Raw genomic sequence first — 144179 nt, forward strand, 5'->3', positions numbered from 1 at the left:
CTGGTGCTTGATCTCCTTCCTTATCGGGCGCACCCGACCGTTGGACCTTCGGTCCCGTTGGCGCACCAGACACTGTCCGGTGCACACCGGATAGTCCGGTGTGACCAACTGACCGTTGGCGCGGGCCACCCGTCGCCCGTTGATTTCGCTGCCGACCGTTGGCATGGGTGCCTTTGGCTGAATGGACAGTCCGGTGAATTTTAGCCGCAGCACCACTGTCTTTTTCCCGAGAGCGACAAGTTTGTAGCTGGGCCAGCCTGGGCACCGAACACTGTCCGGCACACACCGGACAGTCTGGTGCACCATAGGCTGGTGCTGGTTTGGCTGAACTTAGCCAAATCTTCTCCACATTCTTTTGATGTTTTTCCTGACACTTAGGTAAATTATGTTAGTATCAAAAACAATTCACTAAGGCTAGAAACATACCTTGATTCTTGCTTTGAATCTTCTTAAGCACATTTGAATCAAAGGGTTGTTGGGCATCTAATCACCAAAACATTTATAGAATTGGCCCAAGGGCACATTTCCCTTTCACTTACTCCCTTCTTGGCACTGACTTGTGGGACCCGGGAATCAGACAACTTGCCTCCTCCGCATGGACTTTGCCCCGATCTCAACCGGGCGGCGACCTCCGCGCGCTGGATTCTGCGGAGGCAGCTAGAGTTGTTGCGATTGCTCGATCGGGTATAAATACGGTGGTGTAGCTACCCACTTGTCCATCCAACGTGAGTATCCTTGTGTCATGCCAAGCCAACCACCATTGCCATGAGTTCCGTGCGGGTGAGAGGAAACATGAGCACCGCGTGAACTAAGAAATTGAAGCTGCCGCGGCCGTCCCTTAATGTCCTGGCCGTTCGGTGTGCTGAGGGCTCTGTCAATAGGGCGCGGGATCAACCGGAATCGCCGGAATTCATAGCCGGAGACGAGGTTTCGCCGTGCCGCGTGGACAACTTCGCCCTGCCTCCTAGCCATCAGTAATGCCCTTTAAATCGATTTGATACCTCCTCTGCATTGTTTAGCACCTAGTTACGCTTCAAATCCAGTCCTAGCATGACCGTTGGACGCTCCCCGGTGATAGCGACGCCGCAGTTGAGTGTGTGCGGCCGTGTTCCACCGCCAAGGTGGGGGGGGGAGATGATCTCTCAGCCGTCCATCAGGATTTGGGTGGTGGAGATTAAACGAATTCATACCACTTCGCCCAATTAGATCTGGGGCGTCGATCGGGCGTTTGTGCGCAAGAGGTTAGATTTAGTTTATTTAGAATCACATCCGTCGACCTTTGATCGCGCGATCGATATGGGTTACCGGTTCATATCTCACGCGGTCTAATCTACATAGTAGACCATTGATCCAGTGGCTGAGAGTGATCAATACCCCTTTGGACTAGATTTTTGCAATGGAGACCCTGCGGTTTGTCTAAATCAACCCACAGTCCATATGCAGTTAAGGGAGATTTAATCCAAGTCCCTAGAACTTACTGTTTGGCCCCTGTGCTTGTAGGAAACGATATCCGCAGTCCACGGGTCACTAGGAAAACTGTAAAATAAATAGAACTCGATTATAGTATGAAAATAATTCCTTAAACATTAATTATTCATAATTTGTTGATGTTAACTCCAAACCGATTCATTCTAGTTGCATTAAACTCATGTTAATATTGTTTATCAACTGGTAACCATGTTTATCATGAAACATAGGTTAAAATTCTGCACTTAATTTGTTTTACATCAGCACTTAAACCTTCGGAAAATCATAATTTTATAACCGTAACTCCGAATTTAGTGATTCTCGAACCTACGATCTCGTTACAATGTGTAGAACATTATTATGAAATTTGTTCTTATATTTGGTGTGATGTCAATATTTGCCTATACCATGTTTGTTTGTATTGCTATGAGTAGGAGCGAGGTTACGAGTCACTTGAAGAGCAAGTTAGTACCTGGAATCTCGAGTCTAAGGCAAGTTGTGCCCTTGATGACTTTTCTATACCTAATAATGTTCTTATTAATCATTGTGACATGCTCATGTTAATTTGATGGGACCTAATAGGTTTCCCTAGTATTATTTATCCCACACCTTGTTTACCACTGAATTTTTGGATAGTTTTGCTATTGCTCTACCTGGTTTTGGGATTAATATTACGTTATGATCATGTTCCAGTTATACTGTTGTTTTAATTATTATTCATGACAAGATTGTTATGTCAATTGGAACATGGAGCTTAACTTAGTAAATAGTGCTACCACAAGGGTGGAATGGGACGCCCTTGGCCAAGTAATTAGGAAAGTTAGGGAGAGATTACCTTACCTGGGTAGGGGAAAGCGGGGACGCGTCGCTGCTAGAGTATAGGGAGGTCCTTGGGTCAAACTGTCTGTAAAGCTTTTTGGATGAGGGATTCCAATGCTTCCTTCGTCCTGAATCCGTAGCAGGTTTTTTCGAACTAGTGGAACTTTAGAAAGGTCTCGTAGTGCTACCCTGCCTCGCTTCCTTGGTAGAGGTGTATGGAGTCCGTACAACCCCTTGGCAAATGGGTAACACGACTTGTGGGTAAAGATGTGCAACTTCTACAGAGTGTAAAACTGGTATATCAGCCGTGCTCACGGTCAAGAGTGACTTAGGACTCTCGCATGATTAAATTATGGAATTAAACTTAATCTGTCATTAGCATTGCATTATGGGTGTTGTTACTAATCTTGATCTCTTACTTATTTGGGTTGGTATCTACTTGTATTTAGTAACTGCTAATAAAATTTTTACTAACCCTAAAAGCATGCTCAGCATTAACCATTTCCTTTGGTAAGCCTTACACTTCACATGAGCTCCCACCTTTGGTGAGTTCATGCACATTATTCCCCACAACTTGTTGAGCGATGAACGTATGTGAGCTCACCCTTGCTGTACTCACATCCCCTAGGTCAAGAACAGGTACCACATGATGAGGCGTATGAAGGATGCTGTGATGAGTTCGTGAGTGGTCTAGGTCGTCGTCTCCCAGTCAACTTTGGTTGCTAGATCGTTGTCTTTGTATGATATAATTATTTAACTATTTTGTATAGAACTTCGTTATATATTAAAGATGTGACATTCGTTTTTGTACCATGAGTCATCATATGTGTGAGACTTGATCCTAGCACACTTGGTGAAGTTCGCGCCCGGGTTTAGACCCCTGAATCCGGGTGTGACAGGATCAAATTGGTGAAAGGCAGTTCTTTGGACCGAAGATTATCCAACAGGCATAGTAACAAGTTAGGATAATAAGGGAGAACTTGAGAACTGTGTAGTCCAGATAGAAAAGTTATGCAGATACCATAGGAGACAGCTAGAGTTTGAGGAAGGTGATCACGTTTATCTCAAATTGTCACCAATTCGTGGTATGAGGAGATTTAAAGTTAAAGGGAAGTTGTCCACTCGCTTTATTGGACCCTTTAAGATCCTAAAGCGAATGGGTGAAGTTGCCTGTCAATTGGAGTTACCCAACCATCTAGCAGATGTATATGATGTATTTCATGTATCCCAGTTGAAGAAGTGACTCAGGGTGCCAGAAGAGCAACTCCCCATGGAGGAACTTAGTGTTCAAGGTGATCTAACCTACACTGACTACCCTATCAAGATCATTGATACCTTGACTCAAGTTATGAGGAATAAAGTTATTAAGATGTGCAAGGTACAATGGAGTCATCACGCGGAAGATGAAGCCACCTAGGAGGAAGAAGATGAACTACAAGTAGAATTTCCCCACCTCTTCCCTAGTTCATCGTAATCTCGAGGCCGAGAATATTTTTTAGGGGGTAGGATTTGTAGACCCCTAAATATATCTATAAATATATGTATGGTGTCATTGAATTAAAAATTCTTTGGGGAATAAAATAGGGATGTATGGTAACCAATGTATAATTAGTGGGAAATATATACATATATTTTTTATGCATCATGCTAGGTTTTCTTTATTGTGCACATAATTGGAGAATTTAAAGTCTAAAGTTTCAACCTAGTCAAATTCAAAATTGAAATTAAGAACGCAAATAAGGAGTAGGAAAAATCAGGAAATAGAAAAAAGAATAAGAATTCAGGGTTTGGGCTAGAATCTTCAAGCCCCGGCCCATCTATCACCTTACCTTTTGCGTGCATCGGCCCACCCCACCTCCGCACTAGTCGCACCACTACACCGACAGCATGGGCCCCAATGTCAGCCTCTCGCCCTCTTCGCTTTTCCCCGTTTCGCTTATGGCTGGACCCCACTCGTCATCCGTTCCCCACCGCAGCTGTGAACTACCTCGCCGAGCGATCCGCTCGCCCACAACAACCTCCTCGCTCGGCGCGGACTCGATCTACCCCATAAAGCGTGGTTGCAGTGTTCCATGCGGACGACTTTCCCCAAGCCGTATTGTGCTAGAGCCCTAGGGAAGCATTGCTAGTCACCACTGAGAGAGAGAGAGAGAAGCAGATCGGTGCCGCCACAATGTCAGCTAGTTGCCAGCGCCGTCGATGACCCAAATCCGGGTTCGGGAGCGTCGTGGGAGCATGGTGAAGCTACTCGCAGGCGCGACGGGAGGGATCGTGTCTCGAGGTGGCCAGAATTGCTCACCACGCCTCGTCACCGCCATGGATCCACTTTCCGCTGTGGGTTGTCGACACCACACTACGATTCAAGGTGAGAATACCACTATGATGTTCGTCGTTATTCCCTCTTCCTGTTGCATTGGTTCCGTTGAGTAGACGAAGCCCCGAGGGTAGGGCGCACTTGCACCGGTGAGGTTGCCACCGCGTTAGCCGTGACACCGCTACGCTCGGCTAGCTGGTTGGGTGGCGCTCCGTCGGCCGTTGATTCGAATATGGGACGACCATGATTATAAGACTGTGTACCGCTTCGGTGGAGTGATCGGGTGCGTTGATCTAAGATCGGGCAGATTAGAGTTGATCGGGAGTCTTAAAGATCAGGGCCGTTGATTCTCGATCCAAGGGCGGCCAATGTGTACCAGTTCGCTTTAGGTAAAGTTTAATCCTGGCGCTTGGTTTAGATCGGACTGTCGAGATTGACCCATACCCTTTCGCCGTGGTGAGTTTGCAAAAGAGTCACTGTTTAATTAGAAAATCAACCCGCCATCCACACAAGCTAAGAAGTAATTGAATTCGAGCCCTGATATTTATGATTTGAACCCGAAGTTTCCTAGAATTACTATTCGTAGCCCAGAGAGTAAATAAATCGAATAAATTGATATAGAAAATGATTTCTAGTATAAAAATAATTCTAGAATCTTGTCTAATTCATAATTAATTCATTTTAACTCGTTTTTGATCCATTCTAATTGCATTAAATTCATATTAATTGTTTATCATCTAGTAACCTTATTTTATTATGAAATATATGGTTAAAATCATGCACTTAATTTGTTTTATGTCTAACACCTAAACCTTTAGTAAATCATAATTCTTTAACCGTAACTCCGATTTTAGTGGTTCTCGAACCTACGATCTCGTAGCAACACATAGATCATTATTATATAGTTTGTGTTCATGTTTGTTGAGTAGGCGAGCAAGTGACAGAGGAACCCGGAACTCAGCAGGTGGAAAATACTGAGCAGGAGCTCGTTGAAGGCAAGTTGTGCCCTTGATAACTCTTATTTACTCAATAATGTTACTATTAATCACTATGCTATGCTCAGGTTAGTTTTGATGGGACCCAATAGGTCACCCTAGTTTCAGTTACTTTATGCCTTGCTTGCTACTAAACTTTTTGGGTAGTATCAGCTATTTCTCTATGTGGTTTTGGGTGATAAGATACATATTATTCATGATCATGCTATTTATTGTCTTTGTATTATTTACTATTCATGATAAGATTATTAGGTTAATTGGAACATGGAGCTTAACTTGAGATTATAGTGCTACCACAAGGGTGGAATGGGACGCCCTTGGATGATCTAATTAGGAAAGCTAGTGTGAGTTAATCCTTTCCTAAAAGGGGCAAGCGGGGTGGATGATGCGGGTGTAGCAGGTCCTCGGGTCGGACTATCTTTTTAGCTTTTCAAACAAGGGATTCCTATACAGCTTTCGGCCTAGAAATCGTAGCAGGTTCTCTCCTCTGGTGGAACTTTGTAAAGGACTCGCAGTGTACCCTCACCTACTCACCTTGGCAGTGTTTAAGGGTTTGATCAACTCAAGGCGATAAAGGGAACACGTCTTGTAGGTAAAGATGCACAACTTCTGCAAAGTGTAAAACTGGTATATTAGTTGTGCTCGTGGTCAAGAGCGACTCAGGACTCTTGCATGATTAAGTTATGGAATTAAACTTAATTTGTCATATGCATCACATTGTGGGTTCTATTATTAATCTTGATCTATTACTTTATTGGGATGGTATTTACTTATACTTAGTAACTGCTTATAAAATTTGACCAACTTATTAAAAGCAATGCTTTGCCTTAACCATTATTTGTTGATCAGCCTGATACTATACATGAGCCCCCACCGTAAGTGAGCTCATGCACATTATTCCCCACAACTTATTGAGCGATGAGTGTATGTGAGCTCGCCCTTGCTCTACTGACATCCCCTCAGGTGAAGAGCAGGTGCCCCGAGAGGGGGACTATTATGAGGAGTTCGACGAGGTCTAGGAGTCATCTCCTAGTCAGCTTGTTGGTGCCAAGGGACAATAATGTTATGTAATAATGATTGCGACATCTATTTATTATCATTTAGACATTTCGTTATGTAATAATGATTGCGGCATTCGTCTCTATACACTGAGTCATTATATGTGTTGATCTTGTTTGGTTCACATATGAGACACACCCGGGTTTGCCATAAAATCCGGGTGTGACAATTTCAAATTAACTCGTTGCACGCTCGTCCCATCCGCACAACTAACCTCCACGTCCTAAAACCACATCTCCACATATAGATGGCCAATGATGGCCCCGCAAGGGCCCGCTAGGCCCAATGCTCGCGAGCCATAGCTCCGGCCTAGGCACGACATGCCAGCCTGCTGAACGTGCCCGGTTGGCCCGTTAGCACGTCAGGATTTTTGATTCAATCAGCGTAAAATGTTAAAAAGCGGAGCAAGAGGTGGGGTTTGAACCCATGCCCTGACAAAAGAAGCGAGAGACACTGGGTGAAACCATCTACCAGTAGAACATCATGCTCAAGTGTTTTAATATTGAATACAAATTTTACATATGTATATACGATTTTTTGTAAAATAAAAATATAATCATGCCAGGCCGGGCCAGCACTTTGGCTCAAGGCTATGGCCCAAGCACAGCACAACGCTCATGTCGGACTGGCCCAGGCACTATTAAATGGGCCGTGCCCCGGGCCGGCCCGCTAGACATGGCCCATTTGGCCATCTATACCTCCGCATGATAATGATGGTCCTCGCCTCAGTTGCCGCCACCTCGTTCGCCATCCTGCTTCTTTTCTCTCTCCCCTCATGCCTCTGCCTCTGCACCACCCAATTCTTGGCAGAGGGCGTGGGAGAAGGTGCATCCTCCCCGAATTCGTCCGACTCCAGCCCTGATACCGACCCACGCAGTGGCTATTGCATGTCCACGAGGATGTTTCATAGCATGTGTGCACCATCGTTTTCGCCGTTGTCGGACGTCCCGTTTGTCTTGCCGGTCTTCGCCCTATCTTCCTCCCCAACATGCTGCCCCCGCCTACGATCGTAGACACAAGCCGACCCACGCTCGTCGACGCGGTTACGGGGCAAGTCGGTCTTGCTCTAGGCCTTTCCGTGTGTGCCGCCGAGGTGGATACGGTGGCGCCTGCCACTCGTAGGTTATCTTGGCGATAAGGAGTCCAGGTCAGAGATATTGGACAACTAAGGTCCGTAGCGCGGCAATTGTCAGCATATGCTACGGAGTTGGTGGTGGTGTTGTGTCGCCTCGGTGGGTCATGGGCTGATGTCTGGTGCGGGTGCCTCTCGGTTCAGAGCTACTCCGACTAGGCTTCTTTCTCCGCTTGCGTGCTCCCTCCATATATGTGAAAGGGAAATAGGGATAACCTTTTCCCACAATTAATTTTGGTGGTTGAATGCCCAATACAAATATTGGACTAACTAGTTTGCTCTAGAATATATGTTCTACAGGTGCATACAGGTTCAACACAAACCAATAAATATACAAGATAGGGTTCAAATTCAAAGGAGCAAATAGAAAACGAGTGTGCCCTGCACACCGGACTGTCCGGTGTGCCACCGGACAGTGTCCAGTGCACAAGGACCATACAATCTCAAACTCACCACTCTCGGGTTTCTCAGGGGCGCGCTCCGCTATAATTCACCGGACTGTCTGGTGTGACAGCGGAGCAACGGCTATTCGCATAACGGTCGACTACAAAAGCTGAAGATTCAGACGAACATTGAAGAACAGTGTGCGCAGAGTCAGAGCCGCCCATCAGAGGCGCACCAGACACTGAATAGTACCTGTCCGGTGCGGCACCGGACTGTCCGATGCCACTTGAAGACAAGCCTCCAACAGTCAACTGCTCCAGAACCCTAACGGTTGGGTGACGTGGCTGGCGCACCGGATTGTCCGGTGCGCCCATCGACAGTAGCCTGCCCCAACGGCTATGTGGTGGTTGAGGGCTATAAATACCCCCCGACCACCACCACTCCAAGCATCCAAGTTTTCTGTGTTCCACATTTAATACAAAAGCTAGTGCATTCACTCCAAGACACAAATCAAAAGATCAAAGCCTCTCCAAGTGCCAAAACTCATTCGAACCTCCTAGTGACTTGAGAGAGTGTTTGTACGTGTTCTTTGTGCTCTTGTTGCTTGGATCGCTTTTTTCCTTCCTCATTCTTGTTCCCAAGTGTTTTGTAAACAAGGCAAGAGACACCAAATGTGTAGGGTCCTTGCGGGGTCTAAGTGACCCGTGAGAATTAAGGAGAAAGCTCACTCGGTCTAAGTGACCGATTGAGAGATGGAAAGGGTTGAAAGAGACCCGGTCTTTGTGACCACCTCAACGGGGACTAGGTTCTTTAGAACCGAACCTCGGTAAAACAAATCACCATGTCATCCGCTTTATTTCTTGGTTGATTTGTTTTCCCCCTCTCTCCCGGACTCGGATTTAATTCTAACGCTAACCCCGACTTGTAGTTTGTTGTTTTAAGTTGTAAATTTCAGATTACGGCTATTCACCCCCCTCTAGGCGACTTTCAATTGGTATCAGAGCCCGGTGCTTCATTAGAGTTTAACAACTCGAAGTGATGTCGGGAGATCACACTAAGAGGGAGATCGTGACCAGCGACAAGACCGCAAGCTCGGGGAGGATTCTTTCAAGGGAGTCCGACAACAAGCACAAGGAGGAATCCTCTTCCTCCATCAAGTCCCATCAGAGAGGCAATAAGAAAAAGAAGATGAAGAAAGTGGTCTACTACGAGACCGACTCATCGTCGTCCTCCACCTCCAGCTCCGACTCGTCGTCCACTACTTCTAAGCGCCATGAGCGCAAGAAGTATAGTAAGATGCCCCTACGTTATCCTTGCATTTCTAAGCGCACTCCATTACTTTCTGTTCCCTTAGGAAAACCACCATATTTTGATGGTGAGGATTATTCTATGTGGAGTGATAAAATGAGGCATCATCTAACCTCACTCCACAAAAGCATATGAGACATTGTTGTGTATGGAGCGCAGGTACCGAAGGTAGGGGACAAGGACTACGATTCCGACGAGGCCGACCAAATTCGACACTTTAACTCCCAAGCCACAACTATACTCCTCGCCTCCTTGTATCGAGAGGAGTATAATAAGGTGCAAGGGTTAAAGACCGCCAAGGAAATTTGGCACATCCTCAAAATGGTGCACGAAGGGGACGAGGTGACCAAGATCACCAAGCAGGAAACGATCGAGGGGGAGCTCGGTCGATTCATCCTCAACCAAGGAGAGGAGCCACAAGCAATGTACAACCGGCTCAAGACCTTGGTCAATCAAGTGCGGAACCTTGGGAGCACCAAATGGGATGACCATGAGATGGTCAAGGTTATTCTTAGATCCCTTGTATTTTGTAATCCCACTCAAGTTCAATTAATACGTGGTGATCCTAGATACAAGCTAATGTCTCCCGATGAGGTAATTGGGAAGTTTGTGAGCTTTGAACTAATCGTCAAAGGCTCCAAACACATCGTCAACTTGGAGCAAGGCGCCACCTCCACACCCGAGGTACAACCCGTTGCATTCAAAGCAACGGAAGAGAAGAAAGAGGAGTCTACACCAAGTCGGCTTCCCATTGACGCCTCCAAGCTCGACAACGAGGAGATGGCGCTCATCATCAAGAGCTTCCGCCAAATCCTCAAGCAAAGGAGGGTGAAGGACTACAAACCCCGCTCCAAAAGGGTGTGCTACAAATGTGGTAACCCCGGTCATTTTATTGTTAAATGTCTAATGTCTAGTGATAGTGACAGTGGCAACGACAAGAAGGGGAAGAAGGAGAAGAAGAGATACTACAAGAAGAAGGGCGGCGATGCCCACGTCTGTCGGGAATGGGACTCCGACGAGAGCTCCACCGACTCCTCCTCTGACAAGGATGCCGCCAACATCGCCGTCAACAAGGTCCTCCTCTTCCCCAACGTCGGCCACAAGTGCTTCATGGCAAAGGACGGCAAAAAGAAGAAGGTACAATCTAGAGCCACCAAATATACAACATCTAGTGATGAAGGTAGCTCTAGTGATGATGAAGATGATTTGCTCACTCTTTTTGCCAACCTTAACATGCAACAAAAAGAAAAATTGAATGAATTGATAGGAGCCATTCATGAGAAGGATGAACTTTTGGATAGCCAAGAGGAATTCCTTATTAAAGAAAACAAAAAGCATGTTAAAGTAAAAAATGCTTATGCTCAGGAAATAGAGAAAAATGAAAATTTGACTAAGGAGCTTAGCATTTGTCATGACACTGTTTCCAACCTTAGAACTGAGAATGCTAGTTTGATTGCTAAGGTTGAAAAAATAAATGTTTGTAATGATTCAATTGTCAGCCTTAGAAATGAAAATGCTAGTTTAATTGCTAAGATTGATAAATTGAATGAATCTATTTCTAGCCTCTGTACTGAGAATGAAAATTTAATTTCTAAGGCTAAAGATTTAAATGTTTGCAATGATGCCATTTCCTGTCTTAGAAATGAGAATGCCATATTACATGCTAAGATAGAAGAATTAAATATTTGCAAACCCTTCTACATCTACTGTTGAGCATATTTCCATTTGCACTAGATGTAGAGATATTAATGTTGATGCTATAAATGATCACCTTGCTTTAATTAAACAACAAAATAATCACATAGCTACATTAACTACTAAAATTAATGAGCATGAGATTGAAAATGAAAATTTTAAATTTGATAGAAGCATGCTCTATAATGGGAGACTCCCTGGCATTAAGAATGACATTGGTTTCCAATAGGGAAGCAATGTCAAGCTTAATGACCCTAAGAAACTGTCTAATTTTGTTAAGGGTAAGGCACCCATGGTTCAGGATAATGAGGGCTATATTTTATATCCTGCTAATTATCCTGAACACAAAATTAGGAGGATTCATGATAGAAAACCTCATAATGTTTCTCACCATGCTTTTATGTATAAAAATGAGGCATCTAGCTCAAGGCATTCTACCCATGTTAAAATGCCTAAAAAGAAAACTCCTGCTACATCAAATGAGCCTAATGTTTCATTTAAGACTTTTGATGCATCTTATGTTTTAACTAACAAATCAGGCAAAGTAGTTGCCAAATATGTTGGGGCCAAACACAAGGGCTCAAAGACTTGTGTTTGGGTACCCAAGGTGCTTGTTTCTAACGTCAAAGGACCCAAGACTGTTTGGGTACCTAAGAACAAGGCCTAAATTGTTTTGCAGGTTTATGCATCCGGGGGCTCAAGTTGGATAATTTATAGCGGATGCACAAACCACATGACTGGGGAGAAAAGGATGTTCTCCTCCTATGAGAAAAACAAAGATCCCCAAAGAGTTATGACATTCAGGGACGGAAATCAAGGTTTGGTCAATGGACTTGGTAAAATTGCTATATCACCTGACCATTCTATTTCCAATGTTTTTCTTGAAGATTCTTTAGATTATAACTTGCTTTCAGTTTCTCAATTATGCAAAATGGGTTACATCTGCCTTTTTAGTGATGTAGGTGTTACTGTCTTTAGAAGGAGTGATGATTCAGTAGCATTTAAGGGAGTGTTAGAGGGTCAGCTATACTTAGTTGATTTTAATAGAGCTAAACTTGACACTTGCTTAATTGCTAAGACTAATATGGGTTGGCTCTGGCATCGCCGACTTGCCCATGTTGGGATGAAGAATCTTCACAAACTTCTAAAGGGAGAACACATTTTGGGACTAACAAATGTTCATTTTGAGAAAGACAGGGTTTGTAGCGCATGTCAAGCAGGAAAGCAAGTTGGTGCCCACCATCCACACAAGAACATCATGACAACGGACAGGCCACTGGAGCTACTCCACATGGATTTATTCGGCCCGATCGCTTACATAAGCATCGACGGGAGTAAGTACTGTCTAGTTATTATGGATGATTATTCTCGCTTCACTTGGGTGTTCTTTTTGCAGGAAAAATCACAAACCCAAGATACGTTAAAGGGATTCTTAAGACGGGCTCAAAATGAGTTTGGCTTAAGGATCAAAAAGATAAGAAGCGATAATGGGACGGAGTTCAAGAATTCTCAAATTGAAGGCTTCCTTGAGGATGAGGGCATCAAGCATGAGTTCTCTTCTCCCTACACACCTCAACAAAATGGTGTAGTGGAGAGGAAGAATAGAACTCTGCTGGACATGGCAAGGACCATGCTTGATGAGTACAAGACACCGGACCGGTTTTGGGCCGAGGCGATTAACACCGCCTGCTACTCCATCAACCGACTCTACCTTCACCGAATCCTCAAGAAGACATCTTATGAGATCCTCACCGGTAAAAAGCCCGATGTTTCATATTTTAGAGTCTTTGGTAGCAAATGCTTTATTCTTGTTAAAAGAGGAAAAAAATCTAAATTTGCTCCTAAGGCTATAGAAGGCTTTTTACTTGGTTATGACTCAAACACAAGGGCATATAGACTCTTCAAGAAATCCACTGTATTAGTTGAGGTTTCTTGTGAGATTGTGTTTGATGAGACTAATGGCTCCCAAGTGGAGCAAGTTGATCTTGATGAATTAGATGATGAAGAGGCTCCATGCGTCGCGCTAAGGAACATGTCCATTAGGGATGTGTGTCCTAAGGAATCCGAAGAGCCTACACAAGCACAGGATCAACCCTCATCTTCCAATCAAGCATCTCCACCAACTCAAGATGAGGATCAGGCTTAAGAAAATGAAGTTGAAGATCAAGAAGATGAGCCACCTCAAGAGGAGGACAATGATCAAGCAGGAGATGAAGAGAATGAAGACAAGGAAGATGATCAAGAAGTACAGGGTCAAAGACCACCACACCTAAGAGTCCACCAAGTAATCCAACGAGATCACCCCGTGAGCACCATCCTAGGCGACATTCATAAGGGGGTAACTACTAGATCTCGGATTGCACATTTTTGTGAGCATTACTCTTTTGTTTCCTCTATTGAGCCATACAGGGTGGAGGATGCACTAAGAGATTCTGATTGGGTGCTGGCAATGCAAGAGGAGCTCAACAACTTCACGAGGAATGAGGTATGGCATTTAGTTCCACGTCCTAATCAAAATGTTGTAGGTACCAAGTGGGTATTCTGCAACAAGAAAGATGAGCATGGTGTGGTGATAAGGAACAAAGCCCGACTTGTGGCTAAAGGTTATTTACAAGTCGAAGGTTTGGATTTCGATGAAACTTATGCACCCATAGGTAGGCTTGAGTCAATACGCATATTACTTGCCTATGCTACTTACCATGGCTTTAAGCTTTATCAAATGGACGTGAAAAGTGCCTTCCTCAATGGACCAATCAAGGAAGAGGTCTACATTGAGCAACCTCCTGGCTTTGAAGATAGTGAGTACCCTAACTATGTTTATAAACTCTCAAAGGCGCATTATGGGCTAAAGCGAGCCCCAAGAGCATGGTACGAATGCCTGCGAGATTTTCTTATCACTAATGGCTTCAAAGTCAGTAAAGCCAATCCTACTCTCTTTACTAAAACTGTTGCAAATGATTTGTTTGTACACCAAATTTATGTTGATGATATCATATTTGGGTCTACTAACAAATCTACTCGTGAAGAGTTTAGTAGGATTATGGTTCAAAAATTCGAGATGTCTATGATGGGGGAGTTGAGATATTTTTTAGGATTTCAAATCAAGCAACTCCAAGAAGGCACCTTCATCAGCCAAACCAAGTACATTCAAGACATTCTTAAGAAGTTTGAAATGAAGGATGCCAAGCCCATCAAGATACCCATGGGAACCAATGGGCATCTCGACCTCGACACGGGAGGTAAATCCATAGATCAAAAGGTATACCGGTCGATGATAGGATCTTTACTCTATTTATGTGCATCTTGATCGGATATTATGTTTTCCGTATGTATGTGCAAGGTTCCAAGCCGATCCTAAGGAAGTTCACCTTAGGGCCGTGAAGAGAATCATGAGATACTTAGTTCACACTCCTAAGTTTGGACTTTGGTACCCCAGGGGATCCACTTTTGATTTAATAGGATATTCCGATGCCGACTGGGCAGGGTGTAAAATTGATAGGAAGAGCACATCAGGGACTGTCAGTTTCTGGGGAGATCCCTGGTATCTTTGGGCTTCAAAGAAACAAAACTCATTGGCTCTTTCTACCACCGAAGCCAAGTATATTGCCGCAGGCCATTGTTGTGCACAATTACTTTGGATGAGGCAAACCCTTAGGGACTATAGCTACAAATTGAGCAAAGTCCCTCTCCTATGTGACAATGAGAGTGCTATCCGCATGGCGGAGAATCCCATTGAACACAGCCGCACCAAGCACATAGACATTCAGTGTCACTTTCTGAGGGATCACCAATAAAGGGGGATATCAAAATTGCTTATGTAAATACCAAAGGTCAATTAGCCGATATCTTTACCAAGCCATTAGATGAGAAAACCTTTAGCAAACTTAGGAATGAGCTAAATATACTTGATTCTCAGAATTTTGATTGAAACATTGCACACATAGCTCATTTATATACCTTTGATCATATCTCTTTCTTTTGCTACATATACATATTTCTTACTCTTCTTGTGCCAAAGCTAAGACTAATGTGTCTCCATGAGTATTTCTTATGTTAGTCTTAGATTGAAAGGGAAATGGAGTATTCGGCAAAGGCAACGCTTCCACTCAACTCCATCGGTATTATTTACCCTTTGTCGGTATTCCGCAACCATCTCTCCGATTGGTATAATCTTTCACTCATATTTACTTTATCAATGGGGGAGAAACTATGAAAAGAGCTCCAACGTTCTCCGTTTTTGGCGCTTAATGCCAAAGGGGGAGAAAATATTAAGCCCAAAGCAAAAGGACCGCACCACCACCATTTCAAAATTTTCGAAATGAAAGATTTTTAAGTATTCACAAATGTTTTGTTTTTCAATTAATACTCAAGATAAATTTCACATTGAAAATTTCAAATTGGTATCTATGCTTATGAAAATAAAATTTTAAAATTGGTACCCATGTCAAAACCCTCTTGAAAGCTAAGAGGAGAATTTCATTCAGGGGGAGCTTTTATTTAGTCAAAGGAAAAGCATTTGAAACAGGGGGAGAAATTTCAAATCTTGAAAATGCTTCTTACAATCTTATTCATATACCTTTGACTATGTGCAAAAGAGTTTTGAAAATAATTTGAAAAAGATTTGCAAAAACAAAACATGTGGTGCAAATGTGGTCCAAAATGTTAAATAAAAGAAAGCAATCCATTCACTCATATTCATATGCAACAAGACTTTCATATTGGTTTTAATTCTAAGTAACCTATGCACTTACCATATGCAAATTAGTTCATTTCTGCACTTTATATATTTGCTTTGGTTTGTGTTGGCATCAATCACCAAAAAGGGGGAGATTGAAAGGGAAATAGGGCTAACCTTTTCCCACAATTAATTTTGGTGGTTGAATGCCCAACACAAATATTGGACTAACTAGTTTGCTCTAGAATATATGTTCTACAGGTGCATACAGGTTCAACACAAACCAATAAATATACAAGATACAGTTCAAATTCAAAGGAGCAAATAGAAACCGAGTGTGCCCTGGTCTGGCGCACCGGACTGTCCGGTGTGCCACCGGACAGTGTCCGATGCACCAGGACCGTATAGTCTCAAACTTTCCACTCTCGAGTTTCTCAGGGGTGCGCTCCGCTATAATTCACCGGACTGTCCGGTGTGCCACCGGACTGTCTGGTGTGACAGCGGAGCAACGGCTAATCGCGCAACGGTTGACTGCAAAAACTGAAGATTCAGACGAACAGTGAAGAACAGTGCACGCAGAGTCAGAGCTGCCCGTCAGAGGTGCACTAGACACTAAACAGTACCTATCTAGTGCGGCACCTGTGATACCCAATTTTCAAAAAAGAGAGAAAATTGAAGTTTCTTCTTTTTTCTTTCTTTGTTTTCTCTTCCGGGTCCTGTGCTACTCGGTTTGGATCTTTTTTTAGGAAGCATTCACCAGTAAACCAGTAGAATTCTCGTCGGACTTGTGCGCTAGGGTCGAGAGCAGACGTGGGAGCGAGTTTGGGCCGTGGATCTCGATCCGGCGGTGGGAAGCCCACTAGCCCCACCCCCTTAACCCTAGCCGCCCCTCCCCTATTCCCCTTTTGTTGTAGCCGCCCCCCTCCCCTATTCCCCTTTGTTGGCTGCCGCCCCTCCCCCATCTCACCCCCTCCTTCTTCCCCAAGTGATTGCAGCACCACCCCCTCAACCCTAGCCGCCCCCCATCTCCTCCCCTCCAAGGTGTAGCCCTTCCTGCTTGGTTCTCCATCGTGTGGTTGCGAGCACTTCCATTGGAGTTCGGAGGGAGGAAGAAGGAAGAAAGGAAGGAGGAAGGGAAGAACCCAAGGTGATTTTGTGATCATCTTTTTTGTTTTTGTGCTGCAATCCAATTGGTTACATGTTTCCCTATGCGAATTGGTAGAGGTGCTGTCCAGATTTTTTGTGGGTGGGCGAACAGCTGTAGTATTATCTGTTTCTGGGGGTTTTTTGTGGGTAATTAGTGGTAATCAGTATGAGAATCATGTAGAGCTTTATCATAACTTTCCAACGAGTACTTATGTGCTCGATTCGGAGTTATATTTTAGGAGATATCGCTGTTAGAATCCGGGTATGTTGCTGTCCAAAAACAGATTGCAGGGGTTATCTTGTGGATGGTTTTGGGCTAATTAGATGTTGGAATTTAATTATAATTTGTATACAAAAATTATGGGGAATTTTATGTAGATGCCTCTAGAGTTTTTGTTTGTTACCACTGCTGTCACAATTTTAAAGATATGAAATTTTTAAGCAGTGCCGCTGTAGTTTGGTGGGTGTTGGGGAGAGTGGTCGCCCACGGCGGGGTTTGAATTGTGCGTAGGTGCGGCGTCGTTTATGAGCGTTGTTATGTGAAATCTGTGCACTAAGTTGTGTGTCAAAAACAGATGGTGGACTTCCAGATCGTACTTAGGGACTTGTCCAAACTTCCCCGGTGAAGGCAAGTAAAATAGTGGTGGTTTATATCGTTGATTGATTTATGTGTTCTATACTTGATCACATCCTTGTCAAATGTATTCATTCTCGTACTCCATTGTGGGAACTGTTGCTCGATGTTATTCATGTTCCATTATTTACTTATGTTGAAGATGTTGATCGAGCAAGTTACACGTGTTAATTATCATTTTTGAAGAAGTGGAAGTTTATGTTTACCACATGTTGGGTGGAGGGTCTCATGTTGTTGTCATGCATAGTGCATCCATCATCCCTTGCATAGAAGTTTTGTCGCGATCATATGGTCCAACCGTACCAGTACACTCGGCATCATACGTTGCCCGAGGAGGGGTATGATGCAGCTTCATACCCTTAGAGGTATGAAGGCAGAAGTCATTACTGCATCTATAGCCATGTGTATTCATGGGTGGAAAATGTGGGGCCTGTTATGGCTATGTGGTTATTGTGGATCTTCACTTTGTGTTTCGTTTTGGAACTGAGTAGTTGATATCTTGTTTACTTGCTGCATCTTAATATTCAAGAAGGAAGTTGTGAACTACATGGTTGTTAAAACACGGTTTGTTTACATTGTCAAATTGTTGTTTGATCATTTTACTTGCTGAGATGTGTCATCTCACTCTTGCATTGTTTGATGCAGGCACTTGAATCTTGCTTGGGGAAAGGTGGGAAGTAGTAGCACGGTCACTACACATTTAAATAAATGTATGACTGCTTAGTAATGATGTTAAACATGGGTTCAAGTCTAGGGGATTAATATGTTCTAGCCTTCATGATAGTCGAATTTGCTTTTAGGTTGGTTGGATTCCCTTTCTTTTTATTTGGTCATGAATATTCATTACTATCTCTGCATTTTGTTTATGCTATGTGGATTATCTCTCTTTTACATTATGTATAATCTTTATGTTCCTCTCGTTATGCTACTTTCAAAGGAGGTGCTGCCGGATTTTGCTTTACTTTCTGTCTCTATTTCTTTTCTTATGTTGTTTAAGTTTTGTGGGAAGGGTATTTGGTAACATTCATTGTGTGGGAGCAATGGGGTGTTACAGTTGGTATCAGAGGAATAGGCTGTAGGTCCTAGCAAGTGGAATAATAATAAATTGACACACTGCACATGTAGGATGGGTTTCCTGCTTTACTATTGATATATTATGTTATTGTCTGTACTGGTTTGACATTATTCGATGAGGTGCTATGCCAATCTTATTTACTTATTTTCTCACCCCTGTGGCTGCAGCTATGCCACCTCGTAGGGCTCGTGGCAGCCCGCAAGTTCCTAGTGGGGACTCGATGAGTCCGGCGGCAATGTTAGCCACGATGCAGGCCATGTAGCAGGAGTTGGCCATTCTGAGGCAAGCTATTCCCGTTGCCCCTGTGGATGCTGCTCAGGGTGCGCGTGGTGGGGGAGTGCCCGGGGGCGCTGTCCCTGCGGGTACTGCTCCAGGTGGCGGGGCTGGGGTGCCTCTTCCCGTCAGTGGTCTTTCTCTGATGCAGTGGATGGGCATGAAGTTGGACACTTTTGATGGTAGTGGTACTCTGGTTGAGGCGGTGGATTGGCTAACTTACGTGGAGGATAAGATGAACATCTTTGAGATTATGTATGGTGATCGTGTTTGCTTTGGCACATAGCTGCCGAAGGGAGAGGCTCAAATTTGGTGGAGAGGCATGCAGACAGCTCACTCCTCTTCACTAGGAGTCCTGTCCTGGGATGTTTTCGTCAGGCAGTTCGAGAGGAGGTTCTACCCGGTCACCTTCCTGGAGAAAATGAAGATTGATTTGCAGTCCTACAAGCAAGAGAAGAAGTCTGTCACAGAGTATGAAGTGGGCTTTAACAAGATGGTCCACTTTGTTCCTCATGTGGCTTACAATGAGATGGAGAAGGCAAGCCAGTTCTGTTAGGGCCTGAAACCATCTATCAGGCATGCCCTGGGAGCCTTTCTGTTGGTGGATTTCTGTACTACAGTGGAGCAGGCATTAGGTGTGGAGATGCAACACCAGTACACCATGGAGTCACAGAAGTCTTCGGGTGTTGATCAGCCTCGTGGCCAGGATGCGAGGAGGGGCAACACTGGGGGTCCGGCCCACAAGAGGGGCAAGTCTTAGCACCAGCGTCACCACCCCTACGTTGGCAAATCCTCTGAATCGGGTACTTCAAGAGGAAGTACTCCGAGGTATCGGGCTATTCCTAAGCCTGGACTAGGGCTGGTGTGTTCCGTTGTGGTGATGCGCTTCGCCGTGCCGAGTGTCAGTGGAGTGGCACGTGCTCTATCTGCAGCCAAGATCACAAGGATGTGGTGTGTAGGAGGAATCCCAATGGGAAGCTCAGATGGGAGCCAGTGACTTCCTCCTCTTCTCAGGGCACTGTCAATATAATGTCAAGCGTTGAGTAGCAATTTTCAGTTCCACTCCCTCCGCAACAGTTCTATGTGCCTGGGGCTTCTCAGTTCGTGCGTTTAGGGTTTTCCTTAGTATCTGGCTGTGCCTACTCTTGCACCGACTACTCCTATGCCGTCTCAGTTTGGAGCTCCGCGTCTGCCTCACCCGACGGCTCAGTGGGGTTCTTCTGTTAACTTCACTCCGGGAGCTTCTTCTTCTGCGGGTATTTCCGGAGCTTATGTGCTACCCTCTGCAGATGGTAGAGAGCAAGGAGACGTGGTGACAGGTACGATCTCAGTTGATTCGTTTGTGGCCCATGCTCTTTTTGACTCTGGCGCTAGCTATTAGTTTGTTTCGGAGAATTTTGTGTCGCGGGCTAGTCTTTCGGTGCAGAGGTTGGGTCACTCAATTTTGGTTAGTTCTGCTAATGGCTCCATTAGTAGCTATTCAATTTGTTAGCGGTGTTCCATCATTCTTGCTGATGAGGTCTTTTCGGCCAATCTTGTTGTGATTTCCTTGGGGGCATTCGATGTTATCTTGGGTATGGATTGGTTATCTCAATATTGTGCAGTTATATCCTATTTTTGGAAGACAGTGTTATTGTAGGCACCGTCAGGTAGGGAGGTGATATTCTTGGGAAGTTCTCCAAAGTTCATGTTATCCTTGTTGTCATAATTGCTTCCAGATCATCAGTCAAGGAAGTCGGGAATTCTTTACTCCATGGTGGTGGAGGGTGAGGCTGCCTTGCGGGTGCAGGACATCCGTGTGGTGTGTGACTTGCCGACGTGTTTCTAGCGGAGCTTCTAGGTATTCCACCGGAGCACGATGCAGCTTTTGAAATCAATCTAATTCTGGGTACGCAGCCTATTCATACGGCCCTGTATCGGATGGCTCCAAAGGAGCAGGTTGAATTGAAGCGGCAATTGGATGATCTGCTGGCTAAGGGTTTCATTAGGCCTAGTAGGTCGCCTTGGGCTTCCCTAGTACTGTTTGTTGAGAAGAAGGATAAAACAAGAGGTTATGTGTGGATTATCGTGCTTTGAATCAAGTGACAATCAAGAATACATATCCACTACCCCGTATTGAGGTTCTCTTTGAGCAGTTGAGGGGTGCCTAGGTGTTCTCCAAAATTGATTTGAACTCTGATTATCATCAATTGAGGATTCATGAGGAGGATATTGAGAAGACAGTCTTTTGCACCAGGTATGGGCATTACGAGTTCATAGTCATGTCTTTTGGCTTAACTAATGCCCCTGTCGCTTTTATGGAAGCAATGAATAGGATGTTGCATGAGTTCTTGGATGACTTTGTGGTCGTGTTCCTGGACGATATTCTGATTTATTCAAAGATCGAGGCAGAGCATGAGCGGTATCTCCATCTCGTTCTGGGTGCTCTTAGGAAGAATCAGTTTTATGGCAAATTGAAGAAGTGTGCCTTTTGGCTGTCTGAAATGGCTTTCCTTGGTCATGTGATTAATCAACAGGGCATTGCGGTTGATCCCAAGAATGTCGCGGCTGTGGTGGAGTGGAAGAGACCTTCTAGTGTCTCTGAAATTCGAAGTTTCTTGGGGCTCGCTGGATATTATCGATGCTTCGTACCAAATTTTTCTAGCACTGCTAAGCCTTTGACTAGACTCTTGGAGAAGGGTGTTCTTTTCGTCTGGTCCAGCGATTGTGAGGTCAGCTATCAGACATTGAAGAACAAGTTGGTGAACGCCCCTATCCTAACTTTGCCTAAGAATGGTAAGCGTTTCACAGTTTATATAGATGCTTCTTGAATTGGTCTTGGCTGTGTGTTGATGCAGGAAGGCAGAGTGATCGCTTATGGCTCAAGTTAGTTGAGGAAGCATGAGGGGATTTACCAAACTCATGATCTTGAATTGGCCGCGGTGGTCTTTGCTCTGAAATCATGCAGGCATTATCTTTATGGCGAGTCTTGTGACATTTACACCGATCATAAAAGTCTCAAGTATATTTTCACTCATAAGGAGCTGAATTTGAGGTAGCGTCGGTGGCTCGAATTGATTAAAGATTATGATTTGTCCATTCATTATCACTCGGAGAAGGCAAATGTGGTGGCTGATGCCCTTAGCAGGTCCGGGGTTCCAAAAGTGGCATTGCCTTTGATCGCTGATCTGGACCATTTGGGGATCGCTTTGTGCTATGTCGGCACCGCTAGTGAGGAGACTCGGATGCTTATTCAATCCTCCCTCATGGAGAGAGTGCGTGCGGCTCAGCAGCAGGATCGATTATTGCAGGAAGCTCGAAAGAGGGTTGGCGATGGTAAACCCCGGGAGTTCACCATTGATGAGAATGATTTGGTTCGTTTCAGGGGCTGTCTTTGTGTGCCTCAGAAATCAGAGGTGAAGATGGATATCTTGAGAGAAGCTCATAAAACGCCTTACACCGTTCACCCTGGCGAAACCAAAATGTACAGAGATTTGAAGCAAAACTTCTGGTGGAAGCGGATGAAGGTTGGCGTTTCTAAGTATGTGGCCGCCTGTAAAGTATGCCAGCGTGTGAAGGCCGAGCATAAGAGGCCTGCAGGTTTACTGAAGCCATTGGAAATTCCAGAGTGGAAGTGGGAGCATATCACCATGGATTTTGTGGTGGGCTTACCTTGTTCTCCTCAGGGCAGGGATGCTATATGGGTGGTAGTGGATCAGTTGACTAAGTTTGCGCACTTTATTCCAACGAAGACCACAAATTCAGCTTCAGAGTTGGTTCTCTTGTATATGAAGGAAGTAATCAGGCTTCACGGGGTGCCTAAGTCCATTGTTTCTGATCGAGACTCCAAATTTGTATCCAAATTCTAGGAGAGTCTTCACAGTGCATTGGGTACTAAGCTCTCGCTTAGTGTTGCTTTTCACGCTCAGACTGATGGCCAGTCAGAGCGAACTATCCAAACCTTGGAAGATATGCTGTGTGCTTGTGTTCTGTCTTGGAAGGGTAGCTGGGAAGATCATCTCACATTGGCCGAGTTTGCTTATAACAATAGCTACCAGGCTAGCATCAAGATGGCATCATATGAGGCCTTATATGGCAGGCGGTGTATCTCCCCTCTGTGCTGGGAGACTATGGGAGAGAGATCTCTGGTTGGTCCTGATTGGGTTCAGCAGACTTTTGAGAAGGTTCGGGAAATTCGTCAGAATATTTTGGCCGCTCAGAGCCGTCAGAAGAGTTATGCTGATGAGAGAAGGCGGTACTTGGAATTTGCAGTGGGTGACCAAGTCCTTCTCAGGGTATCACCTACTAAAGGAGTTGTTTGGTTCAGTGTCTCTGGAAAGCTTAGCCCAAGATACATTGGACCGTTCACTATCTTGGCCCAGGTGGGCAGCTTGGCTTATCACTTGCAATTGCCGGATTGCATGGCAGGGGTGCACCCGATATTTCATGTCTCTATGTTGAGGAAGTTATTGCGGGATCCGGACCATCAGATTGAGATGGAACCAATTGCTGTGCAGCAGGATCTAACTCTAGAGTGTTGTCTGGTGCGTATTTTGGAGTCCTCGGAGCGTGTTATGAGGAAGAGATCAATTAAGTATGTTAAGGTCTTGTGGACTAATTAGTCTAAGCACGAGGCTACTTAGTAACTTAAGGAGCTGATGCGGTAGAAGTATCCCGAACTTTTCGTTCTGGGTGAGTTTTGTTGATTCTTTAATCCGTTATTTGTCGTTCCGATAGAAGCGTCGGAATTCGAGGTCGAATTCTTTTTTAAGGGGGTAGAGTGTGATACCCAATTTTCAAAAAAAGAGAGAAAATTGAAGTTTATTCTTTTTATTTCTTTGTTTTCTCTTCCGGGTCCTGTGCTACTGAGGTTTGGATCTTTTTTTAAGAAGCATTCACCAGTAAACCAGTATAATTCTTGTTGGACTTGTGCGCTGGGGTCGGAAGCAGACATGGGAGCGAGTTTGGGCAATGGATCTTGATCCGGCGGTGGGAAGCCCACTAGCCCCACCCCCTTAACCCTAGTCGCCCTCTCCCCTATTCCCCTTTTGTTGCAGCCGCCCCTCCTCTATTCCCCTTTGTTGGTCGCCGCTCCTCCCCCATCTCTCCCACTCCTTCTTCCCCAAGTGATTGCAGCACCACCCCCTCAACCCTAGCCGCCCCTATCTCCTCCCCTCCAAGGTGCAGCCCTTCCCGCTTGGTTCTCCGTCGTGTGGTTGCGAGCACTTCCATTGGAGTTTGGAGGGAGGAAGAAGGAAGAAAGGAAGGAGGAAGGGAAGAACCTAAGGTGATTTTGTGATCATCTTTTTTGTATTTGTGCTGCAATCCAATTGGTTACATGTTTACCTATGCGAATCGGTAGAGGTGATGTCCAGATTTTTTTGTGGGTGGGCGAACAGCTGTAGTATTATCTGTTTCTAGGGGTTTTTCGTGGGTAATTAGTGGTAATCAGTATGAGAATCATGTAGAGCTTTGTCATACCTTTTCAACGAGTACTTATGCGCTTGATTCGGAGTTATATTTTAGGAGATATCGCTGTTTGAATCTGGGTATGTTGCTGTCCAAAAACAGATTGCAGGGGTTATCTTGTGGATGGTTTTGGGCTAATTAGATGTTGGAATTTAATTATAATTTGTATACAAAACTTGTGTGGAATTTTATGTAGATGCCTCTGGAGTTTTTGTTTGTTACCACTGCTGTCATAATTTTAAAGATATGAAATTGTTAAGCAGCGCCGCTGCAGTTTGGTGGGTGTTGGGGAGAGTGGTCGCCCGCGGTGGGGTTTGAATTGTGTGTAGGTGCGGCATCGTTTATGAGCGTTGTTATGTGAAATCTGTGCACTAAGTTGTGTGTCAAAAATAAGTGGTGGACTTTCAGATCATACTTAAGGCCTTGTCTAAACTTCCCCGGTGAAGGCACGTAAAATAGTGGTGGTTTATATCGTTGATTGATTTATGTGTTCTATACTTGATCACATCCTTTTCAAATGTATTTATTCTCGTACTCCATTGTGGGAACTGTTGCTCGATGTTATTCACGTTCCATTATTTACTTATGTTGAAGATGTTGATCGAGCAAGTTACATGTGTTAATTATCATTTTGAAGAAGTGGAAGTTTATTTTTACCACATGTTGGGTGGAGGGTTTCATGTTGTTGTCATGCATTGTGCATCCATCATCCCTTGCATAGAAGTTTTGTCGCGATCATATGGTCCGACGTACCGGTACAATCAGCATCATACGTTGCTTGAGGAGGGGTATGATGTAGCTTCATACCCTTAGAGGTATGAAGGCAGAAGTCATTACTGCATCTGTAGCCATGTGCATTCATGGGTGGAATGTGGGGCCTATTATGGCTATGTGGTTATTGTGGATCTTCACTTTGTGTTTCATTTTGGAACTGAGTAGTTGATATCTTGTTTACTTTCTGCATCTTAATATTCAAGAAGGAAGTTGTGAACTACATGGTTGTTAAAACACGGTTTGTTTACATTGTCAAATTGCTGTTTGATCATTTTACTTGCTGAGATGTGTCATCTCACTCTTGCATTGTTTGATGCAGGCACTTCAATCTTGCTTGGGGAAAGGTGGGAAGTAGTAGCACGGTTACTACGCATTTAAATAAATGTACCACTGCTTAGTAATGATGTTAAACACGGGTTCAAGTCTAGGGGATTAATATGTTCTTGCCTTCATGATAGTCGAATTTGCTTTTAGGTTGGCTAGATTCCCTTTCTTTTTATTTGGTCATGAATATTCATTACTATCTCTGCATTATGTTTATGCTATGTGGATTATCTCTCTTTTACATTATGTATAATCTTTATGTTCCTCTCATTATGCTACTTTCAAGGGAGGTGCTGCCGGATTTTGCTTTACTTTCTGTCTCTATTTCTTTCCTTATGTTGTTTAAGTTTTGTGGGAAGGGTATTTGGTAACATTCATTGTGTGGGAGCAATGGGGTGTTACAGCACCGGACTGTCCGGTGCCACTTGAAGACAAGCCTCCAACGGTCAACTACTCTAGAACCCTAATGATTGGGTAACGTGGCTGGGACACCGGACAGTGTTCGGTGGCGCACCGGACTGTCCGGTGCGCCCATCGACAGCAGACTGCCCAACGGCTATGTGGTGGTTGAGGGCTATAAATACCCCCCAACCACCACAACTCCAAGTATCCAAGTTTTCTGAGTTCCACATTCAATACAAGAGCTAGTGCATTCACTCCAAGACACAAATCAAAAGATCAAAGCCTCTCCAAGTGCCAAAATTCATTCCAACCTCCTAGTGACTTGAGAGAGTGTTTGTACGTGTTCTTTGCACTCTTGTTGCTTGGATCGCTTTCTTCCTTCCTCATTCTTGTTCCCAAGTGTTTTGTAAACAAGGCAAGAGACACCAATTGCCTAGTGGTCCTTGCAGGGTCTAAGTGACCCGTGAGAATTAAGGAGAAAGCTCACTCGGTCTAAGTGACCGTTTGAGAGAGAGAAAGGGTTGAAAGAGATCCGGGCTTTGTGACCACCTCAATGGGGACTAGGTTCTTTAGAACCAAACCTCGGTAAAACAAATCACCGTGTCATCCGCTTTATTTCTTGGTTGATTTGTTTCCCCCCTCTCTCCCAGACTTGGATTTAATTCTAACGCTAACCCCGACTTGTAGTTTGTTGTTTGAAGTTGTAAATCTCAGATTACGCCTATTCACCCCCCTCTAGGCGACTTTCAATATGTATCTAGAAGTATACTACCTATGTCGCCTCCAGATGCCTAGGTCTTTGTCGTGTCCTTCTCCGACAATGAACAGGTATGCCTGCCTCTTCCCTTCCCTTACTGCTCTACAAAACCTTGGAAGTGGGGGAGGCGAGGGATGGGGGTCCCTAATTTGCTACCGATGGCACTTGTTCGTTGGCTCGGCATCACCTGTCTACAAGGCCTTTCCCTTACCACGATGTTGACTAGGTATGCTTCTACCACTTCTATGTACCTATCACCCATCCTTTTGTCATTGCAAAAATTATTGTGTTGTTCTATGTTGTTTTGGATGTTAGTTTTTTGTTGTGCTAAGGACTAAACATAATTTGGTTGTGTTAATACTTTATTTATTGTCTGAACATGGTTTGTGTTCTTCTGATGATGGCTCATGGATCCTGCAAAATAGGTGTTAGGATTTGGAGATCCATGAGGGCACTACCACAGGGTGCTCGTCCATTGTGTTCTTGGCTCTTACATGCATTAGGTCGTTTATGAGACCACGTTAGTGCAATGGACTCCATGGTGTTTGAGGTTGCTTAATTGGATGGAGCAGCAATGATTTGTCATGCTAACAGTAAAAAGAAAGGTTATTTGTTGGTTTTAAACGTTAGTAATTGCTATGAAGTACCATAATTTGTATGGAGCGCATCCAGTTTTTATTGATGCCTGACTTTAGCAACCTTTAGCAACCACTCCATATTTTGATCTATCTTTTTTTATAAGTTTGAGTTCATGTGACTTATTTTAGAAACTTGAGCTCACAAACTTCCTCTTATTTGGTCTCTGTATGGTGGAATTATGTCATTCTATAATCTCTGTTCGTTCAGTCATTCATTGTGAACTCTCTTCTAATCGCTCCCTGCATTAGCCATGTTGTACCAAGACATATTGGATGGAATAAACAACAACATCAATTAGTCAAAAAAATATTATGCGGAGAGCGGAGACAATCAATAAAAGATCTTGAGATCTTTTTGGTGGATAGTTTACATGGGTATTATTGTGAGCCGTCGCAACGCACGAGCAACCGACTAGTATATATATGAGTTTAATTAAGCTATTTGCCATGATTTGCTAAACTTTTAAAACCACATAGGTTTGCTCCAAAAATGTGAATTTAAGGCAAGCAATTCTACTGTATGATTTACCTAGTATGCATGCAATTAAATTGAAAGTAAATACCAATTGAAAAGATCTATGATAACTAGCATAAGGCAAATCAATTGAAAAAACAACACAATTAAAAGCAAGACTGTTGGACCTGCTGACAGGCAGGCCCAAGCATTCGGGGACAAACATGACTCAGGTGCACGACAGAACGTTAGGTAGGGCACTGTAGTGTCTTGTTATCTCTGTCCCATCCATCTACAGAACAAGGGTATTTATAGGGCACCTGGGGCAGATAGACTTAAGTACTATTATGTTCTCGGTTACCTGTTGCATTTTCGGAATATTCCATACAACGAGGTCATTACAGTACAGTAAAACCCATCAACCTGTCCATACCTAAAACTATGCCTCTCTTGGGGCTTACAAGTGGGGCCTCCATTAGCGAGTGGAGCCTAGCCCCGACAAGGCGGCATGAGGCCTTTGCGCATGGTTATGCTCTCCACCTTGTGGTGACCGCCAAAGACACCTCCCCCAGGATCTTGCATTTGCTTGCTGAGGGGCATTCGTCTGCTGTGGCCTTGTTGGCGACAAGCCCCCTTCTTATGTTGGCCTTCACGTGGTCTATAACACCCCTGGTGTTAAGCATGCTCGTACATTTCATATGCATCATGAAAGCATCATCATATGCATCATTAATCTTTCACCACTTACATGAGAATCTTGAATTGTTTGTTGTTTGCTGTGAAGTGATTTCATGCTTGAATTAATAGAAAGCCTATGTTCTATAATCTTAGATTATTAATGAGTACTTGTGTGTATAGATAAACCCACTTTAAGAAATTTAGGTTTTTATTCGTTAGTCTTTCAACTTTTATTTTCATGTGATGATAGTTTCTTAAATTGTATGTGATTGTGTGGCATAGTGAATGTTTTGCTTAACAAGTAAGGATGTTACTGTTGATCACTTGTTCTCAAATGATGTGAATCAAGAACAAGGCAACACAATTGTTAAGTATTAAGGACCTTCTTCTTCCGAAGCATTATCTCCCCATGGATATAATGATCATTAGACGACGGTCATGAAGGACATGCCTTCATCATCTTATAGATAAACAAGAATACATAGAGATGAAAATAGCTAGTATAACTCATTGATTCATTCATATTTGCATTCTGTAAAATATGCATGAGTATTAATAGAATCTGTATTACATTGATACCTTCAACTTACTCGAAGGTGTTGACGTGAGAGTGATTACAATCCAGCGTGAACAGTATGGTGCTACTGTTCATCTATTTATAGGCACGGGACGCAGCCCGAGTAAAAGTACATTTATGTCCCTGACATTTACCTATAATCATAACATGAATCATTAAGGACTAGCTAGTCTTTTTCCCTTCCGGCTAGCATCATGTTCAGTCTTCATCACCACTATAATCTGAAGCTATTACTCTTCGGCTATAGCTTCGGCGTTCATTCTTATCATCTTTGGATCATATCTTCACCTCGTATGCCTTTGTCACGGGAAAACCTCCATCCTAAAGCCGAAGCTGTCGGGGTTTAGAGTTCGACCACACACCCAGGGATACCCTTGCGGTGCTTTTGGGTAGGACGGTGCTGTTGATTGTAGCTCGATGGTTCGTGCTAGGTGCACGAGAAAGAGACAGGCGATTTTCTGCAGGTTCGGGCCGCTTTGAGAGGTGTAATACCCTACTTCCTAGGATGGGTCTATATGTGGTGCGTTACAAGTGGCGTCTGCTAAATGGAGAAGGGCTAATGAGATGAAAATGATGGGGTTCCCCCTGGCCTTATATACACGACCGAGGGTCACTCCCTACATACATGGTGATGACGTTCTTCCAGCATATCCCCTAGCTAATATTGAACTAACTTAACCAATCTCCAGAAAAACCCGCCGACTCTTCCTTGAACTATCCTGACATTCGAGGGCGCCAGGCACCGGAAAGTCGGACGATTTCTTTAGATTATGCATGATCTGACAGACAATCTGGACATGAGTCCATTACCTTCTCGGGTCAGCCCATTCCACTCGTAGTCTTTGCCCGGCCCACGATGAGACAGCCTTGCGGAGTAACTGGTCTGTGGCCCCGTGCAAGGATCTTTTGCCTTCTGGTGGACCCGAGGGATATCTGTCGCCCACAAGCCCCCAAGCTTTGAGTTGATTTAGAAATAATTGGCCCAAAGATTCTTGGTCTGGCCTATGGGTTTGTTGTATGTCCTAATTTCTGTTTTGCTATTGGGTGTAGCCCCCGAGCTTTGAGTGGATTTTAGAAATAATCCATTCAAAGGTCTTCATTTTCATGCTTTCGAAATAAGCATTTCATCTTCAAGGTATCGTGAATCTATTGGGTACACCGAAGGTGCACCTAATGGGTGTAGCCCCCGAGCTTTGAGTGGATTTTAGAAATAATACATTCAAAGGTCTTCATTTTCATGTTTTTGAAATCAGCATTTCGGCTTCAAGGTATCGTGAATCTATTGGTGCACCCAATGGGTGTAGCTCCCGAGCTTTGAGTGGATTTTAGAAATAATCCATTCAAAGGTCTTCATTTTTATGCTTTTGAAATCGGCATTTTCAGAATAACCATGTGATGCCATCTGTCCCTGCCTTGTTAGGTTTAAAATGAATTTGATCGATGACAAGTTGGACATCTGGCTAGTTGAGACAGATAGCCTTTGGCTGGACACCGCCCTGCTCTGAACTTCAATACTTCTATTGATTGGACTTGCGCTATAGTAACCACATTTGGACTTCCTCCCGTCTCAGCCGATCTCCTCCTTTTGTCGTGGTACATTCATTGCACATATTTTGTAGATATTGTTCCTTCAGGAAATCTTGAAAATTCTGGGCGACACACCCAATGGGTGTGCCCAAGGGGTGTCTTGGTGCATAGAGTGTTTATCGTGTTGTCCTAAAGTAGTAACTTGATGTGACAGAGAGGTGTAATCATTTTCCTGAGCAGTTGACTTGGGTCCAATTGGTGCTGTGTTACGCGAAACGACGCTAGTTGCCTGACTCATTTTTAGGCGGCTTGAATTGCTTATTGAATTCTTGCGACTGTTTGGCGAGCGGGGTAGGAAGTGGACGGTTACCTCTCGGCCTCTTTAAATAGCCTGCTTGCCCTAGCTGTTTTCTTCACTCGTTCTTTGATCACTTGCTTTCTTCTTCTTCTTCTTCACTCCCTCACTTTCCACCTGACTATGGGCAGAGGTAAGAGGGGAAAAGGCTAGCCTCGCCGTGCCGATGGCAAGCGCAAGCGCCCCCCCAAGTCCTCCCTCAGAGGATTTTGGCGACTCGGAGTACTCAGAGGAGGCTTCCTCCAAGTATGGTCGATCACCCGCTCCCACATCCCCCGTCGCGTCATCCGTGGACTCGGATGACTCCATGGGGTTTTCCACTGTAGCCCGAGCGTACTAGCGCTCCATCGAGCGTGCCGGGCTCGACAGATCGAATGACTCAGAGGAGGTCTCCTCGGAAGAGGTGGACTCCTCCGACTCTTCTGAGGAGTGGAGCGGCGGCAAAGGTGACGGCGTGGAGGACGATGGCAGCGGCGGCGACGATGATGGCAAGGGCGGTAGCACCGACGACGGCTAAGGTGGCGACGGTGATGGCACGATGAGGGCGACAGCAAGGGCGATGGCGAGGGTGATGGTGACGGCAAGGGCGACAGCGACGACAGTAAGGGTGGTGGCCATGGCGGCAAGGGCGACGGTGATGGCAGCATGGATGACAACGATGATGGCAAGGGCGACGACGTCGATGGCAAGGCCAGTGGCATAATGATGCTGGTTTAGATATTAGTATAGATAGCAGTAGTAGTAGTAGTAAGTAGTAGTAAATATTAGTGGATTAGAGTAGTATTAGTATAGCATAGTGTAAGTAGTAGAGTAGTGTAATGTAATGTAATGACCAGGGGTGGAAGAGGCCAACTCATAATGAGTCGGTTTCAAGTTTGTGACGAACTCCCCTTTATGAATAAAGAATGTAGTTCTTTGCTAATCCACCATTGCATGCTTTTTGTTTGCGTATTAGTGGCTCGCTAGCATTTTAGAGGTAATGCCTAATTGATGATTGTGATCTCCGCTTTTCCGAGTTATGATCTGGCATTCTTTGCGCCCGACTCATCGAGCCAACTTATATTTATGCTGATGTATCCCCTTGAGTTCTGAACCCTAACCCTTGCTTTTTTCCTCTGCCACTTCTCTGTTTTTTGAGTTCTTGAGCCTACCCACTTCGCTCGAGAGATTGCGATGGCCCCCAAGAGGAAGAGATAGAGTGTTGCTGTCCCAATCATTCTGCCCATCGATCCTAATAGCCAGCTTCCATTTGCCGGTAACCATATGTCCGTTGTTTCTGAGTCCGATCTCTTGCACCTTGTCGAAACCGGGGTTCTGCCGCCGAAGGAGCTATGTTCCTGGCGAATCTGGCGCGGGGTCACCGTTCCAATAGAGGACACTCACGAAGTTGTCGTTTTCGTGCCTTTCCTCATCTGAGGGCTCGCCCTGCCAGCTTCTCCCTTTTTCCGCGGCCTCCTTGATTTTTACGATCTGAATCTCACACATTTAAATCCCAATTCTATTCTTCAAATTGCCATTTTTGTGCACCTCTATGAAGCTTTCCTTGGAATCCTTTCTCATTTCGGGCTCTGGAAATATCTCTACCACTATCGGCCCGGGATGGCCGGAGGACAGCATCAACTTGTTGGTGGTGCTAGTTTAGAGCTTCGTCGGGGCAGGAAAATAGAGTATCTTGATATCCCCCTGAAGGACAGCATTAAAGGATAGCGCCTTGAGTGGTTTACTATGGAGAACTACAACAAGTCCCTCCCTCCTCAATCGGGGAGGCAGCCCGATGTCCGCACGCCCAGCTGGACAGAGTCCCCCATAGGTTTAGAGCTAACCGAGTCCTAGGTGTTGTTTGCTAAGATATGCTCACTGAAAGAAAAATGCCTGACTGTTGAAGTTGTGGTCGCTAACTTTGTTTTCAAGAACATCCAGCCCCTGAAGGATAGAGTTTACGCAGCTTATCTGTACACCAGGGTCAAAGACCCTACCCGAATTACCAACAAACAAATTCTTGATGAGGACCTACTAAGCTAAATTGACTTGATGCTAAGGGGTAGGGTCTCAAATGTTGGTGCCCCCTTATCTTATTCTGCCTGGAATCTACCTCCATGGAGTTCCTTTTCTGATTTCATTTCCAACCCTCCTATTCAAGATGGCAGTCTGGGCCATAGAGTGCGACCCTCCATGGATGACATCGAGGCTTTCATCGCTCCATTTTGGGGTCTTCCCGAGGATGAGAGGCAGACCCACTTCGAGATGCCGCTAGTACCGATGAGGCTGAGATGAACGCTATCCTCAGCATGCTGGCTGGGGAATCATCCGACTCTGCCCGCACTTAGTTGATGGCTGTTGCGATTGGGTAGAACCTTGGTGAAGACAAGGAAATTTAGAAACCTGAAGGTGCCTGTTGCAAGCGATCACGCCGGACGGACCATCCAGCTACGCCTGGTGAGGGGAAAAAGAGAAAGAAACAACTCCGGTGGTTATCGTGCTTAGAACAAGATGCTGGCCCCTCGACGTCGCTCCTCAATGATGGCCCAGTGAGTACCACTCCCGAGGACGATGTTAGAGGTTGTGATGCTGCCAGGACTGGCGGTTGTGCGCTTGATGAGGATGAGGAGGAAGAAGAAGAAATTCCTTTGATTCGCAAGAACAGCCGTCGCAGCAGGAGCAGCGACATCTCAATGCAGGCCTTATCGGGACTTATCAGCCTCCAGGGGTTATCAATATCTAATTTTGACCATGCATTAGAAGAGATCATCCCTGAGAACCTTTTATCGAAGCCCCCTAAGGCTGACAGTTCCATCATCCGTTAAGAGGTCCCGGACGATGTTCCTTTGCCATGCGATGTCACACCCGGCTTTAAGGAACAAAGCCAGGTGCATCTCATACATGTGCCAAGAAGACAACATATATAATAACAAAGTGTATAGAGATAAATGTCATAAAACATCAGAGTATTTATTACATAGCGGAAGACTTATTATAAAATAATAGAATAAATATAAAACGAACTAAGGATCGTCGACGCCAATGTCAACTGAGAAACGCCACCTAGATCAGATCATACTCCTCGCCTTGTGGCTCCTCCTAAACCAACTGCTCTTCTCCTGTGGGGGGGGGGTGTGCGACAGCAAGGGTGAGCTCACACATGATCATAGCTCAACAAGTTGTGGGGAACCAGTGGACATAAACTCACAAAGGTGTGAGTTCATGTGATGTGTAAGGCTAATCAATGACAGAGGTTAAAGCTGAGCATTGCTTTTAAGTAGTTGGTCAAACTTTTATTAGCAGTTACTAAGTGTAAGTAAGTACCAAACCTTAAATAAAGTAATAGAACAAAATTAATAATAAACCCATGCAATGCAAATGACAAAATTGAATTTAAGTTCCATAATTTAAACATCAGAGAGTCCTGAGCTGCTCATGACCGTGAGCTCGGCTAGTATACCAGTTTTAAACTCTGCAGAGGTTGTACCCTTTACCCACAAGTCATGTTACCCATCTGCCAAGGGGTCGCGACTCCCATACACCTCTACCTAGGAAGCGCGGCAGGGCAACACTACGAGGCCTTTACCAAGTTCCACTAGCTTCCAAAAACCCGCTACAGTTTATGGGAAGAGCACTTGCAAGAATCCCCCGTCTGACCGCCATCGCAGCAAAATCAACCCGAGAACCTCCTTGCATGCAACTCCCCTACTGCCCTTTCCCCTTTCGGGTAAGGTAGTCTTCCACTAGCTTTCCTAATTAGTCAGCCAAGGGTGTCCCATTAAACCCTTGTGGTGGCACGTGTTTCTCAAGTTAAGCTCTATGTTCCAATTAACATTAATGAACTTGACATGAACATAAATAGAATAACAAGAATAATTGGAACATAGATATAATAAATGATTCTCCCAAAACCATGTAAAGCAATAGCAAACTACCCAAGTGATTCAGGGGTAAATAAGGTAATGAGATAAACAATCTAGGATGACCTATCGGGTCCCATCAAAATTAACCTAAGCATGAATAAGTGATATTAAAGAACATTATTGGGTAAAAAGTGGTCAAGGGCACAACTTGCCTTCAATGAGCTCCTGCTCCGCTACTTCAACCTGCTGCTCACCAGGATCCTCGGTCACGGGCTCTTCTACTCGCCACAATACAAACAAGCACAGTGCATATAGAGAAATTAACATTACACCAAACATATAAACAAAATACACAGTAATAATCTACACATTAACATAAAATTCTAGGAACAGGAATCATAATTTTTGGAGTTATAGAATTTAAGTTATGAATTTTCAAAGGTTTCATGTGTTTTAAATAGGATTAAGTGAGAAATACTTTTCTTACTGTTTTCATGATAAAACAGAGGCTCTAAGTGATGGAGAATTAAATTACAAAAATTTAGAAAGTGGAATGGAGTAAATTGGACTAAAAATGGATTTTCTATGATTTAAACAAGTTCTAGCATTTATTTACCTATTAAAAATCTATTTATAAGTTATTTTCTCTGGTTTTGTAATATTCTGGACTGGGCCCCAATTTCAGAGAAAGTCAGGGGTCACGGAGTAAAATTCTGCAGACACAGGGAATATCACTGGTGGACGGCAGGTTGAATCTCTAATTACCAGGGGGTTCTTTAACAAAAGTGCCCGCGAAGGGGTATGGTTGGATGTGAGTCGTCCGATTAGAATTCGACCGCCAGGATTTTACCCACGCTTTATACGCAATGGCAAACAATCCCGATCGGGGGATCGGGATCCAACGGCTTAGATTTTAAATACCCGAGATCTACTCCTATCCGTACATCGTCCGATCTACGGTCCGGATTCGTTTTCGACCAAAACGTTATTCTAGTTCTAATCTATGCCGTTCAATCCAGGATGGACGGCAGAGAGATCCTCATGCCCTTTCCCTTTCTCCTACCGGCGTCAACACGACGGCGCCTGACTGAGGCACGGTGGCGCCATTACCTCGGACCCGAATCCCATCACCCTGTGCCCGAAGCTCAAATCTACTAGGTGCAACACCATCACAGGGCCGAAGCGAATACAGAGCGGGGCGTACTCACCAGTCACGAGGGCGAAGAGGACTGCGCCCACGGTGCTGCGCAATCCACGCACGCCGATGACGAATTGATGCCGCCGTGCTCGCCGACTCGGTCCGCAAATGGGCTGGTCTCCTTCGCGGCAACCTGGCGAAGGTCTTCGAGTCAATTCCCGGCACTGGACAGCGACGGGGAACGCAATCGCGACGGCGGCGGCGGCGGGTTCGTTTCCCTCGACGAGCGCACGACGAACTGGTGGCTGAAGTTAAACGGTGAAAATGAGGGGGGAGAAGAAGACTCGGTCCGGTCCTTTATAAGCGCACGGGCGACGGACTTGGGCACAACGTCCACAGCCATGAAGATCGCGATGGCTCCCGCGGAGCTCGGGATTCGGTTGACGATGGAACTGACGAGGTCGGGCCACTGGTCAGTGCCACAGGGACGCGAGCGCGGATGTGAGACCGAGTCGTGGATAGCCGCTGACAGAAGAGGGCCCGCAGGTCAGCGAAGGGAGGAAAATCCACAAGCGCCTTAGAGGAGAGGCTGACCCAGGGGCCTGGGCTGTCGGCGCACGCGGGATGGAGTGGGCTGCGCGCGCGCTAGATTGACCAAGTGGGCCGAAATGGGAGTCTGCGGCCCATGTTAGGTTTTATTCTTTTCTCCTTTTATTTTCTGTTTTCTTCTTTCTCTTTTTTTATTCATAATTATTTGAATCCAGATTTGAATTTGAATATAAATTTCAGATTTGGGTTAAATTATACAAATTCAAAATCTAGTCTTGGAATAATATATTTTTAATTACTTATTTTATCCACACAATACTTATTTTCTTTTCCGTTCTAAATTCTAGAATTTCTTTCAAATCTTAAATTCCCATTTGGGTATTAATATATTTCTTTTTCATATTATTATATGTTGTCACAAAATGCACACAGAATAAAATCGAGCATGATGCATAATTTGGTAGTATATATTTTTATTAATTTGTTTTTGGGCATGATGTTCACATAAGATGATGCATAAAGATCAAACTCACATAAAGAGAAATTGTTTCTCTATTGGTATTATTTCTAGCAAATTACAAATGGGTGTTACAAATCCTACCCCCCTTAAAAATAATCTCGTCCTCGAGATTTAAGAAGATCTAGGGAACAGGTGGGGGAAATCTATGCGAAGCTCTTCCCCTCTCTCCCACGTTGCTTCATCTTCACCGTGGTGACTCCATTGCACTTTGCACATCTTTATCACCTTATTTCACGTGACTCGAGTCAATGTGTCAAGAATCTTGATCGGATACTCCGTGTAAGTCAAATCACCCTGAACACTGAGCTCTTCCATTGGTAACTGTTCCTCAGGGACACGGAGACACTTCTTCAGTTGAGATACATGGAACACATTATGCACATCCGATAGAGTAGCAGGTAACTCGAGTTGGTATGCCATCTCCCCAACTCGCCTAAAGATCAAGAATGGTCCAATATAGCGAGGGGACAATTTACCCTTAACTTTGAATCTCCTCATTCCACGAAGTGGTGACACCTTGAGATACACATAATCTCCTTCTTCAAATTCCAGTGGTCTTCTTCTATTATCAGCATAGCTTTTCTGTCTGGTTTGAGCTACCCTCAAATTCTCTCGTATTATACGGACTTGTTCTTCTGCTTCTTGAATCAGTTCAGGCCCAAAGAACTGTCTTTCTCTAGTCTGATCCCAATATAAAGGAGTCCTGCATTTCCTGCCATATAGAGCTTCAAAAGGTGACATCTTCAGACTGGCCTGATAACTATTGTTATATGAGAACTCAGCATACGGTAGACTTTTATCCCAACTTCCTCCATGCTGAAGGGCACATGCTCTCAACATATCTTCCAATACTTGATTAGTCCTTTCAGTCTGTCCATCAGTCTGAGGGTGATAAGCCGTACTAAAATTCAACTTCGTACTCATGTTCTCATGAAAGCTTCTCCAAAATCTTGAGGTAAACTGCGAACCTCGATCCGACACGATCTTCTTCGGTACTCCATGCGAACACACAATCCGAGCCATATATAACTCTGCTAGCTGAGAACCTTTATAAGTAGTCTTCATAGGAATAAAGTGAGCCACTTTAGTCAATCTATCCACAATCACCCATATAGCATCGTATCCTTTCTGGGTGCGAGGCAATCCAGTAATAAAATCCATACCAATCTCTTCCCACTTCCACTCGGGTATCTTCAGTGGGTGCAGTAGTCCAGCTGGCCTCTGGTGTTCAGCCTTAACTCTTTGACATACATCGCACATAGCCACATGTGTGGCCACATCTCTTTTCAATCCATACCACCAATATTTCCGCTTTAAATCCTGGTACATCTTGGTACTACCAGGATGAATAGAATAATCCGAATCATGGGCCTCCTTCAATATAGTCTCTCGAAGGCTTTCAATATCAGGAACACACATCCTGTCCTTGAACCATACAGTGCCTTGCTCATCCTCCGTAAATTCCGGACCTCGACCTTCAGTAATCAGATCCTTGATCTCTTTTATTTTAGCATCATCAAGTTGACCTTTGCGGATTTCTTGCTCCAAAGTAGGTTCCACATCAATAGTAACTCCTTCAGTATGAGCAACTATCCCCAGGTTAAGTCTCCTGAAATCCTCAACAATCTCATCGGGTAGCTGGGCAACAATAGCTGAATGAACATGCTCCTTTCGACTCAAGGCATCTACAACCAAATTTGCCTTGCACGGGTGATAGTGAATCTCCAAATCATAATCTTTAATAAGCTCCAACCAACGGCGTTGCCTAAGGTTGAGATCCTTCTGAGTGAATATATACTTCAAACTCTTATGATCCGTATATACTTTGCACTTGGTCCCCATGATATAATGAATCCAAATCTTAAGTGCATGCACAACGGCTGCCAATTCCAAGTCATGAGTGGGGAAGTTCAATTCATGTTTTCGTAACTGACGAGAAGCATAGGCAATCACATGTCCTTCCTGCATGAGCACACATCCTAAGCCTTGGCCACATGCATCACAATAGATATCAAATCCTCTCTGTAGGTCTGGCATAACCAATACTAGTGGCGACATCAACCTCTTCTTCAATTGATCAAAGTTGTCTTGACACTTCTCATCCCACTTAAATTCTCTTCCTTTCTCCAAAAGCGAAGTCATAGGCTTAGCAATCTTAGAAAATCCTTCAATAAATCTCCGATAATATCCTGCTAGTCCCAAGAAACTTCGAATCTTAGTAACTGTAGTGGGTACTCTCCACTCCATTATCTCCTTAACCTTAGCAGGATCCACTGATATTCCTCCATTAGAAATAATATGACCAAGAAATGGCACCTCGCCAATCCAAAACTCGCACTTGCTGAACTTGGCATATAGCTGGTTATCTCGTAGCTTCTGTAGCACCAATCTCAGATGTTCCTCATGATCGCTATCACTCTGGGAATAAATAAGAATGTCGTCGATGAACACCACGACGAATCTATCCAAGTACTCCATAAACACCTTATTCATCAAGTTCATAAAATAAGCTGGTGCATTGGTTAGTCCAAACGACATAACAGTAAACTCATATAATCCATATCGAGTCGAGAAAGCCGTCTTGGAAATATCCGATGGTCTAATCCTCATCTGATGGTATCCCGATCGGAGATCAATCTTCGAAAATACTCTTGCTCCTCTCATTTGATCAAACAAATCCACAATATGGGGTAACGGATACTTGTTCTTCACAGTAACATCGTTGAGAGATCTATAATCTACACACATCCGCTGCGATCCATCCTTCTTCTGTACAAACAAGACCGGTGCTCCCCAAGGTGAGGAACTCGGACGAATGTACCCAGCCTCTTGTAACTCAGTTAACTGCTTCTTAAGTTCCTTCAACTCCTCTACGGACATCCTATATGGCCGTTTAGAAATAGGGGCGGTTCCAGGTAGGAGATCAATAACAAACTCAACTTCTCTATCAGGTGGCATCCCTGGTAACTCCTCTGGAAAGACATCCGAAAAATCTCTAACCACATGGATGTTGTCACCAACAAACTGCTCCGGTATAAAGAACATTGCACGTTTGGATGAGGTGGTCACTGCAATATTAACTTGAAATCTTTCTCCTTTAGTGGTAGTGAGTTCTACGGTACCTCTACCACATGCTATAATGGCCTTTGCCTTTCTTAACCATGACATACCAAGGATCAGATCTATACTGCTTGACTCTAATATTATAGCAGTAGCTCCAAATTCTCTACCCATAATGGTCAATGTCAATCTACGTGTCATTTGATTCGCCTCAACAGGCCCTTTAGGTGTAATTACTATCATGGGTCTTCTCATTTTTAGCAGTGGTATTTCATTTGTGTTGGCATATCTAGCAGACATAAATGAATGTGTAGCACCAGAATCAAATAAGATGGTGGCAGGAATTGCATTAACATAAAACATACCAAGTACGATGTCAGCACCATCCGGAGTAGCATCAACGCTGACTTGATTAACCTTGGCAATAGAATATCCCTTGCTAGAACTTGGAGTTTGCTGCCTATTCTAAACTGGAGTAGTAGCCATCCTCTGCGGGCAGACATTTGCATAATGACCAGTCTTCCCACACTTGAAACAAGTAGTGCCTAGACTCTGTCCTGAGAACTTCGTCGGGGTGCCAGTGGGGGTAGCCTGTCGAGGAGGTGGAGTCCTCAGTGGTGATTGCTGAACTGGGAGCTGGCCTCCGCCAGTGCGAACTGGTGTACCCTAGGGTGAACTGTAGCGAGGACGAACACTGCTGCTTCCTTGTCCTTGAGATATAGCCTTTCTCTTCAAATCTCCCAGCTAAACACACTTGTGTTCAATAGCCAGAGCCTTATCAAGTAGTCTCTGAAATTATGGAAATGTGTGTGCCACTAGAGCATACTGCAGCGGTCCATTAAGTCCTTCAATAAAATGCTCCTGCTTCCTCTCATCTTCCGCAACTTCATCAGGGGCATATCTGGATAACTGGATAAACTTGTCGCGGTACTCGCTGACTGACATACTTCCTTGCTTCAGCGACAGAAATTCCTTCTTCTTAATCTTCATTAATCCAGCAGGTATATGATAATTCCGAAACTGTGTACTGAACTCTGCCCAAGTAATAGTATCAGCAGCATCGTGGGCAGCAGTGTATGAATCCCACCAGTCAGCAGCAGGACCTGTCAAATGTCCAGAAGCATATAAAACCTTCTCCCGGTCAGTGCATTGTGCAATATTCAGCATCTTCTCAACGGACTTCAGCCAATCATCCGCGTCTAGTGGATTAGGAGAGCTTGCAAATGTAGGTGGCTTATGACTCATGAACTCCCTATGCTTATCTCGGGGTGGAACTGGTGGTGGTGGTGGTGGAGGCAGTGGTAGTTGTTGCTGCTGTTGCTGCTGTTGTTGTTGTTGCATTTGCTGTTGCAGCTGCTGTTGTTGCGCCCTCCTTTCCTGGCGTATCTCCTCTCGCTCCTGGCGCAACTCCTGTCGTATCTCTTCTCTTTCTTGACGCATCTCCTGGCGTTCTTGCTGCATCTGTGCACGCATATCTGCCATGGTGTCCGCCATTTGTTGCATCATCCTCATCTGAGCAGCAACCAGTGGGTCAACTCCGCCTGGTGGAGGATTAGGAGGATTCATCTCTGCAGGTTGTGGCTGGGGTTGTCTATATATCCACCGAGTGTGTCGATTAGGAGGCAAATCAATTCCACCACCCCACCTGGTATTGACCATCTGAGTTAGATACATATGGTAAGAGAATAGCAAACAAGGCAGGTATTTACAAATCAAGTTACTTTGGGGGGATTTTATTAGCTAAGCAGATTAATATTTTACCTACCATAGCTAATTCATTACCTTATGGTGGTACATGCTAAGATGTCCATATATAATACTTCAATCAATCAAAGAAGCAAATCAGGCATTTATCATCAGCACAATCAATCAACATTTTAAATAGAGATAATAGTTTTAATTTTGTCTTAGGTTCCCTATCTCTTAAAAAGATCATATTCATAGAATTCCAAGGTGTGAAATCCATCTTGTCTTAGAGAAGAAAAGATAAGATTAATCAGAGCAGAGTAGCAAGAGGTGAGACAAGATCAAGATGAGATAAGTATAGAATGAGTCACAGTAAGGTAAGTAGGAGAGGGTTTGTCCATTTATATCTAGGTTTCGTCCTACAGTCAACATTTGCTCTGATACCACTTCTGTCACACCCGGCTTTAAGGAACAAAGCCAGGTGCATCTCATACATGCGCCAAGAAGACAACATATATAATAACAGAGTGTATAGAGATAAATGTCATAAAACATCAGAGTATTTATTACATAGCGGAAGACTTATTACAAAATAAAAGAATAAATATAAAACGAACTAAGGATCGTCGGCGCCAATGTCAACTGAGAAACGCCACCTAGATCAGATCATACTCCTCGCCTTGTGGCTCCTCCTGAACCACCTGCTCTTCTCCTGTCGGGGGGGGGGGTGTGAGATAGCAAGGGTGAGCTCACACATGATCATAGCTCAACAAGTTGTGGGGAACCAGTGGACATAAACTCACAAAGGTGTGAGTTCATGTGATGTGTAAGGCTAATCAATGACAGAGGTTAAAGCTGAGCATTGCTTTTAAGTAGTTGGTCAAACTTTTATTAGCAGTTACTAAGTGTAAGTAAGTACCAAACCTTAAATAAAGTAATAGAACAAAATTAATAATAAACCCATGCAATGCAAATGACAAAATTGAATTTAAGTTCCATAATTTAAACATCAGAGAGTCCCGAGCTGCTCATGACCGTGAGCTCGGCTAGTATACCAGTTTTAAACTCTGCAGAGGTTGTACCCTTTACCCACAAGTCATGTTACCCATCTGCCAAGGGGTCGCGACTCCCATACACCTCTACCTAGGAAGCGCGGCAGGGCAACACTACGAGGCCTTTACCAAGTTCCACTAGCTTCCGAAAACCCGCTACAGTTTATGGGAAGAGCACTTGCAAGAATCCCCCGTCTGACCGCCATCGCAGCAAAATCAACCAGAGAACCTCCTTGCATGCAACTCGCCTACTGCCCTTGCCCCTTTCGGGTAAGGTAGTCTTCCACTAGCTTTCCTAATTAGTCAGCCAAGGGCGTCCCATTAAACCCCTGTGGTGGCACGTGTTTCTCAAGTTAAGCTCTATGTTCCAATTAACATTAATGAACTTGACATGAACATAAATAGAATAACAAGAATAATTGGAACATAGATATAATAAATGATTCTCCCAAAACCATGTAAAGCAATAGCAAACTACCCAAGTGATTCAGGGGTAAACAAGGTAATGAGATAAACAATCTAGGATGACCTATCGGGTCCCATCAAAATTAACCTAAGCATGAATAAGTGATATTAAAGAACATTATTGGGTAAAAAGTGGTCAAGGGCACAACTTGCCTTCAATGAGCTCCTGCTCCGCTACTTCTGCTCACCAGGATCCTCGGTCACGGGCTCTTCTACTCGCCACAATACAAACAAGCACAGTGCATATAGAGAAATTAACATTACACCAAACATATAAACAAAATACACAGTAATAATCTACACATTAACATAAAATTCTAGGAACAGGAATCATAATTTTTGGAGTTATAGAATTTAAGTTATGAATTTTCAAAGGTTTCATGTGTTTTAAATAGGATTAAGTGAGAAATACTTTTCTTACTGTTTTCATGATAAAACAGAGGCTCTAAGTGATGGAGAATTAAATTACAAAAATTTAGAAAGTGGAATGGAGTAATTTGGACTAAAAATGGATTTTCTATGATTTAAACAAGTTCTAGCATTTATTTACCTATTAAAAATCTATTTATAAGTTATTTTCTCTGGTTTTGTAATATTCTGGACTGGGCCCCAATTTCAGAGAAAGTCAGGGGTCACGGAGTAAAATTCTACAGACACAGGGAATATCACTGGTGGACGGCGGGTTGAATCTCTAATTACCAGGGGGTTCTTTAACAAAAGTGCCCGCGAAGGGGTATGGTTGGATGTGAGCCGTCCGATTAGAATTCGACCGCCAGGATTTTACCCACGCTTTATACGCAACGGCAAGCAATCCCGATCGGGGGATCGGGATCCAACGACTCAGATTTTAAATACCCGAGATCTACTCCTATCCGTACATCGTCCGATCTACGGTCCGGATTCGTTTTCGACCAAAACGTTATTCTAGTTCTAATCTATGTCGTTCAATCCAGGATGGACGGTAGAGAGATCCTCATCCCCTTTCCCTTTCTCCTACCGGCGTCAACACGACGACACCTGACTGAGGCACGGCGGCGCCATTACCTCGGACCCGAATCCCATCACCCTGTGCCCGAAGCTCAAATCTACTAGGTGCAACACCATCACAGGGCCGAAGCGAATACAGAGCGGGGCGTACTCACCAGTCACGAGGGCGAAGAGGACTGCGCCCACGGTGCCGCGCAATCCACGCACGCCGATGACGAATTTGATGTCACCCTGTTCGCCGACTCGGTCCGCAAATGGGCTGTTCTCCTTCGCGGCAACCTGGCGAAGGTCTTCGAGTCAATTCCCGGCACTGGACAGCGACGGGGAACGCAATCGCGACGGCGGCGGTGGGTTCGTTTCCCTCGACGAGCGCACGGCGAACTGGTGGCTGAAGTTAAACGGTGAAAATGAGGGGGGAGAAGAAGACTCGGTCCGGTCCTTTATAAGCGCACGGGCGACGAACTTGGGCACAACGTCCACTGCCATGAAGATCGGGATGGCTCCCGCGGAGCTCGGGATTCGGTTGATGATGGAACTGACGAGGTCGGGCCACTGGTCAGTGCCACAGGGACGCGAGCGCGGATGTGAGACCGAGTCGTGGATAGTCGCTGACAGAAGAGGGCCCGCAGGTCAGCGAAGGGAGGAAAATCCACAAGCGCCTGAGAGGAGAGGCTGACCCCGGGGCCCGGGCTGTCGGTGCACGCGGGATGGAGTGGGCTGCGCGCGCGCTGGATTGACCAAGTGGGCCGAAATGGGAGTCTGCGGCCCATGTAAGGTTTTATTCTTTTCTCCTTTTATTTTCTGTTTTCTTCTTTCTCTTTTTTTTATTCATAATTATTTGAATCCAGATTTGAATTTGAATATAAATTTCAGCTTTGGGTTAAATTATACAAATTCAAAATCTAGTCTTGGAATAATATATTTTTAATTACTTATTTTATCGACACAATACTTATTTTCTTTTCCCTTCTAAATTCTAGAATTTCTTTCAAATCTTAAATTCCCATTTGGGTATTAATATATTTCTTTTCCACATTATTATATGTTGTCACAAAATGCACACAGAATAAAATCGAGCATGATGCATAATTTGGTAGTATATATTTTTATTAATTGTTTTTGGGCATGATGTTCACATAAGATGATGCATAAAGATCAAACTCACATAAAAAGAAATTGTTTCTCTATTGGTATTATTTCTAGCAAATTACAAAGTTGGTGTTACATCCTGTCAGGCAAGAGGCAACCCGGACAGTCTCTCGTGCTTCGTCGACCTTGGAGGGCAGTCTAGCTCGCGAGGACACGCTGACCTTCAACGCCGCTGATCAGAGTCACCCGACCTCTCTCGGCACAACCGAGGGAGCTTCAGCTTTGGAGGTGGCCGCTAAAGAGGACCCAGCCCCTGAGGGTGTTGGGCTAGGCTCCTCTTCGGCTGCTTCTATAGACGTTCACGTCGGATCACCACTGGTTCAGTCTAAGGAACTCATGGTGACACACTTATCTGCTGCTCTCGTTGGTCCGATCACCTTAGAGGCCAGTGATCCAGATGCTAGGAGTTCGCTGCCTGCTGATGGAGCTGAAGTCCCTTCGAGTCGTGCTTTCAACATCATTCCTGTTGACACCCCCCTCAACAAGCAGTGCACCAATGCTTCCGGCTTTGGGTCTTCCCTTATTTCTCTCCAATCTTCAGGTGAATCAACTTTTGCTTCTTACTGTTCATGTTAGCAAACTAGCTTTCTTGCTATTTTTTTGTATTTGCAGGATGTTCTTGATTCTATATCTGCCCAACTGAAATCCTAGCGCTCCTGTTCCCCACCAAATTTCATCTTTGATGCAGTGGAACCCTCTACTGCTTCAGAGGCAGATAGAAGATCTGAAGGCCTCAAACCTTGGTTAGTGAGTCTGCAGTTTCATTTTTTGTTTTTATTGCTCTTCTTAACTTATATATTGTGCTTTTCTCTGCTACTTTGTTAGCTTTGACTCGGAGATGCTCTAATGCCGAGGAGAAGTATACTCGGAGCCAGGCAGACCTGAACCAAACCTCTGCCTTCTTGGACATTGCCTGCACCTTGAATTCTTCTTTGAATGCTCAGCTTGACTCAGAGAAGATAGCTTATGAGGTAAATTTTCTTGACTTCTTCTGCTTTGCTTTCTTTGCTTCGATGCTTAGTGTCGTTTTTGCTTGCAGGAGGAGAAACGAACGCTCATTGTGCAAAGACGCGGCGAGGGGTCGGGTCGGCGGCGATGGCGCTGCGGCTACGCGGAGGAGGAACAGTGAGCGCGGGCAGAGAGAATCAGAGGGGGAGGGAGTGAATTGAAGTGTGTCCCGAGTCACGGACGTCGAGGCAAAACTCACTGAGGCAACGGACACGACAAGGGCCCAACGCGACGGCGAAACTGGCATGTGACCACGGCGGACGGCGGCGGCGCTTCTCTAGTGTGTGCACGGTGCGAGGCGAGGGTGGGAGCTCTACGGGTGCGCGAATGAGGGAGGGGGAGAGTGAGTGGGGTGTTTGTCACTTGTTCTTAATTGCTATGCACAATCGAAAAAGGCAACACAATGTTAATAAAATAATCAACCTTCGTCCTCATGTAGCTATCCCTTCGGGATAACTCCTTCAAAGACGAAGGTAAAGACTTAACTGATGACTCAGTTGCTTAAGTAAATAAATATGTAAAGAATGTGAAGAAGATTAAATATGATAACTCATCTCAGACATATCAATATCACATTTCTCTTCCTTCATATAATGAATTTACATTCATACCTTCGGCTTTTACAAAGTGAGTTAAAACGAAGGTGCTCTAGGGAAATGATTGCACACAACAAGTATTCAACCCTTTCAAAAAAGGTACTTTATGCAGGACACTGTTCATCTATTTAAAGGGAATCGTACAACTTTGTACGAAATTACATTTATACCCACAAGGATTACACATAGGATTTACAAATATTACAAGGGCAACATTGTATTTTGTCTTCAGCATTTAGGATGGCACCTTCTTTGTTCATCGTCTTCTTGTGCTGTTATGACGAAGCTAGCTTCGTCGCCCCTCCATTGTTCAAACCGAAGGCGTTCTGGTGCCGAAGCACCTGCAATACTTGACAACTTGTTGATAACCAATGATTAAGCATGTTTTTGAGGACCTTCGACAGACGAAGGCCCCCAACATGGGGTGCAGGGAGCTAGAAATGGTCGGGGGTGGGGCGGTCGCGACCTCAGCGTGCGACATGGAAGCGAAGTGCATGGCGTGCTCGCAGGTCGTGCTCGCTGACAGGCGGGGCCCGCGGAACAGCGGGAGGGGGTGTGCGAGCGAGTGGGGCGGCGCTGATAGGTAGGGCCGGGCTGGCAGAGGGAGATGGGGCAACGGGCGCGGGTGAGGGAATCGACGCCGACAGGACGGTCCCACCGGTCAGAGAGAGAGAGAGAGAGAGGGAAGGCTGGCCCGTGGCTGGAGTTAGCCGAAAGGCTAGGGGGGAGGGGGTTCTAGGCTTCTTTTGCTTTTTCTTTTATTTAGAATTTCTATTTCCTTTTCCTTTTGTTTTCTCCTTTTTGAATTAAAATCCAACCAAATCGCAAATTCAAATTTGAATGATTCAAGCATATGCATCAAACAAAAAGCAAAGTCTAAACTCAGCATGATGCAACATTTCATGTCTCTCCTAGGGTTTAATCCACTAAAGTATTAATATATCTCTAAATAAATAATCACACCTCTACTAAAAGGAAGAGAAAAGGAAACTATAGAGAGAAGAAAAGAGGTAGCACATGAATTTGACAGATATTAAAGAAAAATTTTATACCTCCAAATTCAAGGTGTTACAATGAAATGCTAGATGACATGCACTATGCAAAGGTGCCACACAAGAATGTCATGAGTGTTCTTGGAGACACGTGAACGCCATCGGAGTTCGATCTTTAGCATCTTCGCTAGTCTTCTTCCATTTAAACGCTTTCTCCCGGGCAGACCTCCGAACGGTGGGTGCGCTAGACACTACATGAGTTATCTCCACTAGACACATAAATAAGCGAGTTTTTTTGAACCCGATTGGGCCGCACCTAAATGTGTGTGCTTAGTAGGTGTAGACATTGTTTGTGATAGTGAAACATAAAAAATTAGATACAGAAAAATCATATATATCTATACCAGATATTACTGGCCCATCTACGTTGTTACTTAATATTGGTTATATTACCGGTGCTGATAACTTCAAAAAATAGTTACTGACTATACTCATGTAATAAATTTAGACAAAAAAATATTTGAAACATGTAGTACTGAATGTTCGAAGTTATTATTGAATACTCGACGTTATTACTGACTATACACGTGAATGAATTAAGAAAACTATCTATAATATCTATTACTGACTATTCACGTTATTACTGAATGTTATAGATATTACTAATTTGGTAATAACTGACAATGCGTATATACATTAGCGTATTCAAAAGCCATTTTATATTAACTATATGATAAGGTGACTACAAAAACTGTTTTCACAGAAAAAATATAGTAGCGGATAAACAGAAATCATCGTACTATCACACCTCATCGATTATTTCACAAAAAACTAAAACACTAGGTGTTGTATAGAATGTTTTGCTTGAAAAAAATTCTGTGCATAATCCAGTACTAACTTGCCCCTGGTATAATGTTGTTGTAGAAGCTCCATGAAAAATCAAAAACAATTTTTGGTGGCGAGGGAGGAAAACCCTACCCGCGCGATATGCAAAAGCCACTCCACGCGCAGCTACTATTCTTCTGGATATAGAAACGCTACAGAATGGAATTTTGTTCGATGTAGTGCAAACACGAAACCCTAGCAGCAATCCCCTCTCCCTCGCGGCGGCGACATATATAAGGTGACAGTTGCAAGCGATACACACGGATTTCGAATATTTGGGCAGCGGCGGAAAACCTGGCACTGGGAAAAATGAGTCTGGCTTTTGTTGGGTCTGTAGGGCCACAGTGCGATTGGACTAGGTGGAGAAGCGCACGGCTCGATGCGGTCCATCCACATGCGTGTGCGCAGGCGCGATGCGGTCCGACCACGTCGTCGTGTTGCGCACGATCAGGTGCGGGTGATGCTTCAACTAAGGTGATATTATGTCTACTACTCCTTAAGAGAGGAGCGTAGATGTCCACACCAACCCGTTCTGCCTCCGCTTTAATCCCGGGTGGTCCCGCTTTCGTCGCCACCATCAACGATGGTCGCTATCTCCTCCCTATCCGGCGTCCGCGATACTCGCCGCCCCTGCTCCCCCACGCGTCGGACGCTCGCCATGCTCGCCTCCCTCCCCTCCGGCCCGCCTCGCTCCCCTTCAGGCCTTCCGTCGCGCGTGCTTGGAAAAAGGTCCAGCAGCCCCAAACTCCCCAGCGGGGGCGAGCCTGGGATGAAGAGCCATCTCGCCCACCTCTCCCTGCACGCCGGGTCCCCGCCGTCCCCACCATCGTCTCTGTTGGGTCCGACCCAGTCCGCTCATGCCTCGCCGCGCAGTTCTCGCACACCGTCCGCGGCGGCGTCCGCCTCGCGCCGGTCTCGCACACCGTCCGCGATGCTCGCCGCCCCTGCTCCCCCACGCGTCGGACGCTCGCCATGCTCGCGTCCCTCCCCTCTGGCCCGCCTCGCTCCCCTCCAACCCCAAACTCCCCAGCGGGGGCGAGCCTAGGATGATTACCGCAGGGGATGATCAGCGACTGCCCAGGCCTCACATCATTACCGCAGGGGATGATGAGCGGCCTCGTCTCCCTTGAAAAGCTGATTGTCAGTGACTGCCCGGGGATCAAATTCTTGCCTCAAGACATAAAAGGCCTCACCACTCTGATGGAATTGCGAATCCGTAGGTGCCCTGATCTGGAGAAGTGTTGCGAGACAAGAAAAGGGGAGGACTGGCACCTCATCTCCCACATCCCTAATTTGACGATTTGGTGATCAGCAACCAGCCTGCCATGGCATCATCATCTGCTGGTGAGTTTGTTCTGCTGTGTTTTGACCTCTAGCCCTTTCCATCAAGTTACTATTATCTGATCATTAGAGAACTTGTTTCCTCGTTCACTTTTATTCTCTTCAAAATGATGCAATGTTCCTACTTATTACAACATATACATCAATGTTCCAGCTTCAGGCACTCCTGGATGGAGTGCAATGCAACCTTTTCATCAAGATAAAATTTGCTTCATGTCCAGCGAAGTATGTCACATTTCCCCTTTTTTCTTTTGCAAATATTGCTACTTGGTGATCTTTTGAATTTTTGCACGTGAGAACACGTAGTGATATGAACAGATTATGCTACGAGAGAAGAGGTCACGTTACCAGCTTAACTCTGGATCGAAGTATTTATACATATATATACATACTAAAGGCACATTAATTGGTCCAGAATTGTCGAACAAACCCTCATGATCACTACTAAAAAAATTATACTGATATGATGTGCCTGATACAGCTATTGATATTTCAACTTCTGAACAATTTGTGCTGCCATTTATTAGACACTCATAGAACTACAAGTCTGTAGCTGACATAACACACACCCAATCACCTGTATATAGAGTCATAGAGATAAGAACCTTGCTGCATGTATGAGCGAAAATATCCACAAATGATTTTACAACTGTCAAAAAATTTCAGCAGTGAACCGAACCAATCTGCTGGCATTCAAATGTTTTGATTCAACATATGGCAATATATTTGAGCCTCTGATTCTGCTGGCAATTCATTCACGAATGCATTTTGTTTTTATTTGATTCATGGCCAGCAATTGGGACTGGATATCGAACATTCTGCTGGACTCAAATGATATAGCTTGCACTAGGTTCCTCATGTTCATTTCATTTCCCCGAACAGAAGTCCATTTAATCTGCTTTGCTCTGCTGTCGTTCGGTTATCACTTATTGATTGTACATATCCATGCTTATCACAGGCAATCGAAAGATGTCGTCAAGGCACTGAAGAAAGGATTGGCCACAAGAATCCAAAAGTACAACTTCTTGCGCTAACTGTAAGTCTATATGTGGCTTGCCATTTACTCTTAAGTCTAAGTGCTCTTGTGATTGTCAAAGTTTTTTGTCATTTTGTGTTGTGCTTCCACAAAACCAAACACCTGATCTTATGTACTGAAAACACTCGCACTGGATCCTCTCTGCGACCAAAAAAATAGCTCCTAGAGTTTTCAGGGACTAGAGCCTCAACTCATCTTTGTAGAGTTGTTGTGCTGATGGAAGTGATGGGGTTGCACCATAAAAAATGTTCCTATAATTCCATAGGGCCCAAGCTCCATGGGTTACTGGACTGATAAAACCCTTAACCATTTGGAATAGGTACTAGGTTATAGCATTAGCATAAACATTTCTTCTTAGTGTCTTTATTTACATGCTTTATTTGCCGATAATGTTCCTTTTAGTTTCTAAATCCTTCAAGTCTTTATTTACATGTTTTATACTAATTTTTTTCTCCCGTGACAAGTAAAAGACGCTGTTGAAGCTGTTGATCCCACGAATAAAGCTACTATGGAACCGGCAGGAGCTGTAGCTATGCATCCTCGATGCTGGCCAGGAGGCCCCTACACGGCTACACGGATCAGGATACACTCCTCGCCGTCGGGGGATATGCTTGGATCAGAGTAGGGGTAAGTGAGGGTGAGGACTGTCCATTTATCGCCTTCAATTTCTTCTATATTTTCTTTGGGTTTTGATTCTCTTTTTTTCTTGCTTGCTTTTCTCGTTGGATCCGGTATGTTTCTACTATCAGTCACTCATGTAGTTTTATTTTCACAATGTATGTCTTTCCAATAAAGCGAATCAAGCAGCAGTCTTCAGTCCTCCGTATTTTCTCTGAACTTCTATGGTTTTATAGACTTTTGTTTGTGAAAATGCATCACTAATATTGTCTTTTACTTAATGAGTAATTTATATATTCAGAGAATACGTTTTCATAGAGTGTATTTGAGTCATTTTGACTCTGGGGCATTATAGCCTGATGATGTCAAGGCCTGTCTTCTTTGCTATACATTAATAGACATGGTGATGGGCCTAGCCCCTTACAGAGGGGCGAGAGGGTAAAATACACCCAAACACTAATACAGTTCTAACACAAATGAAGAACTTGCATTTAGTTAGTGCCCAAGTCTTCCAAATCCTCTTCGAAGGCAAGAATTTGATGGAGCTAATAAACATCGAGTTGCATGCTGACCTACTACTATACTGTCCATTAGAAGACAATTTCCAAGTAAATTGATCTGGGATATCTGGATGTAAAATGGTGTCCTCTACCAGTTGCCAAATTATTAGAATTCTGTTATAACCTGCACTGAGAGAGATCCTTGGATATCCTCAACCCATCTTCTGTTTAATAGCCCTGACTCATTGTACGCCGACTGGTTATTCTCTTGCGTACTGCAGAAAAATGGTTTGGGGGCTATGCTAGCCACATTGCTGCCCTGCAACCACTTATCAGTCCAAAATTTGGTTATGTCCCCGTTCCCAATAGTTACTGTGACAGCCATTTCAAATAAAGCTTGAGCTTGTTTGGGGATATGTATAGGAAGACCAGCCCAAGGTTTGGATGGATCCACCTTTAGGGACCACAACTAACAAATACGTAGAGCCCAATTCATTCTCTCTAAGTCATGGATACCAAGGCTGCCATATAAGTAGCATTTTGACTTCTCTAAAAACGCTACAATTTGGTGCAAAGGGAGTAACTAATTTCGAGTTTGAACTGAAAGAAGCCTGTATTTTTAGTTCTGTTTGCAAACCTCTATCACTTATTGACAGTATTCGCTCTTGAAGAATATAAACATGCCTGCTTCTTTCATATGTGTATTTGTGCTCAAATCTTTGATTGCTACTATTGTTGTTTATTTTCTCCTGTTGATTGTGCACACGAGAAATTATCTTTGATCCTCTTAGTGGATTTGATGCATGCAGACTGGTTATGGGGGTTCTTTTCTTCCTGGCATAAAGCAACGGTTGTTGTCATATATTTTTTGCAAGACGTGGAATGAGGTTCCAGATCAGACTTTGGTTAGCTATCTTGTTTGAACCATTTTCCAGTAGTATTTGAACTTCTATTGATTCTAGATGACTAGATCATTTACATATACTCTGACATTAATCTCATTTTTAAATAACTAACGAAAGCTTAAATTCGTATTAAATGTGCCCACCTATTTGTCATTTACAAAGAATAGTACTTTATCTATGCTTGTTGGCGTACTGATTGTTGCTTCATTTGAAATGTTGAAATGAAAACATTCTTATTGCTTATTCCTTTTTTTGGTGATATTACTGCCTTCTAGACATGCTTTATTAAAGTGAAAATATTTCTCTTTTTGTTTGAACTTCGAAGTAGTGAATTTGTTTGCAGAGGGTCCAACATCTAAAGAAGAAGTTCTATTTTCGCTTCCAAGATTATGTTGATCTTATCATATGGAAGGTACCATGGTACATTCTTTTCTGTTTTTCGGTTTGCATTGATGTATGTTCCCTTTTTTTGGTTAGTTGAAAAGTTCTTTTAATTATTTACGAGCAATTACTGTACTTTTAGCTAGGTGCTTAGCCATAGCAATTGCTTGAGCCTGCATGCTAGATTGAATTAGGCCCATGTGTGTGTTGATGTGAGATTTGGGTTAGACAAACTTATAAGGTTCCTAGAGTCCATGTCACTAACCCTGGGTTAGCCCTTCTATTTGAAGCAAGTACAAAAATGTAAGTGGGTTGTTGGGAAGGTTTCTAGAATCCATATCACTAACCCCGGGTTAGTCCTTTTATGTGAAGCAAGTACGAAAACATAAGTGGGTTGTTGAATCCCACTTGGTTGTTGAAGGCGGGTTAGGCAAACTTATAAGGTTTCTAGAGTTCATGTCACTACCCCAGGTTAGCCCTTTTATGTGAAGCAAGTATGGAAACTTATGTGGGTTGTGGGAAGTGTGTGGTTCACTCAACGTGTAGAGTGTATTTGAGTCATTTTGACTCTGGGGCATTATAGCCTGATGATGTCAAGGCCTGTCTTCTTTGCTATACAGATCATTTTCTCATAAAACATTTTTTTCAAGAGGTCCTTACAGCATGGTAGTTGATGAGGCACAGTTTTTGGACCGCCATCACCTATTTGTCAAGTTCGGTAGTGTGGATGGAGGGGTAAGTTTTCATTTCTGCCATCCTTCCAGTAACATCAATTTCATATAACTATGAAATGTTTTGGATTTCAGCTAACAGCAAATACGTTTTGGATATCCCTAGGTTTCTCGGAGTACTAACCAAAACCTAGCATTCTTTGCCGTGTACAACATGGAGACAACAGATATCGTTTCACTTCATCAGGTATTTAGGACCAACAAGATATTAGGTATTACGCCGTGTCTTCTCATGCTGACCTTATTTTATAAATTGTTAACAGAATTCTTCGGAGGATATCTATGCGTGGTACTGATTAAGTAAAAGACGATATTAGTGATGCATTTTCACAAACAAAAGTCTATAAAACCATATCAGTCTTCAGTCCTCAGTATTTTCTCTGAATTCTTCGACGTGCATCACTAATATCTCTTTAAGGAACTTCTATATAAATAAAATTCATCTTTTAATATAGTTAAGGGTGCTTGTTAATCAACTTTCTTTAGGATTGATTGCAGATCATTGATTTGTATTATTAATGGGATTGATTTGTGTTATTAATGGGATGTACTGATTATATATATTAATGAGTATCCGTTTGAACTGTAGGACATTGTGATATTTCTTGAAGATTTGTATAAGTTTGTAATTTATATAAAGAAGTCTGTAAGATGCAATTAACATGACATCATTAAATCATATATAGAAATCTGCGTGGTATTGATGGTTGTAATGTAGTAGAGAAATGAGTGATGGTTGTAATGTAGTAGAGAAATGGGTAGATTAAATTAAAAAAGATTATGTATGGCTAGGATCATAAATAGATTATGAAACTTTTTCTCATAAAATTATAACACGCATTTGTTTTTCCGTTCCCGACTATTCTGGACCCGATCCCATTTCCAATGATAAAATGCAGATACGGAAACGAGAGAGGTTTTTCCGTCCGTTTTCATCCCTATTTATATATAACCTATTGTGTTATTATATGTTTCCGTTGTAACGCACGGGCACTCAACTAGTATATATATATATTATTACTGAGTTCAAACCAAACTAACGTTGTTTTTTTGGGTCTGAGGGCTTACCATTTCGACCCGTTTTATTGAAACGTCTCGTATTGCAAAGAGTTTCTGACAAAATATTTTAAGTGATGCATTTTGTTTCGTAGTCATAGGTAGGGATGGTAATGGATCATGAACTAAATTTTTTTTCAAAAAATATTAGAACCCTAAATAAATTTTAATTTAAAAATAAATAAAAATAGAGTCTTATCCGAATCTGATTTGATCCTTAAACATTATAGTGTAAAATTTAGAGGCCATCGTCACCCCTAATCATGGGTCACATATAACCAATGATGCAATCCATTTACCCATGATAATCATTATTGATTAGTTACGTTTTAGGTGTCTTCTTTGTGCTGTTTTTGGCATTTAGGGTCTGTTTGGTTGCGGACCAAAGAAATCTAACCAAAATTAGGCAGCTGGAGTGTGTTTGGATGTAGGCCCAAGGTTGCCAGGCCAAATATTGGCCTTGCCAAGTCAATTTATCTTATGTTAGGTTGGAGGCAAAATTTTGGTCTTGCCCAGAAAATTTTGCCCACACCAATATAAAGTTTTGCCAAACCTTGGCCAAAATCTGGGCCAATAAATTGGGTGCCAAAGTTTGGCTTGGCCATATTGCATTTTGGCCACAAACCAAACATAGCCTAGTTTTGGTATAGTCTAGCTTTGGTCAGCAGCCTAATTTTGGTTAGGTTTCTTTGGTACATAACCAAACAACCTCTAACCAAAGCTAGGTTATACTAAAATTAGGCTATGTTTGATTTGTGGCCGAAATGCAATATAGCCAAACCAAACTTTGGCACCCAATTTGTTGGCCCAGATTTTAGCCAATAATTAGCAAAATTTTACATTGGTGTGGCCAAATTTTCTACGCATAACCAAAATTTGACCTCCAACGAAACATAGGCCAAATTGACTTGGTAAGGCCAATTTTTTGGTCCGACAACCTTGGGCCTACATCCAAACACACCCATAGTGCGTGCTTTGTCATCAGGTGCATGGTTAATATATTTTGTTCCCGTGATACTTAGGCCATCTCCAGCAGTTTATCCATCCCTATATCTATATTCAAATTTTACTCTACAAACAATACAGTGCAGAACAATATAAAACAGTGCTTTTTGGTAAACTTTGAATAGACTGCTGCAGACCGCCTTATGTCGATCTCAGCTATAGCGGCAAATTTTATGTAGGACGAATATACCCTACCACGCAATACTAAGATGGCGTATTTGACCAGCAACAATAAAATTGTGTCCGTCACTATATATATGCCTGCTGAACGTCATTAATTATTAGTCCGGCCGGCCATGCATCACTATGTTGGTTCTATTAATTTGTGCATTGATATTATACCTGCTCTTAAATCATCGTTTGAAAAAATAATTAATTCTTCAATATATCTCATCCACAAGCTTTCGCAGCAACCATTCACAATCATTGATAAGCATGGAGTATATAATGACATATAAGTCCATTATATGTCCATACTCGCTCTAGCTAGTTGGATCACTCTTGGCAGCCATATTCGTCATTATCGTCTTAAATAGCTGATAAGCGGTAAGCTTATTATATGTTATATAAAAATAGGGTAATAAGCAATATAATTATCATTTGATTTCAATGCATCTATAACTTCATTTAATACCCCGTCTTTTTACTGTCTGTAAGGTGTTAAATATAAAAAATACAAGGGTCGTGCTCTTCGCGAAAAGCTCGTCTTTACATGACTCTCTCTATATAATATCTCTTGATGTTATTTATGATGTGATAGATTTTAAAGATAATTTATTGTATGATGCAGTTTCTTAGGTGAAATTTGTGCATTGAAAAGCGATAAAGAGGCTCAAGGTTATATATGCCCTAAGCAACCGTTCACGATCATCTGATAAGCATGGAGTATATAATGACATATATGTCCCTTATTGTTAGTGTCGTGGTCTTTAGTTGCTCGTTCATACTCTAGCTAGATGTTAATTAGTCTAGCTAGTTGCATTGGATCACTCTAGCTGGCAGCCATATAGTCGTGATTATCTCAAATGGCTGACAAAACGGTAAGCTTATTATATGTTATATAAAAAATAGGGTAATAAGCAATATAATTATCATTTGATTTAAATGCAATGACTCACACAAACACCACGTGATTCTATTTCTATTTCGTCAACAAGAGGTACAAAAACAAATGAATCATTATTAGAAGCATGCTCCTAGTAGTAGCTAGGCCCTCTCACTAGTTTTAATTATTTATAACAACACAAGATTATTGTGATTAACATCGTTTTAAAGAGACATTTGACTTATGTCACGATAATGGTTATTGTTGGGGGTTCTCTACCGCCAAAGCCCCTCTAAATATTAATACATCAATGATTTTTAGTCTATTTTAGGTCTTTTGAAGCATTAACGAAGCTGACATTTGTTAGAAAATTAGGCATTATCAGTTTTAATTTAATCTAGAAAATCAGTGTGATGTATGTGCATGTGTGTATGACTACTTGCATAAGCAGTAAACAATAGTAAAACATGCATAAATACGAAGAACATATTGTACCCTGCGGAGGAACCGATGCTCAAGGCGTCAGTGGCTCCATTCACACAAGGCATCTCTTGTTTATGTTCGATGTAGTCGTGCACAGTCGATGCAGGCAGGTGTACGCAGTGCAGTCCTTGAACGGCGCCGACGACGAAGAACCGGATTAGCGTTGGTCGAGCGGGTAGAGCGAGCAGTCGCGAGTACGCTCCCCAAAAACCTGATAACCCGTGCAAGTGTAGCTCTATGGACAGCGATTTCGAAGGCCTGCTCTCCCACTCTCTCTGTGCTCGCAGAAGATGAGATAGGAATGGGCTGAGGTGCAATGCCTCCGAGAGACTGTTCGCGTAACCAGAAGAGCGTCCACCTTCTCCGTATTTCTACATGCGCAGAGGGAGGGGAACAGACAGTAATGATCGCCATAAAAGCCAAAAACTGACAACCAATACAGCCCGTCCGTTACTAGCCATAAGATAGGAAACAGACAGTAATATATGGTCATCACTCTAGGCAAAATGTGCAACCATTAGGAAGGAATATTCAAACCAATGTCCGATATACCACGAGCCACGGGCACGACCTCGTCCTCGGCCTCGGCCCGGCCCAGACGGTGCGACGCGCGCAAGTGGCAGTCCTTCATCATTTTCTAAACTTCTCAATAGATGCACCAATGGTCCACCTATTTAAGTTGATTCATTTGTCCCTTGAACTTCTAGTATGGTACTAAATTATTAGTACATCATAGCATTAAAGTGGGCATTTAGCATTAACTATTATTGAATATTAATTTGGGTCAAGCCCACATTAATCCAACAATCCCCACCAAATGCTAAGTCACACTAAAATGCTCTCATCATATCAAACATTTGATATACTGGTGTTTTGATGGAGACTGTTAAGTTGAACATCCACCTAGAACCTAGATTACACTTAACTACAGCCGCACAATGGACTAGGCCTTGAATTGGCAGTTTTGTATGGAATAAATTTCATCTAAACTATTTACCAGTACTAGATTGCCGAACGCATCTCCTCTGGTTGGAGCATATAAGTCAAACTCCATAGCATTTCATGGGTATCTAGCGACCACCCAGATCTCATAAACTGTGACTAGCTGTTAACCCATATGGGTATGTTCCTCTAAAGATATTTTGTAGGACAACATATTTGCTTCACAAAGCTACTTGGAACATATTAAGGTGTAAACACCAACCTACCTTATAGTAAGGAAAGATATGCATCTGAAATGAACCTTATTAAGGGTCTTTTCTCTCAGTTTACCACTAGCTTATTTCACCATTCTAATTCACGGGATCTCCGATCACATAGAATAGGTTACCACTATGATAAACTTTAGGTGGGTCTCAAGCACACCTCACTTGATGCACTATCTATCACACAACGTGATAGCCCCTTAGTAAATTGATTTGCCAGATTTTTAGATGTATTGTCACACCCGGTTTTGGAAGGTAAACCGAATGCGAACCATGTACGTGCTAGGATCAGAAATTCACGTACACAACGATTACATAAATGACTCATCATAGCACAATGCTTCGAATAAGAATAAAGAGTAAGTAATAATGTTACAGACTAGAGCCATTTACATAGTATGAATCAAAGTACACAGAATCGAAACGTAGCCAACGTAATTAAATTAACCCACCACTGGCAGCTGACTGGGGGAGGTCGCTAGCCTAATCCTCGAACTCGTCGAAGTCCTGGAACTCCTGGAGATCCGCCTCGACACCTTCTTGTTTACCTGAGCATAGATTGCACCAAAGGAAACCTGGTGTTTTGTGAGAGCAAGGGTGAGTACACATCAACGTACTCAGCAAATGTCCCATTTGGCTGTAGTGGACTAGCTTTATGTGGGGTTAAGGTCAAGTAGTTGCTTTTAGTTGGTTAGTTTATTATTACTAGTAAAGAGCCAGATTTTAACATCAACCCAAGTTGTTAACCCAAAAGTACTCTTTTCCAAACGGAAAGAATACCAGAAACCATAATCATAATCATAAACACAATAGAAACCAACATTATCCTCATCATCATCTGTAAACAAAGCATCTCTGATCAATGTGTCTCTAATCAATGGAGCTCCCTTGGCCGCTCATAACCGCGAGCACAGCTGATATATCAGTTTCATAACACTCTACAGAGGTTGCGCACTTTACCCACAAGCTGTGATTCCCTCTCTAGCTCGGGCTTGCAAGACTACTTTCTTAACTTGACTTTGACTTTCAGATGCTTGAGACCGATCGATGCAATTCTTAAGGATCTCTTGGACCTGCGGGTTAGGACCCACACACGCTTCCGCTGCGCCACTTTGATCTTGTTGGTTGATGTTGATCACATTGTCTTCATTGGGGTTAGCGGCTAACCCCCTTAACAAGAGCATTGATATGCACTTAGTGAAGATGCTACCGACTCTAATCTTGACTGGTTTAAAGAGGTTGTATGATGCCACCCGGACAGGTGCAAGAGGAAAGGGTATAAATAGAAAAGGTAAGAATAGATGGATTAAAGAGAGAAAAGGCAGAGCACCCAACTACCCAACTCTATGGCACTCAGCTAGTAAACTAATGTCATTGCGGACTAAAGGCCGCAACACATCAACACTCATCACAACGAAGCAAATCAGTCATAACACAAAGACAAACATAACAACAAACATCTCATTGCTATATGTTAATTAGTTAGATGGTGGCCTTTATTAAAAAGGGAATAACTACTCTCTAAGGTTGTTGAAGGACAAGGAGAAGAACAAGACGTGCAGGATAGAGGCACAAGCACAATAAAGGATGGAGTTAAAGCAAGGATTGCAAGTGACCAAGGGAAGGATATGACCAAGGGCATAATGGGTAGAACACCACTCTCGAGTTGAGATAGAATAGAGGAGAATCCAAAATGCAGACCTATGATAAGCATCATGGTAAAGATCGAGGGATGACAAGGGTTAAGGTTATAATAGACAAACACACAACAAAGGATGTATCTTATACAAGACATGCAAGGCGTCAAAGAAGAGGAAGCAACAAATGGTGAAGTGGATGAGGCATTATCCTCGAAAAGGGATGAAAAAGAGGAGGCTTTAAAGGGTAGGTTCAAAGTAAGAGTGAAGATAAGGGTATAGATATTACAAGGGTTAAAGCTGATAATGGACAAGGATGTAGGAGAGTAGGTGAATGAGCATAAGAACAAAGGACATAAGTACCATCAAGGATGGTGTTAAGACCAGACCTGCAAATGGAAAGGGAGAGGGTACGTCCAAGGTCCAGATAGGTAAACTGCCACTCTCAAATTGAGGGGAAAAGAAGAGATTTTTAAAGAGTAGGAATAAAGATGAGTATCTAGGCAAGATCGATGGATGACAAGGTGAGGGTGATAGCAAATAAAAAAATACAGCAAGGGATGGAATTAACACAAAACTTGTAAGGCGACAAGAAGTGAAACGAAATCAAGGAAGAGATAGGTGACTCGCAACTCTCGAACTTTCTCAAAATAAAGGAGAGGCTTTTAAAGGATATGTTCAAGGTAAGCATCTAGGTAGAAGACATGTATCGCAAGGGTCAAAGGCGATAACAGACAAGAGTATAGGAGAAAAGATGAAGGCATAGAAGAGGCAGTGGTATAAGTACAATAAAGAATGGTGGTATGTCAAGGCTTACATGCGGTAAAGAAGAGGATGTTGCCAAGGATAAGATAAGTAAAACATCGTTCTCAAATTGGTTAGGAGATTGGAGATTTTAGAGAAGGGACATAGTGTGATTACCAAGGTAAGACCGAGAGATGAGAAAGGTAAAGGCAATGAAGAACAAAAGTACAACAAAGGATAGAGTTAAAAACTCGCAAGCGACACAGAAGAGGATACGACCAAGGGAAGTAGGTAAAGTACAATGCTCATATTGAGATAGAGAAGAGGATATTTTAAAGACCGGTATAAGATAAACATCAAGGTAAGATATAGAGGTGGTAAGGATGAAGGTGCTAATGGTGAAAAACATAATCCATGGACAGAGTTAAGGCAAAAATCGCAAGGTGACGAAGTGGAGAAAACAAACAAGGATAGGATAAGTGAGGTTCCGACAGAAGAGTTGAAGTAAAAATTCATTACCGAAGGAAGTTACAAGGAATTAATTGGATTGCCAAGGATGTGTAAAATAAAATGACCGCTCATGGATCATCGAGAAACAAGGGTGGTCAAGGGCATGTAAAATGAAATATCTTAAACAGACCTTGGGATATAAAGGTAAGCATAAAAGATGAAAGTATGAAAGATTACAAGGAGATGAGCATACCAATACCAAGAGACAAGAAATTGCCGAAAGATAGCGACTTAACAACAGAAGAGGAAAGGGTCGCAAAAGACAGGAAGGTCATGGACATATAAACTAAAATGTTTATGTAGGGAACATAGGTACAAGGGTAAGTACTTTGAATTAAAGGATAATGGTATTAAAAATGCAAGGTTACGAGCATGTCAATAACAAAATGGAATAGAGGTCAAATGGTACCAATTTAATAATGGAAGACGAAAGAGTCTCAAAAGACTAAAGGCTATGGTGAGGGGGCATCTACAAAGATGTCGCAAGCACAAGAGTGAGATCGGATCTAATAAATTGAGAGAAGTATAGACCATACTAGAATAAAATACTAGTGGCATGGGGGCATATAGGAGCACAACATAGAATTAGTCGAGGTGACCAATATTTTGAAGCAGAATCAAGGATGGGGTGAAGTAATAATCAATAAGTCCTTAAAACGGCCAATGCTACTCTAGGTCAGCGGTCCTATAGTCAGCACCGCTTTGATACCACTTATGTCACACCCGGTTTTGGAAGGTAAACCGAATGCGAACCATGTACGTGCCAGGATCAGAAATTCACGTACACAACGATTACATAAATGACTCATCATAGCACAATGCTTCAGATAAGAATAAAGAGTAAGTAATAATGTTACAGACTAGAGCCATTTACATATATGAATTAAAGTACACAGAATCGAAACGTAGCCAACGTAAATTAACCCACCACAGGCAGCAGACTGGGGGAGGTCGCTAGCCTAATCTTCGAACTCGTCGAAGTCCTGGAACTCCTGGAGATCCGCCTCGACACCTTCTTCTTTACCTGAGCATAGATTGCACCAAAGGCAACCTGGTGTTTGTGAAAGCAAGGGTGAGTACACATCAACGTACTCAGCAAATGTCCCATTTGTCTGTAGTGGACTAGCTTTATGTGGGGTTAAGGTCAAGTAGTTGCTTTTAGTTGGTCAGGTAATTATTACTAGTAAAGAGCCAGATTTTAACACCAACCCAAGTTGTTAACCCAAAAGTACTCTTTTCCAAACGGAAGGAATACCAGAAACCATAATCATAATCATAAATACAATAGAAACCAACATTATCCTCATCATCATCTGTAAACAAAGCATCTCTGATCAATGTGTCTCTAATCAATGGAGCTCCCTTGGCCGCTCATAACCGCGAGCACAACTGATATATCAGTTTCATAACACTCTGTAGAGGTTGCGCACTTTACCCACAAGTGGTGACTCCCTCTCTAGACTAGGCTTGCAAGACCCTTGTTCACTCCCAAGGTGAATGGCCAGGGATTCACTATGAAGCCTTTACAAAGATTCCCTGAGGCTGTAGCCGCCCGTTAGGTTTCCTAAATGTACCACACTCCTCCCCAAAGTGCAATCCACCCTCGGCAGAGCGAGCCGCATACACCGAGCCCCATTGACGGCACGATGGCAAAGCAAACTACACCTCAATTTCTCTAATTAATTAGCTAAGGGCGTCCCATACCACCCTGGCGGTTGCACTGTTTTCCCGGGCGGTCATCCAATGAACCAGTCCTTACGGAGAGGCACTCGAGAAATAGCTCGGGTCCCCTTAAATGCCACAAGTATATCATCATATCCAGAATAAAACCATAGTATCATCATTGTATCTCATCATGTTCATTGATTAAAGTAAAGCGCAAGCATGTAGCTAACCATAGTAACCCAAAAGGTAATCAAGGACAAGGTAAATAGAAAGCTAGTCAATCCTTATGTTGTTCATAGTATGCGGGACAGTGAATTATAAAGTAAATGGGACATAATGGGTCAGAGGACACTTGCCTTCACCAAACAGATGCTCAAGGTCTTCAATCTTATGAAACTCGAAGAACTGGATCATTTGGTCGCCGAAGCTTGATCTTCGATTCATCGAAGCTCGGAAACGGGTCGCAATCTATTCGCGATGCACAACAAATACAAACTGGAACAAACAAACATATACATGCATAAGAACATTACACCATACAAGATAATACATTACAAAAGCGAGCAATATAAAATAGAGAGCGCTTCTATAGTTATACGTGGATAAGGAACACGACGATCGAAGCTACGTTCGAGACGTTTACGCCAAATAGGTATTAACTATAACATTTAGTTCGACATGATTATATTAATCTACCTTTTTAAATGTAGATTAAAACTACTACCTAGTTTCGACAAAAACACTATTTTAATAGTGAATAATTACCCAAACAACTAATTAACTAACCTGAGCCATTATAAGAGAACCGCTTAATCTCGCGCGTGGACAACGCGCGATACGCGCGAACGGGGCGCGGCAAGGCACACGACATGTGCGAACGGCGCGCGACAACGTGTGCGAACAACACGTGTGGACGACACGAGACGGCGCGCGTGACAACACGTGAAACAACACACGGAAACACGCGAAAACAGCGCGACGATAAGCTAGAATCGCTAACCGATCCTGTATCCCTATTAAGAAGGTGTTAATTACAACATTTGCATCGACATAATCACATTAACAGGTATTTATACGAGAACAGGTTAGAGCTATACCTAAATTAGAATGTTATTTTATTAATCATTGGACAAACAAATAATCAGTTAAATAGCTAAATCCTGTGATGCAACAAAATACTATTATTAACGTGTACTCGACATGATTACGAAGTTAACACAATCAGAATAGGATCAAATGTATTTGTGATGCACACATGTTGAATACGTACTAGTTCATAGTTCAAAATGATGAGATCTCATGCGGCCAGAACCACCTCTCTCACGAACAAGACGATTGCTTCTACGTCTCGTTCTCCACCACGCACATGAGAACTAACACGACGGGAGGAGCTCGGCGGGGGTGGCCTTTCGGTCGACCATGACGGCTGGATGCCGGCTAGGGCCCGCTGGGAGCATGCCACGGCGGGCTGGGAGCTAGGCCGCGCGTGCCGCGCCGGGAAGAGGCTACGCAGGCTGGCCACGCAGGCTGCCGCGTAGGGCAAGCCGCGGCCCGCCGCGCCGGCTGCCGTGCCATGGCCGTGTGCCGCGCCACGGGCCACCGTCGCGAGCTGGCCGCACTGGGCGGCCACGAGCTGCCACGCCGGCCGCGCCGAGCCATGGGGGGCCACGAACCTGCGTGCCGGGGCTACCCGCGTGCCGGGGGGCGCATCCGCACGCCGTCGGGCCAGGGCTACGCTAGTCACGCCGTGGGAGAAGGGGAGAGAGGCTCGGCAGGAGCGGTTGGGGAAGATGAGCAGAGGAGGGGCAGCCTGGTGGGTGGGACCCACCCACAGGCAGCGGCGGCGCACCCTCCCCCCCCCCCCCCCCCCCCCGCGCGCGCTAGGGTTTGGGGAAGGGGCGCGCTGGGCCGCGGGTGGGCCAGGGGGGAGGGCGCATGCTGGGTTGTCGATCAGGCCAAGGGGAGCTAGGTCACGAGGGGAAGAGGGGGTGTGGGCCGGCCAAGAGGGGCTAGGGAGAGGTTGGGATTTTTCCTTTTTATCTATTTTCCTTTTTTTCTCTCTCTATTTTGTTTCTATTTCCTCCGATTCAATTTCAAGCTCGAGCTCAATCCCACAAATGAGAAGAATTCACAACAAGAAAATTCATCAATCAAGAGAAGAATGTACTCTAGCATGATGTGACAATCGAGACTTCCCTAGGGTTTTATTAACAGCTATATTTGAAGTAAAATTCCGTATTACTTGGGAAAAATGAATATGGGAACGAAAAGAAAGATAAAAAGAAGGTAACACCTAAATTTGGTGGATATTAGAAAAGAAATTTTATACCCCCAAATTCAAGGTGTTACATGTATGGACATAATCCAACTCTATTACTCCGGAGTTTCTCAATTTCCTGATAGATTTCATACGCCTCTTTATGTGCCTTGTTGACTTCATATTATCCTTAGAATTGTTTATCTTAATTATCGCAGTCTGATTAGCACAGTTCATGGAAATGGACGCATAGGTTTTTCAACCACTGGTAAATCCATAAGGAGTTCACGAAGCCATGCAGCCTCAACTGAAGCGGTATCTAATGTTGTGAGTACTGCTTTCATAGTCGACCTCGTTAAGATGGTCTGCTTGCAAGACTTCCATGAAATAGCGCCACCTCCAAGTGAAAACACATATCCACTTGTGACATATATCTCATCAACATTAGATATGCAATTTGCATCACAATAACCATCTAGTACTGCTGGGTACCCAGTATAATGGATGCCTAAACTCATAGTACCTTTTAGATAGAGCAGAACTCTCTCAAGAGCATACCAGTGATCATCTCCCGGATTTGAAACAAACCAGCTAAGTTTGCTCACAGCAAACGAGATGTCAGGCCTCGTGGCGCTAGCTACGTACATGAGTGAACCAATTATTTGTGAATATCTCAATTGATCCCTAGATATCCTTTGATTTTACTTCAATAGCTTACTAGGATCATAAGGTGTTGGAGAAGGATCACATTTGTTACAACCAAAGTGAAACAAAACCTTTTCCACATAATCGGATTGCAAAAGTGTGATCCCAATATTTCCTTCTCTTAGTAGCTTAATGTTAAGAATAACATCAGCTTCTCCCAAATCTTTCATTTCAAAATTATTAGACATAAAGTCTTTTGTCTCTTTAATCACAGCAAGACTCATTCCCAAGATTAGAATGTCATCAACATACAGGCATAAAATTACTCCCTCGCCCCCACCATACCGATAATATACACATTTGTCTGCTTCGTTCACAACAAAGCCGACTGATGTCAAAGTTCTATCGAACGTTTCATGCCATTGCTTAGGTGCTTGTTTTAGATCATATAAAGATTTCAATAATTTACACACCATGCCTTCTTGACTGTTTGCTACAAACCGAGCTGGCTGCTCCATGTAGATTTCCTCATCTAGCTCTCCATTTAGGAATGTTGTCTTAACATCCATTTGATGGATGAGAAGACCATAAGAGGCAGCCAGAGAAAGTAGCACACGAATTGTGGTCAATCAAGCCACAGGTGAATAAGTATCAAAGAAATCCTCACCTTAGCTTCCTTCTGTGAATAGCCTTTAATTGCAAGCCTCGCCTTGTACCTTTCAATAGTACCATCAGGCCTAAGCTTTTTCTTGAACACCCATCCAGTACCAATGGGCTTACACCCAGAAGGATGCTCAATGACCTCCCAAGTTCCATTAGACATAATAGAATCCATCTCACTCCTTATTGCTTCCTTCCAAAAGTCAGCATCAGGAGAGGAATATGCCTCTTCAATGGTACTTGGTGTGTCATCCACAAGATATACAATGTAATCATCACCGAAGGACTTTGCAATCCTTGTTCTCTTACTCTTTCGAGTTGATACATTGTCATATTCTATAGGATTATGTTTATGGTATTCCTCAATGTGTTCTACAGGAATAAAATGCTCATGGGGTATCGTTGGTTCATCATTAGACGTATCATGTGTAGCTTTCATGGGAAATTTGTCCCCAAAAACATAGCATCTCTAGCCTCCAGAGTTTATAATTAGGAACCTATATCCAATGTTGTGGAAACCATACCCAAGGAAAACACAATCAACAGTTTCTGGTCCTAATTTGCGCTTCTTGTTAATTGACACATTCACTTTAGCTAAACAAACCCAGGTGCGCAAATAGGAGATATTTAATTTCTTCTTTTCCCATTCCTCGAATGGTGTGATTTGTTTGTTCTTTGTGGGAACTTTATTTAGGACATGACACGCCGTCAAGATCTCCTCACCCCACCATTCCTTAGACAGTCCTGAAGTCTCTAACATGGCGTTAACCAAATCAGTTAGAGTATGGTTCTTTCTTTCAACAACCCATTGGATTGTGGTGAGTATGGCGGTGATCTCTCATGAATAATACCATGTTCCACACAAAAATCAGAAAAGTATTCTCCACCATGATCAGACCTTAACCATTTAATTTTCCTCTCGAGTTGATTTTCAACTTCAGCTTTGTATGTCTTAAAATAATGCAAAGCTTCTTTTTTTTGATTTTCAGAGATACACATAACAAAATCTAGTAGAATCATCGATAAAAGTAATAAAATATCGCTTGCCTCCTTTAGTCAATATTCCGTTCATCTCACATAAATCGGAATGTATTAAGTCTAGTGGTGCCAAATTCCTCGCCTCCTCGACCTTATGAGGCTTGCGAGGTTGCTTAGATTGCACGCACACTTGGCACTTAGAACCTTTGACTAAATCAAATTTTGGGATTAAATTTAAATTTGCTAACCATGAGACCCAACCAAAACTGATATGACAAAGTCATGAATGCCAAATATACGACTCATTCGAAACAACATTGTTCATAGACTTATTACGCACATCATGCAAAGATAAGCGGCACAAGCCTCCACTGTCATAGCCTTTTCCAACAAATGTCACTTACTTTGATAGTATACATCTATTAGACTCGAGCACAAGTTTATAGCCATCTCGACATAAAAGTGAGCCACTAACAAGATTCTTTTTGATAGAGGCGACATGTTGCATGTTCTTCAATAGCACCGTCTTTCCCGAAGTAAACTTCAGAATGACTGTACCAACACCAAGAACACGCACATGTGATTTGTTCCCATCAACAAGGTTCCAGTCCCTTTGCACTGATAAGAAGAAAACAAAGAAATATTAGCTTACACATGAATATTAGCACCAGTATCAGCCCACCACTCAGGGGATTGACACACTGAAAGAATAGTAGGTAAAAGATTATCATACCCTGATGCTCCTTCTGCAGTCTCGCTAACAACCATGTTTACTGATTTATTCTCTTGAGCTGGTTTTTTCTCTTGCTTAAATTTGCGGTCTGGATAAGCGCTTACCCAATGATTAGTCCTCCCACAAACAAAGCAACCAGCTCCTTTGTTCTTCTTTTCGAACGAGGCTGCTGCTTGGGCTTCATGGCATTCTGTTGTTTGTTCTTCTTTTTGTTATTATGTGATGCATTAGAGTTCTTATTTTGTACCATATTGGCACTAGAAATCTCAACTCCTTTTCCAAGAGTATCTTTTTCTCTCGCCCTCTCCTAAACATCAAGAGAACCAATAAGCTCAGCCACACTAAACTCTTGTCTCTTATGTTTTAGAGTGGTAGAAAAATTCATCCAAAAAGGTGGCAGCTTAGCGATAATACCGACGGCCACGAACTTGTGAGGCAAGTGAGAGCACCTAGAGGGGGGGTGAATAGGTGATCCTGTAAAAATCAAGACTAAACAACACAAACTTGGGTTATAAAATGTTAGTGAAGTCAAAACCAAGGTGCTATGAATAGAGAGGGAGAGAACTCTTCACTTGATTGTTCCTTTAGAATGTGTATTGAACTTAGGAACAATAGCGTAAGTGATAAAGTGAGAACTCTAAGGAAGAAAGCAATCACAATAGAAAGTCACACAAGTGACATGGTGATTTTATCCCGTGATTCGGCCAATGCCTACTCCACATTGTGGTGACCTCCTTCGGTCAAGGATTGCACTCAATCCCTCTCAAGTGATCCAAAGATCAAACTTGAGTACCACGGTTTTCTTCCTTTTCTCAAGTATTCCCTTTCTGAGGAATCTCCACAAGTTGGAGCCTCTCACCCTTACAAGATTTATCACAATTAAAACACAAGAGTAAGGGAGGGAATAAAAACACACGCAAGAGCTAGAGTCACACCAACAACATGCACACAAGTCAAGAAACAAGCACAAAACACAGCGCAACAAGTTCACAGCTCAAACAACTGCTCAAATCTCAAACACAATGAATCGAATGCGTGCTCGTGGAGTCTAGGCGTCTTAGGATGTTCAATGGAGGCTTGGTGTACTGTTCCATGCACCTAGGGGTCCCTTTTATAGCCCCAAGGCAGCTAGGAGCCATTGGAGCTCCATTTGGAAGGCCATAATTGCCTTCTATCCGTGGGCGCACCGGACAGTCCGATGCACCACCGGACAGTGAATAGTGCGGATTTCCTTCCTTTTCTGGCGAAGCCGACCGCTGCAGCCACGACGCTCGTGGCACACCGGACAGACCGGTGCGACGTTCTGACCGTTGTCGAAGTCCACATGTTGCCCGCTGATTGTGTTGCCGATCGTTGGCATGGGCACGGCTGGCTCACCGGACAGTCCGGTGGCTCACCGGACAGTCCGGTGAATTATAGTCGCGCCACGTTGAGTTTTTCCTGAGAGCGGCATGTTCGCTGGGGGAGCCAGCCTGAGCACCGGACACTGTCTGATGCACACCGGACAGTGCGATGCACCTCATGTTGGTGCAAGTCTGGATGGACTCATCCAAACTTATTCAATCCGATTTCTCTCGTTTTGACAAGGTTCCTAGCACTTAGTAGAATAATGTTAGTACCGAAAACAATTTACTAAGGCTAGAATCATACCTTGATTTTCCATTTGCATCTCTTTGACACTTAGCACAAAACAATAAGTGTTGAGCATCTAATCACCAAAACATTTATAGAAATAGCTCAAAGGCAAATTTGCCTTTCAGCAAGACACATTGAAATTGTTCAAGTTCTTTAGCGAGTGCCTGTATTTCATGAGCCTGTTATATAGGACGGTTTTCCACCATCTTGTAGTCAAACAACTGCTCCATGATGTACAACTCGCTACCAGCATCAAAAACACTGAACTTCTCATCTAATGCATCCCATAACTCTTTTGCAGATGTGCACATAGATAAGAATCAACATACTTGTTGCCAAGAGCGGCAATCATGATGCCTTGAAACAGGTTATCGGTAACGTCGAACATTCTCTCCGCTTCAAGAGTGAACTATTTAGGTTTCCCCTGTGCGGCGTGATAGCAGTTCATTGTAGTCAACCACCATATCATCTTACTAAGCCATCTCTTGTAAAACGTCCCATCAAAAGGTTCACTTGGTTTTAAGGCAGCAACAAACCACTAATAGAAAAATGCCTAATATCAGGTTTTTCGATTGTTAGAAAATTAGGCATTATCGGTTTAATTTAATCCAAAAAACTAGTGTGATCTATATGATGACATGTATGTGCATGTGTGTATGACTACTCGCATAAGTAGTAAACAATAGTAAAACATGCACAAATACGAAGAACAGAGTGTACCCTACGGATGGACCAATGCTCAAGGCATTAGTGGCTCCATTCACATGAGACATCTCGTGTGTATGTTCGATGTAGTCGTACACAGTCGATGCAGACAGGTGTACACAGTGCAGTCCCTCGAACGACGTGATGACGAAGAACCAGATCAGCGTTGGTCGAGCGGACGGTGTGAACAATCATGAATACGCTCCCCAAAAACATGATCGCCCGCACACCCGTGCAAGTGTAGCTCTACGGACGGCGATTTCGGAGGCCTGCTCTCCCACTCTCTCTGAGACAGAAATGGGCTGAGGTGCAACGCGTCTGAGAGACTTTTCGCGTAACTAGAAGATCATCCACCTCCTCCGTATTTATACATGCGAAGAGGGAGGGGAACAGACAGTAATGGTCGCCATAAGAGCCAGAAACTGACAGTCATTACAGCCAATCCGTTACTAGCCATAAGACAGGAAACAGATAGTAACATATGGTCATTACTCCAGGCAAAATATGCAATCGTTATGAAGGAATATTCGGACCAAGGTCTGATCTATCACGAGCCACGAGCCATAGCCACGGCTCGGCCCGGCCAGCGCCGCGCACGTATGGCAGTCCTTCATTCTCAACTTCTCAATAGATACACCGATAGTTCACCTATTTAAGTTGATTGATTTGTCCCTTGAACTTTCAATATGGTACTAAATTATTAGTACATCGTAGCATTAAAGTGGACATTTAGCATTGACTATTATTGAATATTAATTTGGACAAAGCTCATACTAATCAACAACATTCGTGTGGAAGCCAACAATTAAATGATGTACATACGAAGGCAAAGCTAGAAAGCTTCGGCTCCAAGGACTGAGTACGCAACGACAAGCGAACAAGACGATGGTGTCCCTATAAAATTATGTCGTCTCAATGTATAGGATCTGGGGATATGTCTATAGTTTCATACGAAGTTATACTCCAACTCATCACAGTAAATAGAGAAACAATGTCATGCTGATGAATACCTTTTCTTTCTGGAGGAGGAAATCTATATTGCTGAAACTTCAAAGTTATTAATTTCTTACTTTGTATTGCCATTCAAGCTTTCGAAGATATACATGTAACTATAAATTATTTATAATTGAGAATAGATAATAAAGGAAACATACTAATAATGATTCGTCTTGACCATTCCTGTGTTATTCGAAGGTTTTCTATTTCATGGCTCAACTTCTATAAACAATAAAAAAATTATTGTGGTCAATATGAGTTATTTTTGCTAATCGAATGCTAATTTCTTTGATTATGCTTATATAAATTTATATAAAATTACATATTGCATGAATATTATATAGGTCAATCATATTTGTCACCTAGGGTGAAGTTTCACCCAGTCAATAATTTTCGGTAAGAACTGAATATCACTCAGTCATTACCAGTAATTATTGAAGATCATTCAGTAATTACCAATTAGGTGAAGTTTCACCTAGAGTGATGAATAGTATATATATATAGGCCGGGAAGGTATATTGGAAGCCTTAGGCTTCCAAACGTTAGAGGAAGCTCTGGCTGACCATCCCTACGGTCTGGTTGGACTGTGCCGACGTGCCCACCCAGACCTCATGCCTGTGTGCACCAGGCCAAATCCCCCACGTGCGTGAGTCAAACCCTCAGTCCAACATACTAACCCCCCGCGTGGGAGACACACCATAAATTTTGGTTCTGTTTTTTTCATAAATAACATAAATAGTTTACAAAAATAGCGTAAAATAGTTCATAGAGATGGCATAAAAACCCCGCCCAACCACTAGACCCGTGCACACGCGCAGGCGCATGCATGCACATACTATTTTTATGGTAGATCTGATAATCATGGTTGATCATGTGAGTTTCCATTACATGCGCGCAAATTTTGGATGATATTTTTGTTTCCACTACATGCGCGCAAAAATTGGATGGCTCTATAAATATAGGATCACTCTATCATCCATGCAACTAGGCTCGTTATAACCAGTTTATGATATATACTGATATTAATTATACTACAACATTTAGGTATTTATGCAACTTGGTACATTGTGTAAAAATCTATTTACTGTTTCATGCGCACAAATTTAGGATGACAAGAATGTGCGATGAAAGGAAGTGAATTTACATGCATGGAAACAAAAAATCTTATTTAAATGCTTTATTTCCTCCATAAATATAGAATCGCATCAATAGCAAGACAGCTAGGCTCGTAAGACCGGTTTATGATATATATACTTATACTAATTATGCTACATGGTTTAAGTATTTATGCAATGTGGTAAAATGTGTAAAAATCTGGCATGCGGTTAACTGATGAACGCATCTTCATGTTCGAGCGTAAAACCCTTCAGCTTTGAGTTTAAAACCCACAATTATGAGCACAAATGGCCTTTACATTCGGGAGCGGTTACCTTTTTTGAATTTTTATTACGTTGCGTAAATGTGTATGTCATAAATATCTAATACCTATGGCGTAATTGGTACGAACTCGTATACACACTGGGTTAGGTAACGATATAATGCATAAAATCAATAAATGTTTGCGTAAAATGTGAATAAAAATATCATAAACAGACAATAGATGGAAAGCGAAGCCATGAACTGAAATGTATGTCATAAAATCCTATTGACGTTGGCATAAATATGTATACAAACTTGCATAAAAACATGTCCATCACTCACGCCTAGGGGATCCGTCGCTGCCTCGGATGACGTCGCTGTCGCGCCCCCAGGGGGCGGTCGCTGCTGTGAGCCCCCGGAAACCATTGCCTCGCTTGTAGGATCCGCGATAGCTCGCGCCTAGGGGAGCCCACCATTGTCACTCGTGCCTAGGAATTCTGCTGTCGTCGCTCCCACCTCTTTTGTGTCGACGTCGTGAGTGTCTCAGGGGACCGTCGCTGTGCACGTGCCCCCGGGATCCGCCACCACAGTCACTCCCACCTCGGATGCGTTATCTGTGACAGGCCAGATCCGCCGCTCCCTAGGATCCGCCATCGCTCCCACCAGTCTTTGTGCCTCTGTACTAGGGAGTCAGCGCCGCCACACCCTAGACTGGGCCTCCGGATCAAGAGTCATCACTGTCACGCCTCCAGACTAGGGAGCTACCACCGTGCCTCCGGATCGCGCGCCATGGCACGCCCGCCTCGGGGGAACCATCGTCGTTGATAAAACCCTAATTCCTAGCAGTCTGGGGTACTTTTATAGACGCTCGAGCCTGGTCCGGCACAACCGGATGATACGTCTGGCCTGGGCTTCCTCTAGTTATTGAAAGGACAGGGCTTTAGATATATAAACTATATATATACTCTCTCTCTCTACTCATCACCTAGACCATCCTGACGCGTGCACGCACCCTCTCCCACGCGGCTCATTTCCTAGCCAAATTAAGTCATTCCAATCAAAATTAAGTCATTCTAGTATATATTAAGTCCTTTTTTCAAAAAAATATTAAGTTATTTTTGTTTTAACCATTTTTGCGGTTTTCTCAGACATTTCTTATGTTACTGGTCCAGTCACTCTAGAAAATATTAAGTCATTCTAGCGTCCAGACAACATTTAAATCATTTTAGGTAACTTTAAGCCATTCCAAAGTCTAGGTTACATAAATATTAAGTCATTTTTAGAAAATATTAAGTTATTATTGTTTTCATCTATTTTTTTGGATTTCTCAAACATTTATTATATTATTGTTTCAGTCATTTCAAAAAATATTAATTGATTCTAGCGTCCAGACAATATTTAAGTCATTCTAGGCAACTTTAAGTCATTTCAAAGTCGAGGTACCATTTAAGTCATTTTAGGCTATATTAAGTCATTCAAAAACATTAAGTCAATTTAGGCGAGGTGGCTGGCTCATTATGGCTCAGCTTGACTCTTGCGCGGGGGGTGGCTCAGTCGGCCAGATGGGTAAGCGCTCGGTAGGTCAGGTGGGTGGTCCAGGTGATGACCGTTTAGTCCATAATCCTAGGTGATGAATAGATCAACCCTATATATATTCTATATTTATCACCTAGGGTGACCAAATGGTCCATCACCTAGCCCGCTCGTCCCTGTGTGGCTCCCTCCGCGACACGTGCTACTTCCTCTATGTCTGATCCATCCTCGCGCGAATGTGTTGGCACTATGGGGCATGCATCTGTTAAGTCATTTTCCCTTCTAATTCAGATATTCCAGCGTTCATGCAACATTAAGTCATTCTTCATGTTTCTCAACCATTCCTTTGCTCTTGCTTCAATCATTCTAGGCCATATTAAGTCATTTTAATGTCTAAACAACATTAAGTCATTCCAAAGTGTAGACAAAGTCATTCAAGCATCCTGTAGGTAACATTAAATCATTCTAGTAAACATTAAGTTATTTTAGGAAACATTAAGTATTTTTTTTAGTCAGATGGTAATAGCAAGAGGGGAGGAGGTGCTGATCTACCCACACAAATTCATTGAAGAAGGGCTGTAACTAATCCAGAACCAACAATGAATCCCCTTCAAATACTTCGCCAATTGATGACGTGACAGTTGCTCAAATGCGACTACTACAACAAATGGCCAACACAATGATAAGAATGCAAGCACAGATCCGTCAAGAACGACAGGAAATGAGGCAAGAACGCCAAGAAATGTGCCAAGAACGACAGGAACGACAGTGTTGAGGACTTGTTCTCAAATGCTATAAATTAAGAACAAAGCAACATAAAATATTAAATGTTAATGTCCTTCGTTCGCTGAAACATTATCTCCCCGAGAGTTTAATGAACTTCGGACGAAGGCCATGACCAGAGTATCACGAAGGTCATACTTTCGTGATCAAATTTATAAAATAATGCAAAATGAAGTATAAATTGTAAAACATTAGAAAGAGATATGTCAAACACAAATAACAAATAACATTATTTACATATTTCATTATATTCATACCTTCGTCTTGGCAGAAAGTGATAATTCCTCAGGGGTTACAAGATTGCGTGAACAGTACATGGGTACTGTTGACATATTTATAGGCACAGGGCGCAGCCTGTGTATAATTACATATATGCCCTTTACAATTAACTACAATAATGACACAAAACATCATGGGTTTTTAAGTCATTTCATCTCTAAGTCGGTTCGCCCCTTCGTCATGAGATCTGTCATTGTGCCGAAGCCTTATATGTGACAGCTTCGGCGCTGCTTCTGGGAAGATCTTTCGAAGATGTTTCCTTTCTTTAGGATCTTCGGCTACAAAGCATACCCCCAACAGTAGCCCCTTCGCGGTGCTAGATCGTTTATCGTAACGAGCTTGATCCGTGAAAAAGTCTTCTAGGCTTCGGGATGCCGAAGATCAGAAAAACACCTTCCCTGAGCTCGTTGGTGAGAAACGATTAAAATAATCCGCGCGCGAGGTGGCACCATCTTGCAGCAGTTGCGCGCGTCCTAGCGATTCACCTTCTCGGACCTTGTGGCCCACCGTTCAGCGAGTGCAGGTGGCTGTTTACCCGTGTAGAAGACCTTGACGATTCACCTTCCCACCTGCGACACTATATAAACAGACGGGTAGGTGTGAAGTTACCACGGCATTCATTGCTATTGCATTGTTTTGCTGCCAAAAATTTAACCACAGCCGAAGCTTGATCATCGTGCTCAAACGAAGCGCCGCTTCTAATTCTGCTTCGTCAGAAGAGGAAGAGCTTCAAAAAAATCAAAAAAGTCAATAACTTCAAAAAAATTTCAAAAAATTCATAATCAAATGGCGAGAGTGCGCTCCACTGCTAGGGTTGGTCGTGAAGGAGATGAAACTGAAGCTACTGAGACTATTCCCAATTCCGAAGCGATGAAGCGGTCTAGGCTGGTAACATCGGAGGATGCACCTGCCGCTGAAGCAGAGCAAGCTGATGTTGAGGAGAGTAATTCCGAAGATGATTACAACAGTGCAGTGCCGAGTAAACCCAGCCACCTGGATTTTGGAAAATCTACCATCTCTGAAGGTGTTTTGCCTAAGATGATGAAGTTGGGCTATTTTAGTGAAGCGAAGAAAGAGCTGATTCGCTTTGGTGGGGAAGAAACTACTCCGAAGCCAGGAAACGATGAAGTAGTGGTTTTCAAAAGTTTCTTTAAAGCTGGTTTAAGATTCCCTTTGAAGCTGATGTGCTGAAGAAGTTTGGGATCTACCTTCATCATCTAACTCCTAACGCTATCGTTAGGCTTAGCGTTTATATTTGGGCCCTCCGAAGCCAAGGGGTGGAACCATTTGCCGAAGGTTTTTGCCGAGTGCACGAGCTTCATTACCAGACCAAGGCTAGAGCAGATGGGCTGCATGAAAACTTTGGCTGCTACAATTTTGCCTACCGCAAGACTACAAAGTTTCCTGTGATCAGTTACCGTAGCAAGTGGCCAGCTGGCTAGAAATCCGAGTGGTTTTACGTCAAAGTTGACGAAGATAAGGAGAAATTAGTCCAGAGTCCGTTGGAATTGATCTTCGGAGAGACCAGACCCTAGTGCAACATGACACCAGAGGGTCCGACCCAAATTGCTCTGGCTGAATTTAGAGTTATTGCGGAGCACATCGACACTAGGGACTTAGTGCAAGAATTTTTTGCCTTCAGAGTGTTCCCAACTATGAAAGAGTGGGATATGCCGAAGCTTGAAGGAAGAAAGAAGGAAGGGGAGCTTGTTCGGTTGCCTTACCATTACAAAATCAAGAGACATTTCAAAGTGCCTTGCCAAGAATGGTTGGACACAATCGAGGTAATGTGCAATGAAATACTCGGCAATTACTCCAAAAAAGAAGATCAGTTGATGACTGCAGCCTTCGGCACCCGTCCGAAGCGAAGACTGAACCGAGTAATGGATGCTATTGACTTTGAATATCCCGACTACGAACGGCTAGACAAGGGTGCCGAAGGGCAAAAAAGGAAGAAATTGGCTGATATTCTGAATAGAGATGATGAAGATCAATTGAAAAAGAAAAAACTAAAGCCCGAGCCAAAAACAGATGCTTCGAAGAAAAGAAAGGCTATAGCTCTGGAGCAGAAGGCAATTGGCGAAGAAGAAGAAATTGCTGCATCACCTTCTACCACCGTCATAGAGGAAATTTTAAAGGTAATGACTGAATCCCTGCCTGTCAAGCTGAGTCCATTAGGGTCGCATCTGACGAAGCTTTTTTTGAAGGACAAGGAGCCCGCAAAAACGAAGAAGGTAGGTAGGCCAAAAAAACAAAGAATCATTACAGTGACGGAAGTCATTGAAAAGACGCCACCAAAAGTTTCAGCTCCGAAGGCGCCAGCTATGGAGGACATAACGGCTACCGAAGCTGCACCTTCGGAGGCTACGGCTGTCGAAGCTGCCACAGCCGAAGATATAGAGTTAGAAACCACAATTGCAAATATTGATAAAATACTGCTAGACATGGCCGCAGAAGAAGCTGCAGCTGCTACCGAAGAGACTTCGGCCCCAGAGTCCGAGAAAAAGAAAGAAATAGCCGAAGACACTTCGGAGGATGAAATTTTTAATTTTTAAAACCTAGTTGGGCAAGAGTTGACCAAGGCCGAAAAAGAAGAGTTAAAAGAGTATGCCATATCTTGTGGGTATCGGCCAGAGGCATTTCTCTTTGGTGGTATCGATGATGAAAAGATGGGTTGTATAAAGGATCAGACCGGAGCGAAGGTTATCGGTACTCTATCAAAGAGTATCGGTTTCTTGAAGCTTGAAATAGACATCAGCCGCTACCGATGACAGCATATCGTCGGTAGTTTGTTTTATTCTAATTTCAAGGTAAACAACTTTTCTCTAATTTTTATCGTTTGTAATAACGGAGATGTTTTTTAACAAAAGTTGTTTATGTACAGAGTATGTTGCTGAGCAAAGCTTTAAAAATGCAGCAAGATTTGGAAGACAAAAAAAACAAGGTTATAATCGAGAATTTAGATGGCAAAATAAAAGACCAATCTGCTGCCCTTGAAAAGAAAAACTTCGAGCTTCAGTCGACCGAAGGCTTACTGGCAGAAGCTAAAGCTAAAATAGCAGAACTGAATACGAAGCTTCTCTGCCATTCAGAAAGTTTCGAACAAAAAAAACAGAAGCTTAATGAAAAATTTGAGGCCTAAGTCCAGAAGGTTTCAGATTTGCAAAAATCATTAACAAGCCTTCAAAATAAATGTTTGGAATTCAGCAATCGATGTGTTCAACGGCTGAAGAAGGTCTTCTATTTGGTCGGGGCCAGCAGCGAAAAATTTACTCCTTCAGCTGAAGATCTACCTGGAGCCTTTGACCACATCGAAGGTGAAATTGATGACCTTGATGATGTTATTGCTGGACATGGTGATTTCTGTGCCCTGGTAGCTTCTCGGGGCACTGCTGTTGCATTCCTGAAATCTGGTTGCGAACACGGAAAAATTATCAACATACCCAATTTTAGTTTATCACCAGCAGATCTAGATGATATCCCCAACCTTGCCCGAAGTATAGCAAATAAATTTATAAAGGTGGTATGGACAAAGGGTGGACGAGACAAAGCTGGTGACGAAGCTCGGAGTCATCTTAAGCCGGTAACAAAATCATACCTTGTGCTTACCTCTTCCTTCGAACTTAAATTTTGCTTACAATACTTTAATTCGTGTAGGATGACGAGGCCGAAGCCGAAGCTTGAGGAGTAGGAAGATGACACCGAAGCTTTAATGGATGACTATGCCGGAGCTGAAGCCCAATGAACACTGATGCAGCTTGAATAGATGACTGTAGAAAAAGCTCTAACAACTTTTTGTAATTACTTTTGTAAATGTAATTACATTTTACTTGATGAACTTTGTCCGTACCGTGTAATATATTCCTACCTTCCCATAAATGTATGAAGTGCTTTGGTGTGAACGAAATTAGCATTTTTGAGCCGAAGGCGAAAAACACTGTCGGGGACCATAATTAGGGGTACCCCCAAGACTCCTAAATCTCAGTTGGTAACCCCCATCAGCACTAAGCTGCAAAGGCCTGATGGGTGCGATTAAGCCAAGGCTCGGTCCACTCAAGGGACACGACCTCGCCTCGCCCAAGCCCAGCCTCGGGCAAAGGCAGCCGATCCCGGAAGGTTCACGTCTCGCCCGAAGTCTAGTCTTCGCCACGAAGCAACCTTGGCCAGATCGCCACACCGACCGACCAAATCGCAGGAGCATTTAATGCAAGGATGGCCTGACATCCTATCCTGTCATACGTCTTTCAGTCGACAGAGCCGAAAGTGACCGCAGTCACTTCGCCGCTCCACTGACCGGCCTGACAAGAAGACAGTGCCGCCTGCGTCGCTCCGACTGCTGTGCCGCTCGACAAAGTGAGGCTGACAGCAGCCAAGTCCAGCCTCGGGCGCCATAGGAAACTCCGCCTCGCCCGACCCCAGGGCTCGGACTCGAGCTCGGCCCCGGAAGATGACGAACTCCGCCTCGCCTGACCCAGGGCTCGGACTCGGGCTCGGCCCCGGAAGACGACGAACTCCGCCTCGCCCGACCCAGGGCTCGGACTCGGGCTCGGCCCCAGAAGACAACGAACTCCGCCTCGCCCGACCCAGGGCTCGGACTCGGGCTCGGCCCCGGAAGACGACGAACTCTGCCTCGCCCGACCTAGGGCTCGGACTCGGGCTCAGCCCCGGAAGACGACGAACTCCGCCTCGCTCGACCCAGGGCTCGGACACGACCTTGACCTCGGAAGACCGACTCGACCCCGACCGCGGAGGAGCCTCCGCCTCGCTCGACCCAGGGCTCGGACCGACCACGTCTCAGGGGAGGCCATCATTACCCTATCCCTAGCTAGCTCAGGCTACGGGTAACGGGACCGACGTCCCATCTGGCTTGCCTCGGAAAACAGATAATGATGACGCCTCGCGTGCTCCATGACGACGGCGACCCTCAAACCCTTACGGAAGCAAGGAGACGTCAGCAAGGACTCGACAGCCCCGACATCTGTCCTTCCGCAAGGCTCCAGCGCTCCTCCGACGGCCACGACATCATATGAACAGGGTGCCAAAACCTCTCTGGCTGCCACGAAGGCATGTACTTAGGGCACTAGCTCCTCTCTGCTCGACACGATAGCGCGTTGCTACACCCCTCATTGTACACTGGACCCTCTCCTTACGCCTATAAAAGGAAGGTCCAGGGCTCTCTTACGAGAAGGTCGACCGCGCGGGAGGACAGGGCGACGCGTAGAGTCCCTCGCTTTTCCCCCCACGCGGACGCTTGTAACCCCCTACTGCAAGCGCACCCGACCCGGGCGCAGGACAAACACGGAGGCCGCGGGCTTTCCCCTCTCTTCTACCCCCCTTCGTGCTCCATCTCGCGCCGACCCATCTGGGCTGGGACACGCGGCGACAATTCACTCGTCGGTCCATGGACCCCCCGGGGTCGAAACGCCGACAGTTGGCGCGCCAGGTAGGGGCCTGCTACGTGTTGACGAACAGCTCCCCGTCAAGCTCCAGATGGGTAGTCTCCAGCAACCTTTCCAACCCGGGACGGTGCTCCGTTTCGGGAGTCTTGCGTTCATGTCCCTCGATGATAGCTACGACATGATACTCCTTCCTCCGTCGCGCGACGGCGACAATGGCGGCCGACAACCCGCCCGCAGGCGACAGAATCGACGACGTCTTCCCCACAAGGCGGAAGAACGGCGTCCGAGTTTGTCCCGTCACCTCCCCCACCGGAGGAGGAGGAGGCGGGGCAACCATGGCCAAGCAGGAGGCGGCACCTCATCGGCTGTCGAGCGAGTCGACGGCGCCGGCGCCCCGACGGGGGACACGTCGGGCGTCGACCTCGCGTCTGAGACGAAGACGAGCGTCGTTTCCCTGCAACACGCCAACTCCAAGCGGACAAACGACGCCAGCACGCTCGCGAAGGACCTGCTGGGCATCACCCTCGTATCTGAGACGATGGTGCAGTCTGTCCCCGACGTGACAACGTCACCACCTGTCGACCAAGAGGTACCGACCGACTCCCGTCTCATGCCTCTTGGATTCGACCTCGACCCACCAAGCGACCCCGCTTTGGTGGAAGCCTTCATAGAGGCATGCACCAGCCCTCCGAGGTATCATATGCGGTCACCCTGGGACCGGCTGACGGCGGTCTCGACCTATGGACCCTCGGGTTCCGAGGAAGATGACGAGCCCGACTTTGGTTGGGATTTCTCCGGGCTCGGTAACCCCAGCGCCATGCGGGACTTTATGACCGCATGCAACTACTGCCTTTCCGATTGTTCCGACGGTAGCCACAGCTTCAGCGACGGAGACAGCGGCCCAAGTCGTGAATGTTTCCACGTCGATCTAGGGGGTCCCGACGAAGGCAACCATCTTGGTATATCGGAAAACGGTGATCCCCTTAGGCCTGCGCCTCGCGTTGACATCCTTCGGGAGCTAGCTGTGGTCCCAGTCCCTGCGGGGGGTCAGGACGCACAACTCGAGCAAATCCGCGAGATGCAGGCCAAGCTCGAAGAGGGGGCAGGAACACTTGAGCCGCTCCGCCGGAACATCGGGCAGGAATGGGTAGGCCAAGCTCCGGCCGGAGAAGCGCGTCATCTACCCCAGGGCGTCCAGCTCCGCATCGCCGACGACGTCAGGACAAGGCCGCCACCGGCTTCAAGTGGGGTCGGCCAGAACCTTGCTGCAGCAGCGATACTTCTCCGCGCAATGCCGGAACCATCAACCACCGAAGGGCGGTGGATCCGGGGTGAGCTCAAGAATCTCCTGGAGGATGCCACGGTCCGACGGGCCGAGAGCTCTGTCTCCCGAAGGCAGGGATACCCCTCGGAGCACCGCGCCGCGACTTCCCGATTTGTGCGGGAAGCCTCGGTCCACACCAGGCGCACGCACAACACAGCGCCTGCAGCCCTAGGACGCCTCGGCAACGAGCACCACCACCGCAACCATCGAGCCCGCCTCGACGAGAGGGTGCGCCGAGGCTACCACCCCAGGCGTGGGGGACGCTACGATAGCGGGGAGGATTGGAGCCCCTCGCCCGAACCCGCCCGGCCCGCAGGCTTTCAGCCGAGCCATACGACGGGCGTCGTTCCCGACCCGGTTCTGAACCCCGACTACCATCACAAAGTACTCGGGGGAGACAAGACCGGAACTGTGGCTCGCGGACTACCGGCTGGCCTGCCAACTGGGTGGAACAGACGATGACAACCTCGTCATCCGCAACCTCCCCCTGTTCCTCTTCGGCTCCGCTCGGGCCTGGCTGGAGCATCTGCCTCCGGGGCAGATCTCCAACTGGGACGACCTGGTCCAATCCTTCGCCGGTAATTTCCAGGGCACGTATGTGCGCCCTGGGAACTCCTGGGATCTCCGAAGCTGCCGCCAGCAGCCGGGAGAGTCTCTCCGGGACTACATCTGGCGATTCTCAAAGCAGCGCACTGAGCTGCCCAACGTTACCGACTCAGATGTCATCGGCGCGTTCCTCGCTGGCACAACCTGCCGTGACCTGGTGAGCAAGCTGGGTCACAAGACCCCCACCAGGGCGAGCGAGCTGATGGACATCGCCACCAAGTTTGCCTCTGGCCAGGAGGCGGTTGAGGCCATCTTCCGGAAGGACAAGCAGCCCCAGGGCCACCAGCCGGAAGATGTTCCCGAGGCGTCCGCTCAGCGTGGCACCAAGAAGAAAGGCAAGAAGAAGTCACAAGCGAAACGCGACGTGGCCGACGCAGACCTTGTCGCCGCCGCTGAGTACAAGAACCCTCGGAAACCTCCCGGGGGCGCAAATCTATTCGACGAGATGCTCAAGGAGTCGTGCCCCTATCATCAGGGACCCGTCAAGCACACCCTTGAGGAATGCGCCATGCTTCAGCGTCACTTTCACAGGGCCGGGCCACCTGCGGAGGGTGGCAAGGCCCCCCACGACGACAAGAAGGAGGATCACCAGGCAAAGGAGTTCCTCGAGGTCCGCGACTGCTTCATGATCTACGGTGGGCCAGTGGCGAACGCCTCGGCTCGGCACCGCAAGCAAGAGCGTCGGGAGGTCTGCTCGGTAAAGGTGGCGGCGTCGGTCTACCTAGACTGGTCCGACGAGCCCATCACCTTCGACTAGGGCTATCACCCCGACCGCGTGCCGAGCCCGGGGAAATACCCGCTCGTTGTTGACCCCGTCATCGGCAACGTCAGGCTCACCAAGGTCCTCATGGACGGAGGCAGCAGCCTTAACATCATCTACGCCGAGACCCTCGAGCTCCTGTGGATCGATCTGTCCTCGGTCCGGGCCGGTGCGGCGCCTTTTCACGGGATCATCCCCGAGAAACGCGTCCAACCCCTCGGACGACTCGATCTGCCCGTCTGCTTCGGGACTCCCTCCAACTTCAGAAGGGAAACCCTCACGTTCGAGGTGGTCGGGTTCCGAGGAACCTACCACGCGGTACTAGGGAGGCCATGCTACGCCAAGTTCATGGCCGTCCCCAACTACACCTACCTCAAGCTCAAGATGCCGGGCCCCAACAGGGTCATCACCGTCGGCCCCACGTACCGACACGCGTACGAATGCGACGTAGAGTGCATGGAGTACGCCGAGGCCCTCGCCGAATCCGAGGCCCTTATCGCCGACCTGGAGAGCCTCTCCAAGGAGGCGCCAGACGTGAAGCGCCATGCCGGCAACTTCGAGCCAGCGGAGACGGTTAAGTCCATCCCACTCGACCCTAGCAACGACGTCTCCAAGCAGATCCGGATCGGCTCCGAGCTCGACCCCAAATAGGAAGCAGTGCTCGTCGACTTTCTCCATGCAAACGCCGAAGTTTTCGCGTGGAATCCCTCGGACATGCCTATCATACCAAGGGATGTCGCCGAGCACTCGCTGGATATCCGAGCTGGAGCCCGACCCATGAAGCAACCTCTGCGCCGATTCGACGAAGAAAAGCGCACAGCCATAGGCGAGGAGATCCACAAGCTGATGGGCGCAGGGTTCATCAAAGAGGTATTCCATCCTGAATGGCTTGCCAACCCCGTGCTTGTGAGAAAGAAAGGAGGGAAATGGTGGATGTGTGTAGACTACACTGGTCTAAACAAAGCATGCCCAAAAGTTCCCTATCCTCTGCCTTGCATCGGTCAAATCGTGGATTCCACTGCGGGATGCGAAACCCTGTCTTTCCTCGATGCCTACTCAGGGTATCACCAAATCAGGATGAAAGAGTCCGACCAGCTCGCGACTTCTTTCATCACACCTTTTGGCATGTACTGCTATGTTACTATGCCATTTGGTTTGAGGAATGCGGGTGCGACGTACCAAAGGTGCATGAACCACGTGTTCGGTGAACACATTGGTCGAACGGTCGAGGCTTATGTAGATGACATCGTAGTCAAGACGAGGAAAGCCTCCGACCTCCTTTCCGACCTTGAAACGACATTCCGGTGTCTCAAGGCAAAGGGCGTAAAACTCAATCCTGAGAAGTGTGTCTTCGGAGTCCCCCGAGGCATGCTCTTGGGGTTCATCGTCTCCGAGCGGGGCATCGAGGCCAACCCAGAGAAAATCGCGGCCATCACCAACATGGGGCCCATCAAGGACTTGAAAGGCGTACAGAGGGTCATGGGATGCCTTGCGGCCCTGAGCCGTTTCATCTCGCGCCTCGGCGAAAGAGGCCTACCCCTGTACCGCCTCTTAAGAAAGACCGAGTGCTTCACTTGGACCTCCGAGGCCGAGGAAGCCCTTGGGAACCTGAAGGCACTCCTTACGAACGTGCCCATCTTGGTGCCCCCCGCCGCCGGAGAAGACCTCTTGATCTACGTCGCCGCTACCACTCAGGTGGTCAGCGCCGCGATCGTGGTTGAGAGACAAGAAGAAGGGCATGCATTGCCCGTCCAGAGGCCGGTTTACTTCATCAGTGAGGTACTATCCGAGACCAAGATCCGCTACCCGCAAATTCAGAAGCTGCTGTACACGATGATCCTGACGCGGCAGAAGTTGCGGCACTACTTCGAGTCTCATCTGGTGGTGACTGTGGTGTCATCCTTCCCCCTGGGGAGATCATCCAGTGCCGAGAGGCCTCGGGTAGGATTGCAAAGTGGGTAGTGGAAATTATGGGCGAGATGATCTCGTTCGCCCCTCGGAAGGCCATCAAGTCCCAAGTCTTGGCGGACTTTGTGGCTGAATGGATCGACACCCAGCTCCCGGTGGCTCCAATCCAGCCGGAACTCTGGACCATGTTTTTCGATGGGTCGCTGATGAAAACAGGGGCAGGCGCGGGCCTACTCTTCATCTCGCCCCTCGGGAAACACCTACGCTACTGCTGCGCCTCCATTTCCCGGCGTTCAACAACGTGGCTGAGTACGAAGTTCTGATCAACGGGTTGCGCATCGCCATTGAGCTAGAGGTCCGACGCCTCGACGCTCGCGGCGACTCGTAGCTCGTCATTGACCAAGTCATGAAGAACTCCCACTGCTGTGACCCAAAGATGGAGGCCTACTGCGATGAGGTTCGGCGCATGGAGGACAAGTTCTACGGGCTCGAGCTCAACCACATCGCCCGACGACACAACGAGACTGCGGACGAGCTGGCTAAGATAGCCTCGGGGTGGACAACGGTCCCCCCGGACGTCTTCTCTCGAGACCTACATCAACCCTCAGTCAAGACCGACGACACGCCCGAGCCCGAGAAGGCCTCGGCCCAGCCCGAGGCATCCTCGGCACAGCCCGAGGCGCCCTCGGCTCGGCCCGAGGCACCCTCGGTCCCCGAGGGTGAGGCACTGCGCGTCGAGGAAGAGCGGAGTGGGGTCTAGCCTAATCGAAACTGGCAGACCCCGTACCTGCAATATCTCCACCAAGGAGAGCTGCCCCTCGACCGAGCCGAGGCTCGGCGACTGGCGCGGCGCGCCAAGTCGTTCGTTTTACTGGGTGACGGAAAGGAGCTCTACCACCGCAGCCCATCTGGCATCCTCCAGCGGTGCATATCCATCGCCGAAGGCCAGGAGCTCTTACGAGAAATACACTCGGGGGCTTGTAGTCATCACGCAGCGCCCCGAGCCCTTGTCGGAAACGCCTTCCGACAGGGTTTCTACTGGCCGACCGCGGTGGCCGACGCCACCAGAATTGTCCGCGCCTGCCAAGGATGTCAGTTCTACGCAAGGCAGACCCGCCTGCTCGCTCAGGCTCTGCAAACAATACCCATCACCTGGCCGTTTGCTGTGTGGGGACTGGACCTCGTCGGTCCCTTGCAGAAGGCACCCGGGGGCTACACGCACCTGCTGTTCGCCATCGACAAATTCTCCAAGTGGATCGAGGTCCGACCCCTGAACATCATCAGGTCCGAACAGGTGGTGGCATTCTTCACCAACATCATCCATCGCTTTGGGGTCCCAAACTCCATCATCACCGACAACGACACCCAGTTCACCGGTCGAAAGTTCCTGGACTTCTGTGAGGGTCACCATATCCGGGTGGACTGGGCTGCCGTGGCTCACCCCATGACGAACGGGCAAGTGGAACGTTCCAACGGCATGATACTGCAAGGACTCAAGCCGAGGATCTACAGCGACCTCCACAAGTTCGGAAGGCGGTGGATAAAGGAACTCCCCTTGGTGGTCTAGAGTTTGAGGACAACGCCGAGCCGAGCCACGGGCTTCACACCGTTCTTTCTAGTCTATGGGGCCAAGGCCGTCTTGCCCACAGACTTAGAATACGGTTCCCCGAGGACGAAGGCGTACGACGACCAAAGAAACCAGACCGACCGAGAAGACTCACTGGACCAGCTCGAAGAGACTCGGGACATGGCCTTACTACACTCGGCGCGGTACCAGCAGTCCCTGCGACGCTACCACGCCCGAGGGGTTCGGTCCCGAGACCTCCAAGCAGGCGACCTGGTGCTTCGGCTGTGACAAGACGCCCGAGGGCGGCACAAGCTCACGCCTCCCTGGGAAGGGCCGTTCTCATCGCCAAGGTTTTGAAGCCTGAGACATACAAGCTGGCCAACAGCCAAGGCGAGGTCTACAGCAACGCTTGGAACATCCGACAGCTATGTCGCTTCTACCCTTAAGATGCTTTCAAGTCGTTCGTACACCTCGTTCACGTTCAAAGTCTAACCATCAAGGAAGGGTCGGCCTTGCCTCGGCAAAAAGCCCGACCCTCCCTCGGGGGCTAGAAGGGGGAACCCCCTCTGCGTCAAAATTTTCCTTGAAAAAAGACTTCCATCAAAAAGCTTTCGCGTCCCCTGGCTATGTCAGTAATAGGACCCCAAGAAACGAATAAGGGTGCATGTAAGTGGCAAGGCCGACCGAGCCGAGGGACTCCTACGCCTCTAGGATACGGATACCTCACTCGTCGCCTACCACGAAAAATGACTCTTACTTGGGCGAGCTACCCTGCTACTGACGAACGGGTCCGGATAAAACAGAGGGAAAAGAAACACAGTCTTATATTACGATAATAAAGTGTTCGGGCCTCGGCGGCCGCAAAAGACACATATGCGTTCAAAGAAAACTGCTCATGTAGAATCAGGCGTCGCCCGCAGAAGGAGCCGCGCCCTCGGCTTCGTCTCCACCCTCGGCAAGACCCGCCCCGACCTCAGACGACGACACAAGCGGGAGGATCTCTGCCTCGAAGGTGGTTGCCAGCACCGCGCTTGGGCCTGCGGCGGCCGCGTCAAGCCTCTGGACTTCGGCCAGGGCGACTTCATCTTCGTCGGGGAGGCAATACCCCTCGCTGACCCGCTCCAGATCCACGTCATAGTGGGAAGCGAGCACGGCGAAGGCCCGCCTAACGCCGTGATGCAACGCCTCGCGAAGTCTGCCATGCGCATTGTCACCCAAGGCTTGCAGGCGACTTTGAGGGGAGCTTCCCGAGGGGACGTCGTCGAAGCCGAAGACCCGGCAGAAAGCCGAGATGGCCTCGGACATGGCCGCGCGGTCGGCTTCCCTCTGCTCGGCCGCCTGAGCAAGCGCCCTGGTGGACTTACCAAGGGCAGATTCGAGCTCTGCGAACAGCCAAAGCGGAAGACCTCAAACACGAGTTGAAGAACCAAGCTGAAACAAAATCTTCAAACAGCCGAGACATACCTTCGGCTCGGGCATGCTGCTCCGAGGATGTGGCTTGGGCCACGGCGAGGTCCGCTGCAAGGGCTCCAGCCCGAGCAGACGCCTCAGCTAACTGGACTCCAACAGCCTCAGCCTGGCTTTCGGCTTCGTCGGCCCGGCCCCGAGAATGGCCCCGCTCGCCGGTGACCTAGTCAAGCTCCGACTGCCGCCACTGCGCCTCTGCGCGTGCCACCGCCACCTCCGCTCCCAGATCGGCATAGAGCAACCGAAGGTCCGCCACCTCAGCGCTCCGTTGGGAGAGGCATGCGGTAGCACTGGCAAGCGCGGTCCTCAGGGACCGCAGCGAACCCCAGACATCAACCTCGCGGCGGATGAACGACGACTTGGCGGCGCTCAGATCCGTCAGAACCTAAGGGAAGGAAGCGGGGCGTCACAAAGAGCGCCTTAATCACGAGAAAGGTATGCCTGAAGTCATTACCTGGAGGATCTTAGGAACGTCCCTGCAAAGGACCTCCAAGGTTGACCGAAGCGATCCCACTGTTGCCTCGGCACACTCACGAAGCCCATCCCAAGACTGCTCCTCCCGTTCATCGTCGAGAACGAAGAAGGGATCCGAGGCCCCACGGGTCCGGAACCGAAGCAACTGGCGCCGCCCCTCGGAACTGTGCCGCGCGGGGACGAGACTGCCGCTCGGCAGGGCGGGTCGCGGTTCTGCGTCCCCCTCTTCCGAGGCGTCAAGTAGCGACGCCTCTGCCATCTCAGCGTCGGCGGCGACGGGTGGCTCCACGGCTAGAACGGCAGTGGCCTCGGCAGGAGCCGGTGATAGTGCCGGCAACACGTCTGGTGGGCTCGAGGCCGCAGCCACGCCAGCAGTCTCCCTCGGCACGATGGCCGCCTCGGCAGAAGAGTCAGCCCCGGGAGCTCGCCCCACGACGACTTGTGCCGCCTGGGCCCCCCGCTTTGGGGCATCTTGTGAGAAGGCCAGCTGGCCGGCGAGGCCCGGTGCGGCACTGGCTGCAGAAGCCGGCGTCGTTTTGAGGGCCTTCTGGGGAGCCAGACCAGTCGAACCATGCCTCCGTTTGCTGGGAGGAAAAAGAAGAGCAGGGTCAGAACACACGAAGGTGGAGCCAGGACAAAGATGTCCTAAGATACTTACCCACTCCGGGCCACGATCAATCGTGCCTGTGGGGAGGTCTCTCGAGCCTCGATCTCCGAAGGTACCACCAAGGTCAGCCCCACTGCCGGCTTCATCCATGCCTCGGGCGCCCGAGGCACCACAGGGACGGACTGCCCACGCACAGCCACGGCGACCCGAGGGTCACCCTCCTGCACAGTCGGCACGGGCAACAGTTCTTCGGAAACAGGCGGCTCGGCCTGAGACCCCGGGGTCACCTCAACTACCTCGGCCAAGGGGTCAAGTAGCCCCTTGGCCTGCCCCGTTCTCCGGACCGGGACCCCGACGCCCCGGCCCCGGATATCGACGGCGCCAGCCCGCTCGGGGGCTGGCTCGACGACCCCTAGCCCAGCCTCAGATCCGGGCTGAGGCCGAGACGGGCCGCCATGTCGTCGTCTTCATCATCGTCTTCATCATCATCGTCGTCATCAGGCGTCTCCGGCGATGGCTCCCTCGGGAGCCCATCCCTCTCCTGCCGACGACGAAGCCTTTCCAAGGCGTCCCGAGCCTGCATCCGCTCGCGGGCCCGGGCCTTCTCCGCGTCCTTCTTCTCCTTCCTCTTCTCCGCGGCGACCCTCCGCGCAGCCTGGTCCACCGCGTCCTACGGGACCGGTGGCAGGGAAGACGTGAAACCCCACCTCCTGGAGACGGACGAAAGGTCTCGGCTGTGAGAACCAGGGGCAATCCGACACAAGAAGGAAGAAGGCGCGGACACTCACCAGGGACACACACCCGCGATCGGGACGCATCGAGAGCTGGGAAAGGGCGCCGGCGTCCGGCTTCCCCAACGTGCCCGCTACCCGCCTGTGGAGGTCTTCGATGGGAAGGGGATCCGAGGACATCCTCGAACCCTCCAAGTCGACCCCTGGCGTCATCTCCCAAAGCGGCAGCCGTCGCCCCATCAAAGGAAGCACCCTCCGGCGGTGAATGGCGGCAACCACCCCCGCAGCGGTGAGCCCTCCTTTCCATAGTTCCTCCAGGGCCTTCAGAAGGGGCTGGAGGTTCTTCTGCCTATCACGCGGGGTCCCGTAGCGCCAGTTATCGGCGACGGCGGTCACCACTCGCTGAGAAAACGACGGGAGCCTCTCGTCGTCATTTCGGAGATAGAACCACCGGCGCTGCCACCCTTTGTTCGAAGACGCCAGGACGGCGGGGATGTACTGCGGCGCCCGCGCCTGCCTCAGCTGGAGGATGCAGCCACCGGCCTGCACCGCCATGCAGACCCTTCTTTCCCCCGTCGGCGAGGCAAAAAGCTCCGCAGAGAAGAGATGGGTCCACAAGTCCCAGTGAGGGTCAATCCCCAAGTATCCTTCACAAACCACCGCAAAGATGGCAGCTTGTGAGATGGAGTTGGGACTGAGATTGTGCAGCTCCACCCCGTAGACATGCAGAATCACCCGCATAAAACGGCTTGCAAGCACTCCGAACCCCCGCTCGTGAAAGGAGACAAAGCTCACGACATACCCCGGCGGCGGGGACGGGGCGGCTCCGCTCGGAGGGGCCATCCACTCCGGCTGCGAGTCACCGGAGAGAGGGCGAAGCAAACCCTCAGCAACAAGGGCCTCCAAATCATCCATCGTGATGGTGGAGAAAGGCCACGGGTCGCGTGGCGGGACAATGGTCACCCGGTCGGCCATCCCCAAGCAGAAGAGGTGGCGGCGGAGGAACTAGGTTCGCAGTTTCCTTTCTCTGGCTATTCCCTCGGGTTGCGAAAACCTAAGTGGGAGGCAAGCCGCTAAGTAAAGAACCGTCACCAGCCCCTCTCCCGAATATATAAAGGCCCAGGCGAGACCCATTCAACACTTCGCCCGAACCCGCCGCAAGATTCAAAACTCAAAGAGACGCCCGTCCCTCGAACGGCTCACGCACGCGCAACAGTCGCCCCGTGAACCACTCGTCCCGTCGCATTAACTCTGCGACAGGGCAGACGACACCTTTGGCAGGCGAAGCAGGCGACGCTTCACCTCTGCCATAATGACCGCGTCAAAAAAGGTGCGCCACGTCATTCGATTTTGTATCCTTTTTGCTTCCTCTTTCTCTCTCTTGCCTCAGGGATCAAAAAAGGGGATACTCCGAAAGGGATCCTTCTCCGCGAAGGAAGCGGGCTCCGCACCCACTACTGATCAGAGGTTCAAAGGCTGGCCCCTCGGAAGGGTTCAAACAGCTGCCTCAGAGCGATCGGGCTCCACGCCCACTACTGGTCAGAGGTTCAAAGGCCGGCCCCTCGAAAGGGTTCAACGGCCGCCTCAGGCCACTCGGGCTCCGCGCCCACTACTGATCAGAGGTTCGAAGGCTGGCCCCGAAGGGTTCGATAGCTGCCTCAGACGCAGAGCGAGGGATGACCCTGGGTACGTTCGATACATAACCGAGGCTCGAGCTGCGCTCCCGAGGTACCCTAGGACATTTCCGAGACCAACGAGAACGATTTTGTAACGGAATCCCACCAGAGGGAGGCATCGAGCCCTCGGACCCCGTCAAAAGGGGACCGGGTCTGGCAAGTCACCCGCAGGTACTTTTGGGGTGCACCTCTGGGCCACTAGCCGACCCCTAACAAATGGGACATGGGCGTCCACTCGGATTACCCGTTAGCAACTCACTGGAGACACCATGTTCGACGTCCTCCGAGGGCAACATGGCGCTTTCCCCCCCTCCTCCTTGCGGAAAGGCGACGCAGGGGCGTATGTAAAAAGTCGAGTTTGTCCCTGACCGTCCTCTTGCTCTGTGTGGAGGCTCGGGGGCTGCTCTCACAAACCTAGCTCCGGCCAAACCGTTGACAGCTTCAACATACCAGCCCGAGAACTTGGGACCAGACTGTTCACCCGGGCTACGACCAGTTCACATGAGGGAGCAGCTAGACCGGCCGAAACATTACAAAACATACTAAGACCTCGAAGGAGTCAAACTACTCCTCCGAGGCCTCGGGGGCTACACCCGGCGGGTGCGCTCGCGCGCACCCACCGGAACAAAAGACAACCAAGGAAGGTCGGTCCCTTGCAAAAAAGTGTGACAAAAGCCTCCAAGCGAGTATCAACACTCCCTTCGAGGCTCGGGGGCTACTGTCGGGGACCATAATTAGGGGTACCCCCAAGACTCCTAAATCTCAGCTGGTAACCCCCATCAGCACTAAGCTGCAAGGCCTGATGGGTGCGATTAAGCCAAGGCTCGGTCCACTCAAGGGACACGACCTCGCCTCGCCCGAGCCCAGCCTCGGGCAAAGGCAGCCGATCCCGGAAGGTTCACGTCTCGCCCGAAGCCCAGTCTTTGCCAAGAAGCAACCTTGGCCAGATCGCCACAACGACCGACCAAATCGCAGGAGCATTTAATGCAAGGATGGCCTGACATCCTATCCTGTCATACGTCCTTCAGTCGACAGAGCCGAAAGTGACCGCAGTCACTTCGTCGCTCCACTGACTGGCCTGACAAGAAGACAGCGCCGCCTGTGTCGCTCCGACTGCTGTGCCGCTCGACAGAGAGAGGCTGACAGCAGCCAAGTCCAGCCTCGGGCGCCATAGGAAACTCTGCCTCGCCCGACCCTAGGGCTCGGACTCGGGCTCGGCCCCGGAAGACGAAGAACTCTGCCTCGCCCGACCCAGGGCTCAGACTCGGGGTCGGCCCCGGAAGACGACGAACTCCGCCTCGCCCGACCCAGGGCTCGGACTCGGGCTCGGCCTCGGAAGATGACGAACTCCGCCTCGCCCGACCCAGGGCTCAGACTCGGGCTCGGCCCCGGAAGACGATGAACTCTTCCTCGCCCGACCCAGGGCTCGGACTCGGGCTCGGTCCCGGAAGACGACAAACTCCGCCTCGCCCGACCCAGGGCTCGGACTCGGGCTCGACCCCGGAAGACGACGAACTCCGCCTCGCCCGACCCAGGGCTCGGACTCGGGATCGGCCCCGGAAGACGACGAACTCTGCCTCGCCCGACCTAGGGCTCGGACACGACCTTGACGTTGGAAGACCGACTCGACCCCGACCTCGGAGGAGCCTCCGCCTCGCCCGACCCAGGGCTCGGACCGACCACGTCTCAGGGAAGGCCATCATTACCCTATCCCTAGCTAGCTGAGGCTACGCGTAACGGGACCGGCGTCCCATCTGGCTCGCCCCGGAAAACAGATAATGATGATGCCCTGCGTGCTCCATGACGACGGCGACCCTCAAACCCTTACGGAAGCAAGGAGACGTCATCAAGGACTCGACAGCCCCGACAGTTGTCCTCCCGCAAGGCTCCAGCGCTCCTCCGACGGCCACGACATCATATGAACAGGATGCCAAGACCTCTCTAGCTGCCACGAAGGCATGTACTTAGGGCACTAGCTCCTCTCTGCTCGACACGATAGTGCGTTGCTACACCCCCATTGTACACCTGGACCCTCTCCTTACGCCTATAAAAGGAAGGTCCAGGGCTCTCTTACGAGAAGGTTGGCCACGCGGGAGGACGGGGCGATGCGTAGAGTCCCTCGCTCTTCCCCCCACGCGGACGCTTGTAACCCCCTACTGCAAGCGCACCCGACCCGGGCGCAGGACAAACACGGAGGCCGCAGGCTTTCCCCTCTCTTCTACCCCCCTTCGTGCTCCGTCTCGCGCCGACCCATCTAGGCTGGGACACGCGGCGATAATTCACTCGTCGGTCCAGGGACCCCCCGGGGTCGAAACGCCGACAAACACCTTCCCTTCTTTTCGTACACAACGAAGCATAAAAACTGCTTATTTTTCTCTTCTGCTGAAGCCTGATCTTTAGAGCTGAAGCAACTGCCTATGTTATGATAATGATGATCCTTTGTATGTCTAAATGAATGTTTATGAATGCAAATGTTATGATGTATTGTACCGTGCAAATGAATGTCCAAACACATATACGAAGCAACAACCATAGCCTTCATTCCCTTAGGAATAAACAAAGTCTCTTTGCCGTTTATTTTTCGGCTTCACCGTTTATTTTTCGGTGTATCAGCGCTGAATTTTTGCTGTAAGTTCTGCATTCCCTTAGTAACGTCTTTTGAACTTCTTCGCCTTATATTTCGGCGATATCACGTTGACTTTTCGCGCTTCGCCTTATATTTCGGCGGAATCAGCGTTGACTTTTCGCTGTAAGCTCTGCATTCCCTTAGGAACGACTTTTGAGCAGAAAACTTACGCGGCGCTCCCTTAGGAACGACTTTTTGTAGCTTCATCGTGCTACACATCCCCTTAGGAACGTCTTTCGAGCTTCTCCCTGTTTCTTTTTTTTTCTTTGCAGTCGATGGTGTGGGCTCAGTTTTTACATTTACATCTTTGGGGGATATTGCTCTTGTAGAGCTGAAATAAGAAAAAGGGAAATTACATGCTATGGCCCCATTAAAAACCTTTCTCCCCCTTCGGAAAGGAAAAGGGTGCCATAGGAAAAAATAAAAAGATTACATCAAGCTATACATAATATCGCCGAAGCTCATCCGCATTCCAAGATCTAGGAATGTCGTTGCCGTCCATATCCTTTAATCTGTAGGAACCGGGTCTTGATGAAGATACTACCAAAAAAGGTCCTTCCCATTTCAACTGTAGCTTGCCTACTGCATCTGGGTTGGCGACTCTCCGAAGTACCAAGTGACCTGGCCTGATATTTTTTAACCGAACTTTTCTGTTACGCCATTTTATTGTTTCGGCTTGATATTTATTGATGTTCTCCACAGCCTGAAGCCTATCCCTTCTAAGGCATCTTTTTCCACAGAACAATCAGCTTCGTCCTCTGCCGAAGCCACTGTTCTTATTGATCCTGCTTTAGCTTCTTCCAGAGTTATTGCTTCGTCACCAAACAGTAATTTGAATGGTGAAAAACCTGTTGACCTTGACATTGTTGTATTGTGGCTCCACACCACTTTGATCAATTCATCTGGCCACTTTCCCCTGGGCTGATTGAAGATTAACTTCATTATTCCCGTCATTATAATGCCATTAGCTCTTTCAACAAGTCCATTTGACTCCGGATGTCTGACTGATGCAAAATGGATCTTCGTGCCAATTTGCTCACAGAACTCTTTGAAAGCTTCGGCATCAAACTATGTTCCGTTGTCCACAGTAATGGCCTTCGGCACTCCGAAGCGACAAACAATATTTTGCCAGAAAAACTTCTGAACAGTGACTGAGGTTATGGTGACTAAAGGCTTCGCTTCAATCCATTTGGAAAAATATTCTACCGCGACCACAACATATCTTAAATTTCCTTGTGTTGGTGGAAGTGGGCCTAGCAAATCAAGGCCCCACCTTTGCAATGGCCAAGTGGGCTGTATTAACTGAGTCAGGGATGAAGGTTGTTTTTGATCTCTTGCACATTTTTGACAACCTTCACACTTTTGGACTAATTCCGCTGCATCCGAAGCTGCTTTCGGCCAATAAAACCCTTGACGAAAGACTTTTCCCAGCAACGGCCTAGATCTGATGTGAGATCCACACATGACTGCTTGTATTTCCTTCATCAATTCTATACCTTCAGCTCTAGATAAACATTTAAGCAATGGAGAGCAGACTCCATGTTTGTATAGCTCCCCTTCTATTATTACATATGGTCGGGCTCTTGCCTCTATTCTTTTATTATATGCTTCGTCATCTGAAAGGTAATTGCCCTGGAGAAAGGATATAATTTCAGTTCTCCAATCTTCACTATGAACAGGAGATATATTGAGCACTGCTCTTTCAAGAAGTTCCACCGAAGGTGCTCTTATTGTCTCAAAGAATACTTCCGAAGGTAAGGGCAGCCCCTGTGCCGCTGATTTGGCTAACAGATCAGCGTGCTCATTTTCTCCTCGTGGAATATTCTTGATAGAAAACCCTTCGAAAGAAGCTTCAAGCCTTCAAACTGTATCTAAGTATTTCTCAAGCTTCGGGTCTCTTGCTCTACAACTCTTGTCAATATGACCAGAAATAATTTGGGAATCTGTTTTGAGAACCGCCCTTCTTACCCACATTGCCTTTAACTTTTGGAGCCCCAAAATCAAGTTTCACTGCATAGCATGTTCTGACTTTGGAAGGTGCAACTAAAACAGCAGCTGCGCCTGCCCCAAAGGTTCCCCAGGAACCGTTGCAGAACACTGTCCAGGCTTCGGCATCTTTATTTGCTTCTTCCTCCTGAGCCCCTGGCGTCTAGTCAACGATGAAGTCTGCTAACGCCTGGGACTGAATCGAGGATCTATGTACATAATCAATGGTGAATTCGTTGAGTTCCGCAGCCCACTTTCCAATCCTTCCAGTAGCTTCTCTGTTCCTCATGATATCCTTCAAAGGCTGTGATGAAGGAACAATTATATGAAATGCTTGAAAGTAATGTCGAAGCTTCCTGGAGGCCATTAAGACAACATATAACACTTTCTCCAATTCTGTATAGTTTTTCTTTGATGAGCTGAGAACTTTGGAGACGAAGTATACTGAGGCTTGCTTTTCCTGCACAAGCGCTGCGCTTACTGCGGAATGCGAAGCTGCCACATATAATAACAGAGGAACCCCTGGCGTGGGTGGAGTTAACGTTGTTAGATCTATCAGATACTGCTTCAGCTCTTCGAAGGCTTTCCGCTGAGCTGAACCCCATTGAAAGACTTTGACCGACTTCAGCACTTCAAAGAATGGTAAATTTCTCTCTGCTGATCTAGATATGAATCGATTTAGAGATGCCAGTCTTCCTGTGAGCCGTTGAGCTCCCTTCTTTGTGCTTGGTGGCTCCATCTGAAGGATAGCTTCGATTTTATTTGGATTAGCTTCAATCCCTTTTGTTGAAACTAGACAACCAAGGAATTTTCCCTTCTTTACTCCAAAGACACATTTTTCTGGATTCAACTTCAGGCCAGCTTGCCTAAAGTTGGCAAATGTTTCCTGCAGATAAGCAATGTGATTTTCTTGCTTCGTGCTTTTTACTATGATATCATCAACATATGTTAGCACATTTCTGCCTATCTGAGAATGAAGAACTTTGGCTGTCATTCTGCTGAAGCTTCCTCCAGCATTCTTAAGCCCCTTAGGCATCCGAAGGTAACAATATGTTCCACTAGGGGTTATGAAGCTGGTTTTTGGCTCATCTTCCTTCTTCATCCAGATTTGATGGTAGCCTGAATAACAATCTAGTAGACTCATGAGTTATGACGATGTTGCTATGTCTACTAGAGAATCTATCCTCGGTAATGGAAACTCATCCTTCGGACAAGCCTTGTTGAGATTAGTAAAATCAATGCACATCCTCCATTTACCATTGGCCTTCTTCACCATAACAGTGTTAGCTAGCCATTCTGGATATTTTACTTCTCTGATGACTCCAGCACTGAGAAGTCTTTTCACTTCATTCTGAGCACCTTCGGCTTTGTCATCAGACATCTTCCGAAGCCTTTGCTTTCTGGGTCTGAAGGATGGATCAACATTGAGCGAGTGTTCAATGACATCCCTGTTGACACCACATAGATCGTTGGCGGACCATGCGAAAACATCTTTATTATTGAACAGAAACCTTGTTAGGTTTTTCTCCTGTTCCTCAGACAATTGAGATCCCAGCAACACCTTCTGCTCTGCTATATCTTCACATAAGAGCATGGGCTTCGGCTGATCGGTCGAAGCAGCCTTCTCCCTTCTATACTTGTACTGTTCACAAGCTTCGGCTCCATCTATATTATGGATTGCTTTTGAATCTGTCCAGTTTCCTTCAGCCTTTCTGGCAGCTTCCTGACTTCCATGAATAGCAATAGGTCCTTGATCCGAAGGTATCTTCATGCAAAGATATGCTGGATGAAGAATTGCTTCAAAAGCATTGAGTGTCCCACGACCAATGATTGCATTGTAGGGGTACTCCATGTCAACAATATCAAACACAATTTGTTCAGTCCTTGTATTGTTGACAAATCCAAAGGTCACTGACATCGTGATCTTGCCAAGCGCTACAATCTGTCTTCCTCCGAAGCCACAAAGAGGGTGTGTAGCATCATGAATCTTATCCTCTGGCTCTTGCATCTATCTTAAGGCCTTAGCAAATATAATATCCACTGCACTGCCTATATCGACCAGAACATTGTGGACCAGAAATCCTTTGATAACACAAGAAATAACCATAGCATCATTGTGAGGATAATCCTTGAGCTAAAGGTCCTCTTGGGAGAAGGTAATTGGGATGTGGGACCATCTTGACTTGATGAAGGGTCCCTGCACCCCGACATGCTGTACCCTTCTTTGTGCCTCCTTCTTCTGCTTCTTGTTGGCCGGCTCTGAGCATGAACCGCCTATTATCGGGAGCACCAGCTTCATAGCCAAAGCAACTCTAGCTTAGTTGTTGAACGAAGCCATTAGCTCAAAAAGTGGAAGTGAGTTCACCGGAGGTGGGCGCCAATGTTGAGGACTTGTTCTCAAATGCTATAAATTAAGAACAAGGCAACATAAAATATTAAATGTTAATGTCCTTCGTCCGCTGAAACATTATCTCCCCAAGAGTTTAATGAACTTCGGACGAAGGCCATGACCAGAGTATCACGAAGGTCATACTTTCGTGATCAAATTTATAAAATAATGCAAAATGAAGTATAAATTGTAAAACATTAGAAAGAGATATGTCAAACACAAATAACAAATAACATTATTTACATATTTCATTATATTCATATCTTCGTCTTGGCAGAAAGTGATAATTCCAGTGTAATGTATCAGTGATTACAAGATTGCGTGAACAGTATAGGGGTACTGTTCACATATTTATAGGCACAGGGCGCAGCCTGTGTATAATTACATATATGCCCTCTACAATTAACTACAATAATGACACAGAACATCATGGGTTTTTAAGTCATTTCATCTCTAAGTCGGTTCGCCCCTTCGTCATGAGATCCGTCATTGTGCCGAAGCTTTATATGTGACAGCTTCGGCGCTGCTTCTCGGAAGATCTTTCGAAGGTGTTTCCTTTCTTTAGGATCTTCGGCTACGAAGCATACCCCCAATAGACAGGAACTACCACCTCCACCACCAACATCTCCGCCCAAGGATAAGCACTGGGAGTTTATGAGCAATAAGCCACCGACATTCTCTAACTCTTCGGACCCATTACAAGCTGATGACTGGTTGAAGTCTATGGACAAGATGCTCAATATAGCTCAGTGCTCTGACAGGGAGAAAGTACTCTATGCATCAGGTCGCCTTACTAGCCCCACTACGGATTGGTGGGATGCATATTGCGCTGCTCACGCTGCTGCCAACACCATTACCTGGGCAAAATTTCCACTCACTTCAGGAATTACCATATCCCTGTTGGCCTTATGAAGATTAAAAAGGAGTTCATATCCCTCAAATAGGGAGGGATGTCAGTAAGTGAGTATAGGGACAAGTTCATCCAGTTATCTCGATGTGCTCCTAGTGAAGTTAATGATGATGAAAAAAAGCAGGAGCTATTTCTGGAGGGTTTAATCGGGCCACTACAATACCAGCTGATATCACACACATTCCCGTCCTTCCAGAGACTACTGGATAAAGCTATTGCTTTGAAAAATAAGAGGGTTGAGCTTGGAGAGAAGAGAAGGGCCACTAACTAGGGACGGGCTGGAAGTAGTACCCATCCCTGTTACTACTCAAAGCACACTAGCTCGTGGCAGTTCCGGGCAACAAACTCAACAAACCCAATCTACACCTCCTCAAGCAAGCACTCTAGCTAGACCTGTTGCTCCTAATACATCCACAAACAGGTCATGATTCAAGTGTGGACAGGCTGGACATTACGCCAACTACTCCGGCTCCGATGAAGCAAGGTCAGACCTCGAGAGGCAAGAGTCAACCCTTATCTATCAATTGGGGGCAAGTCAACCACATGGAAGTGGAAGCTAAACCTGGTGAACCCGAAAACCCAGAAGAGGTGCTGGTTGAAGGCAAAGAAGCCGGTGAAGAAGGCAAAGAGCAACAAGATTAGTGTGTGTATATATATATAGATATATATATATAAATATATATATATATATTTAGTAGTATTTGTAAGACTTAAATAATACCTTAGGTAGTAGCTAATACTTTATTATTTTAAGAATAGTAATAAGGTCTATTTGACCCTATGTTTTACTAATAAGTGATGCATCATGCTGAGATTCTTGCTTGTGCATATGTTTTGAGATAAGATTGGGATACATTTTTTTCTTACAAATCTTGAAGACGAGATTTCTTTTAAGGGGGGTAAGATTTGTAAAGCCCAAAAATTGGTAGAAGAGAAAAATAATAAAATAATAAAATAAATATATTTATGATAGTGTTTTGAGAATTTTTGAAACCTTTGGAAATTTATTAATTCCCTTCCATTTTCATAACAAATTAATGGAGTAAAATTTGTCAATTAACCCATAAATAAATAAATAAATGTGCATCTCATGTTGAGATTTTTGAGTAATGCATTTAATCTAAAAGAGAAACCCTAGTGTGAACTTGAATTCAATTTTTTTTGACTTTAAGTGGAAAACAAAACAAAAATGATAAAAGAATTAAAAGAATGGAAAGTAATAACTATAATAATAAATAATAATATTATAAACAGTAGAATCTATATTCACATTAGGATTATGTCTAAGAATAGGAATCCAAAATTTAAAACAGAAAGTTGAAACAGGTTTAAATTCGAAATAGGAATTTGAAAATTTGAAAGAATTAGAAAAGAAAAAGAAAAGAAGGCTTTCAAACCCTATTCTGGGCCCAAACCTGAGTTCGTGGCCCAGTAACTTCAACCACGTTCAGCCCACTGTGACCTGCGAGCGGCCCACCGCGGTCACGCCCGAGCGCTCGCATCGTGTGACGTATGGGGCCCGCGCGGCAGTGGCTTCTCGCATGTTCTCTGCGCATGTACTTTACCAACCGATAGGCGGGGCCCGCAGGGCATTCAAAGCCGCATGCTTGCCTCACTATGGGTCGTTACGAGGTGGGCCCGGGTCGATAGATATCTCCCCTTCCTTTGCCGCTCAATTCAGACAAACCCAACCCTGGCGCGCTTCTCAGGGTTTGTTGTTGCCGCCTCCAGTCCGACCTCGAACGACCATAAAAGGGTGGAGCCGAGTCCTTCCCTTCCCTCTCCCTTCGTCGCCACACAACAATAGACACCCAGGCACCGTGGGCAAACGTGATGGAGGGAAGAAAATCCGCCATCTGTGAACACGTGAACCACGCGTGCTCGGGCATCCGTGGGGTGTTCCAGTGCGTCCTTGTAATCCCTAGGAGCATTGGCAACTGTCAAATCCACCATTGAAGTCTTTGTGCTCGGGCAATCATTTGCCAGAGCGAGGTTTCGGCGAAGGTGCGGGCTCGTCCGTAGTCAGAACACCATGTAGCACGATAGTCGGTAAGAATCCCTTCCCTGTGTTTGCCATGGCTTGTTCTTCATGTTGCGTGCTTTGGATTGGTGTTCGGAGCACGTCAAGTGCAGCAATACCACCCTCCGGCGAGACCCCCGCCGCGATCAGGGGCGGCACCGCCGTGCAGTCTGCCCTGTGATGAGGGGATGGCTCTATGGCCGTCGATCCTGGATGAATGGTCAAGATCATATCACACGCGTACACTTTTGTGCTTGTAAATGAGACCGTTGAATTGTAATCCTACCGCTAGATTGGCATATTGGGTCTTTTAAAACGAAGACTAAATCTGGGTCGTCCGTCTCAGATCGGTCGGACCCCTGTCACATACCGATTGATTGTAAAATAGATCTAATCTGGAGCGTCCATCTGTGATCGAGTGGTCCATATGGCAACATACCCTTTCACCGTGTTCAACTTGCATAAAAGCCCCTAATGAAGTAGTAAACCAACCCACCATCCTTTTCTTGTATAAACTAATTGCATTCATGCCCTAACATTTATACAACAGCCCCCAATCTTTAGGATGTTAATGCACGCAACCCAGAGAATAGATTAAATTGAATAAAAAATATAGAGAATGATTTAGAGTATAAAATAATTCTAGAAACTTGTTTAATTCATATTTAATTCATTTTAACTCCTTTTTGATCCATTCCAGTTGCATTAAATTCATATTAATATTGTTTATCATTTGGTAACCTTGTTTTGTCATGAAGCATAGATTAAAATTATGCACTTAATTTATTCTATATTAAACAACTAAATCTTCAGAAAATCATAACCCTTTAACCGTAACTCCGATTTTAGTGGTTCTCGAACCTAGGATCTAGTTACGATGTGTAGGATATTATTATACAGTTTGTTCTTAGGTTTGGTGTGATGTTAATTTTGCCTAAACTATGTTTGTTTGTATGGCAATTATTAGCAACGAGGTTACGAGTCACTTGAAGAGCAAGTTGGTACCTGGGAATCGTGAGTCTCAGGCAAGTTGTGCCCTTGATCACTCCTCTACCTAATAATGTCCTTTGTTAATTTAGTGGGACCCAATAGGTTTCTCTAGCATTGTTTATCCCCTATCTTGCAAACAAAAGCATTATTTAGTAGTTTTGCTATTGCTCCACCTGGTTTTGGGAAATTAATGTTATATTATGATCATGTTCCAGCTATATTGTTGTTTTAATTATTGTTCATGACAAGATCATTGTGTTAATTGGAACATGGAGTGACCACCTGAGAAAACAGTGCTACCACAAGGGTGGTACAGGACGCCCTTGGCTAACTAATAAGGAAAGCTAGTGGAAGACTACCTTACTCGAAAGGGGCAAGGGAGGTAGAGGAGCATGCGTATAGGGAGGTTCTCGGGTCGATCATGCTGCGATGGCTTTTCAGACGAGGGATTCCTATATTGCCCTTCTCAGAAACCGTAGCGGGTTTTCTGAAGCTAGTGGAACTTTGTAAAGGCCTCGTAGTGGTACCCTACCTCGTAGCCTCGGCAAAGATGAATGGGAAGTTGCGATCCCTTGGCAAATGGGTAACACGACTTGTGGGTAAAGATGCGCAACCTCTACAGAGTGTAAAACTGGTATATTAGCCATGCTCATGGTCATGAGCAGCTCAGACCCTCACATTAGTAATCTATGCAACTAAACTTAATTTGTCATATGCATTGCATTGTGGGTGTTGTTATTAATTTTGATCTCTTATTTATTCATGTTGGTATCTACTTATACTTAGTAACTGCTAATAAAATTTTGACCAACTCTAAAAGCAATGCTCAGCTTTAACTATCTCCTTTGGTACGCCTTACACACTTCACATGAGCTCCCACCTTTGGTGAGTTCATGCACATTATTCCCCACAGCTTGTTGAGCGATGAAGTATGTGAGCTCACCCTTGCTGTACTCACATCCCCCCAGGTCAAGAACAGGTACTGCAGGATAAGTGGTTTAGGCCGTCGTCTCCCAGTCAACTTTGGGTTGCTGGATCGTTGTCTTCATATGATCTAATTATTGAACTATTTTGTACAGAACTCCTATTATGTAGTAAATATGTGACATTCTTTTCTGTACCATGAATCATCATATGTGTGATACCTGATCCCATCACACTTGGTGATTATTTTGCGCCAGGGTTTTGGACCCCTAAAATCCGGGTGTGACAGGAAGTCGGCTCAGCTTGCGGGAGCACGCGCACGGGAGGAGGGGCAGACTCAATCTACTAGGGGCACATGAGGGGAGGCTGGTTTGATCAGGTTGGTGCGCTAGTTTGGGTCTAGATGTCCATCACCCTTGGTGACAAATAGATCTGACACACACATAGTTTATATATCTAAAGCCCTAGGTTTCCAATAAATAGAGGAAGCCTAGGCCAGACATGCCATTCGGTTGAGCTAGACCAAGTCTGGGAATTTATAAAAGCACCCCAAACTGCCAGGAATTAGGGTTTTAGCAGCGGCGACTGTTCCCCCAAGGCATACAAGCGGTGGCAATCCTGAGGGCGAGCGGTGGCACCCCCGAGCCGGGCATGCAATGACTCGCAGTCTAGAGGCACGGTGGCGGCTCCCTAGTCTTAAGGCACGGCAGTGGTGGCGGCTCTTGAGCTGGAGGCGGTGATGGCTCCTCGGTCTGGAGGCGCGACGATGGTGGATCCCCGATCCAGGGGCGCGGCGACAACATCTTCCTGGTACGAAGGCATAGAGACTGGTGGGAGTGGTGGTAGATCCTAGGGAGCAGCGGATCTGGCCCGTCACAAACAACGCATCTGAGGTGGGAGTGGCTACGACGGTGGATCCTGGGGGCACGCGCGCGGTAGTGGTCCCTTGAGACGTGCACGACGACGACACATTCGAGGTGGGAGCGGTGGCGGTGAAATTCTGTAGGGCACGAGCAGTGACGTCATGCTCCGCTAGGCGCAAGCTATGGTGCATCTTAGAGGCAAGGCGACGGTTCTTAGGGCGCACAGAGTGGTGGCCCCCTGGGGCGTGCGACGACGATGACTCCCTTAGGCGTGAGCGATGGACATGTTTTTATGCTACCTTGTGTACATATTTTTGTCGATGTCAATAGGTTTTTACGACATACATTTCAGCTCATGGCTCCGCCTTCCATCTATTGTATGTTTATGATACTTCTATTCACATTTTACGCAAACGTTTATTGATTTTATGCATTATATCGTTACCTAACCCAGTGTGTATATGGGGTTCGTACCAATTATGCCATATGTACTAGATATTTATGACATACAAATTTATGCAACGTAACAAAAATTCACAAAAAAGGTAACCACACCCGGATATAAAGGCCACTTGCACTAATAACTACGTGCTTTACTCAAAATTGAAGATTTTTACGCTCGAACATGAAGATGCATTCATCATTGAACCACATGCCAGATTTTTACACAGTATACCATATTGCATAAATACCTACACCGTATAGCATAATTAGTATAAGTATATATCATAAACTGGTTCTAACAAGCCTCGCTTTCTTGCTGTTGGAGCGATCCTATATTTATGGAGGAAATAAAACATTTAAATAAGATTTTTTGTTTCTGTGCATGTCAATCCATTACCTTTCAATGCACATTCATGTCATCCTAAATTTATGCGTATGAAATAGTAAACAAATTTTTACGCAATGTACCAGGTTGCATAAATACCTACATCATGTAGCATAATTAGTATTACCATATATCATAAACTACTTATAACATGCCTAGCTGCATGGCTGTTGGAGCGATCTTATATTTATGGAGCCATCTAATTTTTGCACACATACAGTGAAAACGAAAATATCACCCAAAATTTGTGTGCATTTAATGAAAACTCCCACGATCTTTCATAATTATCTGATCTACCATAAAAATAAGATCTACATGCATGCGACTGCACATGTGCACAGTGCACAGGTCCAGTGGCTGGGCAAGGTTTTATGTCATATCTATAAACTATTTCTGTGAACTATTTATGATATTTGCACAAAAAAAACAAAACCACAATTTATGGTGTGCATCCCACGAGGGGGGTTAAGATGTTGGACCATAGGTTTGACTGACGCATGTGGGGTGTTGGACCTGGTGCCAACAGGCGTGGGGTGTGGGTGCCAGGTCGTAGGGGTGGTCAGATAGGGCTTCCTCTACCATCTGTAAGCCTAAGGCTTTCAATATACATTTCCTATATATATATATATAGGTGTGATAGACCCAACGGTCTATCACCTCGCTTGCGTCCCAACCACCCCCCGTCCCCCGTCCCACCGAGTCGCCTTGACGCCCACGTCCAGCTGAGCCACTCCACGTGTCCACGCCCAAGCTGACCGAGCGACCGTCCACGCCCAAGCTGATCGACCGAGCCACCCATCGCGTCCGCCCAACCGTCCGCGCCCCTGCCCAAGCCGATCGACCGAGCCGCCCACCCGCCCGACCGCCCAACCGAGCCGATCAATATAAAAAATTACAAACAAACAAAGAATGACTTAATGTTGTCTAAACTCTGGAATGACTACAAAACCAACAATGTCTGATAAACAGAGAGAATGACTGGCACCAAAAAATGTCTTAATGTTTTCCTAGAAAATGACTTGATGTTTCCCTGAAAAATAGGAATGACTGACTTAAAAACAAAAAAGTCTAAGAAAACATGAAAACATGCCTAAAAACTAAAATGGCATATTGTTGTCTAGATGATTGCTAGAATGACTTAATGTCTGGACTCCAGAATGACTCAATGTTACCTAGAATTCTAAAATGAGTTAATATTTATGTTACCTAGACTTTGGAATGACTTAAATGTTATCTAGACGCTAAAATGACTTAATATTTTCTGGAATGACTGAACCAATGACATAAGAAATGTCTAAGAAAACCCACAAAAAATGACTAAAAACAATAAATAACTTAATATTTTCTAAAAAATGACTTAATATTTACTAGAATAACTTAAGCCATATTTGCTTCGCTGACTAACTTGCCACACTTTACCTAACTTTTCTGCCTAAGGTTAGTTATTCAATTCGGACGACTAATCTTAGGTAAAGTGTGGCACATTTAGCCACGAACTAAACATGCCTTTAGTGTTGATTGGAATGACTTAGTGTTGATAGGAAACGAACCGTGCGTGCCAGGATGATCCGACTAATAAATCTCTACTATACTTAAAACACCAGTTTCAATGGTCGTCCTGCGTCATATTTTTACAAATAACCCCTTACATCTATCTCAAATTAACCCGTTGTGTCCCTCCATGCACACAACCTCCACATCCGGCATGTTAACCAGTCGGGTGGTTAAATTAGCGTAAAATATTAAAAAAAGTGATGGAGGAGGTGGGGTTCAAACCCAAGCCCTAATGGAAGAAGGGCAAGAGACACTGAGTGAAGCCATCTAACTAGTAGAACATCATGGTTAATTATTTTTATATTGAATATAAATTGTATTATGTATATATGAGTTTTGTAAAATAAAAATATATAATCTTGTCGGGCCGGATCAGCACTACGGGTCGAGGCTACGACCCAAGCATCTTATTTTTCGGAAGCCTATCTCGAAAGAACCTCCAAGTTAAGTGTGCTTGGCTTGAAGCAATTTGGGATGGGTGACCGACCGGGAAGTTTTCTCGGGTGCGTATGAGTGAGGACAAAGTGCGCACAAAAGACTCGTGTTGGTATGTATGGATGATATATGATCCTAGAGAGCTGCTAGGAGTAAGTATCACCAGTCCAGGGATTGGACGGGGTGTTACACAGCATGACACGACGATCATGTTGGGCTGGCCCAGACACTATTAAATAGGTCGTGACCCGGACCAGCCCGCCACACACGACCCATTTGGCCATTTATACCTCCACATGATAATGATGGTCCTCGCCTCAGTTGTTGCCACCTCGTTCATCATCCTGCTTCTTTTCTCTCTCCCCTCATGCCTCCCCCTCCACGCCACCCATTCTCAGCAGAGGGCGTGGGAGCAGGCGCCACCTCTCAGAATTCTTCCAACACCAGCCCCGACACAGACCCGCGCAGTGGCTATTGCACGTCCACGAGGGTGTTTCACATCATGCACACACCATCGTTTTCGCCTTTGTCGAACGTCCCGTTCGTCTTCCTGGCCTTCGCTCTTTTCTTCCTCCCCAACCTGCTGTACCTACCCACGGTCGCAGTCGAGAGCTGACCGACGCTTGTCGACGAGGGTATGGGCGAGTCAGTCTTGCTCCTGGCTTTTCTTCGTGCGTGTCGCTAAGGAGGACATGATGGCGCCTACCACACTTAGGTTATCTTGGCGATGACGAGTCCAGATCTGAGATATTGGACAACCAAGGCCCGTAGCGCGGTAGCAGTCGGCATATGCTACGGAGTTGGTGGTGGTGTTGTGTCGCCTCGGCGGGTCCAGGGCTGGAAGGCACTCGCATTATCTCACCCTTTTTGGACTGACGCTTGGTGCGGGTGCCTATCGGTTTGGAGCTGCTCTAGCTGTGTTTCTTTCTCCGCTTGCGTGCACTCTCCATGTATGTATCTAGCGGTATACTACCTATGTCGCCTCCAGATGTCCATGTCTTCATCGTGTCCTTCTCTGGCAACAAACAGGTATGACTGCCTCCTCCCTTCTCTTCCTACTCTACGAAACCTTGGAAGTGGGGGAGGCGAGGGATGGGGGTCCCTGATTTGCTGCCTATGGTACCCATTCGATGGCTCGGCATTGCTTGTCTACATGGGCTTTCCTTTACCACGATGTCGACTCGGTTAGTCAAATCAAAAAAAATATTATGTAGAGAGCAGAGAGCCAGAGACAATCAATAAAAAATCTTGAGATCTTTTTGGTGGATAATTTATGTAGGTATTGTTGTGGGCCGTCACAACACATGGGCAACCGACTAGTCTCTACTATACTTAAAGCATGAGTTTCAACGGTCGTCCTGCATCATCTTTTTACAAAAAAGACCCTACAATTCTTTCAAATCAACTCAGCGTAAAATATTAAAAAGTGGTGTATCAGGTGGGGTATGTTAAAAAGTGGTGCAGGAGATGGGGTTTGAACCCACACCCTGATGGAAGATGGGTGGAAGAGAGTGGGCGAAGTTGTCTAACCAATAGAACATCATGCTCAAGTGATTATAATATTGAATATAAATTGTACATATGTATATATATGATTTTTTTGTAAAATAAAAAAATTATCGTGTCGGGTCAGGCCAGCACTACGGACCGAGGCGATGGCCCAAGCACCGCACGATGCTCGTGCTGGGTTGGCCCAGGCACTGTTAAATGGGTCGTGCCTCGGGCTGGCTTGCCATACATGACCCATTTGGCTATCTATACCTCCACACGATAATGATGGTCCTCGCCTCAGTTGCTACCACCTCGTTCGTCATTCTACTTATTTTCTCTCTCCCCTCAAGCCTCCACTTCCGCACCACCCCATGCTCGGTAGAGGGCGTAGGAGCAGGCGCCTCCTACCCGTATTCGTCCGACACCAACCCCGACATTGACTCGCACAATGGCTATTGCACGTCCACGAGGACGTTTCACATCATGCGCGCACCATCGTTTTCGCCGTCGTCGGACGTCTCGTTCGTCTTTCCGGCTTTCGCCCTATTCTTCCTCCCTAACCTGCTACCCATGGTTGCAGCCGTAAGCCGACCGACGCTCGTCGACACAGGTACGGGGCGAGTCGGTCATGCTCCTGGCCTTTCTCCGTGCGTGGCGTCGAGGAGGACATGGTGGCGCCTCCCACTCTTAGGTTATCTTAGCAATGAGGAGTCCATGCCTGATATATTGGACAACTAAGGCCCGTAGCGTGGAAGCAGACGGCATATGCTACGGAGTTGGTGGTGGTGTTGTGTCGCTTCGGCGGGTCTAGGGCTAGGAAGACACTCGCATTCTCTCGCCCTTTCTCGGACTAACGCCTGGTGCGAGTGCCTCTTGGATTAGAGCTGCTCCGAGTGGGCTTATTTCTCCGCTTGCGTGATCTCTCCCTATATATCTAGCGGTATACTACATATGTCGCCTCCAGATGCCCAGGTCTTCGTCGTGTCCTTCTCTGGCAACGAACAAGTATGCCCGCCTCTTCCCTTCCTCTCATGCTCTACAAAACCTTGAAAGTGGGGAAGGCGAGGGATGAGGGTCTCTGATTTGCTGCCTATGATACCCATGCGTTCATAAAAAATATTATGCGAAGAGTAGAGACAACCAATAAAAAACCTTTAGATCTTTTTGATGGATAATTGTGACACTATGAAAATCATTAAATAAAAATAATACATCTAGTTAATAATGATATTTATGGTAATTAATTTTCTCTTAAGTGTTCGTTATTTATTTGCCTTTGGGATGTTTTTTGAATGCTCATGATTGATTTTGAATATGGAATATCATTTCTTCTTAAATAAAAATTCACATAAATAATATTAGTCCAAGAATTAATATGTTATTTATAAATAATTTTGGTTTGATTCTTACAAATTTTATGATTATTTAAATATGTATTTCAAAATTTGAAAAGGAAATAGAAAAAAAGAAAAAAAAGAAAACCTAATCTAACTCTAGCTGGCCGAATCAGCCCACCAAGGCCCAGCAGCCGTGCTGCCCTAACTCCTAGCCGCCGCGCCCTGTTGCCCTCCACAGCCGCCGCCGCCAGGACTCCACTCTCCACTTACTTCTTTTCTCTCTCTTCTCTCTCCACCCGCACCTTCTCTCTCCTCTTCCACTCTCTCCCTCAGCGCGCCAGGAGCACCCGCCTTGCGCCATGGGCACGCCGCGCACCCGACAGCAGCAGCCGTCGAGCCAGCCCCGTGCCGCGCGCCCCCTGCCTCCCTTCCTAGCCGACGCACCGCGCCCAGCTGCACCCGCGATCCCGGCCGCGCCCGCGACACCTGCGCCTGCAGCGACCCAAGATCCGCGCGCCCAGGCCCCGCACACGCTCCACCTCGCGCTGCCCCAGCACTAGGCGACCGAAGAACCGACCACACGCTCGACGCCAGGCCCGCTCGACTGCGCAGCCGCGTAGCCGCGCGATCCCACGCCGTCCGCCATCCATGCGTTCATGGAGTTCAATTCATCCATTTTCTCCCCATTAATCCCTCTATTGATGAACGCCATTGATGGCCGATTGAAGACACTGACGCCGTTTCTCTTCCCTCTCGCTCTACAAAAGTGGCCAAACTCCCTTCCTCTCTTCCTACCCCAAGCTCGCTCCCTCCTCTCCGTTTTCTCTCCCTTGCCGGTGTCGACGCCACCGGCAGGAGCTCGCCCACACAGCACCCCATCGACCACGCCCACGCCGTCGCTCTGCTCACGCGCACCCGCTGTCGAGCCAGTGCTTGCGTGCCGTACACCGTTCGCCATCCGTGGAGCCTCGCCGGAGTTCACACCCCACCGTCTGAACACATCGCCGGAATTACGCCATCCATCATCGACGCGACCGTGCAGCGCACCAACTGGACCATCCGCACATCGTCGTCCGAATGCCTTGCCTCACCACGACCGAATCCCTCCATGCACCACAAGGTTGAAAACAACCCCAAATGTTGATTTATGTTCTAAAACATGTTTTGAATCAATTTATGAATTATTGCTTTTGAGATTATGCGATTTGGCGATTCACGTGTACGATTTTAGACATTTCGTTTTATACGTATAGTCAAAATCGAACCCCGCGACAACGCTATAATATGTGCATGATTTTATAATTTTAAAAATGAGTACGGTCACTATTCACCACCTCAGTGATTTTCATACTAGAAATATTTATAATTAATTTCGTTTTAGTGGTGGAGCGATAATCGGTGAGTGTTGATATAAGTATAATTTTAGTGATATAAGAAATTGAAATAGGAATTTAAGCCACGTATTTCCGGTCGAATAAGAATATAACGATGTTACTATTCATAATAAAAGTATAATCATAAGTATAGTACTTAATTACTTAGAATTAGTAAGGTATTTATTTATATCATAATAACCATAAATATGTTATTAAAAGTCTTATTTAGTAATTTACAATTAATTCTTAGTATATTAATGTCAGAAGAATTATAAATAAAAAAATTTTAGTTATATGTATTTAAGAAAGAAAGGAGAAACCGAAAGAGTAGAATTTATGATAATGTTAAAATGACTTAATTAGACACTCATGCTTTCCTAATAAAGAAATTGATAGTTATATTGGCAAATATAGGTTTCTTACTAAAGAATTAGAGAATTTGTTTCTAACTGTAAAACGAACCTTTTTAATAGATATCATGTTTTAATTTAATAAGGTTCGTTATAATGTTTAAGTATAGCCGTACTAAATAGTAATATGTCATATAACTTTTCTAATAATGATATAATGGCTTAATTAAGTGCTCACACCGTCATAACTTAAATGATAGTTAATACCAATAAATATAGTATTCATTTTAATTATCTAGACCATTTGTTCCTACAATAAAATTAAAGATAATTAGTAGATTAATTATCCTTTATCATAATTTATTAGTCACACCTATTGTCAACTTGTTCATAACTAGTTATATGGGCTTGATTAATTATTTTATCACATTTAGTCCATGTTATATAAATCACTTAGCTTTTCCTAAAGGATAAAATAAAGTAATAAGAATTTAAGTTCCTTTATAACTTAAAAATGTTATTTAATATTGACTTCAAATATAATAATATAGGCTATGTGTTTTCTAATGAAAATAAAAGATAGTTATTTGTTTATTATCTTTTGCATGAAAATCCACTTAAGATCCATAACCTAACTCGTCTTAAATAGGTGATTAATAATATAATTATGATCTTTTCACATAAAAAATTGTTTAATCTATTTATAAGCTTTTTATAAAAGTAATGTCTAATAATGTGTTTCATAACTCATTAACCTTAGATATATAACCTATATCTTTTCTAAAAGGTTAAAAATGTTTAATATTGTTATTACATGTTTTATCGTCTTATAAGCCCTTAATCTTAGACATATCACATATGACATTTTATAAAAGATTAATTTGATGAACCTAATATTTGTATATTTTAATTAAGATATTTTAAGCTCATGTCTTATTTTATAAAGTATAGATCACATGTTTGAAAAGAATACCTTTTTATTATAACCCTTGCGTGTAATGTTTTTGAAAAGCGAACGCTTTTTTCATTAGATTTTCTTTTAGCTTTACGTATGGTGAATGTGGTATGTTATTGAGTGGTGTTTGTTCTTCTTGTTTGTTTATGTGATATTCAGTGGTTGATCTAGTAGTTAAGAATCAAGATCTATTCCTATCCGTGGAAGAACCTCAAGTTTTCAATAAGCAAGGCAAGTGGACTTCTCCCTCTCCATACTCTGTTTGATCCCAAACAATACATTTAATAAAGTTTATTCTTTCGGATATATATATATGCATAATTTGACGGGTTACCTATTTAGATAACCTTTCCAACCTTACTCCTTGTTTAACCTGGGATTATGATCCAATCAAGTAGCTATGCTATTGCTACAACTTAACTTTATGTAGTCACTCCCGCTTATGATATTAATGTTCCAAATGGTAAGTGTACATTGTTGTTGTTAACCCGATGGTTAAACAAGATTATTGCATATTAATTGGAACATGGAGTGACCACCCGAGAAAACAGTGCTACCATGAGAACTATCATGGCTCTGGTTTGGCTAAATAACTAGAGAAGCCTTATGTTGGGTGTTGGTCGTGGTCGACCGGAACGGGGGCATCTGGCAAGCGCTTATAGTACTGGCTCAGGCAGATTGGATACGGGCATAGTTCCCAAAGCTTTACCCTGTGGTCTAGACTATAAGTTGGTTACGGTAGGTGTGCCTTATGCAGTTGACCATTTCCAACATTTGCGTATTGAGGACTCTAGGGAGAAGCCACTATAAGTTGGTTACGGTAGGTGTGCCTTATGCAGTTGACCATTTCCAACATTTGCGTAATGAGGACTCTAGGGAGAAGCCTCGTAGTGAGACCCTGGCTATTCACCTCGGAAGTGAATACGGGTCTAGCTAACCCGGGCTAGAAGGGGATCACGACTCATGGGTAAAGATGCGCCACCTCTGCAGAGTGTAAAACTGATATATCAGCCGTGCTCACGGTTATGAGCAGCCTGGACTCCTCACATGATAATTGAACTTGAAGATGGAAATAAATCGAGATCCGATGATCTACCAATGGTTTGCTTAAGTGGTTTCACTTAAGTGTTTTTGAAATACTCTTGTACCTTTGCTTAATGGGAATACTTGGGATTCACACTTATTAGTAAGACAAGTATTGTTAATAAAAAGTTGACCAACTAAAATGCTTACTGCTCAACCTCAGCCTCACCTTGTTAGACTTGCATTAGTTTCCCCCCACTTGCTGAGCCCCGACCATAAGTGAGCTCACCCGTGCTTAATTTTGATCAGAAGATGCAGATGAAGATATGATGCTGAACTCCATGGATGCTAGTCTAGTGATACCCCCGGTCATCTTCCTGTGGATGGATGTCCTTGTTTCGCTGTACTTTGATGAATAAAGGTTAAGACATTATGTCTGTTCGAAGTGTAATATGTTAATATAATCGTAATTTACGCTTTTATGCATTGTTCTTTTGATATATTACACTTGTGACGTCAACATATGTGTGGAAATAGATCCTGGCACACATATGCTATGCACCCAGCTCTGCCCCTCAGAAAAGGGTGTGACAGAAGTGGTATCAAAGCAATGTGACTGTAGGTCGCTAGATTAGTTAGAAATGGAAAGCCCAGTCAGTCTTTCAAAGCCTGATAAATTTTCCTCCATAAAAACTTACTTTATATCAAAACTCGTCTCTTTTATCTTCAACCCTTCTTGTCTGATTCTTCGTCTATCAGAATGTTCAAATGAGAAGCATTGCAAGATGATCAAGCTAGGATTGCAAAACTTGAAGCGAAGTTTGCCAGAAGAAACCTTTTCGAAGCTATCGACGATGCCCTATTCTCTGTCTTATCCCCACTCAACAAGAAGTTTTGTTATGGATCCCCTAGATCTATTATCTGACTTCTTGGCTAGGATGATAGGATTGTTCTTTAGTATTAAAATTTTCGAATAGATCAGTAAGGGCGATATTATATTATATTATATTATAGTGGTTTTCTAATCCCTAATATTGCTATATAACCCTTGACTTCTTATAATTTTGTTTTCTTGCCATTATATTGCCACCCTTGCACAATATCTACCTTGATATACTGAATTCTTTGTCTCCCTACTCCTACTTGATAATGCCTCTCTATTATTTTTTCTCCTTGATAATGCTTTCTCCTTAACTCACTTTATATCCTTGGTTGTATCATTTATCCTCACTTTAATAGTTCATGGTTATCTTATTTCACTCTTGGCCACCAACAAATATGTCTTGTCTAACTCCTTGATAATTCTTACCTAACTCCTTGACGTTATAATATCTTTCTTATTCCAAACCTTGTCTCAACTTTTGTTTTGGTTGAATGAGTAGAATTGGATTATGTTGTGCTGGTATGTTTGAATTCATTGTCCTTTGTGTTCATGATTGATTTGCTTCTTTGAAATGATTGTTGGTGTATTGTGTGATTTTTGTCCACAATGGCATCAGTTAGCTAGGTAAAACCTTAGATAGATGGGTTTTCTCTGCTCTCTATAATCTATCTTTGCTCAACCCTTTCGTCCCTTCCATTCTTCCATACCCATACAGATGTCAGACCTTGGAATGTCAACTACAAGTGATGTCACTAAATGCAAAGAATGCGGTGTGTTGACAAGTCAAAACAACACTATAAATGAAACAGCTCATGAACATACCTTCAAGACACAAAAGGATGAACAACCAAACCAACAGACAAGTGACCTTGGAAAATGTTATTGTTGTGAGTACTATGGAATTCCTTGTCGCCAAATCAGTACAAACGAAAGTGAAACTACAAAACAGAAGAACCGGATTTTATTTTCTGGCATAAACAGACAAATGTCTCCCCAAGAACAACTAATAGCAGATTCTCGCATACCTAATGCACTGTCAGTTGATGAATTGCAAAGTATTCCAAAAAGGAAACATCACAAGGATGCCCAGCCCCAAGAAGAAACACATGAGTGTTACATTGATGGATGGACTATTACTTGCACACAGTTTCAGCCTCGTGTTCGCATCAGGTCTAAGAAACAAAAAGGGAAACATGGCAAAAGTCAAGAAATAACTTCCAGAAAAGCTTGCTATCAGTGTGGACGTGAAGGTCATTACTTCTGTAACTGTCCTGAGAAGAGTTCACTAGAGATCACCTCCGAGATGAAGCTATCTCAGTCTTCAGACATGGAATATGAACAAAAATGCACAGAAACTTCTACCAACAACATAAAGACAACTCCACCATGTAACTTATCAAGTTGTGCTTGCATTGGCTGTGGTGATACCTGCCATCTTGTTAATGGTTGTCCTAAGAAGGATGTGGAGATCAATAAGGTTCAAAAGAAAAGACAACACCCTCAAACCCATGCATCAACAAAGAATAAACAACGGAAAGAGACCATAGGAAAGATAAGTTATGCAGTGATAGGAACCATTCCATATGATGATGTAGTAATTTTTGGAACACTGGTCATTCACACAACCATCGCCACTGTGTTGTATGATCCTCGTACAACACATTCTTTTATCAGTGCCCAGTTTGCAATAAAGTATGGTATCTTTAAGTGTCCCTTGAGATCAAGGAAGACCATCAGTACACCCGAATGAAAAATGTTAGTAAACTACATATGTCCAAATGTAAGTGTTAAAATCAATGGGATAGATTTTCTAGCTGATCTTATAGTGATAGAATCAACGGGAAAGGATGTGATTCTTGGAAATAATTGGTTACAAAGAACTAAGGCAGTAATCCAACATACTGAGAGAACCATGTGTTTGGAAACCCCATCTGGAGAAAGAATAGTAGTTGAAGACAATCGACCTCCAACTCAGATTGGTACATCTTTCAAGGAAGAATAATATATCGTTTAGCTAGAAGGAGTATGTCTCACGAAAAAAGTGTCAAGTTGTTGCTCCTTTGAGAAATTGTAATTCTGCTAAGTGATATATGAATAAATTTGGAGAATCTTTCGCACCTATTGTGTTTTGCCTCTTTATAAAGAAAATAAAGTGTGGTGTCATCTGCTATATGCAAACAATGTGATACTCTAGTTGGCCTAAAATCCCGCTCAAGTCTTTCTCTCAATTTGTGCTCAAAGAAATACTCTTGGATCAGAAAGATTATTTGGATATCATGCTCTGAAATCTATAAGGTTCAAAAGATCTTTGTTAAGGAATATAACACCTGTAAACTCTCAAAGTATGATGAAGCTAGTAGAAATCTGAAACTATCCTTGTTCCTTAACTAATCTTATATTGGAAATTAAAACGTTGTGTTAGCTCTTTATCTTAATGTCATACAAGCCTCTTATGCAGTCTGTCTCACTAACTCTTTTACCCTCTGACTAGATGATGAACCCCAATGGAAATGAAGTAAACGATGCCAACGACAATATTTCTACCTTAACAACTATGAATGAGAAAAATGAGTCACAGAGATATTCAATGAATGGAATAAAGAACAACAAAAGGAATAGAAAAATGTTTGGATACATGATTAGTCCACCTCAACCACAAGCAAAAGCCACGAAACACATGGATACCCAAACAGAAGAATCAAGTCAGGCTCAGCTATATGAGATACAAACACCCAATCAACCCTCACCCCCTGTTGGTCAAGCAAAGTTGACTCGCAAAGAACTCAAAGCAAGAGGTGCTTGCTACTACTGCAAAAATGAAGGACATCTTATTCGCGAATGCCCCAAGAAGCGTCTGGACCGACTAGAGAAGAAAGCTGCCAAGCATGACCTAAGCAATAATTCAGAAGACCCACCATTTTATAAGTATGATGATGAAGGATGCTTGATTAGTATACATTTCGGAGCAGAGAAGTAAGGAAGTTCCTTAAGTTTGGAGGAGTTCAATGAGAACTAAGAACCTACAAATAAACCATGTATCTCCCTTTCTTTCGTGCTAGCCTTTTCTTAATCTCGAGGACGAGATTCTTTTTAAGAGGGGTAGATTTGTGACACTATGAAAATCATTAAATAAAAATAATACATTTAGTTAATAATGATATTTATGGTAATTAATTTTCTCTTAAGTGTTCGCTATTTATTTGCCTTTGGGATGATTTTTGAATGCTCATGATTGATTTTGAATATGGAATATCATTTCTTCTTAAATAAAAATTCACATAAATAATATTAGTCTAAGAATTAATATGTTATTTATAAATAATTTTGGTTTGATTCTTACAAATTTTATGATTATTTAAATATGTATTTCGAAATTTGAAAAGGAAATAGAAAAAAAGAAAAAAAAAACAAAACCTAATCTAACCCTAGTTGGCCGAACCAGCCCACCAAGGCCCAGCAACCGTGCTGCCCTAACTCCTAGCCGCCGCGCCCTGCTGCCCTCCACAGCCGCCGCCACCAGGACTCCAGTCTCCTCTTCCTTCTTTTCTCTCTTCTCTCTCCACCCACACCTTCTCTCTCCTCCTTCCCTCTCTCGCTCAGCGCGCTAGGAGCACCCGCCTCGCGCCATGGGCACGCCGCGCACCCGACAGCAGCAGTCGTCGAGCCAGCCCCGTGCCGCGCGCCCCCTGCCTCCCTTCCCAGTCGACGCACCGTGCCCAGCTGCACCCGTGATCCCAGCCGCGCCCGCGACACCCGCGCCTGCAGCGACCCAAGAGCCGCGTGCCAAGGCCCCGCGCACGCTCCACCTCGCCCTGCCCCAGCACCAGGCGACCGAAGAACCGACCGCGCGCTTGACGCCAGGCCCGCTCGACTGCGCAGCCGCGTAGCCGCGCGATCCCGCGCCGTCCGCCGTCCGTGCGTTAATGGAGTTCAAGTCATCTGTTTTCTCCCCATTAATCCCACTTTTGATGAACGCCATTGATGGCCGATTGAAGACACTTACACCGTTTCTCTTCCCTCTCGCTCTATAAAAGTGGCCGAACTCCCTTCCTCTCTTCCTACCCCAAGCTCGCTCCCTCCTCTCGGTTCTCTCTCCCTCGCCGGTGTCGACGCCACTGCGCCGGAGCTCGCCCACACAGCACCCCATCGACCACGCCCACGCCATCGCTCTGCTCACGCGCACCCGCTGACGAGCCAGTGCTTGCGTGCCGTACACCGTTCGCCATCCGTGGAGCCTCACCGGAGTTCGCACCCCACCGTCTGAACACATCGCCGGAATTACGCCATCCGTCGTCGACGCGACCGCGCAGTGCACCGACTGGACCATCCGCGCATCGTCGTCCGAACGCCTTGTCTCACCGCGACCGAATCCCTCCATGCACTACAAGGTTGAAAACAACCCCAAATGTTGATTTATGTTCTAAAACATGTTTTGAATCAATTTATGAATTATTTTTTTTGAATGCGATTTGGCGATTCGCGTGTACGATTTTAGAGATTTCGTTTTATACGTATAGTCAAAATCGAACCCCGCGACAACGCTTTAATATGTGCATGATTTTATAATTTTAAAAATGAGTACGGTCACTATTCACAACCTCAGTGATTTTCATACTAGAAATGTTTATAATTAATTTCGTTTTAGTGGTGGAGCGATAATCGGTTAGTATTGATATAAGTACAATTTTAGTGATATAAGAAATTGAAATAGGAATTTAAGCCACGTATTTCAGGTCGAATAAGAATATAAAGAGTTTACTATTCATAATAAAAGTATAATCATAAGTATAGTACTTAATTACTTAGAATTAGTAAGGTATTTATTTATATCATAATAACCATAAATATGTTATTAAAAGTCTTATTTAGTAATTTACAATTAATTCTTAGTATATTAATGTCAGAAGAATTACAAATAAACAATTTTTAGTTATATGTATTTAAGAAAGAAAGGAGAAACCGAAAGAGTAGAATTTATGATAATGTTAAAATGACTTAATTAGACACTCATGCATTCCTAATAAAGAAATTGATAGTTATATTGGTAAATATAGGTTTCTTACTAAGGAATTAGAGAATTTGTTTCTAACTGTAAAATGACTTTTTTTAATAGATATCATGTTTTAATTTAATAAGGTTTGTTATAAATGTTTAAGTATAGCCGTACTAAATAGTAATATGTCATATAACTTTTCTAATAATGATATAATGGCTTAATTAAGTGCTCACACCGTCATAACTTAAATGATAGTTAATACCAATAAATATAGTATTCATTTTAATTATCTAGATCATTTGTTCTTATAATAGAATTAAAGATAATTAGTAGATTAATTATCCTTTATCATAATTTATTTGTCACACCTATTGTCAACTTGTTCATAACTAGTTATATGGGCTTGATTAATTATTTTATCACATTTAGTCCATGTTATATAAATCACTTAGCTTTTCCTAAAGGATAAAATAAAGTAATAAGAATTTAAGTTTGTCGGCGTTTCGACCCCGGGGGGTCCCTGGACCGACGAGTGAATTGTCGCCGCGTGTCCCAGCCCAGATGGGTCGGCGCGAGACGGAGCACGAAGGGGGGTAGAAGAGAGGGGAAAGCCCGCGGCCTCCGTGTTTGTCCTGCGCCCGGGTCGGGTGCGCTTGCAGTAGGGGGTTACAAGCGTCCGCGTGGGGGGAAGAGCGAGGGACTCTACGCGTCGCCCCGTCCTCCCGTGCGGCCAACCTTCTCATAAGAGAGCCCTGGACCTTCCTTTTATAGGCGTAAGGAGAGGGTCCAGGTGTACAATGGGGGTGTAGCAATGCGCTATCGTGTCGAGCAGAGAGGAGCTAGTGCCCTAAGTACATGCCTTCGTGGCAGCCAGAGAGGTTTTGGCACCCTGTTCATATGATGTCGTGGTCGTTAGAGGAGCGCTGGAGCCTTGCGGAAGGACAGCTGTCGGGGCTGTCGAGTCCTTGCTGACATCTCCTTGCTTCCGTAAGGGTTTGAGGGTCGCCGTCGTCATAGAGCACGCGGGGCGTCATCATTATCTGTTTTCCAGGGCGAGCCAGATGGGACGCCGGTCCCGTTACCCGCAGCCTGAGCTAGCTAGGGATAGGGTAATGATGGCCTCCCCTGTGACGTGGTCGCTCCGAGCCCTGGGTCGGGCGAGGCGGAGGCTCCTCCAAGGTCGTGGTCGTGTCCGAGCCCTGGGGTCGGGCGAGGCGGAGTTCGTCGTCTTCCGGGACCGAGCCCGAGTCCGAGCCTTGGGTCAGGCGAGGCGGAGTTCATCGTCATCCGGGACCGAGCCCAAGCCCTGGGTCGGGCGAGGCGGAGTTCGTCGTCTTCCGGGGCCGAGCCCGAGTCCGAGCCCTGGGTCGGGCGAGGCGGAGTTCGTCATCTTCGGGGGCCGAGCCCGAGTCCGAGCCCTGGGTCGGGCGAGGCAGAGTTCGTCGTCTTCCGGGGCCGAGCCCGAGTCCGAGCCCTGGGTCGGGCGAGGCGGAGTTCGTCGTCTTCCGGGGCCGAGCTCGAGTCCGAGCCCTGGGGTCGGGCGAGGCGGAGTTTCCTATGGCGCCCGAGGCTGGACTTGGCTGCTGTCAGCCTCACTCTGTCGAGCGGCACAGCAGTCGGAGCGACGCAGGCGGCACTGTCTTCTTGTCAGGCCGGTCAGTGGAGCGGCGAAGTGACTGCGGTCACTTTTGGCTCTGTCGACTGAAGGACGTATGACAGGATAGGATGTCAGGCCATCCTTGCAATAAATGCTCTTGCGATTTGGTCGGTCGGTGTGGCGATCTGGCCAAGGTTGCTTCTTGGCGAAGACTGGGCTTCAGGCGAGACGTGAACCTTTCGGGATCGGCTGCCTTCGCCCGAGGCTGGGCTCGGGCGAGGCGAGGTCGTGTCCCTTGAGTGGACCGAGCCTTGGCTTAATCGCACCCATCAGGCCTTTGCAGCTTAGTGCTGATGGGGGTTACCAGCTGAGATTTAGGAGTCTTGGGGGTACCCCTAATTATGGTCCCCGACAGTAGCCCCCGAGCCTCGAAGGGAGTGTTGATACTCGCTTGGAGGCTTTTGTCGCACTTTTTTGCAAGGGGACCGGCCTTCCTCGGTTGTCTTTTGTTCCGGTGGGTGCGCGCGAGCGCACCCGTCGGGTGTAGCCCCCGAGGCCTCGGAGGAGTAGTTTGACTCCTTCGAGGTCTTAGTACGTTTTGTAATGTTTCTGCCGGTTTAGCTGCTCCCTCATGCGAACTGGCCGTAGCCCGGGTGAACAGTCTGGTCCCAAGTTCTCGGGCTGGTATGTTGACGCTGTCAACGGTTTGGCCAGAGCCAGGTTTGCGAGAGCAGCCCCCGAGCCTCCGCACAGAGCGAGAGGACGGTCAGGGACAGACTCGACTTTTTACATACGCCCCTGCGTCGCCTTTCCGCAAGGAGGAGGGGGGAAAGCGCCATGTTGCCCTCGGAAGACGTCGAACATGGTGTCTCCATTGAGTTGCTAACGGGTAATCCGAGTGGACGCCCATGCCCCATTTGTTAGGGGTCGGCTAGTGGCCCAGAGGCGCGCCCCAAAAGTACCTGCGGGTGACTTGGCGGACCCGGTCCCCTTTTGACGGGGTCCGAGGGCTCGATGCCTCCCTCTGGTGGGATTCCGTTACAAAATCGTTCTCGTTGGTCTCGGAAATGTCCTAGGGTACCTCGGGAGCGCAGCCCGAGCCTCGGTTATGTATCGAACGTACCCAGGGTCATCCCTCGCTCTGCGTCTGAGGCAGCTGTCGAACCCTTCGGGGGCCAGCCTTCGAACCTCTGATCAGTAGTGGGCACGGAGCCCGAGTGGCCTGAGGCGGCCATTGAACCCTTTCGAGGGGCCGGCCTTTGAACCTCTGACCAGTAGTGGGCGTGGAGCCCGATTGCTCTGAGGCGGCTGTTTGAACCCTTCCGAGGGGCCAGCCTTTGAACCTCTGATCAGTAGGGGGGCTCGGGGCCCGCTTCCTTCGTGGAGAAGGATCTCTTTTGGAGTATCCCCTTTTCTGATCCCTAAGGCAAGAGAGAGAAAGAGGAAGCGAAAAGGATAGAAAATCGAATGACGTGGCACACCTTTTTTGATGCGGTCATTATGGCGGAGGTGAAGCGTCGCCTGCTTTGCCTGCCAAAGGTGCCGCCTGCCCTATCGCAGAGTTAATGCGATGGGACGAGTGGTTCATGGGGCAACTGTTGCGCGTGCGCGAGCCGTTCGAGGGACGGGCGTCTCTTTGAGTTTTGAATCTTGCGGCGGGTTCGGGGGAAGTGTTGAATGGGTCTCGCCTGGGCCTTTATATATTCGGGAGAGGGGCTGGTGACGGTTCTTTACTCAGCGGCTTGCCTCCCACTTAGGTTTTCGCAACCCGAGGGAATAGCCAGAGAAAGGAAACCGCGCACATAGTTCCTCCGTCGCCACCTCTTCCGCTTGGGGATGGCCAACCGGGTGACCATTGTCCCGCCGCGCGACCCGTGGCCTTTCTCCACCGTCACGGTGGATGACTTGGAGGCCCTTGTTGCTGAGGGTTTGCTTCGCCCTCTCTCTGGTGACTCGTAGCCGGAGTGGATGGCCCCTCTGAGCGGAGCCTCCCCGTCCCCTACGCCGGGGTATGTCGTGAGCTTTGTCTCCTTTCACGAGCGGGGGTTCGGAGTGCCGGCAAGCCATTTTATGCGGGCGATTCTGCATGTCTACGGGGTGGAGCTGCACAATCTCAGTCCCAACTCCATCTCACAAGCTGCCATCTTTGCGGCGGTTTGTGAAGGATACTTGGGGATTGACCCTCACTGGGACTTGTGGACCCATCTCTTCTCGGCGGAGCTTTTTGCCTCGCCGACGGGGGAAAGGAGGGTACGCATGGCGGCGCGGGCCGGTGGCTGTATCCTCCAGCTGAGGCAGGCGCGGGCGCCACAGTACATCCCCGCCGTCCTGGCGTCTTCGAACAAAGGGTGGCAGCGCCGATGGTTCTATCTCCGAAATGACGACGGGAGGCTCCCGTCGTTTTCTCAGCGAGTGGTGACCGCCGCCGCCGATAACTGGCGCTACGGGACCCCGCGCGACAGGCAGAAGAATCTCCAGCCCCTTCTGAAGGCCCTGGAGGAGCTGCGGAAAGGAGGGCTCACCGCTGCGGGGGTGGTTGCCGCCATTCACCGCCGGAGGGTGCTTCCTTTGACGGGGCGGCGGCTGCCGCTTTGGGAGATGACACCGGGGGTCGACTTGGAGGGTTCGCGGATGTCCTCGGATCCCCTTCCCATCGAAGACCTCCACAGGCGGGTAGCGGGCACATTGGGGAAGCCGGACGCCGGCGCCCATTCCCATCTCTCGATGCGTCCCGATCGCGGGTGTGTGTCCCTGGTGAGTGTCCGCGCCTTCTTCCTTCTTGTGTCAGATTGCCCCTGGTTCTCATAGCCGAGACCTTTCGTCCGTCTCCAGGAGGTGGGGTTTCACAAGTCTTCCCTGCCACCGGTCCCGGAGGACGCGGTGGACCGGGCTGCGCGGAGGGTCACCGCGGAGAAGAGGAAGGAGAAGAAGGACGCGGAGAAGGCTCGGGCCCGCGAGCGGATGCGGGCTCGGGATGCCTTGGAAAGGCTTCGTCATCGGCAGGAGAGGGATGGGCTCCCGAGGGAGCCATCACCGGAGACGCCTGATGACGACGACGATGATGAAGACGATGATGAAGACGACGACATGGTGGCCCGTCTCGGCCTCAGCCCGGATCTGAGGCTAGGCCAGGGGTCGTCGAGCCAGCCCCCGAGCGAGCTGGCGCTGTCGGTATCCGGGGCTGGGACGTCGGGGTCCCGGTCCGGAGAACGGGGGCAGGCCGAGGGGGTACTTGACCCCTTGGCCGAGGTAGTTGAGGTGACCCCGGGGTCTCAGGCCGAGCCGCCTGTTTCCGAAGAACCGTTGCCCGTGCTGACTGTGCGGAGGGTGACCCTCGGGTCGCCGTGGCTGTGCCTGGGCAGTCCGTCCCTCTGGTGCCTCGGGCGCCCGAGGCATGGATGAAGCCGGCAGCGGGGCTGACCTCGGTGGTACCTTCGGAGATCGAGGCTCGAGAGACCTCTCCACAGGCACGATTGATCGTGGCCCGGAGTGGGTAAGTATCTTAGGACATCTTTGTCCTGGCTCCTCCTTTGTGTGTCCTGACCCTGCTCTTCTTTTTCCTCCCAGCAAACGGAGGCATGGTTCGACTGGTCTGGCTCCCCGGAAGGCCCTCAAAACGACGCCGGCTTCTGCAGCCAGTGCCGCACCGGGCCTCACCGGCCAGCTGGCCTTCTCACAAGATGCCCCAAAGCGGGTGGCCCAGGCGGCACAAGTCGTCGTGGGGCGAGCTCCCGAGGCTGACTCTTCTGCCGAGGCGGCTGTCGTGCCGAGGGAGACTGCTGGCGCAGCTGCGGCCTCGAGCCCACCAGATGTGTTGCCGGCGCTGTCACCGGCTCCTGCCGAGGCCACTGCCGTTCTGGCCGTGGAGCCACCCGTCGCCACCGACGCTGAGATGGCCGAGGCATCACTACTTGACACCTCGGAAGAGGGGGACGCAGAACCACGACCCGCCCCGCCGAGCGGCAGTCTCGTCCCCGCGCGGCACAGTTCCGAGGGGCGGCGCCAGTTGCTTCGGTTCCGGACCCGTGGGGCCTCGGATCCCTTCTTCGTTCTCGACGATGAACGGGAGGAGCAGTCTTGGGATGGGCTTCGTGAGTGTGCCGAGGCAACAGTGGGATCGCTTCGGTCGACCTTGGAGGTCCTTTGCAGGGACGTTCCCAAGATCCTCCAGGTAATGACTTCAGGCATACCTTTCTCATGATTAAGGCGCTCTTTGTGACGCCCCGCTTCCTTCCCTCAGGATCTGACGGATCTGAGCGCCGCCAAGTCGTCGTTCATCCGCCGTGAGGTTGATGTCTGGGGTTCGCTGCGGTCCCTGAGGATCGCGCTTGCCAGTGCTACCGCGCGCCTCTGCCAACAGAGCGCCGAGGTGGCGGACCATCGTTTGCTCTGTGCCGATCTGGGAGCGGAGGCGGCGGCGGCACGCGCAGAGGCGCAGCGGCGGCAGTCGGAGCTTGACCAGGTCACCGGCGAGTGGGACCATTCTCGGGGCCGGGCCAACAAAGCCGAAAGCCGGGCTGAGGCTCTTGGAGTCCAGTTAGCCAAGGCGTCTGCTCGGGCTGGAGCACTTGCAGCGGACCTCGCCGTGGCCCAAGCCGCATCCTCGGAGCAGCGTGCCCGAGTCGAAGGTATGTCTCAGCTATTTGAAGATTTTGTTTTAGCTTGGTTCTTCAACTCGTGATTGAGGTCTTCCGCTTTGGTTGTTCGCAGAGCTCGAATCTGCCCTCGGTAAGTCCACTAGGGCGCTTGCTCAGGCGGCCGAGCAGAGGGAAGCCGACCGCGCGGCCATGTCCGAGGCCATCTCGACTTTCTGCTGGGTCTTCGGCTTCGACGACGTCCCCTCGGGAAGCTCCCCTCAAAGTCGCCTGCAAGCCTTGGGTGACCATGCGCGTGGCAGACTTCGCGAGGCGTTGCATCACGGCGTCAGGCGGGCCTTCGCCGTGCTCGCTTCCCACTATGACGTGGATCTGGAGCGGGTCAGCGAGGGGTATTGCCTCCCCAACGAAGATGAAGACGCCCTGGCCGAAGTCCAGAGGCTTGACGCGGCCGCCGCGAGCCCAAGCGCGGTGCTGGCAACCACCTTCGAGGCAGAGATCCTCCCGCTTGTGCCGTCGTCTGAGGTCGGGGCGGGTCTTGTCGAGGGTGGAGACGAAGCCGAGGGCGCGACTCCTTCTCCGGGCGACGCCTGATTCTGCCTGAGCAGTTTTCTTTGAACGCATATGTGTCTTTTGCGGCCGCCGAGGCCTGAACACTTTATTATCGTAATATAAGACTGTGTTTCTTTTCCCTCTGTTTTATCCGGACCCGTTCGTCAGTACCAGGGTAGCTCGCCCAAGTAAGAGTCATTTTTCGTGGTAGGCGACGAGTGAGGTATCCGTATCCCAGAGGCGTAGGAGTCCCTCGGCTTGGTCGGCCTTGCCACTTACATGCACCCTTATTCGTTTCTTGGGGTCCTGTTACTGACATAGATGGGGGACGCGAAAGCTTTTTGATGGAAGTCTTTTTTCGAGGAAAATTTTGACACAGAGGGGGTTCCCCCTTCTAGCCCCCGAGGGAGGGTCGGGCTTTTTGCCGAGGCAAGGCCAACCCTTCCTTGATGGTTAGACTTTGAACGTGAACGAGGTGTACGAACGACTTGAAAGCCTCTTAAGGGTAGAAGCGACGTAGCTGTCGGATGTTCCAAGCGTTGCTGTAGACCTCGCCTTGGCTGTTGGCCAGCTTGTATGTCCCGGGCTTCAAAACCTTGGCGATGACGAACGGCCCTTCCCAGGGAGGCGTGAGCTTGTGCCGCCCTCGGGCGTCTTGTCATAGCCGAAGCACCAGGTCGCCTGCTTGGAGGTCTCGGGACCGAACCCCTCGGGCGTGGTAGCATCGCAGGGACTGCTGGTACCGCGCCGAGTGTAGTAAGGCCATGTCCTGAGCCTCTTCGAGCTGGTCCAGTGAGTCTTCTCGGTCAGTCTGGTTTCTTTGGTCGTCGTACGCCTTCGTCCTCGGGGAACCGTATTCTAAGTCTGTGGGCAAGACGGCCTTGGCCCCATAGACTAGAAAGAACGGTGTGAAGCCCGTGGCTCGGCTCGGTGTTGTCCTCAGACTCCAGACCACCGAGGGGAGTTCCTTTATCCACCGCCTTCCGAACTTGTGGAGGTCGCTGTAGATCCTCGGCTTGAGTCCTTGCAGAATCATGTCGTTGGCACGTTCCACTTGCCCATTCGTCATGGGGTGAGCCACGGCAGCCCAGTCCACCCGGATATGGTGATCCTCACAGAAGTCCAGGAACTTTCGGCCGGTGAACTGGGTGCCGTTGTCGGTGATGATGGAGTTCGGGACCCCAAAGCGATGGATGATGTTGGTGAAGAATGCCACCGCCTATTCGGACCTGATGCTGTTTAGGGGTCGGACCTCGATCCACATGGAGAATTTGTCGATGGCGACCAGCAGGTGCGTGTAGCCCCTGAGTGCCTTCTACAAGGGACCGACGAGGTCCAATCCCCACACAACAAACGGCCAGGTGATGGGTATTGTCTGCAAAGCCTGAGCGGGCAGGCGGGTCTGCCTTGCGTAGAACTGACATCCTTGGCAGGCGCGGACAATTCTGGTGGCGTCAGCCACCGCGGCTCGGCCAGTAGAAACCGTGTCGGAAGGCGTTTCCGACAAGGGCTCGGGGCGCTGCGTGATGACCGCAAGCCCCCGAGTGTATTTCTCGTAAGAGCTCCTGGCCTTCGGCAATGGATATGCACCGCTGGAGGATGCCAGATGGGCTGCGGTGGTAGAGCTCCTTTCCGTCACCCAGTAAGACGAATGACTTGGCGCGCCGCGCCAGTCGCCGAGCCTCGGCTCGGTCGAGGGGCAGCTCTCCTTGGTGGAGATATTGCAGGTACGGGGTCTGCCAGTTTCGATTAGGCTGGACCCCACTCCGCTCTTCCTCGACGCGCAGTGCCTCATCCTCGGGGGCCGAGGGTGCCTCGGGCCGAGCCGAGGGTGCCTCGGGCTGTGCCGAGGATGCCTCGGGCTGGGCCGAGGCCTTCTCGGGCTTGGGCGTGTTGTCGGTCTTGACTGAGGGTTGATGTAGGTCTCGAGAGAAGACGTCCGGGGGGACCGTTGTCCGCCCCGAGGCTATCTTAGCCAGCTCGTCCGCAGTCTCATTGTGTCGTCGAGCGATGTGGTTGAGCTCGAGCCCGTAGAACTTGTCCTCCAGGCGCCGAACCTCATCGCAGTAGTGGGAGTTCTTCATGACTTGGTCAATGACGAGCTGCGAGTCGCCGCGAGCGTCGAGGCATCGGACCCCTAGCTCAATGGCGATGCGCAACCCGTTGATCAGAGCTTCGTACTCAGCCACGTTGTTAGACGCCAGGAAATGGAGGCGCAGCACGTAGCGTAGGTGTTTCCCGAGGGGCGAGATGAAGAGCAGGCCCGCGCCTACCCCTGTTTTCATCAGCGACCCATCGAAAAACATGGTCCAGAGTTCCGGTTGGATTGGAGCCGCTGGGAGCTAGGTGTCGACCCATTCAGCCACAAAGTCCGCCAAGACTTGGGACTTGATGGCCTTCCGAGGGGCGAATGAGATCGTCTCGCCCATAATTTCCACCGCCCAATTTGCAATCCTACCCGAGGCCTCTCGGCACTGGATGATCTCCCCCAGGGGGAAGGATGACACCACAGTCACCAGATGAGACTCGAAGTAGTGTCGCAACTTCCGCCGCGTCAGGATCACCGCGTACAGCAGCTTCTGCATTTGCGGGTAGCGGATCTTGGTCTCGGATAGTACCTCACTGATGAAGTAAACCGGCCTCTGGACGGGCAATGCATGCCCTTCTTCTTGTCTCTCAACCACGATCGCGGCGCTGACCACCTGAGTGGTAGCGGCGACGTAGATCAAGAGGTCTTCTCCGGCGGCGGGGGCACCAAGATGGGCGCGTTCGTAAGGAGTGCCTTCAGGTTCCCGAGGGCTTCCTCAGCCTCGGAGGTCCAAGTGAAGCACTCGGTCTTTCTTAAGAGGCGGTACAGGGGTAGGCCTATTTCGCCGAGGCGCGATATGAAACAGCTCAGGGCCGCAAGGCATCCCATGACCCTCTGTACGCCTTTCAAGTCCTTGATGGGCCCCATGTTGGTGATGGCCGCGATTTTCTCAGGGTTGGCCTCGATGCCCCGCTCGGAGACGATGAACCCCAAGAGCATGCCTCGGGGGACTCCGAAGACACACTTCTCGGGATTGAGTTTTACGCCCTTTGCCTTGAGACACCGGAATGTCGTTTCAAGGTCGGAAAGGAGGTCAGAGGCTTTCCTCGTCTTGACTACGATGTCATCGACATAAGCCTCGACCGTTCGACCAATGTGTGGCGGAACTGCACGAATTATTCTGACTTAAGTGCCTACGTCCCGCCTTAGAGGCTAGACCACACTTAAATGGGAATAACCCGTCAATCCCTCGGATCTAGTCCGATGAGGCCACTGACAGGATCAAGTACCACAATCTCACTCGAAGGTGAGTCACAGAGCAAATACAATAAAGCATAAAACCATGCATGTGAAAGTATTAAATTATTACATCATCATCCTTGGAGTTTTCGCAAAAGTAACCATCATTGTTCGAAGTGCAGCGGAATAAAACTAACGGCAATTAAACAGAGAGATGGGAAAGCCTGTCCCATCACTCCTCATGCTCCTCCTCAGCCGAGGCGGGGTCCCACTCGACAGTCCAACCCGGTGGCAAGGCGGACGGCCAAGTCACTCCAGCAACCATGTCCTCCAGAGAACCTGTAAAATTATGCCACAAGCAAGGCTGAGTATACTAATACTCAGCTAGACTTACCCGGTGTGAGGAGTCTACTCCTCTACCTCTAGACATGCAGTTGTTTGGCTGTGGGGTTTAGTTGCCAAAAGCACTAGCTGAGTTTCTAAATCAAGTTTTAATTTTGTCAAATTTAAGTGTGACTCTCTTAAGGCTAAATGTGTACTATATACTCATACATAGTAGCAAACATTTTTAGCAATCAACATCTTGTATCCTCTCATCATATTCCCACTTGTTACTCAATGTAGCAGCATGGATCAAGCAGTCTCATTAGCTGCGAGAAACAGACGATTCGAATCGAGTTTTATCCTTGCAAGGTAAACCTAAACACACGACGTGGCGAGGCACTCCATCCCCACACATATCAACCGTCCCCATCGATTCCCTGGCAACAGAAAAGGGCTCACCGCCTTGACGTACAATGCCCCACTGACCCCGACTGCCGTCGTGCAGTGGCCGCACTTGTACCCACCATAACCGGAATGGGAGACCACGTCTCAGGTCGCGTGAGGAGAGCAATCTGCGGGCAGGTTCACTCAGGTACTAGGCTTACCGATTTACCATATTTCTCGGCATGTGCTTAGTACGTTCAAATGCTTGACTCACGGTACCACACCTTAATCCTTATTCCAGTTTTTGTCCCGTGAACAACCAATCCCCATGGATTGTTGCCCACAACCAACATCAATATGATAAGAAAGTGGGTACAACCAATTCCTGACCTCGTGCGAGTGCTAGAAAAATCACTCGACTTCTACCGAGATCCTATTTAATAAAGCAGCTACTCGTCTTAGCATACTAGTATTCATCTCAATGGGGTTCCTAAGATCATGCAACTAGGGTTTCAAACAACTCCTACACTTAAGTGCACAGTACAAGCCTACAAACATTAAGTGTAGTAAAATAGCATAAATAATAGGTTATGCATAAAACCGGGGCTTGCCTTCCAAGGCTGTGGCAGGCAGATCCTCTGGTGCAGACTCGGGTGTTGGATCTGGGGCTACCTCCTGAGCAGCTCCTTGCTCCGGCACGAGGACGTACTCTCCGTCAGCGAGGTTACAGTCTATCGAAATGCAATGAACATGTATGTCATGATTATGCAGGATTTAAAAACATTACGCTAAGAGAAGAACACTAAATTAATGAGTAACTTAGGGTTTCCAGGTCATACGTGGCTTTTGGTGGTTTATGTTTATCACCTTTAGGTTTAAGTTTTTATTGAGGATAAGTATAGGGAATTGGTATGGCCTTTATATACTTCAGTGGACAAGTTATAAAGAGTTTTTAGGATGACATCAATTTCCCGTTATTCACTTTTCCCCTTCCTTCATTTTTCTACTTATGGTTTCTAGTGTAGGTTTGAACTACGACAGTGATTTAACATTTCCCAAAAATTCTGTAAAAATTACAGTGGGTTGCCATTTGCTATTCTAGCCTGTTGTAAGAACCTGAGGCTGAAAATATGAAGGCCCTGTTTTAGACAAAAATAACAAGAGTTGTGTAAAATGGGCCACTTTGTACTACAACTCTTAACTAGGAGCAGGTTCTGCCCTAAGGATTATTTTTGTTGGCATCTAATAGTAATAATAAACCTCTGTGCCAAAAATCACAAAAAGTTAATTGGTGGTTATTTAGTTGTGATTTTCTAAAGTTTTATGCCAAAAAGGTGCTTATAACTAACTTGTCATTTGAAAAATATCAAACAACAGATTTTGTATTTTTCCTATGTTCATAATAACAAGACATTAGTTATCCCAAGGGTTGGGGTGTTTTTACCTTAGGGTTATTTTTGTAGGGTTTTTCTAAGCTTTCCTTTTTTTCTTAAAATAAAAGGGATCTTACTTATTTTATACTACACCAAGGTATGATAGATTTTTCTAGTAAACTACATGGAATAAGTACTCTAACAATAACAGGGGTGTCCTCTGGTTCATTATTTAAATCATCTTTTCTATTTTTCTTAATCTTAAGCATATTGTAAAATGAATGGCAAAAACTAATTTAATGGGGTGGACAGAGAGGTTTAACATTTTTAAACAGGTCAGTGAGTGGATAGAAACTCTTCCAAATTTTTCTAACCCTAGTCAAAAAGTACAACTATTTTTCCTTCTATTATTGAGCTTTTGGCCAAAACTATAATTAAATCAGAACCTTATAGTTTTCTATAGTACATAGGGGTTTTTATATTTTTATTAAGTGGGTCACATTATTTAGAGTCTGACAAAATTGGTTTGACCAAATTTGGATGAACTAAACAGAAGTTATGGATTTTCCAAGTTTCTGTTCAAATTTAAAATCAGTTTTAATAAGGTTTTATGAAAAAGTAGTTTACACCGAGGTCCCTGGGTTTAAACTAAATCAACCCGCACAAATCTACCCCTGCGCCACTATTCCCCTGGGTCGCTGACAGTTCAAAAAGCCCCCTGACCTTCTCTTCCTCTCACCCGCGGTCCTTCCCCCAATGTAAACAGTACCCGCGGGAAAGAAAAGGGTGGCGCGGCTTACCGGCGGCGAGATAGGTCCGACAAAGGGCGGGGTTGGCTCGGGGAGGCTCTGGCGGTCACAACGAGGTGCGGCTCGATGGCGGGAATGGCCGTAATCACTCGGTCCACGTGCGCAGGCGGGTGTTCTCGTCGGCGGCGAGTGTACCGGCCAAACCACGGTGATCTGGTTCAATCCAGGGGCACGGTGAGTTTCACGGGGTAACGTAGAGACCGTGTGCACAAGGAATCGGAAAATGGTTGAGTGGATTACCCGGTCCACGTACTCCGACGGGGTTGTGAACTCCGGCGACCGTGGACTGGCCTCTCCGGCGAAGCAGGCTTCGATTCCTCGCTCGGGGAGCTTCACTGAGCTATGCACACTCGTCTCCGAGGGTTGGTCGGGGCTGGGAAGGGCTGGGCTGGCCGGTCCACGACGGCAGGGGCTCGGGTGGCCGCAGACACGCCGTGCTCGGGCAAACGACGGCGAGTCAAGCTCCGGTGAGGTTTGAGTGTGCGCGGAGGAGTGTGGCCGATGCCTCAGTGGGTTTTATAGGCGCGGGGGCACAAAGGGGACACGGGCGCGGCTCGGCGCGGCGCGGGGTCAGGCGCGGGCGTGCTCTGGCGCGGCAGAGCGCGTCGAACACGTGGAGCTTTTCTTCTGCCCTTGTTCCACAGCTCACCCAAGTCGCAAACGTGCGAATCTTGGCAAAAATCTGGCGCGAGTCTTTTCCTGGCAGCTAGGGCTATCACTCATCTGTGAGACGCCATGGCAGATATGGCCTAGGGAGGGAGATCTTGGGTCGCCAAATCGGGTGTGTCACTCTGCCCACCTCGCGACAAAAACCATGCCAAGGCATGTCAAACGTCCGAGTCTCGGGCTCAGCTTTTTCCAGTGGGTGCCTTAGGTGGTATGCCACATTTTTGGTATAGAACATAGGTGGATTTGGTGCCAGCTTCAAGGTGAACACGACTGATCTTTAGTGTAGGTATAGTTTTTAACTTAGAGAGAAATAGAGAGCTCTAGCTCTCTCTCCTCTTGGAGATTTGATTTGGGGTTTCTCTAGGGGTCTTTTTGCAATATTTCCTTCCCCTAATTGCTGGTTATAAGGTTACTTAAGGTTTGGTTGAAGATTACCCATGTTTTGCACATTTGCTCACTCTCTCCCCCCCTCTTATTCATGGCCTTGAGATATATGGTTAAAGAGAGGTCTAGGGTTTTCCCCCCTCTTATCCAAGGTAGTAAGTGTACAAAGATTTGAGTAATACTTCTTAGGTCATTAACCAACTTTGATTAACACATGATCTCCAAGGTTCTTATGTGGTTCCTTAAGTCTCTACCACATATGATCACAGTCCTTAGTGCCAAGGTGTGCTCTAGCCATGGTAACACCTGAGGTGTCACAGCCCTCCCCCCTTAAAGGAATCTCGTCCCGAGATTTTAGGCAGAGTCCTCAGGAGGGTGCCAAGAAGGTGTGCTGGTGTGTGGTTTCTGCTTTCCTTTAAGTTTTCTTTAGTTAACTGTTCTTCGAATGTCATCCTCTTTGCAACTTCAGAAGGAAGCCCCTTTTAAGTTAAATCCACAACTCAGACTATCCTTGTTATCTAAGTTTTTCTTGAGTTCAAAGGGCAGGTGGGGGTGGAATTTTGGGGTTACGTACCGACTCCTTTGGGCAGAAAGTCGGGAAAGCGAGAGCGTAGAAAATCCTCCATCTCCAACGTAGCTTCCTCTGCTGAATGGTGACTCCACTGAACTTTATACATTCTAATTGATCTTGTCCGTGTTGATCTCTCCTTCTGATCCAATATCTTGATGGGGTACTCTTGATAGGACAAGTCTGGTTCTATCTCAACCTCCGGTTCAGGTAGCACTTCAGTGGGTAGGCGGACACATTTCCGCAGCTGAGATACATGGAATACATCATGAATAGCTGACATGCTGGGTGGCAACTTCAATTGATATGCTACAGGCCCACAAGTCTCCTGGATCTCATAAGGTCCAATGTATCGAGGAGCTAACTTGCCCTTGATCCCAAATCTCTGGACACCCTTGGTGGGTGATACCTTAAGATAAACATGATCTCCCACCTCGAACTGTAGAGGCTTCCTCCTTTTATCATGATAGCTCTTTTGCCTGGCTTGAGCAGCTTCTAAGTTCTTCTTGATGACTCTGACCTTTTCCTCTGCTTCAAGTACCAAATCTGGCCCAAATATTTCCCTTTCTCCTGCTTGAGACCAATTCAGCGGGGTTCTACATCTCCGTATAAGGCTTCAAAAGGTGCCATCTTCAGACTGGACTGATAGCTGTTATTATAAGAAAACTCTACCAAGGAAAGACACTTGTCCCAATCCTTTCCGTAGTGTAGTGCACATGCCCGCAACATGTCTTCCAGAATTTGATTCACCCTTTCTGTTTGGCCATCTGTTTGGGGATGGTATGCTGAGCTCCGTATCACATGGGTCCCAAGTGATTCCTGCAATTGTTCCCAAAATCGTGCCACAAATGGTGCTCCTCTGTCTGACACTATAGTCCTTGGTATCCCATGCAAACGAACTACCTGGTCGATGTAAATCTCTGCATACTTCTCTGTCCTGTGGGTGGTGTGCACCGACAAGAAGTGAGCGGTCTTGGTCAATCTGTCCACAATAACCCAAATGGAATCATGATGCCTGGAGGTGTTGGGCAATCCCACGATAAAGTCCATGCAAATGTCCTCCCATTTCCAAGATGGTATCACTACAGGAAACGCCTAAATTTTCGTAGGCCGATATATTTTCGTCGGCCGGCCCACGAAAATAGAAGGTTATTTTCGTCGGCCTTTGGGACCGACGAAAATGCGGCCTATTTTCGTGGGTCAGGCTGTATTTTCGTCAGCTTGCCGACGAAAATACGAAAGTTATTTTCGTCGGTTTAGAGGCCGACGAATATACGGTGTTTATTTTCGTCGGTCTCCGCTCGGCCGACGAAAATACGATGTTTATTTTCGTCGGTCTCCGTTCGGCCGACGAAAATAAACTTTGAACGGACCACTATTTTCGTCGGCCCCAATGAGGCCGACGAAAATAAAGGCCGTTATCTTCCATCCCGGCCTTCTCTCTCGTCTCTCACGCGACCTCACTCTCTCACGAATCCGCCGCCGCCGCCGCAACCGCGCCGCGCGCCCGCCCGCCCGCCCGCAGCCGCGCCGCCGCGCGCCCGCAGCCGGGCCGTCGCGCGCTCGCCCGCCCGCCCGCGCGCCCGCAGCGTTGCCGTCGCGCGCCCGCCCGCCTGCCCGCGCGCACGCAGCCGCGCCGCCGCGCAACCGCCGCCGCGCGCCCGCCCGCCGTGCAACCGCCGCCGCGCGCCCGCCCGCCGTGCAACCGCCGCCGCGCGCCCGCCGCCGCGTCGCGTGCCGCACCCTCGCCGCGCCGAGCCGCCTACCTACGCCGAGCAACCGCACCATCGCCGCGCCGAGCAGCCGAGCAGCCGCACCCTCGTCGCGCCGCCTACCCACGCCGAGCAGCCGCACCCTCGCCGCGCCGCGCGCCCTCGACGATTGCCCTCGCCGCGTTGCGTGCTCTCGCTGCGCGCCCTCGCCGCGCCGCGCCACGCCAAGCCGCCTCCCCACGCCGCGCCCACTCCGAACAGCCGTCCCATGCCGCGGCCCCCTCCACCTTGCCACGGTAATGGTTTTACTTAATTTATAGTAATTAGTTAGCTAATTTACTTTATATAATGTATAGATTGATATCTATTTACTTGTTAGTATAAATAGTTAGCTAGGTATTGATAGCTGTTCATTATGTAGCTATCGTGCAGTATTCTGTGTTGGCAACCATCGTGTTGTTGTTTTTTGCAGGTTTTAGAAACATCACTTTATAGTGGAGGTGCTGCCGATTTTTTTATTGACAATTACATTGTTTTCGTAATTTCGGTTAATGTGTCATTTATTATTTACTATATAGTTATTAGTCACCCGTTCGGAGGGTGATCGGAGGGTGATGTCTTTTGTTTAATCTCCGAGATATTTTTTAATGTTTAGAGTTCAGTTTTAATCGTTAACCGTAGCGAACCTTATGCGTCACCCGTTCGGGAACGGCGAACGTCACATTGGCTTGTGAGGTTCGCCGTTCCGGAATTGTCCACGTATTTTGTACAGCCTGAGAGTGTAAGCCGATGCTTGTGATTTGTGACATGTGCCTTACGATTGACGCGGAATTTCGGTTGTGTAACCCAGTTGTTCTCCAACACACCATGTTCAGGCGTGTGCTTGGAGAGCAGCGGGGTTATGCTGCCGAAATTTCGCGGCAATCGTAGGCTACACGTCATAAATCACAAGCATCGGTCTACACTCTTGGGTGGGTTTAGGGCCTTTACCTAATAGGGAGTTCACCTAATTAAGCCACGGACGATCGTTGATGTTTTTTACTTTTGTTTAGCTTTTGAAATGGACGGTGATCGGAGGGTGATGTATGACGGGTGGAGAAAGGATGGGGCACATTCGAATGCATGGATGGGTGTAACAAAGGCTTTTCTTGAGCACGCTTTCAAAGATGCAACTGGTCGTCTAGTGAAGTGTCCTTGCAATCGCTGCGAGAACAAGTGGCCTCAGAATAAGGAAGAAATGGAGAAACACATTTGCAAAAGTGGGTTTATGTCGAACTACCTTGTATGGTACCAGCATGGAGAGTCTATTAGACACGTTGACGCGGAGGTGGAGCTTGATGACGATCATGATAGGATGGACGATATGTTGCATGATCTTGGTAGGGAGGTTGAAATGAACGCTGAGGAGCCGGGGCAGCTTCCACGCGATGCTCAAGAATTCTTCCGGCTACTCGCCGCGGGAGAAGAGAGACTGCACGAGCACACTCCGATGTCAGTTCTTGGGACTCTCACAAGACTAATGGCGATAAAGTCGAAGCACAACATTTCAAACAGTGCTTACAACGACATCGTCCAACTTATGGGCGAGGTTCTCCCGGAGAATCATAAGTTGCCAAAGAATATGTACTTCGCAAAGAAGATGTTGGCTGGTCTTGGGATGACATATGAGAAGATCGACGTGTGTCCCAACAGTTGCATGCTATTCTTTGAGGAGGATGACAAGCTGGACCGTTGTAAGCATTGTGAAGCTTCTAGATATGTCGAGGTGACAAATGATGAGGGTGAATTGGTAGTTACGAAGGTCGCGACTAAGCAACTTCGTCGGTTGCCCATCATTCCTCGGCTTTCAAGGTTGTTCCTCAACAAGGAAATAGCTCTGCATATGACGTGGCCAAAGAATGGTGTACGTCTCGTCACTGATCCAGACATAATGGTCCATCCGTCGGACGGTGATGCGTGGAAGGCATTTGACGAGTTTGATCCCGAATTTGCAAATGACCCTAGGAGTGTACGGCTTGGTCTATCGACGGACGGATTCACACCTTTCAATACCAGTGCAAGCCCTTACTCGTGTTGGCCTGTCTTCATTGTGCCATATAATCTTCCTCCTGAGTTGGTCAATAAAGAAGAGTTCATGTTCCTTGCACTAGTCATCCCAGGCCCCGAGCATCCAGGGCCAAAGCTGAATATGTTTGTTCGCCCTTTAATTGAAGAGCTGAAACAATTGTGGAGAGGTGTGAAGGCTTATGACAGCCATACTGAAAATGAGTTTACCATGCGCGCTGCTTATTTGTGGTCAGTGCATGATCTGCTGGCGTATGGAGATTGGTCTGGATGGTGTGTCCATGGTCGGTTGTGCTGTCCCATATGTATGAATGATACGGATGCATTCAGATTGAAGCATGGTGGGAAAGTGTCATTCTTTGATGCTCATCGACGTTGGACTCCATTCAAGCATGATTTCAGGAATTCGCTTACTGCATTCAGAGGTGGAGCCAAAATCAGAAATGGGCCACCAAAGAGGCAAACTGCACCGCAGATAATGGCATGGCATGCTTGTCTGAAGCAAGGAGAAAATGATAGGTTCCAAGGCTACGGGGAGGACCATAACTGGACCCATATTTCATCAATATGGGAGCTTCCGTATGCAAAAGCCTTGATCATGCCGCACAACATAGACTTGATGCACCAAGAGCGTAACGTTGCTGAAAGCATCATAAGCACATGTTTCGATGTGACTGATAAAACGAAAGATAATATGAAGGCAAGAAAAGACATGGCTGAAATTTGTAAGAGGCCGATGCTCGAGTTGAAAGTAAGCGATAAAGGGCATGAAAGTAGGCCGCGAGCTGATTACTGCCTCAAGCCGGATGAAAGGAAAGAAATATTTAAGTGGTTGAAGAATCTGAAATTTCCAGATCGGTATGCGGCAAATCTGAAACGGGTAGTCAATCTGAAGACCGGTAAATTGATCGGTTTGAAAAGCCATGACTACCATATTATTATGGAGAGGCTGATGCCCGTGATGTTTCGAGGCTATTTTAAGGATGAGCTTTGGAGCATATTTGCAGAGTTGAGTTACTTCTATAGGGAAGTATGCGCAAAGACGGTATCGAAGAGGTTGATGCAGAAATTTGAGAAAGAAATTCCAATTCTTATTTGTAAATTTGAAAAGGTTTTCCCGCCAGGATTCTTCAATGTGATGCAACATCTAATTGTGCATTTGCCTTGGGAAGCTTTGGTAGGCGGACCAGTGCAATTCAGGTGGATGTATCCTATAGAAAGGGCGTTGAAAAAGCTCCGGGCGTCTGTTCGAAACAAGGCTAGAGTCGAAGGGTGTATTGCGGAGGCTTTTGCCCTTAAGGAGATATCTCAATTCTCAACCAGGTATTTCGCTCGAGCCAACAATGTGTTTGCGCCTTCAGTGCGACTTCATGTCGAAAATGAATCACCCCAAAGCACCCTTCAAATTTTTGCGAATCCGGGTAAAGCAGTTGGAAAAGGGAGTGTACGTCACATTGAAGCATCAGATTTGAACACGCTAATGCTATATATGTATAGCAATATTGACAGCACACAGGAGGCGTTCGAGTAAGTTTTCCTCATAGTTACGTCCATTTTCTCATCTCATAATTTCTATAGTGTGTAATCTCCATGTTTGTAATATGTCCAGCATGTTTGATGAAGAATGTTGGAAATCTACTAGTAAACCTACGGCCATCCAATTAGAAAATCTTCGACGTGATGGGTTCAAAGGTGGACCAAACTTCGTGCAGTGGTTTCGTAATTATGTTAGTAATTGTCGTTCTCTCATTGTCCATACTTAATCTTGGAATTTTGGACTTGGAAGATATAATGCATATACTAATTACTTGTATAGGTTTCCAAAAACTCTGTGCACCCGGACTTGCAGCAAATGGCACATACCTCTGTGTCCGTCCGAAACTATACTCGCTATGATGTAAATGGATATCGCTTCCGAACCGCGAAATTGGAGAAGAGTCGACCATTGGCAGCCACCACCAATAGTGGTGTGTTGGCAAGTTCATATGTTGACGATGACAAAGTAGTGGACTATTACGGTGTTCTTCAAAACATTGTAGAGTTGATTTTCGATGGCCCCAAAGAACTTAAAGTCGTGTTTTTCGAGTGCGACTGGTTTGATGCTCATAGTGGGACTCGTGTCGACAAGTATGGTAATGTCGAGGTGAAGCATAGCTCTAGGATTCCGAGCAGTATGAGCGATGTTGTCCTTGCAAATCAGGCAAAACAGGTGTACTACCTGCCATATCCTCAAACCAAGCCTTAGGGCTTGGTGGGTTGCAATCAAAGTCAACCCACAAGTCGTCGCTCCAGAGAGTGCTGACTACGTGAGTACGAGCAGGGACAACGATGATGCTGTTTTTCAACCAGAAGCGGCGTCGAATCAAGACATAGCTCACCGATTCCATGTGACCAATGGAGAAGGACTTGAAAATCTCTGTTGCAATTCAAGCGACTTAATTGAAGAACCTAGGTCAAAGCGCAAACGACCTGTCGTCGTTAGAAGATCAGTAAGGATCCAACGAAATCAAGAGCGTATGAGAAAACAACGAGCCGACGAAGCATCATCGGATGCGGATGACTTTTGATTAGTATGTTTCTTTTAGTTAATCAATTAAGCTATGTATTCCAATTTCCACATTATTAATTTTCATATAATTTGTTTTATATACTGTGGTTTGACATTAATTTATCTACAGTTGAACATGGTCAAGCATAGGAGATCGAGGAGGAGTGGGGGCAGCGCGGCCAGCGAGGACAGCTCGGGCAGTGGGCTTTTTCAGGGCACCTCACAGAGCCGACAGAGGCAGCAGCAACTTCTCGACTGTCTAGACGAAGTGCAGGGTGAGGAGGGTGAGCAGGAGACTCCTCAGCAGGATGCTCATGTGCAGGGTGAGGAGGGTGAGCAGGATGAGGAGGGTGAGCAGGATGAGGAGGTTGACCCAATGGGGGCAGGCAGCGCGGGCGACGCGTCAGATGGTTCTACGTCCTTCAGGTATTATTATGCATATTAGTTTAATTGATATTAGTTTCTAATCATTTCATCATATTGAATTTACTTGTATACTTAGGTATAAGAAGAGCAATGCGCTTGGTCTGAGACCTGCCGAGAGGAGGCTCATCCGGCCGCATGGAGAATGGTGGGGCTTATTTCTGTTGTGTTAATTTTTTAATGTGAACGTGATTGCACTAGTTTACTTGTTTTATTAAATTTTGTAGGTCATGGGAAGACTTGACTTGGGACGGTACAGGCAGACGTCCCAAGGTGAACGCGGTGTTGGGTAGCCTCTGTCGCTTCTACTACCCTGGCATGGTGGAGCTGAATGGCGAGAGGTTCGCGGCTATGCAGTGGGCTGACTGGGGTCTAAAGGACTATGTCGAGCCAGGGGAGTCAGGGGAAAGCAGTAGCGGAGGGGGAAGTTCGGAAAAAAACGAAGGACTTGTCAGGTGGCTATGTGGGACGAGTTCTGGGTGAGTTTACTTTCGTATATAAGCAATTCATTGAATTATTGCTTCTCCTAATCTTACTTTAACTTAACTTCTACATTGATATGTAGGGGAGGTTCCAATTGCCGGATGACATCGAGGAGGATCAGGCTCAGTGGACACGTGTGAAGAGGCACTTTCGGAAGTGCGCTGATAAGATAATCAAGGATGCCATGTACAATGCTCGCATCGCGGCCGTCAACTACTACTACAAGAAGATAAAGGGGCAGAAAATGAGCAAAGCATTAGGGGCCAATGAGATCTACCTCACAGAGGAGCAGTAGCTGGAGAGCGTTGTGGATTGGCTGGCGAAGGACATGGAAGCCTGGAGGTGGTTGGCTAAGAGATGGGCGTCGCCTGAGTGGATTGCAGAGTCCAACAAGCACCGTGCCAACCGTGGCACTGAAGGACCGGGGCACAGGTACGGCGCCGATGGACACCTTGGTACCGCACGCCGCATGGTAAGTATATAAATCAAACTTGTATGTTACATCTATGAAAATTATATGGTTTAACTCTTCTTTTTCATGCAGGAAGCTGAAAGTGGAGTTGCTCCAAGTTTTATGGAGGTTTACGTCCGTGGTCACCGTGGCCCTGATCCGGCGAACCCTGATGTGCTATGCAGCGAGGCGGCAAGGGAGAAAATGGTAAACAAGTTTGTATTTACGAATTAAATTGCATGTTTTGTGTCTAACTCCAACTTTCTTTGCAGAATGCATATGGGGAGGAAATGACTCAACGCCATGGGCCTGACTTCGACTGGATGCATTCAGACTTAGATGCCTCGGCGTTGTACCATAGTGGTGGGGGTAGAAAGCATGGCAGGTGAGGTGTTTGTGTTTGATTCGACGATTTCATTAACAAGAATGTGTCCACTTAATGGCTCAACTATGTGTATCATGCAGGTTTGCCTTTGGCACCGGCGTTGTGGAGTACAACAGGACATTAGGTCAAGGGAAGGCATCGTCTTCGGGAGGGAGTTCTCGCTCCTCCAGGTCTGCTCGAGAGGCTCAGCTGGAGGAGGAGACTCGGGCAGCACAGGAGCAGGCTCGAGCAGCACAGGAGCAGGCTCGAGTAGCGCAGGAGCAGGTTGGGCAGCTGACGCAATATATGGCTTCTTATTTTCAGGTAATTCGTCTATCTCATCACGTGTCGTCATTGAATTCAAAGTATAATGTTGCGATTCTAACGTTGCATCCATTTGCAGGAAATGACTACTAGACTCGGCCCTCATATGAACTTGCCCGCTTTTCGCCCTCCCCAGGTAACACTATCTGAACACTTCAATTCCATAGCAACTTTTTCTTTATTATCAAAAATGACTCGCAGGCACAAGGATGGGGACAGTGGCCAGGACAAGCTCCAGCGTCGCAGCCACAGTGGACCGGTGTTGGGTGGACGCTGGCACCTCCAGGCACTTGGACGCCTCCACCCCAAGGATCGCAGCCATTTCAAGCGTGGATGGCACCGCCACCGACGGGGTGGGTGCCACCACCTCTGGGGTGGCCACCACAACAGTACCCGTGGATGCATGCACAACCTCCTCCTCACCATGGATCACAGGTGACGTTCCATGTTTAGTTTTATGCAAATATTGACCAAACACAGCAATGTATATGTATAGTGATAGCAAAATACAGCCTTATTTGAATGATTGATGAATTGCAGGGTTCAGCGTCACATGCTCATGGATCG

Source organism: Zea mays, chromosome 3, assembly GCF_902167145.1.
Source record: "Zea mays cultivar B73 chromosome 3, Zm-B73-REFERENCE-NAM-5.0, whole genome shotgun sequence".
Classification (NCBI taxonomy): Eukaryota; Viridiplantae; Streptophyta; class Magnoliopsida; order Poales; family Poaceae; genus Zea; species Zea mays.